The sequence below is a fragment of the Dendrobates tinctorius genome, unplaced genomic scaffold, assembly GCF_039654945.1.
Source record: "Dendrobates tinctorius isolate UK_male_01 unplaced genomic scaffold, ASM3965494v1 ptg000151l, whole genome shotgun sequence".
NCBI classification, from domain to species: domain Eukaryota; kingdom Metazoa; phylum Chordata; class Amphibia; order Anura; family Dendrobatidae; genus Dendrobates; species Dendrobates tinctorius.
In genome coordinates this window covers 12,710,624-12,854,802 of record NW_027361818.1, presented here as the reverse complement: position 1 = coordinate 12,854,802, position 144,179 = coordinate 12,710,624, and the positions used below count along the sequence as shown (strand labels likewise).

At 46.0% G+C, this 144,179-nt stretch overlaps 1 protein-coding gene and 1 long non-coding RNA gene across 2 annotated transcripts; both read left to right on the top strand.

Moving 5' to 3' along the window:
• The first annotated feature begins 30,467 nt into the window (after positions 1 to 30,467).
• LOC141050259 (uncharacterized) lies at positions 30,468 to 124,840 on the top strand. Its single transcript, XR_012220503.1, has 4 exons — positions 30,468 to 30,836; positions 44,586 to 44,660; positions 56,285 to 56,353; positions 123,668 to 124,840. It is a non-coding gene; the product is annotated as an uncharacterized lncRNA (long non-coding RNA).
• Positions 124,841 to 141,814: 16,974 nt separating this feature from the next.
• On the top strand, positions 141,815 to 142,735 carry LOC141049987 (olfactory receptor 2D2-like). The gene has a single exon (XM_073546824.1). It carries the CDS (start codon positions 141,815 to 141,817, stop codon positions 142,733 to 142,735), a length of 921 nt encoding a protein of 306 aa, XP_073402925.1.
• The last annotated feature ends 1,444 nt before the right edge of the window (positions 142,736 to 144,179 follow it).

Here is a 144,179-nt window from a genome sequence, read left to right as displayed (position 1 = left end):
GCCTTGATGACAGTCAGCCATTGTCTGGTCAGGGAACTGTCCTGGACGAGGTGGAGGAAGAAGAGGAAGGGGAGGAGGATGAGGGGGATGATTATTTTGGGCAGGAGGATGTTCCTCAGGGGGCAAGAGAAAATGTTGGCATTCCAAGGTCAGGGACAGTGCTTGTGCGTGACTGTAGGGATGTGGATTTGCCAGAAACTGCTCCTCCACCCACCATGGGCAGTGCATCATTGACACCTGGAACATTGTCCCACATGTGCGATTATGCCTTGCGGATCCTAAAAAGGGACCCCCGCATTGCCAAAATGATGAGGGATGATGACTACTTGCTGGCCAGCATCCTCGATCCACCCTACAAAGGCAAATTACACAACATCATGCCACAGGAGAACCTAGAGATAATATTGGCAAACAAACAAACAACTCTGGTAAACCGTTTGTTTGAGGCTTTCCCAGCACACAGCAACGGTGCTGGTTCTCCCACAAGCCGTAGTGGGCACAATGGAAGAGGTGTTCATGGTGTTTTTCTATATCGCGGACATGCTCTCGAGTTCTTACCTTTAATTCCCTAGTGGTCAAGCCGATGTATATTTTTCCACATGGGCATTTAGCATGGTAGATCACACCTTGGGAATTGCAGCTAAGATGTTTTCATATTTCATATTGTCGTGATCCATCAAAATTAGAAAAGGTAGCAGATTTAGTGTGATTCAGGCACCCTTTACAAAAAGCTAAAAACAATGAGGATCTTACGTCTTTAAAATCTCTACCTAGACATTTTAAAATGTTTCATGATTCTAGTGCCAGGGGCTTAGTGATCAAAGCCATTGACCAGGTCTCTCTAGGTTTTAGAGGGGGGGATCTGGGTAGAATTTTGGCCCAGGTAGAGAGTAGGTGGATATTTCGGTTGGGGACTTTAAGTCCCAATGGTTTAAATGAAACATTGGGTTTTTCTGCATTTTTGTAGGAGTGCATATCAAGAGAGGTATTTTTATGGGTTGGGTTTATATTATCAGTGATATTTATGTTTTGTTTTTGTTTTAATCATGCATATTGTTTTTTATTTAGTGTCTACCTATAGTTAGTTTTTGGGTGTTTGGTCCCTCATGTTGTCGTGTCTCGGACTCGGAGGTTGTGGAACTTTTCCATTGCCTGATGGATGTATATATCTTCAATCAAGTTGAAAGAAGTCTTGATGGAATGATATTAAGTGTACACGCTTTTTTAAGAAGGAAAAAAAAGAAAAAAAGAAAAAAAGAAGAAAATATTGTACATGGATTCTTTATCACTTTGTAGTATCGGAGTTCATCATAGTTCACTACATCTATTGTAATAATTTTGCACTAGTTGTTTATAGGTATTGTGAGAATCATGTGGGAATAGTGGATGAGGGCAGGTATATCTCACCCAGATTCCTTTCCTATGTGGCCTAGTCTGGTCAGTATCGCACCTGCTTACTAATGGATAATGGGAGGTGGATATAAAAGGATGCAAGGTGGTTGTGTGAGTGTCTCAGCCTGGGAACACAGAGAGCCTGTTTGTGTGAGAGACACACGTGAGTGGAAGCAGTGCCCACGGCAACTGTGGTTTGGCTGGACGGGAGAAGCCCGCCAGTTGGTAGTTAGGTTGTACTTTGTTTAGTTAGTGCCGGACAGGCCAGGATTTGTTTTATGTTTTATTTCTTTATGCATTGCTTTCACCATTAATAAACCTGACCCAGAGTCAGTTATACCCGAATCCCAGCTCTGCGCCAGAGTATTACGCTGAACGCACGTGACCTTTGACCCCAGCAAAGGCGATCCCGGAGTGTTTTATCACATTGTGGTGGAGAATGCGGGCAACACGTTGCAAGCATGAGTATGGAGGACATGGTGAAAGCGCTGGTACAGTCCACCGCCGTCCAGCAAGAAGCTAATCGGGTGATGATGGCCCAGCTGAAGGAGTTGGTGGACATGACAGTTACCGATCGTTCGCTTCTCCAGCAGGTGGCGCAGCGCTTGGCAAGCTTACCTGAGCTTAACCTGGAAGCCGAGTCGAGAGTGATTCACGTGAGTCGGTACTGGCAGAAAATGACGACCGAAGATGACGTCGAGGCATACCTGACCACGTTTGAACGGACGGCGGTGCGAGAAAAATGGCCGAAGGCACGATGGGCCGGCCTGATTGCCCCGTTTCTTTCCGGTGAGGCCCAAAAGGCTTATTATGACTTAGAGCCTGAAGCCGCGCAGGACTTTGACAAATTGAAAGCCGAGATCTTGGCCCGGCTGGGAGTGACGACCGCTGTCCGTGCACAGAGAGTGCATCAATGGACTTATCAGCCGGATAAACCACCGCGGTCACAGATGTTCGACCTGATCCACGTGACGAAGAAGTGGCTACAACCCGAGGTGTTGACAGCGCCAGAGATAATCCAGAGAGTCGTCATGGACAAGTACCTGAGAGCTCTACCGCCAGCCCTGAGGAAGTGGGTAAGCCATGGAAATCCTATGACGGCAGATCAACTGGTGGATCTGGTTGAACGTTACTCCGTTGCGGAAGGACTCCGAGACGACGCTACCCCACCTCATTCTTCATCATCTCCACGTGGAACCGGTAAGACTGTTCCAGGGAGTAAGGGAGATGGAAAAATCCCTAAGACAGTGGGGGAGGAAAACGGGACTGCCCGCATTGCGAGGCCGAGAGTAACGAACTATGGTCAAAGCAAGGGGCCCGTTAGGTGTTTCCGCTGCCAAGAGATGGGACATATTGCTGTGAACTGTCTGGTCACTACTGAACCCATGCAGTGCGACGTCACAGACTCTAAAAACCGCATGTCTATGGTTGCACGGGTAGTGAGTGTGAATGCCGGTCAAAAGGATGTGGAAAAACACTTGTGTGATTTAACTGTTGATGGCAAAAATGTGGTGGCATTGTTAGACTCGGGAAGTGTGGTGACTCTGGTGAAGGCCAGTCTGGTGTCAGCCCCGACTGGACCAGCAGACAAATTTTCTGTAACGTGTGTGCATGGAGACACCTGTTCGTACCTCACCACGGTCATATGCATTACAACTTCCTATGGGTCTGTGCAACATAAAGTGGGACTCGTCCCGGCGTTATTGCATGATGTTATCCTGGGCCGGGATTTTCCCCACTTCTGGCAATTGTGGGAGAATCAGTTGATACCCCAGGGTAATAGTGTACATGATTCTTCTCCCAGGGCACGTGTGGGTCCCGAACCCCTGGAAGAGGTCTCCCCGGAAGACTCTGGGGAAGAGTCTGCGGGAAATGACCTCCCGTTCCCGTTTTCAGTCATGGCGGGTGATACGGAGGAGACCGGGGAAGAGGAGGAGGCCGACAGCCGTCCACCTCCCCGTTTGCCGGATTTAGAAGTTCAGAAAGATGACTTCCAAAGCGAGCAAATAAAGGATCCTACCCTTTCTCAGGCTAGGACAAACGTAAAAGTGATAAATGGGGTACCCGTAGAACCTGGCTCTAGGCTGGCATATCCTTACATGGTTCTGGAGAATGATTTACTCTATCAGATAGAGAAAAAGGGGGAAGATACGGTGCAACTATTAGTCGTGCCAAAACCCAACCGGCGGCAGGTGCTGGACCTGGCCCACGGACATGTGATGGGAGGTCACCTGGGAGTCCAGAAAACCACCGAAAGGATATTACACTGTTTTGTTTGGCCAGGCATGCATCACGATATTCGTGTATATTGTGAGTCTTGTCCTGACTGTCAAGCCTCTGCACCTAAGCCCCGGTTCTGTAGCCCTTTGGTACCCCTACCTATTATTGAAGTCCCGTTTGAGAGGATTGGGATGGATTTAGTTGGGCCCCTTCCACGGTCTGCACGTGGACACCAACATATCCTGGTCATCTTGGATTATGCCACTCGTTACCCGGAGGTCATCTTTTTGCGTAACACGGCCACCAAGACGATTGCCAAGGAACTGGTGCATGTGTTTAGTCGGGTCGGTATACCAAAACAGATACTCACCGACCAGGGGACCCCCTTTATGTCCAGGGTAATGAAGGAGCTCTGCCGATTGTTACAAATCGAACCGTTACGCACATCCGTGTATCACCCTCAAACAGACGGGTTGGTCGAACGGTTCAATAAAACTCTGAAGCAGATGCTGAGAAAGGTGATAGACAAGGATGGGAAGAACTGGGACTATTTACTTCCGTATTTGCTTTTTGCCATCAGGGAAGTACCCCAGTCTTCCATGGGATTCTCGCCTTTCGAGTTATTGTATGCCCGACGTCCTCACGGACTGTTAGACGTTGCAAAAGAAACCTGGGAGGGTCAGGTCACTCCGTTTAAAACAGTGATAGATCACGTGACACAAATGCAGGACTGTATTGCGGCTGTTATGCCTATCGTCAAAGAACACATGATACAGGCTCAAGGAGCCCAAAAAAGAATCTATGATAGGGGCGCCAAGATCCGTACGTTTGCACCCGGAGATAGGGTGTTGATCCTGGTCCCCACAGTGGATAGTAAGTTCCTGGCAAAGTGGCAGGGCCCCTTTGAGATCAAGGAAAGAGTTGGTGAAGTAAACTACAAAGTATATCAGGCAGGTAAACGGAAACCTGAACAGATTTATCATGTAAATCTGATAAAGCCCTGGAAGGATCAGTCTGCCTTGTCAGCGGAGCTGGCCCATCCTGTCTGCTCGCATACCGTACCGGAGGTACGGGTTGCAGAGACTCTCTCGGAGCGGCAAAAGACTGAGGTCAGGCAGTTTCTACTTCACAACCAAAAGTTTTTCTCAGAAAAACCTGGGCAGACTACGCTAATAAAACATGACATCGTAACGGAACCTGGTGTCACAGTTCACGTAAAGCCCTACCGAATCCCGGAAGCGCGCCGTGAAGCCGTTTCCCGAGAATTGAAGGCAATGTTAGAGTTAGGTGTCATTGACGAATCGCATAGTGCTTGGTCCAGCCCGATTGTGCTAATTCCTAAACCGGACGGCACCATCCGGTTCTGCAATGACTTCAGGAAACTGAATGCGGTCTCAAAATTTGATGCCTACGCCATGCCCCGGGTTGACGAGTTGATAGATCGGTTAGGAAAAGCCCGGTATATTACGACCCTAGACCTAACAAAGGGGTATTGGCAGATCCCTCTGGTGGAGGCTGCCAGAGAAAAGACAGCATTTGCTACCCCAGAAGGTCTATTTCAGTATGCGTATATGCCGTTTGGTCTGCACGGAGCACCGGCGACCTTCCAGAGACTGATGGATCGAGTCCTGAGGCCACATAGGCAGTACGCTTCGGCCTATTTGGACGACATTGTCATTTACAGCTTGGACTGGGAGACTCATCTCCAGAAAGTACAAGCTGTGATTGACGACCTGTGGGAGGCAGGTCTAACCGCGAACCCCAAGAAATGTCACATCGGGCTAGAAGAAGCCCGGTATTTGGGGTATGTAATTGGGAGGGGTGTTGTTAAACCCCAGGTTGATAAGATTCAGGCAGTTCAGGACTGGCCGCAACCTGTCAACAAGAAGCAGGTACAAGCCTTCCTGGGGATCGCCGGCTATTATCGCCGGTTCATACCCAATTTTGCAGCCATCGCTACCCCCCTGACGGATCTTACAAAAGGGAAAGACTCCGTCATGATTAAATGGAGTTTCGCGGCTGAAGAAGCCTTCCATAGCCTAAAACGGGCACTTTGTTCTCAGCCCGTACTGGTGACTCCGGACTTCTGCAGCGAGTTTGTGGTACAAACAGATGCCTCTGATACCGGTATCGGGGCCGTACTCTCACAAGTGAGGGACGGAGTGGAACACCCAGTCCTCTATCTCAGCAGGAAGCTGAATAAACACGAGCAAAGGTATGCAGTCGTAGAAAAAGAGTGCCTCGCCATTAAGTGGGCTCTAGAGGCCCTCAAATATTACCTGGTGGGCCGAAAGTTCAGGCTGATCACTGACCATGCCCCTCTCAAGTGGATGCACTTGAACAAGGAACGGAATAGCCGGGTGACCCGGTGGTTCCTTGCCCTGCAGGCCTACACTTTTACGGTGGAGCACCGCCCAGGCGTACAGATGGGAAATGCAGATGCCCTGTCCCGAGTGCACTGTTTGGCGGGTGTCATTGCTCAACCGGAGTGGTCTGAGCAGAGGGGGGGGATATGTGAGAATCATGTGGGAATAGTGGATGAGGGCAGGTATATCTCACCCAGATTCCTTTCCTATGTGGCCTAGTCTGGTCAGTATCGCACCTGCTTACTAATGGATAATGGGAGGTGGATATAAAAGGATGCAAGGTGGTTGTGTGAGTGTCTCAGCCTGGGAACACAGAGAGCCTGTCTGTGTGAGAGACACACGTGAGTGGAAGCAGTGCCCACGGCAACTGTGGTTTGGCTGGACGGGAGAAGCCCGCCAGTTGGTAGTTAGGTTGTACTTTGTTTAGTTAGTGCCGGACAGGCCAGGATTTGTTTTATGTTTTATTTCTTTATGCATTGCTTTCACCATTAATAAACCTGACCCAGAGTCAGTTATACCCGAATCCCAGCTCTGCGCCAGAGTTTTATGCTGAACGCACGTGACCTTTGACCCCAGCAAAGGCGATCCCGGAGTGTTTTATCACAGTATATATTCATATATATTGTATTATATTTAATATATTTGATATAATTTTAGGTTCACTTGCAATTGATATTTTGGATGTATCATATGGTTTATTTAGTGTTTTGTAACAAGCATTGAGCACTTTATTGCACAAGTCACTTTATTGTCTATATGCGCTATACTTCACTAATATTCATGGGTAATATATTGGTATGTATTTTTATATTATTATCCCGTTTATCATTGTTCACAAGGTATATTTTAGTAGGTTTGAAATCTATAATGGTATATATATTTTCTTTTTTTCATTTTGACGGGCAGTGCACATGCGTGCTCCTATCTATGCCCCTGGTACTTCCTTCCGCGCCACAGAGGGTGATAGCGTATTTATTATGACGCTGTTTACCAAGGCGCAGGGAGGGAAGTACTTTTTCATTCAGGAGTTGTATGATGGGCGCATGCGCCGTTAATGTCCTGCCTTTAATGAAGACGCTGGATTTTCCTTTTGTGTAGCGTGTAACCATGGCAATGGTATGTTGGTAGTATGACGTGAGACACTCCCCTCCGGGTCACATGATGGGGATGAGGCTTTTTAATTGGATTTTAATACACATTTAAACCCTTCACTGATGCCCGTAAACCACGCCACCGGAAGAAGCAGTAGGGCGAAACGCGCGTCGGGGCGCAGGGGACAGCGGCTGGATTACACATAGCATATTATAAGGTATCCATATTATATCTCCACTTATTTAAAAATTCCCTATTGGTGGTTGTCAGTAATATATTGGTCGCTCCACGTGTACATTATATAGTGGAGTATGGGGGCTAATGCTGTAGATTTATCTAGCATTGATTAATTATGCCTCCTTTTTTTGCCATCATGGATTTAGTTGGATGTTATGTGAGACTATATGTGGAATTATGTATGGTGATTTTCTGAGGGTGGTCCATTGTCAAAATAAGGATAATATTAGTTATAATTAAAAGCTATTTTCAGCACTAGTAGATGTATTTACATATGGATATATGATGTTTTGCAATGGATTGATATGGGCTGTACCCTCAGAGTGCCAATACATTTTGTTACCTATGCATTATATCAGTAAAATAATGCTGTAGCCCCCTTTTTGGGTTATTTTTGCAATTATGGGTATGTGGCCCTTTTAATGTACATGATTTTGCTAATAAAAATAATTTTTATTTATAATTTTGTGGTTCGCTTCTTTGCGGTGAGCTCACTTTGTGGCCATCATAGTGTGTTATCTATTAAAAGTGACAGGAGGCAGCAGTTATCAACTGTGGTTACAAACTACTTTTCCTCCCATATCGATGTGCTCCCTCACAGGTCATTCCCCTTTGACTATTGGGCCGCTAAACTGGACACCTGGCCTGAATTGGCACAATATGCCTTACAGGAGCTCGCTTGCCCTGCTGCTAGTGTGTTATCTGAAAGAGTCTTCAGTGCTGCTGGATCAATCCTGACAGAAAAAAGGACCCGTCTGTCGACCCAAAATGTTGATGATCTAACCTTCATTAAAATGAACCATGCATGGGTTGCAAAGGATTTTATCCCACCTTCCCCTGATGACACATAGGTTACCAGAAAAGTGCCTCGGTTTTTTCCTCCTCTTCCTCGGACTTGCCCAATTACGCCCTTTGCTGCAGCTGAATGTCCAACCAACACATCTACATATGCCAATTTTTAAACCTCCCTAACTGGGCTGCCCACCCCTCCCCCAACGGCTGGGGTCAAGACCTGGTGCACCCGGGCAAGTGCCGTTGCTCTGAACAGGTGGATGGGCCCACTGATGGCCGACGGCAATGGCACAGGGCCCCTCATAGTACAATACAGTGTCTCAGATGGTGGGAGGGCCCACTCGCCGTCAGACACACCAGCGTACTATGAGGGGCCCTGTGCCAGTACCGTCGACCAAGATTGTGCCCCCCTGCTTGGTCATGGCCACAGCACTTGCAAGTTGCAATACTTACCTCTCCCTGCTCCACCGCTGTGTAGTCTGGGCAATTAAATCCTTCACAGGGATGGCCACTAGAAATTTGGTGCATTGATCGATGATGGTTAAGATGTAGCTATGGCCTGTCCTACTGGCCTCTACCTTCAGATGATCAATGGCTACCATTTGAAATGGACGTCAACTTACAAGTGGATGCAGTGGTGGTTTATGATCACCTTTCACAGTTGTGATAGTCACAGACGTGTGACATTCCTGCCACCATTTTTCAATGTCTCCTCTCATGCCAATCCAATAGAATCGCCTACGGCCTGTGGCTTCTGTCTTTTGCACTCCAAAATGACCAGACACATCATGATACGCAGTGAGGACTAGAGTTGAGCGACTTTCTGTTTTTTAGGGTCGCGTTCCGTTTCGTGAAACCCGACTTTTCCAAAAGTCGGGTCGAGCAAGATCGTCCGATTATAGGGAAAAGTCGGGGTCGTCCCAAAACACGAAACCCAATGTAAGTCAATGGGGAATAAAAGTCGGCAGTGAGAGGAGGACAGGAAACACACCTACAGTGCCCATTTGAATGCCAAAAGCATCAATTCTTCTTACTTAAGCTGGTCAACCTTAATTAACTTCATAATACAAGTTACGCACTGAAAAATGGGGGTTATTTGGCTAAAGTTGTGGGGGGGGAGGGCTGGCTGCAGGTTTTCATGTGTCCTGGGCGAAAGAGCGGCCCTTTAACACATACCACAACTCATCACGCTCCGATACGGCAGAGAAATAGCGGTATAGTACAATGAAAAATACCTCACTTTTTACATCTCATGACGAGGCCCATCTATTTCTCCATACAGAATCATTGGTCCCATATAATGTTTGAAACAGTATATGATGAGCTCCACATAATGCTACAGTATATGTTGGTCCCCATGGATGAAGCTCTACTGTCTAATGGGCCCAAATAATGCTCCAAACATAATGGGCCCCATTTCTAATGCTCTAGTGTATAATGGGCCCTGTAAATGCTGCTCCAGTGTCTGATGTCCACCTTTGGAATGTTCCAGTGTATGGTGGGCCCCATCTATCATTCTCAGACGGTGTTAGGCCCAGTATGGATTGCACGTGATTGCACAAAGGTTAGAAAGGGTACCGTATCCCTGGATAACATGTATGGATAGCGTACACATTCAAAATATATGTCTATACAGCATGAGGCAGGCTCAGACGGTGTTAGGCCCAGTATGGATTGCACGTGATTGCACAAAGGTTAGAAAGGGTACCGTATCCCTGGATAACATGTATGGATAGCGTACACATTCAAAATATATGTCTCAGGAGGCAGGCTCAGACGGTGTCAGGCACAGTATGGATTTGACGGCCCAGATTACACAGCGTAGGAGCAGGGAGAGGTAAAGATTGCAAATGCTGGGGCCCTGCCCAAGCAAGGGGGGCCCACTCGTGGGCGTCGGTACTGGCACTGGGCCCCTCATAGTACAGCGGTGTGTCTGACGGCGGGTGTGCACCACCACCGTCAGAGATACTTGATTGCACTATGAGGGACCCTGTGCCAGTGCCCGCGCCCAAGAGTCGGCCTACCCACCTGTCCAGGGCAACGGCACTCGCACGGTGTCGTGTGGTAGGTGGTGACCCCGGCCATGGGGGGGGAGGCAGCACAGTTAGGGAGTTTTAGAAAGTGGCATATGTTGATGTTGGACATTCAGCTGATGCAAAAGGCGAAATAGGTGAAGTACCAGGAAGAGGTGGACCAAAGCAAGCCATTTTTCTGTCACCCTATGTGTCATCAGGGAAAGGTGGGACAAAATCCTTGGAAACCCATGCGTGGTTCATTTTAATGAAGGTTAGGTTAGGTCATCCACATTTTGGGTTGACAGACGGGTCCTTTTTTCTGTCAGGATTGATCCAGCTGCACTGAAGACTCTTTCCGATAGCACACTTGCAGCTGGGCAAGCGAGCTCCTGTAAGGCATATTGGGCCAATTCAGGCCAGGTGTCCAGTTTAGCGGCCCAATAGTCAAAGGGGAATGACCTGTGTGGGAGAACATCGATATGGGAGAAAAAGTAGTTTGTAACCATAGTTGACAACTGCTGTCTCCTGTCACTTTCCATCGATGCAGTAATACCAGTTGTGTGAGCGGTATTTGAAAAATCAGTCCACAACATTGTCATGAAACCCCTGTCTCCAACGCCACTTCTGCTGTGTGCACCACGAACACCTCTGCCAAGCTGCCCCCGGCCCGTACGGCTCGTGTGAGAACCATCACCGCTGCTGTGTGCTGGGAATGCCTCAAGCAACCGATTTACCAGAGTTGCTTGTTTATTAGCCAATATTAGGTCAAGGTTCTCCTGTGGCATGATGTTTTGTAATTTGCCTTTATAGCGTGGATCCAGGATGCTGGCCAACCAGTAGTCGTCATCGTTCATCATTTTGGCAATGCGGGGGTCCCTTTTTAGGATCCTCAAGGCATAATCTGACATGTGGGCCAATGTTCCCGGTGTCAATGATGCACTGCGAGAGCTGGGTGGAGGAGCACTTTCTGGCAAATCCACATCCCTCCAGTCACGCACAAACCCTGTACCAGACCTTGCCACGCCAACATTTTCACTTGCCCCACGAGATGCATCCTCCTCCCCTAAGTAATCATCCCCATCATCCTCCTCCTCCTCCTCTTCTTTCTCCACCTCGTCCAGGAGAGGTCCCTGAGCAGACAATGGCTGAATGTCATCAAGGATTCCCTCCTCCTCTTCCTCCTCATCAACATTGGCTGCAGACGCCTGCTCCTTAAGGTGCGTCAAAGTTTGCATGAGCAGACGCATAAGTGGGATGCTCATGCTTAGGATGGCGTCGTCTGCGCTTACCAGCCGTGTGCATTCCTCAAAACACTGAAGGACTTTACAAAGGTCTTTCAGCTTCGACCACTGCACACCTGTCAACTCCATGTCTGCTCTCAAAGTGCCTGGCCGTGTATCCTCCCACAAATGCATTATGGCCTGCCTCTGCTCGCACAGCCGCTCCACCATGTGCAGGGTGGAGTTCCACCTTGTTGCAATGTCGATAATGAGGTGGTGGTTGGGAAGGTGGAGCAATCGCTGCAGCTTCTGCATACGAACGGAGTGTACAGGCGACCGGCGGATGTGCGCGCACAGTCTTCGCACCTTCTGGAGCAGGGCTGTTAACTCTGGATAATTTTTGAGGAAGCACTGCATCACCAGGTTCAAGGTGTGAGCCAAGCAAGGTATGTGGCTGAGTTTTGAAAGGGCTATGGCTGCCACAAAATTACGGCCGTTATCACTAACTACCTTGCCTGCCTCAAGATGTACACTGCCCAGCCATGACTCAGTTTGTCGCTTTAATTACTCGGCCAGCACCTCGGCGTTGTGTCTGTCGCCCAATCACATCATCTGCAACACAGCCTGCTGACGCTTTCCACTAGCTGCTCGATAGGGGGACACATCGTGTGCAACAGTGGCAGCTGCAGATGCAGTACTCGTACGACTGCGCTCTGTGGACGAGCTTTCGCTTCTGGAGGAGGAGGAGGAGGAGGAGGGTCGAACGCCTACAGCCAACTGTTTCCTATACCGTGGGCTAGGCAGCACTGTCCCACCACCGCTGTCCCCTGTGGACCCTGCATCCACCACATTAACCCAGTGCGCAGTGATGGACACGTAACGGCCCTGGCCATGCTGACTGGACCATGCATCAGTTGTGAGGTGCACCTTTCCGCTCACTGACTGCTTGAGTGCATGGACAATGCGGTCTTTCACATGATGGTGGAGGGCTGGGATGGCTTTGCGAGAGAAGAAGTGGCGACTGGGTAGGTCATAGCGTGGTACTGCATAGGCCATGAGTTCGCGGAAAGCTGTGCTTTCCACCAACCGAAAGGGCATCATCTCAAACGAGATTAGTTTGGCAATGTGGGCGTTCAAACCCAGTGTACGCGGATGAGAGACTGAGTACTTTCTTGACCTACTCATAGTGTCTGGGAGGGTGAGCTGGACTTGAGAGCTGCATATGGTGGAAGTAGCGGTGGACAGGGCGGACTGAGAGAGGGTTGATGATGGTGATGGAGTTGGTGTTCTTTCTGATTGCCTAGAATCAGTCTTTCGTTGATATAACAGTGGGATTCCCTGACTGCTGTGGTCTTGCAATGACACCTCAACATTTGCTGCTGTGCTAACCGGTGGGCTTACAGTGGGGGAAACAATGTAGCGTTGCTGACTACCTTCGTTGTGATCAGTTGCACATGTGGCACTTGAGGTTTGGTGTTGTGTCCACGCTTGCAAGTGCATGCTGGTTAAATGTCTAAGCATGCAACTGGTATTCAAATTTTTCAGATTTTTCCCTCGGCTAAAGGTCTTTGCGCACTTCTTACAGATAACCTTGGCCTGATCATGAGGATTTTGTTCAAAAAAGTGCCACACTGCACTCTTCCTACTTTGGCAGACATTTTGCGGCCTAACACTCTGTGATCTTTTGACCCTCTGGACAAGCTGTCCAGCAACTCTTTTGATGTTTGGAACCTGTCTTTGGAGTGCTCCAGGCCTGCCAGATTACAGCTGTTGCGATGTCGATGTCTGCTGTGGATGCTCCTCATCTGAGCTATTGGAAGCAGCACCCTCTTCCCCCAATGGATGCCAATCTGGGTCAACAACTGGGTCATCCATCACTTCCTCTTCTATGTCATGTGCACCTTCCTCTGTGTCACCGTGTATGGTGGTATAGTGTGCGGGAAGGGGCACCTGAGTCTCATCAGGGTCAGAATCTGGCTCTGTACACTGCGAGGACAATGTAGTGCTCTGAGTGAATGTACCAGCAGAATCATCCATCAGCGGCTGTGCATCAGTGCACTCCATGTCAGATTCATCTTGGCCTGGGTAATTCACCATTTCACTTGATAATCCAGGCATGGTATGTGAAAACAGCTCCATGGAGTAATCAGTAGTATGGCCTGCATCATCCTTCAATCTTGGTTGTGGTGAAGGACACAAGGAAAGGTGTGGTTCATGAACATGAGCCTCCAATGATGACTCAGTGCTTTTACTTTTTACAACTTCAGAAGAGGAGGCGATAGAGCTGGAGGCTGAGTCAGCAATGTAAGACAAAACTTTTTCCTGATGCTCTGGCTTTAAAAGCGGTTTGCCAACTCCTAGAAAACTAAGCGTTCAAGGCCTTATGTAGCCAGACGATGACGCAGGCTCAACACCTCCTGCATTCGGTCCTATTTTACTCTTGCCACTACCATCAGATCCACCACCAACACCATCATTACCAGCTGCCAACCCCCACCCAATTCCACGGCCTCTTCCACCAGCCTTCCTCATTATTGGTAGAAATGTAGACAAAATCCAACAAACTATATAGTATGTAAAACAAGGTACAAGGTGTCTATAGGACAGGGGAGATTTTGAATTTCTGCACACACTTTTGGACACTGGACACTTTTGGATTGTGTGAGGCCCACTGATATCTGAGCGCTATGTGACAGGCTTGATGGCACAGCTGTGACCTAAGTGACTAGAGGATAAGTGAGATTTTGAATCTCTGCACACACTTTTGGACACTGGACACTTTTGGATTGTGTGAGGCCCACTGATATCTGAGCGCTATGTGACAGGCTCGATGGCACAGCTGTGACAAAAGTGACTAGAGGATAAGTGAGATTTTGAATCTCTGCACACACTTTTGGACACTGGACACTTTTGGATTGTGTGAGGCCCACTGATATCTGAGCGTTATGTGACAGGCTTGATGGCACAGCTGTGACCTAAGTGACTAGAGGATAAGTGAGATTTTGAATTTCTGCACACACTTGTGGACAGTGGACACTTTTGGATTGTGTGAGGCCCACTGATATCTGAGCGCTATGTGACAGGCTCGATGGCACAGCTGTGACAAAAGTGACTAGAGGATAAGGGAGATTTTGAATTTCTGCACACACTTGTGGACAGTGGACACTTTTGGATTGTGTGAGGCCCACTGATATCTGAGCGCTATGTGACAGGCTCGATGGCACAGCTGTGACAAAAGTGACTAGAGGATAAGGGAGATTTTGAATTTCTGCACACACTTGTGGACAGTGGACACTTTTGGATTGTGTGAGGCCCACTGATATCTGAGCGCTATGTGACAGGCTCGATGGCACAGCTGTGACAAAAGTGACTAGAGGATAAGGGAGATTTTGAATTTCTGCACACACTTGTGGACAGTGGACACTTTTGGATTGTGTGAGGCCCACTGATATCTGAGCGCTATGTGACAGGCTCGATGGCACAGCTGTGACAAAAGTGACTAGAGGATAAGGGAGATTTTGAATTTCTGCACACACTTGTGGACAGTGGACACTTTTGGATTGTGTGAGGCCCACTGATATCTGAGCGCTATGTAACAGGCTCGATGGCACAGCTGTGACAAAAGTGACTAGAGGATAAGGGAGATTGGATTGCTTTTAAAAAAGCAGTTTGCGGAGCAGTGGGTAAACAGCAATGCCAGCCTGTCAGGAAGCCTTAAAAGGCAGCCCAACAACCAACACCACTGATACACCACTATATAGCCTCCCCTTGCACTGCACACACAGTGACTGGTGTGTTGTGCAGGCCAAATTGCTAGCAGCAGAAGCAGTTTTTTTTTCTTCTCAGCAGGACAAAAAAAAAAATTGGGATTGCTTTTAATAAAGCAGTTTGCAGAGCAGTGGGTAAACAGCAATGCCAGCCTGTCAGGAAGCCTTAAAAGGCAGCCCAACAACCAACACCACTGATACACCACTATATAGCCTCCCCTTGTACTGCACACACAGTGACTGGTGTGTTGTGCAGGCCAAATCGCTAGCAGCAGAAGCAGTTTTTTTGTCTTCTTCCCTGCCTAATGCTCTCCCTACAGAATCAGCAGCAACCTCTCCCTATACTAAGATCGGCAGAAGTAAGATGGCGGTCGGCGTGCACGCCCTTTTATACCCCCTGTGACACCCACCAAAGCAAGCCAATCACTTGCATGCCCTTCTGAAAGATGGTGGTGACCCGTGCCTATGTCATCACGTTGCCCACAGTGTCCGTGGATCCTGATTGGCTGAAAAAGAGCGCAAAACAAACTTTTGAAACGCGACTTTGGCGCGTAAGTCGCCGACCTCGTGGCCGACCTCATCCTAGGGTCGGGTTTCGTTTTATGAAACCCGACTTTGCAAAAGTCGGCGACTTTTGAATTTTTTCGACCCGTTTCGCTCAACTCTAGTGAGGACCATGGGTACATCTCTCCCTGTGATCACAATTTGATGGAGACGAGTAACGGTGATGTGATCCACGCTACTGCGATAAAGCAATCCTTTCTTCACAAAGAACCTTTTTCGCTTTCTCCACAGACACAGTAATTGAGGGTCTGCATCGCCTCTGCAACATCTACTGGGAGGTTTTCCTGCAGTGAGTAATTCCAAAATTTCTGCTAACACTCGACTTTGCGTCTATACTTGCATCCATGTAGTTTCCAGTAGCGGAGATTCTTGACTGGCTTACTGAGATTGAAATGTATATGAAAATTTAAAAGTGCCACAACACTGTATACTGGTGTACGCTATGAATACCTTTCCCTTTTTCTACTTTTTTTAATTCTGGTGTAATACATAGTGAGCCTGTGAGTGTCTGTGTCTGACTCCGGAAGTATAGATGGAAATTTAACCCTAGACTGGACACACCTGTTATGTGCTGATACAGTACCTTGTTTCAAAAATTTGTATTAAGGTATCATCTGTAGCATAAACAACTGTGGGGGGTCCTCTTCTTGCCGCAGACAAACACGAGACTGAGACAGAGTTTGTATTGAACAGGTCCGTTTTTAGTGCCCATCCTTCTGTCGACAACAGCAATTCACCACAGCCATTTCACATTTCTCTGTACACAGGCCCCGGTACTTTCACTTCCTTTGTAACTATAATCGTGGCGTCCTCTGTGGCTCTTCCACTGTGGCTGGCCTAGGCCCAACCACCACAGCGCTGCACCAGTCTGAGCACACCGTCCGTATGATAACCCCAGGCCATCTTCATCTGCGGCTACCGTCCTCTGGGTCACCCCCCCGTGACAACCTCAACTGTCAGTCCTCTCTGGAGCCTTTCCACTGTCTCTATTTCCTCAGCAGAACTTCCTCTTTACTGTGCTCCCTTCGCTGACTGACTGTTCCAGAACCTTCCGTCAGCCTTTTATACTTCCAGTTCTGGTAACTCTGCCCACCATCACCTTACAGTTTCTCTGACCAATGGCAGTTATTCAGTCCCACTCCTACACTCTCCACTGCCCTCCAATGGGCAAGCTAAAACACTGCACCCTTTCTTTTTATCTTAGCGGTTTCACACCTACACTGCGCTACACCTCTGCTTCTCACTACAGGCAGGTTTGTCCGTCAGTCCACCTTCCCTACATCATCCATAGTGAGTGAGCATGTGTGGGTTACGCCTTCTATATATACGGTGAATTGGAGAAACAAATTTTTACACTATACTCGATACAGCTTGTATCTTGTTATACAGTAACTTTGTTCGACATTTAGCATAACGGTCAAATCCATACTGTGTAATCGTCTGAGAGTGACTATGGGACTATTTATACAGAGATTTCAATTGTACCCTAAAAAATATATACTTGCTATTTTGTTATCCAGGAACTTTTTTACAACATTTTTTATTATGGTCAAAACCAAACTGAGTGAGCGTCTGAGGGTGACTACAGAAATATATACCGATATTTTCAATTTGGCCAACACTGTATACAGCAGAACGCTTTTGATACAGTAACCTTTTAAGCTATTTAGATTCTGGTGTAATCCATAATGAGCCTGTAAAGGTCTGTCTGTTACTCCGGCAATATATTTGGAACTTTAAGATTACCCCAACACTGTATACAGCTGTACGCTTGTGTTACATATCCCATTTACAGCTTTTCATATTCTTGTGTAATCCATACTGGGCCTGAGAGCGTTTGTGTCTGCCTCCTGAAATGTATACAGAGAATCAGAATGTTTACACTATACTATATATACCTTGTATCTGGTGATACTGTACCCTTTTCAACTTGTTATTTTATTGGGTAATCCATATTGAGCCTGTGAGCGTCTGTGTATGCCTCATGAAATATATAAGGAGATTTACTGTTATCTATAGACTGTATAGAGCTGTACGCTTCTGATACAGTACCATATATCTGCTGGTATTTTGGGTCCATTTTCAAATACATGAGGAAGTATGGTGGAAGAGGACACGGATGTGCGCGTGGAGGGCCACCTGGTACTGATGGTGGTGGTGGTGCATCTGCTGGTAGTGCCAAAAACACAATAGCAGCTAAGGCAGGAGGTGTTGAGCCAGCGTCATGGTGTAGCTCTGGAAGGCCTGTAAGGCTCCCTTTTCTGGGAGTAGGTAGACTGCTTTTAAAGCCGGAGTATCAGGAACTGTTTGTGGCTTACATTGCTGAAACAGCCTCCAGCTCTATTACCTCCTCTTCTGAAGTTGTAAAAAATGCAAGCACTGAGTCGTAACTGCAGGCTTCTGGTCAGGAGCAACCCCTTTCCTTGTGTCCTTCACCCACACCAAAAGTGAAGGATGTGGAAGCACGCACCTCAGATTACTCCATGGAGCTCTTCTCACATACCATGCCTGGGTTAATTAAAAATAGGGCCCATCATGTACTGGAGCAATGTAAATGGGGCAGATCAGACCCTGGAGCAGCATCTAAGGGGCGCATTATACACTGGAGCATTACAAATGGGGCGCAGTATATATGGAGCATTATTGGAGCCCATCGTACACTGGAGCATCATCCATGAGGCCCATTATGTACTGGAGCATTGTAATTGGGGCAGATCAGACACTGGAGCAGCATCTAAGGAGCACATTATACACTGGAGCATTACAAATGGGGCCCATTATATATGGAGCATTATTAGAGCCCTTGATACACTGGAGCATCATCCATGAGGCCCATCATGTACTGGAGCATTGTATATGGGGCAGATCAGACACTGGAGCAGCATTTAAGGGGCACATTATACACTGGAGCATTACAAATGGGGCCCTTTATATATGGAGCATTATGTGGAGCTCATCAGATACTGTATGGAACATTATATGTGATTAATTATTTGGTATGGAGAAATATATGGGTCTCATTATTCTGTATGGCGCACAATGTGGGTGGCCACAACACTGTATGGAGTAATATACTGTCCTGTTTTTGAGCTATTGTACAATTTAAAATAGATCAGTCATGTCATGTAAGCAGTGAAGTAAGTGTCAGTGTACTATACCTATATTTATGTGGCGTATCGGAGCATCATGAGTTGTGGTATGTGTTAAAGGGGCGCTCTGACACTCTTTGGCCCAGGGCACACGAAAACCTGGAGCCAGCCCAACCCCCCCACAACTTTAGCCAAATAACCCCCAGTTTTCAATGTGTAACTATTATTAGGAAGTAAATTAAGGTTGACAAGCTTCAGTTATAAGAATTGACGTTTTTGGCATTGAAATGGGAACTGTAGGTGTGTTTACTGTCTTCCACTCCCTGCCAACTTTGCTTCCCCATTGACTTGCATTGGGTTTCATGTTTCAGTCGGCCACCGACTTTTCCCTATAGTCGACCGATTTCGTTCGACCCGACTTTTGCGAAAGTCAGGTTTCATGAAACCCGACTCGACCCGGAAAAAAGGCAAAGTCGCTCATCTCTACCTGGGACATGTTGTCTCACACGAAGGTCATGAGACCACCTCTGTGATACGGCAGTGGCCCACCCTCGAGATGGTGAAGGATGTGCGGGCCTTTCTGGGGCTGGCTGGATATTACCGTCGCTTCGTGAAAAATTTTGTCCACAAAGCCTGGCCCCTGCAGGACCTGTTAAAAGGTGCCGGCCAAGGTTCCAACAGCTGGAAGATTCAATGGCAAGAATCGCAGGGAGAGGCTTTCCGAGACCTCAAAGCAGCACTCTTGGAGGCCCCAGTGTTGACTAATGCGGATTTCTCTGAACCGTTTATTCTGCACACTGACGGGAGCTGGCACGGGCTGGGGTCTGTGTTGTCCCAGATGCAGGATGGCAGGGATAAGGTGATCGCCTACGCCACTCGGTCCCTTCACGACTCCGAATGAAATCCGGACAACTACAGCTCCTTTAAGCTAGAGCTCCTAGCGTTGGTGTGTGCCATGATGGAGCGGTTTGCAGAGTACCTAGCAGGTTCCAAGGTACTGGTACAAACGGACAATAATCCGCTAGCCCACCTCGAAAATGCCAAATTGGGGGCCCTGGAATAGCGATGGGTAGTAAGAATGGCGAAGTTTAAGTATAAGATCGTTTACAAATCAGGAGCAGAGAACGTCCACACAGATTCCCTGTCCTGAGTCCGACACGTGACTCCTGGGCAGAGCCAGGACTAGGAGTTGGAAGGGGAAGAAATGCCATTTTCCTCAGTCCCTGCCGAGAAAGTGGCGGTTGCAAGAGAGAAGTCCAGTGAGGGACCAACAGGGGGCATCTTGGAGCAGTCCAGAGATGAATGAGTACGCCTGCAACAGGTAGATGGGGAAATCACCCCCTTACATCAATGGATGGCCGCGAAACAGTTACCCAATGAAACCCAAAGAAAGACACTCTCTCAGGACATGTTACTAATGCTACGCCAGTGAGAGAGATTGGCGATCACAAATGGACTGTTGTATCGAAAGGTGGAATTGTGAGCGGAACCAACAGTCACCTGGCAGGTGATAATACCGGGAGCCCAGCTGGCTGAAATTGCCCAAGAAGCCCATGAAAAAGGGGCCCACTTCAGGGCTCAAAAGACTTTCCGGTGGCTGCAGTGGATAACCTACCACCCCCGATTACAAACTGAAGTGGAAGATATCTGCAGAAAATGTCGTCAGTGCGAACTGACTAAACCACCGAAACAAAGAGCTCCTATACAGACAATAATAACAATGGCACCCCTCGAGCTGTTAATGGTAGGCTACCTGACCATTGGACCAGCCCACCAGGGATACGAGCATTGCCTGGTTATGGTAGATCATTTTACCAAGTTCGCCATGGTTATCCCCATCAGAGATAATACAGCAGAATTTGCTGCCTATGCCATTTGTAAGAACTTTACTTAAGTCTATGGCTGCCCCTGACGAATCCACTCTGCTCAGGGTGCTTGCTTTCTGGGAAAAGTAATGGAGGAGTTACATAGTCTGTATGGCATTGACAAATCTCGGACCACACCATACCACCCACAAGGAAACGGAGCCTGGGACCGGTTCAATCGTACCCTAATCCAAATGCTGCGCACCTTGGAAGACTACCAAAAGACCCGTTGGCCCAAGTACATCCCTGAACTGGACTGGGTATACAATAACCGGGTTCATCGGGTCACCAGCTACACCCCATACTCGTTGCTCTTTGGCTGAGAAGGCAAAGGGATCACCAAGGTGGAGTTGGACCCAGAGGAAGAACGACCGTGGTCAGGGGTCACCTCAAGGTCCGGGATCACCGGTATCGTCTACAGACTCTACATAGGCTGGTACAAACAAGGCTCCGAGAACTGGAGCACCCAGGAAAAGCCCCATCACGGCCAACAGAATTCCAAAAGGGGGATCGCATCCTCGTACGGGAGAGACACCCCCAGAACAAGCTGTAGCACTGGTGGGAGGGGGACCCTTACTGCATACAACATCGAGTAAGCCCAGATGGACCTGTGTACGAAATACAGTCTAAAAATGAAGGAAACCGACTTATCTGAACAGTCCATCGCAACATGCTGTGGCCCTGTATATTTCCCGGACCCTGAGCGATCCGAGGGCCCCCTTGAGGCCCCTGGACCCAGCACCAGCAGTCTGGGATGATGAAGACTTTCCAACAGCAAAATGCCAAATCCCCATGGGCCAATATCCCCGTGACCCCAGCTATCCAGACGCCTTCCACCACCCCGGATGACCGCACTGCACCACCTGAACTGCGACGCTCCAAGCGGTCTACAGCTGGTAAACCCCCCGAACGTTACGAACAAGACCAGTTTGTATGGCAAAAACGACTCCAACGCCAGGATATGAACACAGATCCACCTGTTAGGAGACAGATTTCTGCCCTGACTATGCAGAGATCTAGACCCTTACATCCTGCAGTCTCCTTCTCTCCGTCCATTGCAGGAGAGATTGCAGAGGAGATTGCTTTTCAGCAACTCTCTCCGGAGGCTATGTACTTCATCCCATCCTCTGAGCGTGCTCGTGGGACAATCTCCCATTGGAGCTCAGGAGTCAGGTGCTCAGGTCCTGCTCCTGATTCCATTGGTCCAGCTCAGGGTTCTGGAGACCTCCGGAAGGTCCCGTTCACTATAAAAAGTGTGCATGGCTGTTCCGCCATGTGCTAGTATTTTCATACTTGCTGCTGTGTGTATGGTGATGGATGCTTGGACTGGTGACTGACTTATTAAGAAACCCCTTCCCTCTGATAATACATCTGTGTGAGTGTTTGGGTATCAGCCAGTAGCAGCGCTAGCGCCAGCACGCTTATGCTCCATCTACTTCAGCAGCTGGCGTCCTGCATCGTGCTTGCGATATAGCAGTGCCATCTCTGCGGCACAAGTTTACGCCGCGCTGCGGTTGCAGTCCTGCCGGGCGTTCGCGGTTGCGATGCCACACACGTTCTTTTATGGTAGGTCCTTTCGGATGTAGTGACTAGTGTTGAGCATTCCGATACCGCAAGTATCGGGTATCGGCCGATATTAACTGTATCGGAATTCCGATACTGACTTCCGATCCTTTTTTCCTATCGGATACCGGAATCGGAAGTTCACATTATGCTATGAGCCCGCTCGCTTTGATTCAGCCAATGGGAATCCTCAGAAGTGGTGGGCACATCCTGTTAGGCATGTAGGCATGTTATCTAATGGCATGGCTGTGATTGGCTGCTGAAATTATGTCATGATGCACTATAAAAGCCACCGCAGTCACCATTTCTGGTTCACTCTGCTGTGAATTCAGTTAGGGACAGGCTGCTGTTGAAGACTGTGAGGGACAGTTAGAAATAGTGATTCTACCAAACATATTGTGCTTTACCCAGGCTACATAAACCACCACTGTAGATTTCTTTGCCCTAGCAGCAGTGTTCACAGCTGTCTGCAAGGGCTGTGTGAGTGCAGCTCACGCTGTGGAGTGGGTCCTGCAGCTACGTCAGGTTGTAGGCCGCCCAGCGTGCATCACTGCTGCCTCATACATATTTTTATTTTTGAGCTGCTTATTTTCCATCAATTCTATCTAGTGTGCTTCCATCCGTATTCATATACGTTGGTTGCAAACACTAGTAGTAGACAGCGGAGCCTTTCTGCAGCCTTTCAGTGCTAGTGCCCACTTTGCTGCACTGTTCACGGCTGTCTGAGAGGTCTCTGACTGTGTGTGAGTGCAGCTCATGCTGAGTAGTGTGTCCTGCAGCTACGTCTGGTTGTAGGCCGCTCAGCGTGCGTCACTGCCTCACACATACGGTATTTTTCTTTGAGTGCAGCTCATTTTTTCTTCTATTAGTGTGCATCCATCCGTATCCATCTGCGGTGGTTGCAAACACTATATAGGAGTAGATAGAGGAGCCTTTTTCTGGCTTGTGCCCTTCAGCTGCAGCCAGATTAGTATTACCCAATTTTTTTGGAGCCTCATCTTTTGCATTGTAGGATACCTGCCTGCATTGTAATAGCTCCAAAAAGTTGGTGATACTATCACTTTCAAATCTTTGTTCACATCCTTTTAGTTTTTTTCACAAAAAAAAAGTTCACCAAACACTACATTTGAAAGTTGTGTAGGCCACAATAGCTCCTATTAAAGTGTAGTCCACACACACACTTCATAACATTAGTGTTTCTTATACCTGTAACCAGCTGTTCAGGAATAAGCACACTAAGGCCCCCTTTGTACTTTTCTGCCTATCTTTATCAGTCTACCAAGATGAAGAAGGCAGGGAGTAAGGCACGTGGGCGTGGAGTTTCAGCAGAGAGAGGACGTGGGGATTCTGCAGGGAGAGGATGTGGGGATTCTGCAAGGAGAGGACGTGTGGATTCTGTGCCTGCTGCAGGCACCAGTGAGTCAGCATCCCCCAGTTTTAGCAGGCAACAGTCCTTTATGTGCAGCTTTGTAGGACCTCGCCGTACCCCACTGCTGCAGGAGGAACAAATTGAAGCCGTTGTCGGATGGACGGCAGCTAACACATCGACTTCAATTACTTCCACAGCCTCTCAGGGCCAGAGCACCGAAGAGCAACCATCTGTCTCTTCACCACCTGCCAAAGTGCCCAGGCAGTCAGAGAGCCCTGGACAGGAGCCATCACAGTCTCTACTTCTGTTCTCTGAATCTGTTGGCTTGGAAAGAGGGGGCCAGCCAAGCAGCATTCCAAAATGTGAAGAAGTGGGAGTATGCAGTGATGCGCAACTTCTTTGTCCCTCTGAATCTGAAGAGGCGAGTGGGCCAGTGCCTATGGTCAGCACACCTCAGTACGCATCAGATGATGACGAGACTCAGGTGCCACTTTCTGGTGCGTACGATGCTGGCGAGACAACCCAGGAGAAGCAGGTGTTTGAAGAGGGGAGTGTAGATGAGGTCCTTGACTCATCATGGTGTGAGGAACAGGAAGGTGGTGGTAGCAGCTCTGAGGAAGAGATTCCCCGAACGGTCAAAACAGGAGGGAGAGGGAGGGGGCAGACTTGGTTGCCCGTAGCCTCCACTTCGGCACCCGTTAGGAGCATTCCTCTTTGAAAAGGCAAAACGGGCGCTACCAAGATTTGCAGTGCGTGGTCCTTTTTTGACACAGTTGCAGATGACATTTGCTTTGTCAAATGCAAGTTGTGTCATCAGAAAGTCAAAAGAGGGAAAAATGTCAGCAACCTCAATACCACAAATATGTGGAAACATGTGCGGACCAAGCACGAGGTGGAGTTACACAGACACACTGAAGACGTAGGCCAACGTACAGCACCACCTACCACCTCTTCAGCTCGTGTTGGGGCCTCTTCCTCCAGCTCACACACAGCTGGTTCGGCTTCCTCACAGGATCGCCAAGGAAGAACCTCTGGCACTGTTGTCCAGAGACCATGTCACATTCCACCCACAGCACCACGTTCCCATCCATCACAGCCATCACAGCCATCGGTAGCACAGGCATGGGATAAAAGGCGGCCATACTCGGCAAACCATCCCCGAGCACAGGCTCTGAATGCTGGCATTGCCAAACTACTGGCACTTGAAATGCTCTCATTCAGGATGGTGGAGACGGACACCTTCCGGGACTTCATGGCATTGGCAGTCCCACAATTCACTGTGCCCAGCCACTTTTATTTCAGCAGGCGAGCCGTCCCTGCCCTGCAGAAACATGTGGAGGGCAAAATAAAACATGCGCTACTAAACGCCATCAGTAGCAAGGTCCACCTGACCACCGATGCGTGGACCAGTAACCATGGACAGGGACGATACCTTTCCCTCACTGCCCATTGGGTCAATGTTGTGGAGCCGGGTAAAGATCTGGAGAGTGGCGCTGTACATGTTCTGCCAACTCCACGGATTGCAGGACTCCAATCTGAACACATAGATTCCTCCTCCTACTCAAGTTTCTCAGAAACAGCAGAGCAGGAGCCTGTTACGACCGATATGAGCACAGCTGTGGCCAAACGTCAACAGGCTGTACTCAAATTAATTTATTTGGGGAATGGAAGCCACACAGCGCAGGAGCTCTGGAATGCCATCAAGCAGGAGAGCAACGTGTGGTTTGTGCCAGCGAATCTCCAGCCGGGCTTGGTAGTGTGTGACAATGGCCGAAATCTGGTGGTAGCTCTTGGCCTAGGCAACCTCACTCACATCCTATGTCTGGCACATGTGCTGAACTTGGTCATGCAGAGCTTTCTGAGGGACTATCCGGATCTTGATGCACTGCTGCACAAGGTCCGCATAGTGTGCGCTCATTTGCGGCATTCCAGCACGGCAAGATCGCGCCTTGCTGCTCTGCAGCGCCGATTACACCTTCCGGAACATCGCATCATATGTGACCTACCCACTAGGTGGAATTCAACGTTACATATGTTGGAGCGGTTGTATGAGCAGCAGGCAGCAGTCATGGAGTACCAGCTGCATCAGGCGCAAACAAGTCGCACTGTGCGCCGGTCACACTTCAGCACCATTGAGTGGGCCTCTATGAAGGACATCTGCCTCTTTTTGCGTGCCTTCGATGATTCCACATGGATGGCGAGTGCAGATGATGCACTAGTCAGCATGACTGTCCCCCTTATCTGCCTGCTTCAAAAAACACTGCAAGCACTAAGGGATGAGGTTTTGGAAGAGGTGGAGGATGAGGAGTCCCAAATGCAATCTGTTTCTTGACAGTCTGCGCTACTGTGGTTCCTCACAAAGGCCTAGGCAGGGGACACTTTGTGAGAAGGATGAGGAGGAGTTGATGGAGGAGGAAGACATCTCTCCAGAGGAGGGAGGTACACAAAGCTCTAGTCAGTATGTACAGCGAGGGTGGGGTGATGCAGAGATCACGCCTCAAGCAGGGGACAGCGGTTCTTTGGCAGTTGGGAGTCTGCAGCACATGGTTGATTTCATGCTGCAGTGCCTGAGAAACGACCGCCGCATCGCCCACATTCTCTACACGGCTGATTATTGGGTGTACACCCTCCTAGATCCTCGCTACCGGGACAACTTACAAAGCCTCATACCAACGTTGAACCGGGAGCGTAAACTGCGGGAGTACCAATACACACTGGTGCAGTCCATCATGTTTTCCATTCCACCCGACAGCAGTGGTGCTAGTGCTTTACAAAGCAGCTCTGTGCGTCGAGGCAGTGGAGGAAACCCGGCACAAAGAGGGAGCAGAGGCAGCGCCTCGGCACAAGGCAAGACCACTATGGCCCAAATGTGGCAAAGTTTTGTGTGTCCGCCACAATTGTCTACACCATCACAGACGGCTCCAGTCAGCAGGAGGCAACTTTTCCGTCAGATGGTGACAGACTACATGTCTTGCCCTGTCACTGTACTCCCAGATGGCTCTTCAACCTTCAAGTTTTGGGTCTCTAAGCTGGATACATGGCCAGAGCTTAGCAAGTATGCATTGAAGGTGCTGGCTTGCCCTGCTGCTAGTGTATTATCGGATCGCGTCTTTAGTGCCGCAGGTGTTGTACTAACTGACCGTCGCACGCGACTATCTTCCGATAATGTCGACCGGCTTACTTTTCTGAAAATGAACAAGGCCTGGATCTCACCAGAATTTGCCAGTCCTCTTCCCGGCTAAATAGTTGGTTGGCAACTGTATCCAGGTCTGCTGTTGTGTTCATGTTTCTACCACCTGAACTATAATCCCTGTGCTTCAACACAGCCAGTTGTCGCTCAGATGTGTCGTCTGCACAGAGAAAAACACTAGCTCCTGTGTTAGTGGGGTTCAGTAACGCCAGCTGCTCCCCTGCTGTGTGGACGGCAAAGTCTCCTGCTCCATTCACATTCAAACCTCTACTGATTTTTAACCGTGCTCCACTTAGGCCTCTGGCTCCACTGTCTCTAGTATTTCCCCTGGCCTCCAACCCCGCCAGCTACATCTCTGAAGTGGCGTCAGCACAATCTACACTTGTTCCTGTGTTACTGGGGCTCAGTCCCATCAGTTGATCCCCTGATGTGTGTCCGGCAAGGTCTTCTGCTCTGTCCACATTCCCATTACTAGTATGGCATTAATGTCTCCTACACCTCCCACAATACATTCTACATTATTCTTAGTTGTTTTTCTTCATGTAGAATTAACCGACAGGGAAAGAAAGGGTTTTTTTTAATTCCGATATTTCTGTTCCATTGACTTGAATGGGACTTCCGGAATCGGAATCGGCGATACCCGATACTTTTTTTAGATCGGCCGATCCATTCCGATCTGATATTTTTTAGTATCGGGTGGTATCGCTCAACACTAGTAGTGACGTGATTTATTTAACTACTCCGGTGACCAGTTACCGCATGAGTGCCGCTGAGTCCCTGTGCTGCCAACAGGCTCAGCGTTATTTCTCTGTTATTAAACACACCTGTGTGATATTGAACCCCGTGCACATTACCGCCACAGAGCTCTGCATCTTCTAGCTGTGGTTTTTCCATTTACAGCACAGTGGACCCCGAGTGGCGAAGGCACTTTATTTATAATTTTTATTTAGTGCCTTCCGCCACTCCTAACACCACCAAAGCCCGTGGACTGGCGAGCATAAATGGTGCGGGAATGTAGGGGAGAGGGCCCCGGAGAAAGGGACCGCCGTGTGTCCGGGACGGAACTAAGAGGGCTGTTACTCGAGTTCCCGAGGGGTACATTCCCGTGGGGTACAATTACAGGCCAGGACCGACCTTTGACCAGGAAGTGAGGGGGCAGGTCAAGGGGAGGGGGCCGAGCGGCTATAAAACGAGGGGGGTAAACCAACGAGGGACACTCGGCGGGGAGAGAGACGAGAGACAGGAGGGAGGAGTCTAAAAGGTGTCCAGGAGCGAGAGTGAGTCAGCACTTTCGGGACAGCGGTGACAGGGGCCTACCCGACAAGGGGAAATGATGGTACAGAGCAGCGCGAGGAAGAAACACAATGAGACCCGCGGCCGCCTCTGCTCCATACTGCGGCTGCGGCCTGTACAAGACCCGCGTCTGCTTCTGCCCCATTCCATACCACGGCTGCAGCCTGTACACCAAGACCCACGGCCGCCTGCAGCCTGTCAGCTGCATGCTGGTGCCAGCTGATATCTGTGCATGCTCAAACTATAGCCAGTTTACGGCTGTTTCATTTTTTGGGCTATCTGTACCTTTTTTAAATACAGCATCATTTAGCCCCCAAAAAATAAAAAAAAAAAGCACATTCATTGTAGAGTTATATTGGTGCCAGCTCATATCTGTGTGTGCTCAAACTTTGGCCAGTTTACGGCTGTTTGATTTTTCACCTGCAGTCTTTTGTATCGAAAAAAATAAAAATTAATAATGAATAGTCTGTTATCTCAGGCAGAGGCCTGGTGTATCTGTGGTGGAAAAGTCTTCGCTTTGCAGGCCTACAGTAATTAACACATCCAATTGTTCTCCAAAGACATCCATTTGTAGGCAGCTTTTTACCTCTTTTATTACTCCATTTAAAATGGGCAAGGCAAGGGGCAAGGAACAGGGAAGTGGACATGATGCTAATGGTGCAGAGGACGAGGCCGTGGTAAAACTTACATTGGGTCACAGCAAAGACCCACATCTTCGCGATCGAAATTCCTGTCCCAGTTTTTAGAGGACCGCACCACAACACTAAAGTATTGAAGCCAGAGCACTGTGAATCAGTTTTTGGTTGAATAACAGATAATGCTTCAAGTCACTTAGCCACCAACACCACCATGTCTTCCACACGGTCAAGTCTGAGTAGCCGTGAGTGTGGACCGGATATTACTCACACTGCTCCTCCTTCCTCCCACCATGCCAATTGCCCTGAGACAACTGATGCCACACTGGGACACTCAGAAGAGCTGTTCAATCATCCATTTGTAGATTATTGCCATGTCCATTCCAGTTGAAGCAGGGAAAGATGATATTCCATGTAGCGATTCATAAATCTTTGAGCAGCCACCGTCACCTGAGATGGATGATGATGAGACACAATTGCAGGAAAGTCAGGAGGAGGAGCAGGTTGCGGATGTGGAAGATGATGTGGTGGATGACATAGTGACTGACCCAACCTGGCAGGAGGACAGGCAGAGTGAGCAAAGCAGCACACATGGGAAAGGAGGCATATCACCCCAACAGGCAGGAAGAAGCAGTGTGGTGGCCGCAGACAGAAGGCGTGTATCCGTTCCCCGTAACACCAACAGGACGGAAGTTGCCATTCCATATTTTTAAGGGGGCCAACACTATCATTTTTAGTTTATAGGCCTAGGCCAATTTATACCCCGGGGTATGGTTTGGCCTAGGCCAGAATATACCCCAGGTATATTCTGGGTGGGGGGTTATTCTGGAATGTTTCACCGGCATTACACCAGCACGTATCCCAGAATATTACCCATGTCCTCAGCAATGCTGTTACTGGTAAAGTCCACCTAACCACAGACACGTGGACAAGTGCTAGTGGGCAGGGACGGTACTTCTCACTGACAGCACACTGGGTAAATATAGTGGAAGCTGGCACCCTTGGGATGGAACACATCCTCCCCACGCCGAGGATTGCGGGCCCTACGTCAGTCAGGGTGGCCGCCACAGTCTACAGCCTCCATGTCTGAAATGAATGAACATATCAGTCAGAAGCTGGAAGCACTGCAGCACTGCCTCAGCCAAGCGGCAACAGGCTGTGCTGAAGCTAATCTGCAAAGGTGACAAACCGCACAATGCAGAAGAGTTATGGACAGCACTGAAGGAGCAGTCACATATTTGGCTGACACCACTGAACCTACAGCCAGGCATGGTCATACACCGATCCCTCACCCACTTCGTATTACTGTGACATTCTTTGGAAAGCTGTCAAAGCTTTCCCAGACCCCGATACCTCATGCCTGGCTGATTGCTGCAGTTTCATTCTGCAATTGGCACTGTTTGTGAATTGAGGCCACTTTCCTGGTGTCTGTCCCTCATTTTATGTGTTTTGGCAGCATTTGGGGCCGTTATAAGGAGTTGTGCATGCATTTGTTTTTGCCTCCCATTGACGTGAATGGTGTTCAGATATGTTCGGTAAATATTCAACGAACTAATCGGCGAATTTTGAAAATTCGGCAAACATAACCTGAACCGAACATTGAAATATTCGCTCAGCTCTAGTGAGCAGCCTCTTCTTCCCTTGCCAACTTTGGTATCTTTATTCTAGTGCCGAGAGGGCACAGGGGTAACATAATTCCCGATCTAAAGTTGGTGGCACTGCTAAGTTTTGGGCATTCCCAGAAAGTTCTTTGAAAGCTGAGACTTAATTGTTTATATTTTAGTCATTGAATTTTTGATAGGTAAGAATAAGGTACAATATAATTGAAATATATCTTTGGGTTATTTATTTGATTTCTCTGCAAATATAATGAGATGATAATTTCATCTGTAGTTATCAATGTCCCATGACTGTGATATTTTAGTCTCCAGAGATAATTACAAGAACACAATGTTTTGTTTGTCGATTGCTTATTTAAATCCCTTCTCATCCTTCTTATTCCCCCTGGTGTCATCCTGGGGATATTATTGACATGAAAAATAAAGCATAAAAAGAGAAGAAAATATCACTGGTGGCCTCATATGTGCCGGATCTGTGCTGAGAAGAGATCACTGAGATGAATACGTTGCTGTTGTATCCTCAACTCTGCTCCAGTCCGGAACTCATTGTGAGTATACTACCGGAGATTTGTCTACTATTCCTGGCAGAAGAATTGTAGAATCCGTCATGAATTAGAGCCACAAAATGATGACAAGCTGCCCTCATACATCCATATTATCCAGCTCTTCTGCGGCATTATTGTGGGTCTTCTGGGTAAGAAAAACATGATTTGACAGGGTCATTAAAATTATACTTATCATTAAGGGAGTTTTCCATCTAAGGAACAGATGACGCCCATTACTTCTTGTAATTGCTGCTGCCTCCTGGTCCAATTCATCATTTGCTTTTTTAATTTCATTGTTCTGTTTTTTCCTTGAGATTTTTGCTACAGTTATTTGTGAGAAATTCTTCAAAATGGAGTATGCAGTTTATGAATTTCGTCAAAAATGGTCTTTATGTTTTTTCTTTCACATTTCATGCAACTTTTAAACTCAAACACTGGTAGGTTTCAAGAAATGTAGCAAACATTTTGCAAAATATCTGGTGCATATAAAACCACTTCAAGAAGGGACTAGATTAAATTTGTGCAAAAATGTAATGATGTTTTAAAAGTCGTAAATTCTGAATCAGGTGAAAACATTTCTATAACTTAGAACAGTGTTCCTCAACTCCGGCCCTCAAGAGCCACCGATAGGTCGTGTTTTCCGGATTTCCTTTGCATTGCCCAGAAAAACTTCTCTGTAAATCCAACTCACCTGGAAAATTTGCATAGGTAGGTGAATTTGAATTTTGCCTAATCCACTCATGCCTAGTCATCAATCTTTAAGTTTCCAAGTACACATGTTATAAAGTATGAAATTATAATATTAGTATGCAGCCATTTTTTGGAAATTTAAGGGCCTTTAAAAGGTAAAAAAAAAAAGATATTCTTGTACTTTCCTTACTGCTCATGTCTCTGACCTCTTTGCTCCTCATTGTATCCTGTCTGGTCCCTGTCGCATCATCTTCATATTTCGGCTGCTTGTATTAATACCCGTGGACCTTTCACACTGAGCTGGAACGTCCGGCTCTGATGAGGCCTGGTATGGTTCTGGGAATGTACGTGCAAAGTCAGGGCGAACGTCGAGATTTTATTCCCTTTTTGTTCTTTGTGTGGAATCCTCCCAGGCTTCATCAGAGCTGGAATTCCCCGCTCATGTGTTAGAGCCCTGAGGATTGTAGCTCTCTCTACAGGAGCAGAAAATGCGACAAGGACTGGATGGGTGACAGTGAGGAAAGAAGGGACTGTAGAGGTGAGGATAAGAATTCATTTTTTATTTTTTACATATTACATCTATTATGTTCTGCGGTCTAGAGACTGTAAGGTAGCGCTTGTTACTCAGGTTGGGGATACTCGCTGGGCTGCAGAAAAACCAGGTCTGGCACAGGCTTTTTCTACATAAACATAGTCCATATGGTTTATTGTACAGCATAAACTATAGCAGCATGCAACAGTCTTACAGCAAACAACAAGGAATCTTCATAGTGCAGCTCTGCTCCCCTTAGCCCTGTGGTCACACAGGCTGTGCTTTATCCAGCCATCAGGCTATATAGTCTCTCAGTTAGCTCACCCCGTCCAGGTTACCTTTTAGCTGCTTCAGCCTTCAGACATTCATTCCCTCTCCTTGGAACTGTCAGACACATGCAGCCATTATACACAGCCTCCACATGTGCTCTCTAGGAAGGCAGCCACATCTTCCAGCAGTCGGCCTGCCGAGACCTTCCATACGGATCATTCAGGTCCAGGCATTCCCTCTCATGTGACCTACCCTAGTCACCTTATATGGTCCGTAGCCATGCCCACCGTATCACATGGTTATGACCTCATCGCAGGTTCTAACCCAGCCATACACATACATGCTTAGTATGGGTGTTTAGCCACACGCCCCTGGGTTGGTTTGTAGATGACTGGTCCCACCCGTCTCACCAGCCACCTGGAGGCTCTCCCTGACACTGTAACAAAACCTCAGCAGTATGTCTGCTGATTAGCACATGATCAAGCCTCCATCCCAGGGCCACCCCCTCTGGGATACATAATGGTCATTTACCATCCTGGCATTCATCCTATATCCATTACCACAATGGATATGTGTTGTGAGTTCATTCTCTGGTCCACCAGTGGTGAGTTCGCCTTCCAGACTCCCTCTGGTGATGACAGGAGGTGGTGAGGCTGATTTGGCCAGTGGAGATCTACCACCTGATGGTGATGATGACGATTGGACCTCTGGAATCTTAGATTGGATTTAAGACTGCCGATGCCCTATGTCAGTGCTGGTGATTGCTTCAGGCTGCTCAGGTCTTGGTTTTCAGCTCTGTTCCAGCCTTCTCAAAGCTAAGTGCTTTTGCTAATGTTCACACTTGATTTTGTTGGTCTATTCAGTTTTTTGTGTATTCAGCCAGCCACTCTTATTTATCTGTATTTGCCAATTTGCTTTTTAGTCGCATATTAGATTGGCCTCTTTTTGCTCTGTCTCAGAATATTTCAGAGTGCTGATATAGTGGGAGAAGTCTAGTGACTTCAGAGTTAATTTTGTTATCAGAAGTGTTGGACATTATTTTTGTAGGGTTTTTTGGCACATTGCAGACAGTGTCTTTCCTTTCCTGTTCTTTATAGTTAGTTGGGCCCCATCATTTGCTCAGCCTATTTTCCTGCCTGTGTTTGTGTTTTCATCTTGCTTCACCGTCAATACATGTGTGGGGGCTGTCTATTCCTTTGGGGTCTGCTCTGGGGCAGTTAATTTTCCCTTTTCTTGCTTTAGGTTTATATAGTCCTCTGGCAGTGACGAGGAGTCTAGGAACATCGTAGGAACGCTCCACTGCTACTGTTAGTTGTGTGGTTAAGATCAGGGATCTGCAATCTGCATAGTTACCAACTTCTCTGGTTTTCTGGGACACAGCTTTTGTTGTTCCTCCTCGGTGACCCATTCATAACAGAATCACCAGCCATACCGCAGATTCTAGGGTACTCAAAAGCAGGGAAAAATTGTTTAAAAGAAAAAGAAAAAAAAGTGTCAGAATTTTTTTTTTTATATATATATATTTTTTCCTCTTTTTTTTTTCTGGGGCCGTAGGAGTTTATTTATTTTTTTTCCCCAATGGAGATTAAGCAATTGTCTTATCTTGTGGAGCAACTTGCTGCTGAAGTGCAGGGAATTTCCACCTACCTCATTCAGTCACATGCTGCTGAACCTAAGATTCCAACTCCTGATGTGTTTTCTGGGGATCGGTCTAAATTTCTGACTTTTAAGAATAATTGTAAATTATTTCTTGCCTTGAAGCCTAATTCATCGGGGAGCTCTGTGCAGCAGGTTAAAATTGTCATCTCTTTGCTGAGTGGCGATCCCCAGGATTGGGCTTTTTCTCTGACACCTGAAAATCCTATTTTGACTAATGTGGATGCATTTTTTTAAGCCTTGGGGTTGTTGTATGATGAACCTAATGCTGTTGATCAAGCTGAAAGAACCCTGTTGGCATTAAGTCAGGGTCAGGATTCTGCAGAGTTATACTGTCAAAAATTCCAAAAGTGGGTGGTCCTTACTACATGGAAAGATGCATTGGCAGCTCTCTTTCGAAAGGGTTTGTCAGAGAAAGTAAAAGATGTTATGGTGGGATTTCCTGTTCCCTCTGGTCTGGATAATTCTATGTCATTAGTCATTCAAGTTGATTGGCGTTTACGTGAACGTAAAACTACACGGGAGGCGCAGCCACCTTTTGAACAAATGTCTGAACCTATGCAATGTGATGGGGTTTTGTCTAGGGCGCAATGTCAGGAGTTTAGATGGCATAATAAGCTGTGTTTTTTCTGTGGAGACGCCTCTCATACTATTTCTGTCCGCCCTAAACGAGAGAAACGTTTTGCACACACATTTGCTGTAGGTGGTGTACAATCTAAGTTTCTTTAGGCATTTACTCTGATCTGCTCCTTATCCACGCTTTCCACTAAATCTTTTGTGGATTCTGGTGCAGCGTTGAATCTGATGGATTTGGACTTTGAAAACGTTGTGGTTTGTCCATGACGCCTCTGCGGACGCCTCTTCCTTTGAGGGGTATTGATGCTAGTCCTTTAGCGGAGAATAAACCTCAGTTTTGGACCCAGGTGATAATGCGAGTTGCCCCAGACCACCAAGAAAATTGTAAATTTCTGGTGCTGCATAATTTTCATGATACAATTGTTCTGGGTTTTCCGTTGTTTCAGGCTCATAATCCAGTTTTTGATTGGAAATCTGGGTCTGTGGTGAGTTGGGGCTGTCAGTGTGTTCTTAGAGAGGCTCCTGTTTTCTCCACCTCTCCTCAGTCTCATGATATTCCTGATTATCTGGCTCATTTTTCTGATGTATTTAGTGAGTGTAAGTCTGCGTCTTTGCCCCCTCATAGGAGTTATGACTGTGCAATTGAGTTGAGGCCTGGGTGTAAATTTCCCAAGGGTCGGCTTTTCAACTTATCAGTACCCGAACATGATACTATGCGATCCTATATTAAGGAGTCATTGGAGAAGGGTCATATTAGACCATCCTCGTCACCTTTAGGTGCTGGGTTTTTTTTGTGGCCAAGAAAGATGGTTCATTAAGACCGTGTATTGATTATCGTTCCCTTAACAAGGTGATGGTTAAATATCAGTACCCTTTACCTCTGATGTCTGGTTTATTTTCCAGAGTTAAGAGTGCCTGCTGGTTTACTAAGCTTGACCTCAGGGGGGCGTATAATCTTATTCACGTCAAGCACGGGGATGAATGGAAGACAGTGTTTAATACTCCGGAGGGACATTTTGAGTACCTGGTGATGCCTTTTGGGCTCACTAATGCCCCTTCTGTCTTCCAATCCTTCATGAATGATATTTTCCGGGACTTTGTGGATAAGATTTGATCATCTATTTGGATGATTTTCTGATCTTTTCCAGTGATTCGGATTCTCATGGGGAACATGTTCAGACTGTGTTCCGGATTTTGAGGGAGAATTCCGTTTGTTAAGGAATCGAAATGCCTCTTTGGTGTACAGAGGATTTCATTTTTGGGATTTATCTTGTCTCCGTCGACTATTGAAATGGACCCGGCCAAGGTACAGGCCATTTATGATTGGGTTCAGCCTACTTCTTTGAAGGCTCTCCAGAAGTTTTTAGGCTTTGCTAATTTCTATTGTAAATTTATAGGTAATTTTTCTGGTATTGTCAAACCACTGACTGTTCGACCAAGAAGGGCGTCGATGTGCTGAATTGGTCTCCTGAGGCTGTCTCAGCATTTCAGGAGCTTAAGCGGAGATTTTCTTCAGCTCCAGTTTTACGGCAACCTGATGTCTCACTTCCATTTCAGGTGGAGGTAGATGCTTCTGAGATTGGTGCAGGAGCTGTTTTGTCCCAAAAAGACCCTGTGACTTCTAAGATGAATCCTTGTGCCTTCTTTTCTCGTATGTTCTCCCTATCTGAACGCAATTATGACGTGGGGAATCGGGAATTGTTGGCCATGAAATGGGCATTTGAGGAGTGGAGACATTGGTTGGAGGGAGCTAGACATCAAGTTGTGGTCCTCACCGATCACAAGAATTTGATTTATCTGGAGTCAGCCAAACGCTTGAATCCTAGACAGGCTAGATGGGCCTTGTTTTTCACGCGGTTTAATTTTGCGGTCTCTTTTCTTCCGGGCACTAAGAATGTTAAGGTAGACGCTCTTTCTAGGAGTTTCTTTGCTGATTCTCTTAATGTGACCAAGCCTACTACTATCCTAGGTGAGGGGGTAGTTCTTTCTGCCATTTCGCCCGATTTGAGACACACCCTGGAGGAATTTCAGAAGGATAAACCTGAGCGTTGTCCTATGGGAAAATTGTATGTTTGTATGTTTCTGACCAGTGGAGGAAGAGAGTGATGTCGGAAGTTCATTGCTCCGTATTGGCTGGTCATCCAGGTATTTTTGGTACCAGAGATTTGGTGAGTTGGTCTTTTTGGTGGCCCGCCTTATCATGTGATGTCAGGAATTTTGTGCAGTCCTGTGGGACTTGTTCTCGGTCTAAATCCTGTTCTCTTTCTAGTGGGTTGCTGATGCCTCTGCCGTTGCCCAAGAGACCATGGACCCATATCTCAATGGATTTTATTTCTGATCTTCCTGTCTCTCAGAGAATGACTGTGATCTGGGTGATTTGTGATAGATTTTCGAAGATGGTCCATCTTGTACCAATCCCAAAGTTGCCTTCTTCTGTTGAGTTGGTGCCTTTGTTTTTACAACAAGTGGTTCGGTTGCATGGGATTCCTGAGAACATTGTGTCGGATAGAGGAGTCCAGTTTGTTTCCAGATTTTGGAAAGCCTTTTGTTCCAATCTGGGAATTCAGTTATCCTTCTCCTTCGCATTTCATCCCCAGACTAATGGGCAGACTGAGAGAACAAACCAGACCTTGGAGTCTTATTTAAGATGTTTTATATCTGCTGATCAGGATGATTGGGTTTCATTTTTGCCCTTGGCCGAATTCGCGCTGAACAATAGAGCTAGTTCTGCGACTTTGATGTCACCCTTTTTCTGTAACTTTGGGTTTCATCCTCGATTCTCTTCAGGGCAAGTGGAATCTTCGTCCTGCCCAGGTGTGGATACTGTGGTTGAGAGAATGCAGCAGATATGGGACCAAGGAGTGCATAAGTTGTCACTCTCTCAGGAAAAGGCCCAGCGATTTTCCAACCGACGTAGGACCATTGGTCCCTGGTTTAAAGTGGGTGATATGGTCTGGTTGTCGTCTAACAATATTCCTATGAAGGTTGCATCTCCAAACTTTAAGCCAAGATTTATTGGACCTTATAAAATTTTGGAGATTCTTAATCCTGTTTCTTTTCGATTGGCTCTTCCAGTTACGTTCAAGATTCATAACGTATTTCATAAATCACTGTTGAAGAGGTTTGTTGAGCCAGTGGTTCCTATGGCAGCACCTCCTGACCCTGTATTGGTTAAAGGCAATATGGAATATGAGGTAGAGAAAATATTGGATTCTCGTTTGGTTAGACGGAGACTCCAGTATTTGGTCAAATGGAAGGGTTATGGCCAGGAGGATAATTCTTGGGTCTCTGCATCTGATATTCATGCCAATAGATTGGTTCATGCTTTTCACCGGGCCCATCCTGATCGGCCTGGTGGCGTGGATGAGGGTTCGGTGACCCCTCCTCAAGGGGGGTACTGTTGTGAGTTCATTCTCTGGTCCACCAGTTATGAGTTCGCCTTCCAGACTCCCTCTGGTGATGACAGGAGGTGGTGAGGCTGATTTGGTCAGTGGAGATCTACCACCTGATGGTGAGGATGACGATTGGACCTCAGGAATCTTAGATTGGATTTAAGACTGCCGACGCCCTAAGTCAGTGCTGGTGATTGTTTCAGGCTGCTCAGGTCTTGGTTTTCAGCTCTGTTCCAGCCTTCTCAAAGCTAAGTGTTTTTGCTAATGTTCACACTTGATTTTGTTGGTCTATTCAGTTTTTTGTGTGTTCAGCCAGCCCCGGCTGGGCTGTGCTGAATTTCCTCTCTTATTTATCTGTATTTGCCAATTTAATTTTTAGTCCCTTATTAGATTGGCCTCTTTTTGCTATGTCTCAGAATATTTCAGAGTGCTGATATAGTGGGAGAAGTCTAGTGACTTCAGGGTTAATTTTGTTATCAGAAGTGTTGGACATTATTTTGTAGGGTTTTTTGGCAGATTGCAGACAGTGTCTTTCCTTTCCTGTTCTTTATAGTTAGTTGGGCCCCATCATTTGCTCAGCCTATTTTCCTGCCTGTGTTTGTGTTTTCATCTTGCTTCACCATCAATACATGTGTGGGGTGTTATGAATGAGTCACGGAGGAGGAAAAAACAAAAAGCAAGCTAAGCCCAGGAAACCAGAGAGGTTGGTAACTAGCGGACTGCGGACCCCTGATCCTATCCACAACAACTAGCAGTAGCCGTGGAGCGTGCCTACGGTGGTCCTAGACGCCTCATCACGGCCGGAGAACTAAATAAGCCTAAAGAAGGAAAGAGAAAATCTAAACTGCCCCAGAGCAGACCCCAAAGCAATAGACAGCCCCCAACATGTATTGTCGGTGAAACAAATGAAAACACAGACACAGGTAGAAAGATAGGCTGAGCAAACGATGGGGCCCTCACTAACTAGAAAAGACAGGAAAGAAAAACTGCTGTCTGCAATCACGCAAAAAACCCTGCCAAAAAAAAGTCCAACACATCTGATAGAAAAAGGCCCTGAAGTTGCTAGACTTCAAATCACTATTTCAGCACTCAGGTATATTCTGAAGACAGAGCAAAAGAGATCAACTGATCAGAGACAAAATGGGGATTCAACCAAGTCCCAGCCAGGGCTGGCTGAACACAAAAACTAAGTAAACCAGACAAAACTCATATGAACAATAGCAGAGAAAACTTAGCTTTAGGTAGGCAGGAACCAAACTGGAAACCAGGAGCCACAGTCAGGAAAAATCACCAGCAAGAAACTAGGGAGTCAGCTGCCTTAAATCCAATCAGAAACTCCTGATGTCCAATCGCAGTCCTCTTCCTCAGGTGGACGGTCTCTGCCATTTAGATCAGCTTCATTACCTCCCTTCACCAACAGAGGGAGTCCAGATAGAGAACTCACTACTCCTCTGTCAGCACAGCCAGCTCCATAACCCTCACCAGAAGGCAGAGGCAAACCCGAAAATGAGCTCACAACAGTACCCCCCCTTGATGAGGGGTCACCGAACCCTCATCCACGCCACCGGGCCGATCAGGATGGGCCCGATGAAAGGCACGAACCAATCTATTGGCATGAATATCAGAGGCAGAGACCCAAGAATTGTCCTCCTGGCCATAACCCTTCCACTTGACCAAATACTGGAGTCTCCGTCTAGCCAGACGAGAATCCAGTATTTTCTCTACCTCATATTCCACATTACCTTCAACCAATACAGGGTCAGGAGGTGCAGCCATAGGAACTACTGGCTCAACATATCTCTTCAACAGCGACTTATGAAACACGTTATGGATCTTAAAACATAACAGGAAGAGTCAATCGAAAAGAAACCGGATTAAGAATCTCCAAAATCTTGTAAGGTCCAATAAATCTTGGCTTGAACTTTGGAGAAGTCACCTTCATAGAGATATTCTTTGATGACAACCAAACCATATCACCCACTTTAAACCGGGGACCAATGGTCCTGTGCCAGTTAGAAAACCGCTGGGCCTTTTCCTGGGAGAGAGACAACTTATCCACTACTTGGTCCCAAATCTGCTGCATTTTCTTTACCACAGTGTCAGCACCTGGGCAGGCTGAAGATTCCACTTGCCCTGAAGAAAATCGAGGATGAAACCCAAAGTTACAGAAAAAGGGCGACATCAAGGTGGCAGAATTAGATCTATTATTTAAAGCGAATTCGGCCAAGGGCAAAAATGAAACCCAACCATCCTGATCAGCAGATATAAAACATCTCAAATAGGACTCCAAAGTCTGGTTTGTTCTCTCCGTCTGCCCATTGGTCTGAGGGTGAAACGCAGAGGAGAAGGACAACTGAATTCCCAGCTTGGAACAAAAGGCTTTCCAGAATCTGGAAGCAAACTGAACTCTTCTGTCCGATACAATGTTCTCAGGAATCCCATGCAACCGAACCACCTGTTTTAGAAACAAGGGTACCAACTCTGAGGAAGATGGCAACTTTGGGAGTGGTACAAGATGGACCATCTTAGAGAATCTATCACAAATCACCCAGATAACAGTCTTTCTCTGAGAGACAGGAAGATCAGAAATAAAATCCATTGAAATATGGGTCTATGGCTTCTTAGGCACCGGCAAGGGCATCAACAACCCACTAGAGCGAGAACAGGGTTTAGACCGGGAACAAGTCCCACAGGACTGCACAAAATTCCTGACATCACGAGATAAGGCGGGCCACCAAAAAGACCGACTCACCAAATCTCTGGTACCAAAAATACCTGGATGACCAGCCAATGCGGAGCAATGAATTGCAGACATCACTCTCTTCCTCCACTGGTCAGGAACATACAATTTTCCCATAGGACAACGCTCAGGCCTGTCCTCCTGGAATTCTTCCAGAACACATCTCAAATCGGGCGAGATGGCAGAAAGAACTACCCCCTCACCTAGGATGGTAGTAGGCTTGGTCACAATAGGAGATTCAGCAAAGGAACTCCTAGAAAGGGCGTCTACCTTAACATTCTTAGTGCCTGGAAGAAAGGAGACCACAAAATCAAAATGCGTAAAAAGCAAGGCCCACCTAGCCTGTCTAGGATTCAAGTGTTTGGCCGACTCAAGGTAAATCAAATTCTTGTGTCAGTGAGGACCACAACTTGATGTCCAGCTCCCTCCAACCAATGTTTCCACTCCTCAAATGCCCATTTCATGGCTAACAATTCCCGATTCCCCACATCACAGTTGCGTTCAGATGGGGAGAACTTTCGGGAAAAGAAGGCACAGGGATTCATTTTAGATGTCACCAGATCTTTTTGGGACAAAACAGCTCCTGCACCAATCTCTGAAGCGTCTACCTCCACCTGAAAAGGAAGTGAGACATCAGGTTGCCGCAAAACCAGAGCAGAAGTGAACCTCCACTTCAGCTCCTGAAAGGCCGAAACAGCCTCTGAAGACCAATTCAGCACCCTTCTTAGTTTTCAAATAATTTTATTGTTTTTTTTTTAAATAAACAGGGTAGGGAAAGGAAGGTAGGAAGGGAGGGAAGGGAGTGGGGAATAAACAACCTTGTACAGGTACGGAAAAAATTTAAAAACTAGAGAACCCACAAACAGGCATAGAATAACATATATCGAATAACAACATAAAAGAAAAAAAAAATCGACAATCCTTTTATGGGGTAACATTCTTGGAAGGAGATACAGCATCCCAGTACTAAAGTGCCCAGGTTTAAACTTCAAAATATAGTGCCTCTTGTTAAGTCTATTTGATATGAAATTTGTTGTTCCAGGTCTTCCATTTTTTTGAGTATTTGTGAATGTGATTGTTGTTAATCGCAAATCTGCGTTCTAAATCGCTGTGTTGGCCTATCTTGTCAAGTATGTCTGAAAACTTGGGAACCTCTGCTTTCTTCCACCATTGTGCTAACATGGTCTTGGTCACCAAGAGGATGTGTATGATAATGTGTCTTACCGAATCATCAAATTGTTCCATGTCTAAAGAAAGAAGTGCTCTTTCGGGTGTAATTATGAAGTCCTTAGCAATGAGGTTAATGTGCTGTGTGACTTGAAGCCAGAGGTTTTTGATTTTTGAACAACCCCAGACAATATGGTAGAGGTTCCCTTGGTGTCCACAATCTCTCCAGCACAAGGAAGATAGCTCTGTGTTAAAATGCGATAACCTCGTCGGGGTATAGTACCATCTATTTAACAATTTGAAATAACTCTCATGAAGACCCATTGATATGTTGGAATTGTAAGTGTTTTTGATGGCATCGTTCCAGTTCTCGAGACGGATATCAGCACCAAAATCGGACTCCCATCTCTTCATGTATATGTTTTTTTGGCTCGTTAGGTCTTTGACAACAGATCTATACAAATTACGCAGACTCCAGAGGTTTTTATTTTTAAGGTTGCACAGTAGTGAAGATAGCATTTCATAATTCAAAGTCTTCCCTTTTATGAATTTCCAAATTCTGTCTTTCAACATGGTGTAAAAGACTAGCTCAGATGACGGTAAATTATATTTAACCCTGATCTCACCGAATTTCAGGAACTCCAATCCACTAAAAACATCCCCCACCCTTTTAATTCCAGATTTCCCCCAAACCTCCGGTATCGGGAGATCATCCATCAGTGCCAATGAAGAAAGAGGCAACTTTAAGATTTGCTCTGCTTTTTTGATATTTTTAGTCGGCTTAATGAGATCCCTCCAGGCTGAGATTATCGGCCGGAATATAGGATGAGATGAGTTCGCACTGGGCTTTTGCAGAAGGAAGTTAAAGAAAAGCTTTTGCAATGAGCCTCTATCACTAGCATCTCTCTCCAAGCCATACCAAGCTGGATGCATCATGTTTTCAGTAAACCAGTGCCAGCTCTGTTTGATGAGCGAGGCCTGATAATAAGCGTATATGTTGGGCAGTCCTGCGCCCCCATGTTTTTTATTTTTGTACATCAAGTCTGCAGATATTCTTGCTTTTTTACCTTTCCAAATAAATAGTCGGATGAGCTCTTGAGCTTTATCAATGGTTTGGTGCGGAAAGCTAACTGGTAAAGTCCTAAATATGTATAAAATTTTGGGAAGGATAAAAGTTTTGACTGCCAGAATCTTCCCAAAGATGGAAGTCTCTAGCTGAGCCAAAAAGGATAGATTGCCTGTAATAGTCTTTATAATGCTGTCTAAATTGGCCCTAACTGTGGCTTGGATTGATCCTGCTATTCTAATCCCTAGATAGACAATCTCTTTCTCCTCCCAAATGAACTGGGTTTGGGCCTTTATTTTGTTAATTTCAGATTGTTTCATGTTTAGAGTTATAAATTTTGATTTGTTTGGGTTTATCTTAAAATAAGATGCTCTAGAGAATTTTTCTAGTTCAACTGAAAGGGCTTTAATGGAGTTTGCAGGATCCAGTAGCGTGAGGAATAGATCATCTGCGAATAATCCAATTTTAAAATTTCATGATGGCAGTTCAAAGCCTTTAATATCATTGTTTATTCTTATTTTTTCGGCTAGGGGCTCTATGGCAAGCACAAATAGAAGGGGGGACAGGGGACACCCCTGTCTCGTGCCATTGGTAATGTCGAACGGGTCGGAGAGGAAATTGTTTGCATAAATCCTGGCACTCGGACCCAAGTACAAGGCGAAGACTGTTGATACAAACTTCTCGTCAAAGCCAAATCTAGCGAGAGTTGCTTTTAAGTAAAGCCAGTTTAGCCTATCAAATGCCTTCTCGGCGTCCAGTGCCAGAAAAGCAGTTTGGGTTCTCAGGTTGTTCGCTAAATTTATTAGATTCAACACCCTTCTAGTTCCGTCTGAGGCCTGGCGGCCCTCTGTAAAGCCTATTTGATCATCCACCAACAGACGTGGAAGGATGTTTTTTAATCGGTTTGCAATGATCTTTGAGTAGATTTTAATATCGCTATTTATGAGCGAGATTGGCCTATAGCTCTGTATCCTCTCGGGGTCCCCCCCCTCCTTTGGAATCATGATAATTGTTGCCTCTAACATCTCCTTTGGGAAGGAACCCCGAGAGGACGCCAGATCAAAGATGGAAGCCAGCTGTGGAGCCAGAATTTTTTAAAAGGATTTATAGTAGTCTCCAGAGAAGCCATCCGGCCCTGGTGATTTTTGGGACTGCAATTTCTTGATAACGTCAACAATTTCTCTCTCTGTAAATGGGCTATTGACATAAATCAAGTCCAGCTCATCGACTCTTGGTAGATCAATACTCTGTAGAAAAGAATCTACAAAATTCGAGTTAACCACCGGTGTTTGGGGGTCATCTTTCAGGTTATAGAGATTTTTAATGAATTCTGCAAACGAGTTGACAATGTCCCTAGGGTGGGTTTTGGGGTCACCTGAGGGACATACTATCTTATTTATTCTCCTTTTAATTCTTTCTCTTTTTAATTTCCTCATCATAAACCTGGTAGGCTTGTTAAGAGACGCATATGATTTGTACCTAGATGCTTTGATGACTGCATCATATTCCTGGTAGATTTCAGATCTCAAACTCTGTCTAAGTCTCAAAATCTCAGCCTGGATGGTCTAGGAAGGAACTTTTAAGTTTGTTTGTTTTTTCTCTAGATCATTAATTTGGGCCTGTAGGGTTGTAATATTTTCCCTATTTCTCTTCTTATGTTTAGAAAGAATTTGCATAAGACACCCCCTCAGGACCGCTTTATGGGCGTTCCAGACCGTGAACTGATCTACTTCACCAGGTACGTTTTCCTTGAAGTAGTTTAAGAGAACGTTTTCTATCTCTTGTTTGTACTCTGGTATATATAGCAAAGCTGAGTTAAGCTTCCAGCGGAATGGTTTGTCAGGGGGAGGACCCAGAAGGAAGTCAATGAGAACCGGGGTATGATCCGAGATGGACTTCTGCATGAAGCGAATGTCCTTAATTTTGGACAGAGTGAATATGTTAGTAAGTAGAAGATCTATCCTGGATGCTGTCTTATGTACATCTGAAAAGTGGGAATACTCACGTGATGATGTATTCAAGCAGCGGAAAGCATCATAAAGCTCAATTTGAATTAACCAGTCTTTTAAAGCTGGGACCTTGTGGCGAACTAAAGAGGATGAATCAATGCTGCTATCTGGGACAATATTAAAGTCGCCCAATAAGATGAGTTCGCCTGTTTTAACTTTGTCAATTTTTTTGATAAGCTTGTTCAAGAAACGAATGTGTCCCTTGTTGGGTGCGTATACATTCACTATTGTGAATGGCCTTTCATGGAGTAAACATATGAGTATATGGAACCTGCCAAGGAGTCTGGAATCTCTTTGATGAGCTGAAAAGGAATGGTGCCACCTACCAATGTGATGACCCCAGCCTTTTTCTTTGTGGAAAGTGACTTGTACATGTGTGGGAAGTTCTTGTGCTGGAAGACCGGGTGTCGATTGGAAGCCAGTTTAACCTCCTGAAGGCATACCAATTCTGCCCGGGTTTGGTTGATCTCCTTCCATACCGCATACCTCTTATTCGGACTGTTGAGCCCCCTACCATTGTACGATAACATTTTCATCGTTAGAATGCAATATCAAAACAGGAAAGGGAAACTAATAGAACAATGAAATACAGAGAAAAAAAAAAATTAAGAACTTGAGAGTTCTCCTGGAGGACTCCAAACTGGTTGGTGTCTCACCTTAGATTGGGGGAAAAACGAGAAAAAAATTAAGTGGCAAGTTCCCACAGTGACAACGATAAACTGTAATTACGAGTACAAATATTCATGTTCAGGAAAAGGAAATAATAGTGACCCCCTAATAAATTCAAACATAAGACAAAGGTCAATCCTAATCCCTATCCCTAAAGGATGGCTCATCCATCAGGAATTTAAGAAACCTCTGACCCTCGTGAGGAGTATAGATGGGGTAGTGTTTATCTTTATACCAGACTAAAAGCTTGGTAGGGAAACCCCATCTATATGACACTCTAAGTTCCCTAAGTTTAGAGGTCAGATCTCTGAAGGAGCTTCTTGCGTCCATAGTCTCTTTGGAAAAGTCTTGGAAAATCTTAAGATCCTTATAAGGCTCGGGGTGAACCTCTCTCTCGCAAAGATTTTAAAACCTTCTCCTTGGTTTCAAAGAAATGGACCCTGAGGATAGTGTCCCTGGGCTTTTCCTGTGGGACCCCTTTGGGACGTGGGAGGCGGTGTATACGATCGATATTGACTTCTAATTCTGTCAATTTTGGCGATAATTTTTTAAACAAATTTTTGGTGTAATCAGAGAGATCTGCCTGGGAGACCGACTCAGGGATACCTCGTATCTTTAAGTTATTTCTCCTGCTTCGGTCTTCCAGATCCGTCAATTTGTTTTTAATGGAAATAACCTCCTTTTTGAGGACTGAATTCTCCTTTGAGAGGTAGACTATATCCCTCTCCGCCTGTACCATCTTTACCTCATATTTCTCAACCTTTTGGCTAAGATTTCTGCAAGTTTCCTGTAGGGCCTTGGCCTGAGTCTCAAACCCTATTTTTAGGGCATCACTGAAGGACTGGAAGAGATCCGCCATGAATCCTTCAGTGGCTTGTTTGTTGGACCCCTTGTATTCCCCCAGGTTAATGGATGGAGGAGGAACCTCAAACGAAGGGAATGGACCTCCATTATCCCTCCTAGGCTTCTGCCTTTCAGGGCTTGTGTTTGGAGTATAGTCAGCTGAGACACTGTCGGAGTCCTCAGATGAGAGACTCCCAGTCTTTCCCTGATCGCCTGGTCCCTTCTTTTTGTTTGATTAGGAAGTGTCCATTTCCTCCGTAAGAGTCTCAATTGGAGGGGGGGTTTAATGTTGCCCCCTAAATTTTTATTTTTTTGAGGCGTTTCAGGTTGTGTTTTAGATAGGGTTTTGGTCAATGAACTATTAGTACCTGATCCCCCTTTTGCAACTTTGACAGATGCAGGGTTCTGAGATTTTTTTAGATAAGGCATTTTTGGCTCGTCTCCATTCAGGGGTGTCCTAGATTTTATTGGGCTTAACAAATTAGAGATATCGTTGTATGATTTAGAGTGTGCCCCAAAATTGTGCCTCGTGATCCTGTGTGGGCTATTGGAAGCTCTGCCCCTACCTGACTGCATCTTGGTTTGCCACAAACCCTTCCCAGACATCAGATCTATGACCCCTTTAAATTATTCAATCAAGCAAGTTAAGAAAAATGGTCAAAAAGCAAGTTTCCCAAAGGAGTTAACTGAGAGACCCTCAGTGAGAGCGAGTAAAGTCACAATTCTGCAGTATCAATATCAGCAGCCCACTGTATCTCTGATCCTCCGTTGAAATAAAGGTAATCTTCTGTTATAATTCAATGGTCAGATGGATACCAGGCACCGGGACCACCAGCCATGAACTGCAGACTCTGTTATATTGTATGCCTGCGTCGCTCATATGCTGAAAGCAGCCAGTGAACAATCCCTAGGGACGCTGTATGGGGATAAAGAGTGCCTCCCAGATGCCTGTGTCCTTTCCCCAGTACCCCTGTGGTGAAGTCTCTGCTGTGCTGTACAGTTTGTGGGAGTATCTGTGCCTGTCACAGGGGAGACCGCTGACTGAATGCTGCAGGGCCTGTGACGTCAGGTCTGCTCAGTGCTGACAGGCTGGAAGCTGGGAGCGGTCGGATCTACTTCCCATTGAAGTCTATTGTGGCTGTGAGCACTAATCAGCAGCTGGATCTAGTGGCCCAAACTCGGATGTGCCTCACCTCTGCTGTCTTCAGAGGCTCCCCCTGTGCTTGTCGCCCCCTGTCCGGTCCTCAATGTGGCTGTGGACCGCTGTTCTTAGCCGTTCTGATGTCTGTTCAATGGGTCCAGTGGTATCCCTCTGCCTCTCTGCTCTGTGACAAGAAAGTAATCCCCGCTGGAGTCCTCTGCTTATATCCTCGGCGTGTCAGTCCAGAAAGGGTCCAGATCAGCTCCTCTGCCCCCACTCTCCTCACCCTGGCCGTGAAACTTCCTGATTTCGGCGGCACTCAGTCAGAAATCCAGAGGGGAGATTGTGCATAGTTCCGTATCCCTCCGCCGCAGCAGTGCCATTATCCTCTACACCCCACAGGCAAAAAACATTGCAGTCAGTTAGAATCAAGTTGTGCCTTACCGGGAGGATTCCAAATAAAGTCCTTATTGTCCTTATTACTGGCGATGAGCCTCCAGATCAGTCCTGGCTTATAGCCCACAGTAGCACTCCAGTCACTTCCAGGAAGGCAGATGGTGGGAGGGTGATGTCCCTCTGTTTCTCCTACACCACTACTGTCCCAAGCTTTTAAAAGTTCATATCTTCGGTCTCCTTTGGACCAGGGTCCTAGTTTTAGGCTCAGAATGTGCACCAGAGTTTCAGGAATAGAATAGGGTCCAGTATGGGTTGTTTTTGTTAACCCTTTGCATTCTTTTTTGTTGCTTTAGTGTGTGACTGTGGGAGCTTAGAGCTCTTGCCTCCTACATGCTCAGAGTCCAGGCCACGCCCCCAGCACCCTTCTTAGTTAAATCAGTCAGTGGTTTAGCAATACCAGAAAAATTAGCTATAAATTTACGATAAAAATTGGCAAAACGAAAAAAAAACTTCTGGAGAGCCTTCAAAGAAGTGGGTTGAACTCAATCATAAATGGCCTCTACCTTGGCCGGGTCCATTTCAATAGTTGATGGAGACAAAATAAATCCCAAAAATGAAATCCTCTGTACACCAAAAAGTCACTTTGATCCCTGAACATACAAGGAATTCTCCCTCAAAATCCGGAACACAGTCTGAACATGTTCCACATGAGAATCCCAATCCCTGGAAAAGATCAAAATATCATCCAGATAGATAATCAAAAATTTATCCCGGAAAATATCATTCATGAAGGATTGGAAGACAGAAGGGGCATTAGTGAGCCCAAAAGGCATCACCAGGTACTCAAAATGTCCCTCCAGGGTATTAAATGCCATCTTCCATTCATCCCCGTGCTTAATGCGGATAAGATTATACGCCCCCCTGAGGTCAAGCTTGGTAAACCAGCAAGCACCTTTAACTCTGGAGAATAGATCAGAAATCAGGGGTAACGGATACTGATATTTAATAGTAATTTTGTTGAGGGAGCGATAGTCAATACAAGGCCTTAATGAACCATCCTTCTTGGCCACGAAAAAAAACCCAGCACCTAAGGGTGAAGAGGATGGTCTAATATGACCCTTCTCCAACGACTCCTTAATATAGGATCGCATAGCCTCGTGCTCGGGTACAGATAAATTGAAAAGTCGACCCTTGGGAAATTTACACCCAGGTCTCAACTCAATTGCACTGTCATAACTCCTATGAGGAGGCAAAGACGCTGACTCATTCTCACTAAATACATCATAAAAATCAGCCAAATAGTCAGGAACATCATGCGACTGGGGAGAGGTGGAGAAAACAGGAGCATCACTAAGGGCACACCGACAACCCCAACTCACCGCAGACACAGACTTCCAATCCAAAACTGGATTATGGATTTGCAACCAGGGAAAACCCAGAACAATGGTATCATGTAAATTATGCAACACCAAAAATCTGCAATTTTCTTGGTGGTCTGGGGTGACCCGCATTATCACCTGGGTCCAAAACTGAGGTTTATTCTTCGCCAAAGGAGTAACATCAATACCACTCAAAGGAATAGGCGTCCACAGAGATGTCATAGGAAAACCACAACGTTTAGCGAAATCCAAGTCCACTAGATTCAGGGCCGCTCCTGAATCCACAAAAGCCTTCGCAGAAAATGTGGATAAGGAGCAGATCAGAGTAATTGCCAAAAGAAACTTAGGTTGTACACCACCCACAGCAAATGTGTTTGCAAAACGTTTCTCTCGTTTAGGGCAGACAGAAATAACATGAGATGCATCTACACACAAAAAACACAGCTTACTACGCCTTCTAAACTCCTGACGTTGCGCCCTAGACAAAACTCCATCACGTTGCATAGGTTCAGACATTTGTTCAAAATGTGGCAGCGCCTCCCATGTAGTCTTGCGTTCACGTAAACGCCGATCAACTTGAATGGCTAATGACATAGAATAGTCAAGACCAGAGGGAACAGGAAATCCCACCATAGTATATTTTAAAGTCTCAGACAAACCCTTCCGAAAGAGAGCAGCCAAGGCACTATCATTCCAGGTAGTAAGGACCGCCCACTTTCGGAATTTCTGACAGTATAACTCTGCAGGATCCTGACCCTGGTTCAATCCAATAGGGCTCTCTCAGCTTGATCAATAGCATTAGGTTCATCATATAACAACCCCAAGGCTTGAAAAAATGCATCCACATTAGTCAAAACAGGATCTTCAGGTGTCAAAGAAAACGCCCAATTCTGGGGATCGCCGCGCAGCAAGGAGATGACAATTTTAACCTGCTGCGCAGAGCTCCCCAATGAGTTAGGCTTCAAGGCACGAAATAATTTACAATTATTCTTAAAATTCAAAAATTTAGACTGATCCCCAGAAAACACATCAGGAGCAGGGATCCTTGGTTCAACAGCATGTGAATGAGTGAGATAGGCGGAAATTCCCCGCACTTCAGCAGCGATCTGCTCCACACGATCAGACAATTGCTTAATCTCCATCAAGGAGAAAAAGAAAAAAAAAAAAAAAGAATCCTCCTACGGCCCCAGAGAAAAAGAGGATAAAATATACATATAAAAAAAAAAATTCTGACACTTTTTTTTTTTTCTACAATTCTCTCCTGCTTTTGAGTACCCTAGAATCTGCGGCATGGCTGGTGATTCTGTTATGAATGAGTCACCGAGGAGGAAAAAACAAAAAGCAAGCTAAGCCCAGAAAACCGGAGAGGTTGGTAACCAGCGGATTGCAGACCCCTGATCCTATCCACAACAGCTAGCAGTAGCCGTGGAGCGTGCCTACGGTGGTGCTAGGTGCCTCATCATGGCCGGAGAACTAAATAAGCCTAAAGAAAGAAAGGGAAAATCTAAACTGCCCCAGAGCAGACCCCAAAGCAATAGACAGCCCCCAACATGTATTGTCGGTGAAACAAGATGAAAATACAGACACAGGTAGAAAGATAGGCTGAGCAAACGATGGGCCCTCGCTAACTAGAAAGGACAGGAAAGAAAAGCTGCTGTCTGCAATCACGCAAAAAACCTGCCAAAAAAAAGTCCAACACGTCTGATAGAAAAAGGCGCTGAAGTCGCTAGACTTCAAATCACTATATCAGCACTCAGGTATATTCTGAAGACAGAGCAAAAGAGATCAAAAGAGATCAACTGATCAGAGACAAAATGGGGATTCAGCCCAGTCCCGGCCAGGGAAGGCTGAACACAAAAACTAAGTAAACCAGACAAAAACAATAGCAGAGAAAACTTAGCTTTAGGAAGGCAGGAACCAAACTGGAAACCAGGAGCCACAGTCAGGAAAAATCACCAGCAAGAAACTAGGGAGTCGGATGCCTTAAATCCAATCAGAAACTCCTGATGTCCAGTCGCAGTCCTCTTTCTCAGGTGGCCGGTCTCTGCCATTTAGATCAGCTTCATTACCTCCCTTCACCAACAGAGGGAGTCCAGATAGAGAACTCAGTACTCCTCTGTCAGCACAGCCAGCTCCATAACCCTCACCAGAAGCCAGAGGCAAACCCGAAAATGAGCTCACAACAGTGGGGGCTGTCTATTCCTTTGGGGTCTGCTCTGGGGCAGTTAGTTTTCCCTTTTCTTGCTTTAGGTTTATGTAGTCCTCCGGTGGTGACGAGGCGTCTAGGAACATCGTAGGAATGCTCCACTGCCACTGTTAGTTGTGTGGTTAAGATCAGGGATCTGCAATCTGCATAGTTACCAACCTCTCTGGTTTTCTGGGACTTAGCTTTTGTTATTCCTCCTCGGTGACCCATTCATAACAGATATGCCTGTGTGCATGACCCCTAGCTGACACAGCGGTCACTGTATCATATACCTCCCCACTCTGTTCAAACCTGTTGGTTGAATACTTGATCTCACCCAGAGGTCTTGAGACCGGGCACCCCTGTCACCTTGCCCTACCAGTCGTCTGTGAGCGTCAGCACCCGAGACGTAGTTCCTCTCTGTGAACAATGCATTATTGGACTTGGTCCTTTCCTGTTTCAAGGTTAAACTAGTAGGCCTCCCCCGCCCCCAGCATTTCTTATGTCGGTGTTGAGCTTTGGGCTCTAAGTCAGCGTCCATCTGTGTCACTAGACCCTGCTTTGTCTCCATATTTCTGCAGTGTGGTCTGACCCCCGACCTTTCTCTCACTGGCCCGTTTTCCGGTGGGTACAGTCAGAAGTATCATTTCCAGTCACGTCAATTGTCTGGCCTGAGTCTGACCCATGTAGTATGTCACAGGAGCTAAGGTCTCTCAGTTTCATACTGCCAGTAGAACTGCCCCTTGCAGATTTTTGATGTCCTTGCCCTGCTGACAGTCTTCGGCCCCCTGCCATGTCACTACTTGAAGGGACCCTTTGGGTCCTTACATCTTGGGTTGAAGGCGGCCGCCACCTGATGTTTCCCACCTCTTTATCAATCTGCAGTCGGTCAAGTCTCAACTGCTCCATCTCCTGCAGGTATGTCACACGATACTCCAGGAGCATCCAGAAGTTCCTCAGGCTTTCCATGGAGCCAACCACAATGATGGGAATCATGCCCTCTTCACCGGATTCCTGGACTTCACCATCAGGAGGGATCCTCACCCTTGGCACACCAGAGATATTTACAAGGTTTTGCATCACCTTCCCGAGTCTTCCAACGACTCTCCAGATCAGATATTTGGGTATCGGAATTACGTCTTCCCCCAAACCCAGCCGATCCTTAGCTTCCCTTGCCAGCTCTAGGCGTCGAGCAGCTTTCCGATTACTCCACCTGAACATCTGTTTAGCCTGGAGACATTGCAAATGCATGTCTGTCAGGACAGCTACGTGCTTTGCTGTGTCTTCCCTGGTTGATAGTACCACCAGCTGTTTTGTCTCTGGTGCCCAGTTCACACTACATGCTTGAACCACCTTTTTAAAAGCCTCATGCACACCTTCACCAGTACAGGCTTCTTGCACGTCTTCGGGTACCTCGATTACGCACTTGAAGATCTTGGGCTCACTCTCTTCCTTGGCAGATGGCTCCGGGTTTACCGTTGTCCCGACCGAGAAACTTTCTTGTTCAGCTTTTAGCTCCAAATCTTCATGAGATTTCACCTTTTCGACACCCCTTGCCAAGATGGGCACTGGCAGTTCCGTTTTGTTATCGCTTGGGCTCGGCTGCTGTAGTCTTTGTCCGCCACCTTTTTCTCCCACAGAAGACCTCGTACTGTTTCTTTGAGCATTTCTACCTCTTCTCTGAGGGTTTTATTCAGAATTTGCCACATTAACAGGTGACCTGTGAGCTCAGAGACTTCTTTCTCCAGCTCATCTACTCTGTGCTCCCTTTCTCTCTCAGAGCCACAGTCACCCCCAGAGTCTGTCACCCCGATCAGCCGAGTGCACCCTCCAGTTACCCTTTAACCATGTGTCCGCTCCAGTCATCTTATCTACCAGCTCATCATCAGTCATGTCACGAGACATCAGGTGCGTAAGTTGGGCAGATGCACCCCTTCCAGTCACTTCTACATCTGACCTGTCCACTTTAGGAGGTGTCACCCTGTCAATGTCCGCTGGCCCAACAGTAGAAAGGTCTCCATCCCCCTGCTGTAGAGGAACTCCCCTCTCCCACAAGCCAGAGGACAGTCTAGAGTCCCGGCCTATAACCACTGGACAGGACAGATTCGTGACTATTGCGACATCCTGTCCTGCAATGTCCCAGCCTGTCTCAGACTACGCTGGCGACTGGACAATTCTTAGTGCCCCTGTGGTTGCAAGTGACCCCCACCTTTCTGCCGGGTATCTCAGGAGCAACCCTCACTAGAGTCACCGGGCTCCCAGGGTCGACCAGACCAACTATATCTTCATTATTTATCTGGAGGCCACACCTCCATAGCATTGTGCCGGCTGGGTAGTTCATCAGGCAGATTGGACAGACATAGGACATTTGCTCCTGGCAACAGTTCATCTGTCTCACCCCCTTCACGTTGGGATTCTCCTCCCCTTTTGGGCCACTATCCCCTTTTTGGACTCCGCCTCCTCCAGGGACTCCACCCCTTTTTAGGTTGCAGCCCCCTTTCGGGATCTTCCTATGTCCCCTCTACAGGCCTTCTTAGGCCCGATTTTACACAATAGAGTTTATGTCTTTTCGGGCTTGTACTGGCCCTTTAAGCACGACACCATACCAGCTCCTGCTGGCACTGCCACAGCTCCTGCTGTCACCAATCACCGGCACCTCCAGCTGCCGCTCACAAGCAGCTGCTGGAGTCACTGCAGCTCCTGCTGCGCTGTCTTCGTGGACCCGCCGATCCACAGCAATCTTCATAACCCTGCCGAGTTACCGCTAGACGCTTGTCACCTTCGTGACCCCACTGAGCCACCGCAAGCTGCCTTGAAGAAAAACTTTGTGACCCCCCCACCGAGTCACAGCAACACCTTCAGCTTTTTAGGACAGAGAGAAAAAAAAAAGAAGAGAAAAAAAAACACATGCACAGTCTCTCACTGACCCCGGTAAGTACAACACGGACTCCTGTCCATTACCTGCTGGTGTCAGCCACACAGGTTCTCGGGTACCTCTTATCCACAGAGGCACCCTATAGCGACTTCTGAAACAGTCTTTCCCTGACCCCGGTCAGCATACCACAGACTCCTGTCTGTTACCTGTTGGCCACACAGGTTCCCGGATGCCTCTTCTCTTCAGAAGTATCCCACAATTTCTCATCAGTCTCTTTCTCTGACCCCAATCAGCAACACACAGTTTTCATGACCGTTAGCTGACGGCCACGCAGGTTCTCAGATCCCTCTACCGCAGAGGTATCCTGTACACATTTCTCTCACTGACCCCGGTCAGCATACCACACGGTTTTTCAGACCATCTGCTCTCCTGGCTCAGAGTCGCCAGCACTGCAACATGTGCTTCTTGGAACCGTTGCCCTTAGCAACCGAGTTTTCCAGACCTCGTCAGTTGCCCCTAGCAACAAGGCTACAACAGTGCCCTTCGCATTCTCCACCAATTGTTAGGTAGCGCTTGTTACTCAGGTTGGGGATACTCACTTGGTTGCAGAAAAACCAGGTCTGGCACAGGCTTTTTCTACATAAACATAGTCCATACGGTTTATTGTACAGCATAAACCATTGCAGCATGCAACAGTCTTACAGCAGACAACAAGGAATCTTCATAGTGGAGCTCTGCTCCCCTTAGCCCTGTGGTCACACACTCAGTTAGCTCACCCTGTCCGGGTTGCCTTTTAGCTGCTTCAGCCTTCAGATGTTCATTCCCTCTCCTGGGAACTGTCAGACACATGCAGCCATTATACACAGCCTCCACACTTGCTCTCTAGGAAGTCAGCCACATCTTCCAGCAGTCGGCCTGCCGAGACCTTCCATACGGACCAATCAGCTCCAGGCATTCTCTCTCATGTGACCTACTCTGGTCACCTTATATGGTCCGTAGCCATGCCCATCAGATCACATGATTATGACCTCATTGCAGGTCCTAACCCAGCCATACACATGCATGCTTAGTATGGGCGTTTAGTCACATGCCCCTGGGTGGGTTTGTAGGTGACTGGTCCCACCCGTCTCACCAGCCACCTGGAGGCTCTCCCTGACACTGTAACAAAACCTCAGTAGTACGTCTGCTGATTAGCACATGATCAAGCCTCCATCCCAGGGCCACCCCCTGTGGGATACATAACGGTCATTTACCATCCAGGCATTCATCCTATATCCATTACCACCATGGATATGCCTGTGTGCATGACCCATACAGCGCCCCCTAGCTGTCACAGCGGTCACTGCACCACAAGACCCTAGAAATAAATACAAATAACATCTCAAATAATGAAAATTCCTTGGAAAATTCTTGCAAAAAGGTGAAATCACATTTTTATTGATTTAATCATCTTTAGCCATTAATGTTTAAGTGTCCGATAACCTAATTTATTATATAAGAATTATAAAATTAGATGATTTAAGTTCTCTTACTTTATATGAAATGGGAGGAATATTTCATGATGCCTAAATTACTGTATATGTGGCAACAATTCACTCATGTGATTAGTCACAGAATCACCCAAGTGTCACACGGTCACACAGCCACTTGGTAACTGACTTTAAAAAATACGAGTTGCGGACTGCCGTAGTCTTATGGCCCAATACTCCGAGGGTCATCTCCACGTGGGGCTTCTCAGCATCGATAATCTGTGTATGAGGCATTTTTTCTACATATAGATTATTGTGATCCTTCAATGCTTTTATCATTTACACAATTCACTTTCTTACAAGAAGGAGACTTCAATCAGTTTCTCTTGTTTCCAGTGTATTCACTGAAAATGTGCGACATCAACCAGACTGAAGTCACAGAGTTCCTGATCCTTGGATTTAAAGGTCTATATAAATACAAATTTCTGCTCTTCATCCTTTTCCTCTTCTGTTACCTGATGATACTGGCTGGAAACCTCCTTATTATAGTGTTGGTGTCCACCAATCACAACCTCAATACCCCAATGTTCTACTTTCTCAAGCATCTAGCTGTAGCCGACATCATTTCCACTATGACCATTGTGCCCATGATGCTAAATGTAATTCTATATGACATGAAGGAGGTGCCAGTGAGGAGCTGCATCTTCCAGCTCCATATGGTATTCATGTTTGGTTTTAGCACGATGATTCTGATCACTGTAATGTCTTATGATCGGTACTTGGCCATTTGCCGTCCGATGCACTACTATTCTATAATGCAACCTCATGTTTGCTTCAAGATGGTTCTTGGCTCCTGGTTTTTTAATTTTTTCCTTTCCTTTGACATGATTTTGGTTTGGCAGTTGGAGTTTTGTGGTAACAACATAATAGACCACTTCTTCTGTGAATTTGAGTTACTTCTTGAATTGGCTACTTCCGACACTTACCTCGTGACTTTGGTTGACTTTGGATTATCCATCATTAGCGCTGTCATCCCTTTTGCTTTAACTCTTATCAGCTATTTGAGTATTTTCTTCGTCATAATGATCCTTTCATCCACCAGTGGCTTGTCAAAAGCCTTCTCCACATGTGGCTCCCATCTCACCACTGTATGCATCTACTATGGAACGCTCTTCATGATTTACTTGCCAGCATCCAATGACAGATCATCGAGCACAAACAAGTTCTTATCTCTGCTGTACATTGTGGTGTCTCCAATGATGAATCCCATCATTTACAGTCTGAGGAATCAGGAGATCAGGAGAACTCTTCAACAAATGTTTAGACAATGTTAAGGATATACTTAAATGCAGCACACATATTTATGAGACTATCTTAGCTGATTACTGTATTTCCAGATGGGGAAAGGAAGGAACGGAAGATTTGTCATCTGGATTTTCTTGACAGAATATTCACAATAAATCATGGATGTGATGATTCAATGACAACATTTTTTTCAATACATGTCATATTTTCTTTTTTTTTTTTTACACAATCCCTCTATATATCTTTTTTTAACCCCTTTCTGACATTAGACGTACTATCCCATCCACGGCACCTATGACCGAGGACGGTGTATTACATCTAAGCAATCAGCGGCACTCCCGGGGGGGGCGCTACTGATCACGGCCGGGTGTCAGCTGATTATCACAGCTGACACCCGGCACTATGTGTCAAGGGCAGTCACGGACCGCCCCCAGAACATTAACCCCTGGAACACTGCGATCAAACATGATCACAGTGTACCAGAGGTTTAGGGAAGCATCGGCAGGGAGGGGGCTCCCTCCGTGCTTCCCTGAGACCCCCACAGCAGCGGGATATGCTGCGCTGCTGTGGGGGCCTCCTTCCTTGCAGGTCCCCAGATCCAATATGGCCGCGGGGTCCTGCGGGGAGGCGGCTTTCTCAGTGCCTGCAGAGAGCAGGTCTTAAGAAAGCCTCCAGCAGTGCCTGTAGATCACCGATCTGACACACTGCTGTGCAAGGTGTCAGATCAGTGATCTGACACATGACAGTGATGTCCCCCCCCCAGACAATGTAATAAAGTAAAAAAAAAAAAAAGTGTAAAAATAAATTATAAAAAAGCTAAATTAAAAAAATTTTCCCTAAAAATTCATTTTTTGTAAATAAAAAACAATAAAAGTGCAAATATTTGGTATCGCCGCATCCGTAACGACCCACCCTATAAAACTGTCCCACTAGTTAACCCCTTTAGTGAATCCCTTAAAAAATAAAAAACGAAGCAAAAAACAATGCTTTATTATCATACCGCCGAACAAAAACTGCAATAACGCGTGATCAAAAAGATGCATATAGATAACCATGGTGAAAACGTCACCTTGTCCTGCAAAAAACGAGCCGCCATACAGCGTCATCAGCAAAAAAATTAAAAAAAGTTATAGCTCGCAGAATAAAGCGATGCAAAAATAATTATTTTTTATATAAAATTGTTTTCATTGCATAAAAGCGCAAAACATAAAAAATGGCATAAATGAGGTATCGCTGTAACCATACTGACCCGAAGAATAAAACCGCTTTATCAATTTAACAACATGCGGAACGGTGTAAACGCACCCCCCAAAAGAAATTCATGAAACGCTGGTTTTTGTTCATTCTGCGTCTCAAAAATCAGATTAAAAAGCGATCAAAAAAGTCACGCGCCCGAAAATGGCACCAATAAAAATGTCAACTCGTCCTGCAAAAAATAAGACTGCACATAAATCGGTGGGTCACAATATGGAAAAATTATAGCTCTCAAAATGTGGTGATGAAAAATTATTTTTACAATAAAAAGCATCTTTTAGCGTATGACAGCTGCCAAACATAAAACCCCGCAATAAATAGTAAATCAAACCCCCGTTATCACCCCCTTAGTTAGGAAAAATAATAAAATAAAAAATAATGTATTTATTTCCATTTTCTTACAGGGTTAGGGCTAGGGTTAGGGTTAGGGTTAGAGCTAGGGTTAGGGCTAGGGCTAGGGTTAGGGCTGGGGCTGAGATTAGGGTTAGGGGTGTGTTGGGGTTAGGGTTGGAGTTAGAATTGGGGGGTTTCCACTGTTTAGGCACATCAGGTGCTCTCCAAACGCAACATGGCGTCTGATCTCAATTCCAGCCAATTCTGCGTTGAAAAAGTCAAATGGTGCTCCTTCTCTTCCAAGCTCTGCCATGCACCCAAACAGTGGTTTACCCCCAAAATATTGGGTATCAGCCTACTCAGGACAAATTGCAAAACAACTTTTGGGGTCCAATTTCTCCTGTTACCCTTAGGAAAATAAAAAATTGGGGGTGAAAATATCATTTTTGTGGAAAAAAATATGATTTTTTTATTTTCACGCCCGGGCGTTATAAACTTCTGTGAAGCACTTGGGAGTTAAAAGTGCTCACCATACATCTAGATAAGTTCTGTGGGGGGGTCTAGTTTCCAAAATGGGGTCACTTATTGGGGGTTTCAACAGTTTAGGCACATCAGAGGCTCTCCAAATGTGACATGACACCCGCAGACCATTCCATGAAAGTCTGCATTCCAAAACGTCACTACTTCCCTTCCAAGCCCTGACATGTATCCATACAGTAGTTTTCTCCCACATATGGGGTATCAGCATATTCAAGACAAATTGGACAACAACTTTTGGGGTACAATTTCTCCTCTTACGCTTGGGAAAATAAAAAAATTGAGGACTAAAAGATAATGTTTGTGAAAAAATATGATTTTTTTTATTTTCACGCCCGGGCGTTATACACTTCTGTGAAGCACTTGGGGGGTCTAGTTTCCAAAATGGGCTCACTTGTGGGGGGTTTCCACTGTTAAGGCACATCAGGGGCTTTCCAAAGGCGGCATGGTGTCCGATCTGAATTCCAGCCAAAAAAGTCAAATGGCGCTGCTTCCCTTCCGAGCTCTGCCATACACCCAAATAGTGGTTTACCCCCACATCTGGGGTATCAGCGTACTCAGGACAAATTGCACAATAACTTTTGTGGTTCTGTTACCCTTGGGAAAATAAAAATTGGGGGTGAAAAGATCATTTTTGTGGAAGAAATATGTTTTTTAATTGTACAGCTGTACGTTATAAACTTCTGTGAAGCCCTTGGGGGTTTAAAGTTCTCACCACATATCTAGATAAGTTCCGTGGGAGGTCTAGTTTCCAAAATGGGTTCACTTATGGGGGGTTTCTATTGCTTAGGCACGTCAGGGGCTCTCCAAATGTGACATTGTGTCCGATCGGAATTCCAGCCAATGTTGCACTGAAAAAGTCAAACGGCACTCCTTCCCTTCTGAGCTATGCCATGTGCCGATATCAGGCATCAGCGTACTCAGGACAAATTGCACAATAACTTTTGCAGTCCAATTTCTCCTGTTACCCTTGGTAAAATAAAACAAATTTGACCTGAATTATTTTTTTGTGAAAAAAAGTTAAATGTTCATTTTTTTTAAGCATTCAAAAAATTCCTGTGAAGCACCTGAAGGGTTAATAAACTTCTTGAATGAGCTTTTGAACAACTTGAGGGGTGCAGTTTTTAGAATGGTGTCACTTTGGGTATTTTCTATCATATAGACCCCTCAAAGTGACTTCAAATGCGACGTGGTCCCTAAAAATAAAATGGTGTTGCAAAAATGAGAAATCGCTGGGCAACTTTTAACCCTTATAACTTCCTAAGAAAAAAAAATTTGGGCTCCAAAATTTGCTGATGTAAAGTAAACATGTGGAAATGTTATTTTTTAAGTTTTTTTGTGCCATATCTCTGTGATTTAAGGGCATTAAAATTCAAATTGCGAAATTTTTAAAATTTTCGCCAAATTTCTATTTTTTTCCACAAATAATCGCAAGTTATATCAATAAAATTTTACCACTAACATGAAGTACAATATGTCACGAGAAAACAGTGTCAGAATCACCAGGATCCATGGAAGTGTTTCAGAGTTATTACCTCATAAAGGGACAGTGGTCAGAATTGTAAAAATTGGCCCGGTCATGAATGTGCAAACCACCCTTGGGGGTAAAGGGGTTAAAAGAGGCATAGATGCTCATGAGGAGAACATAACTTTACCTCTATACAAGTCACTAGTGTGACCACACTTAGAATACTGTGTACAGTTCTGGTCTCCGGTGTATAAGAAAGACATACCTGAACTGGACAGGGGTGAACCTAGCCTCTCTGCTGCCTGAAGTGAACACCAAAATGACGCCCCGCCCCCCCCGCACATAAAGTAAATTTTTATATCTATATTGTAAAACTGAGTACAATAGTGGACATTTTGATTTAGAAAAATAGAAAAAAAGGTGTCCAAACACAAGGATGTCAGCGGCATCACACGCACATACAAGAACAACACAGAAGTATCCAGAACAAGGATCATTAATGGCAATAGTAGGCCTGGCACAGGGCCGGACTGGGACAAAAATGCAGCCCTGCCACACAAATCCCACCAGCCCACAAACTATAACCCTCATCAGCCCCGATCAGTGAATTTTTGCTATACTTTGTCGTCCCCTCATCACTCTCTTAAAGGAGATATTTGAAGAGCCACATGTGAATGGCGCCACAATGCGTATGATTGACCACAGCTCCATTTACATGGTGCCCTTCAAAGCTACATTTCCCAGGTTCATGGGGGTCCCAGCGGTCAGATCCACAACAAACAGAAAGTCATCCCCTATCCCCACATAATGCTCCATACAGTATTTTGGGCCCCATATATTACTGCATACAGCATTATTGCCCCATGTAATGTTTCATACAGTATGTTGGGCCCCATATATTACTTCATACAGCATAATGGGCCTCATATAATACTTCATATAGTATAATGGGCACCATATCATTCTTCTCACCATACCCCGCTGCTCTGTTCTCAGTGTAATCTGATCCTCTGCACTACTTGGCACAGGGACATCATTAACTTTACATATATAATTGGACTGATAGTAATAGTGATTTGTTTGTACCCTGTTGTCTGGAGCTGGCCCACTTTATGGGGGTGCTCAGGGCATATGATTATACACCAGTAAAAAGTATGAAAGGCTCAATGTGACCAGTGCCACCAAATTTCCTACTTCTCTTATTCTACCGATACTATGGGCACACTGCCTGGTACTGAGGAAAATAAAGAAAGAACAGAGAGAGAGAAAAAAGAAAACAGAGAGAGAAAGAAAGAAAGAAAGAAAGAGAGAGAAAGAAAGAGGGGAAAGAAAGAAAGAACAGAGAGAGAAAGAAGAAAGAAAAAAGAAACAGAGAGAAAGAAAGATCAGAGAGAGAACGAAAGAGGGGACAGAAAAAAAGAACAGTGAGAGAGAGAAAAAAAGAAAGAGGGGAAGGAAAAAAAGAACAGAGAGGGAGCGAGAAAGAAAGAGGGGAAAGAAAGAAAGAACAGAGAGAGAAAGAAACAGAAAGAGGGGAAAGAAAGAACAGAGAGACAAAAAAAGAAAGAGGGGAAAGAAAGAAACAACAGAGAGAGAAAGAAAGAAAGAAAGAAAGAAAGAAAGAACAGAGAGAAAGAAAGAGGGGACAGAAAAAGAACAGAGACAGAAAAAAAGAAAGAGGGGAAAGAAAGAACAGAGAGAGAAAGAAAGAGAAATAAAGAAAGAACACAGAGAGAGAAAGAACAGAGAGCGAGAAAGAAAGAATAGAAAGAAAGAGGGGAAAGAAAGAGAACAGAGAAAGAAAGAACAGAGATAGAAAGGAAGAACAGAGAGAGAACGAACATAGAGAGAAAGAAAGATTAGAGAGAGAAAAAAAAGATTACAGAGAGAAAGAAAGAGGGGAAAGAGTGAAAGAAAGAACAGAGAAAGAGGGGAAAGAAAGAACAGAGAAAGAAAGAAAGAAAGAAGGGAAAGAAAGAACAGAGAGCAGGAAAAAAGAAAGAAAAAGAACAGAGAGAAAGAAAGAGTGGACAGAAAAAAAGAACAGAGAGAGAAAAAAGAAAGAGGAGAAAGAAAGAGGAGAGAGAAAGAGAGGGGAAATAAATAAAAACAGAGAGAAAGAAAGAGGGGAAAGAAAGAACGGAGAGAGAGAAAGAAATAGGGGAAAGAAAGAACAAAGAAAGAGAAAGAAATATGGGAAAGAAAAATGGGAAAGAAAGAGAACAGAGAGGGAGAAAGAACAGAGAGAAAAAGAACAGAGAGAGAGAAAGAGAGGAAAGAACGAGAGATAGCGAAAGAAAAAATGTGGGGAAAGAAAGAGAACAGAGAGAGAAAGGAAGAACAGAGGGAGAGAAAGGAAGGAGAGAGAGAAAGAAAGAAAAAAAGAAAGAAAGAACAGAGAGAGAGAAAAGGAAGAGGGGAAAGAAAGAACAGGGAGAAAGAAAGGAGAGAGAAAGAGAGGAAAGAAAGAACAGAGAGAGAAAGAAAGATTCTATAAAGATACTATAGCAGCCCGGCTCCCATTGCAGTGCCCACCTGAGCCTCCCGATGTAGGACATATTATGATCCGTTCACATGGCTGGCATCCCTGAGTCCATGCTGTCGGAGGGCACGGTGATGGAAGCATTCCCTGAAGTGCCTCCATGGTTCTGTCACAATCTCCTTCCGAAATTAACTCATTTCCGATCAGCTTCTAGCACGTCACTTCCTGTGGAACGTCATGTGTGAATTTTAAAGTGCTCCTCGGGGCTCCGCCGTGTACTCCTGTGTCTGCGGGAAAAGTAAGCTCCTGGCCAGGGCAGAGGGGCAGACTCTCTCTCAAAATCGGGACTGTCCCGCACACCTCATTCACACATGGATCCGCTTTTTATGCCTTGCACACACACGGCTCCAGTCAGTACACACATGGCTCCACTCCGTAAACCTCGCACACATGCGGATCTGCTCCATACACCATTTACACACGTGGCTACACTCTGTACACCTTGTACACACATGGATCCACTCCGTAAAACTTGTACACATGCTGCTTTGCTCCATACATCTCGTACACACGCGATTCCACTCCATACACACGTGGCTCCTCTTCGTACACACATGGCTCTGCTCCACTCCATACACACACTGCTCTGCTCCGCACACACATGGCTCAGCTCCGTACACTTCGTACACACAGGGCTCCGTTTTGTACGCCCATACACACACAGCTCCACTCCGTACACCCCGTACACATGCGGCTCCGCTCCGTACACCCCGTACACACGCAGCTCCGCTCCGTACACCCCGTACACACGCAGCTCCGCTCCGTACACCCCATACACATGCTGCTCCGCTCCGTACACCTCGTACACATGCGGCTCCACTCTGTACACCTCGCACACACACGGCTTCACTCAGTACACACATGGCTCCATTCCGTAAACCTCGTACACATGTGGCTCTGCTCTGCACACCTTTTACACACGTGGCCACGCTCTGTACTTCTTGTACACACATGACTCCACTCCATAAACCTTGTACACATGTGGCTTTGCTCCATACACCTCGCCCACACGCGGCTCCACTCCATACACCCCGCACACACGCTGCTCCATACACATGCAGCTCCGCTTTGTACACCTCGCACACACATGGCTCCACTCTGTACACACATGGCTCCACTCCGTAAGCCTCGTACACATGTAGCTCTACTCCGTACACCTTTTACACACGTGGCCACGCTCTGTGCACCTTGTACACACATGGCTCCACTCAGTAAACCTTGTACACATGCGGCTTTGCTCCTTACACCTCGCACACATGCGGCTACACTGCATACACATGTGACTCCACTCCTTACACACACGCCTCTGCTCTGCTCCATACACACACGGCTCAACTCCATACACTTCGTACACACAGGGCTCCGTTTTGTATGCCCCATACACACACAGCTTCACTCCGTACAACCCTACATGGGCGGCACCACTCCGTACACCTCGCACATGCGCGGCTCCACTCCGAACAACTTGTACACATGCGTCTGCTCCGTACACCTCGCACACATGCGGCTCCTCTCCGTACACCTCGTACACACACAGCTTCACTCCGTACAACCCATACATGGGCGGCTCTGCTCCGTACACCTCGCACACACACGGCTCCACTCCATACACCTCGCACACACACGGCTCAGCTCTGTACACCTCGCACACATGCGGCTCCGCTCTGTACACCTCGCACACACATGCGGCTCCGCTCCGTACACCTCGTACACACACGGCTCTGCTCTGCACACCTCGTACACACGCGGCTCTGCTCCATTCACCTCGTACACACACGGCTCTGCTCCGTACACCTCGCACACACATGGCTCAGCTCTGTACACCTCGTACACCTCGTACACATGCGGCTCTGCTCTGTACACCTCGCACACACATGGCTCTGCTCCATTCACCTCGTACACACACGGCTCCACTCCATACACCTCGCACACACATGGCTCAGCTCTGTACACCTCGCACACATGCGGCTCCGCTCTGTACACCTCGCACACACACGGCTCTGCTCTGTACACCTCGTACACACGCGGCTCTGCTCCATTCACCTCGTACACACACGGCTCTGCTCCATACACCTCGAACACACGTGGCTCTGCTACATCCACCCTGCCCCTCCTGACCACACACAGAAACTTCCCCTCATCCAGCACCATGACAACCAGCACAGCAGAGTCTTGCTTACACTGAGGCCCCTGATCATGTGACCTCGACTCCTCCCCTCCTGTGACCTCATCACAGGTCCTGTCACTGTGGCAGAGAATAGAACATAGCGGCAGAGCAGGGACGGAGATGATCGATAGACGGAGAGCTGATGCGCACAGGACCTGTGATGAGGTCACAGGTGGGGGAAGATTCAGGGGAGGTTACAAGCCTTTGCACGCTACCAGCAGCACCAGCGTGCAGGCTAAATTGTAGGTGCTGCTGGTAGCAGAGCGCATAATGCCTCCCCCTGTACACAGCTGCTGCCTGCCTCCTGAGCCACAGGTTCAAACGACCTCATTATAGGTGCGGCCCTGGAACTAGAGCAGGTGCAGAGAAGAACGACCAAGGTTATTAGAGCTCTCTGGGGTCTGCAATACCAAGACAGGTTATTACACTTGGGGTTATTTAGTTTGGAAAAATGAAGGCTTAGGCTACTTTCACACATCAGGTTTTCGGCGTCAGGCGCGATCCGGCAAATGTTTTGTAAAACCTGATGTGCCGGATCCGGTTTTCTGCCGGATCCGTCTTGTTCTTGACAGACAAAACCGGATCCGTCTCATCCGGTTCATCCGTTTTTCTATCCGTTTTTCGACGGATTACGCCGGATCCGGTTTTTAAAATTGACCCTCAAGGCAGAGTACACTGGCAGGATGACAGAGTGTGAAAGATTTGTGCCCTAAACTTGTGTACCTTCTGGACCAACAGTATATACCTTTGCCAACCAAAGTTGGCTATCTTGTCATGGTCTTACTATTTTTAGCTTTAGGCCACAGGTGTGTACCTGGTTGTGTTTTATGCAAAGTATTTCACCTTTTAACAAAAGTTGTGTACATTGGTAGGAAATCACCAACAATAAACACAACTTTTTAGGTGAAATACTTTGCTTCAAACACAACCAGGAACACAACTGTGGCAAAAAGCTAAAATTTACCCACAGTTATATACCTGGTTTTGAATACCTTTTTACCTTTGAAATACCCTGTATTTAACCTTTTTTTTAAACCTAGTTCGCCGCAGAAAGAAATGACAGACAACCATTGTGAAACGATAATTTAACTTTTATTTAAAATTTTTTTTTTTTTGTAAAATGTTTTTAAAGTGTAAAAAACTTTTTTAATAAAGGTTTTAAACCCAATGGGCATTTTTATTAAAAAAAAAAAATTACAAATCTGTGTAGTGTGGGGTGGAAATACTGCTGGAGGGGCTGCGGGACACTTCGACACTGGGTGTGTGGAGAGAGGACTGGGATCGTGGTGGGGAAGGAACAGTTAGAGGTGAAGGTGTGGAAAAAGCTACAGAATGGGTGGACATGTGGGAGGCAGAAGAGGTGGTGGGCAGTGGAGTGGAGGGTTGGGCAGGGACTGTAGGAGCAGATGATGTTAAGTTGTATGGGGAAGGAGTTTGGTACGGGGAAGGAGTTTGGTACGGGGAAGGAGTTTGGTACGGGGCAGGTTGCTGGAAGTGGGGAGATGTCTGGTACTGGGGAGGTTGCTGGTACTGGTGAGGTTGCTGGTATGTAATAGGAGGGGGAGGATGGAAAGTGGCTGGAGGGGGTGCAGATGTAATAGGAGGGGGAGGATGGAAAGTGGCTGGAGGGGGTGCAGGTGGAGGAACTACAGTGGTGGGAGGTGGAGGTTGGGAGGTAACCTGCTGTAGAGCACCGTGGCACGAATGCATTACATGCATCTGCTGGGTAGGAGATAGCGTTTCCATGCGCTCCACAACAGACCTGAAAAAGGTGTGGTTTGGCGAAGATCTTGCTTCTGAATGCATGGTTTGCAGAAGTGTCTTCACCTCCAGAATGCTGGAGTTGATCTGCTGAAAGCCTGCGGAGATTTGCTCTGACAAGACTTTTAGACAGTTCTGGAAAGATGCATTCAGATGCAATAACTCTTGCGCATAACTCTTTTCCTGACCCCTCTGCCGCTGCCGCCCAGTACCCGCAGGTGTACTAGAGGTGGCAGGGGCAGAAGGGTGGGTTAAAGGGAAAGCGATCTCCTCACCAGCAGCTTCATGTAATGTAGGCGGCCACGATGCTCCTGTGCTGGTGGATGGGACAGATGGGTCGAATGTGTGGGAAGGCTGGGAAGGTGCAGATGTACCGGGGCGGTCGAAGTGTCCCTCGGTGCCGGTCTCCTCAGGGATCGCCTCAGAAGGGTCCAATCGTGCAGGCTCCCGAGTGCTGCTCACCGTGCTGTGGAATAAAGAGAAAAAAAAACAATTAAAATACTGACATGGTATGGCCCTGGCTGAAAAAAAAAAGTTACATCTAACATTTTTTTTCACATGTGGTGTGTAATATTTACCTTCTGGTGAGCATTGTTTCCCGGAGGAACGACAGGGCTTGTGCGTACTTGTACTTGCTCCTGCGTCCTCCAGATCCACTCGGGGCCCGCATCTCTTTATTGAACTCCTTCTTGAAACGATCCCTCACAGACCGCCACCGATTCACAATTCTGTTCCCTGAAATGAGAAAGGAGTGGTTAGTATACAACATCAGTGTTTCACAAACTCCAGTCCTCATGGTCCCCAGGGGTCATGTTTTCAGGATTTCCATAGTAAATAGACATCCTGAACACATGATCCGTGGGGACCACGAGGACTGGAGTTCGGGAAACACTGGTTTACATCAAGCAACCGGTACTGTATATACTTACGCTCTTTAATCTGGGCCCGAACATCGAGGTCCTCCCAGCGGCCCACAAGGAGCGAACAGATTTCCTCCCAGAGTCGTCGGGTAACGATCAGGTCAGCGTGGCGGCGGTCAGCCATATTCCAGAGCGGCTCCCTTTCTCTGACGAGATCGATGAGGCGGTCCACATCAATCCCTCCATCCTCACCGTCAGAGTCGGGAGCACGCTGTGAAGGCTGTTAAAGAAAAAGACAAAAATAACATAATTAGCCTCCACAAAAGAAATGAAATAAAAAGTGCAAAAAAAACAAAGCAAAAATATTTATACTTACACGCTGGTGACCGCTGCGTTGCTGTCGCCGACGACCCTGGGAGGCACTGCGAGGACCTCTTGGCCGAGCACCAGATTGGGAAGACTAGAGAAAAAAACAAAAAATGTTATGTCTTTGGATGTAGGCATTTGTTTGCTGTGCGTGGTCTGCAGAACATTGTTTTCTATGTGTTGTGTGTAGTGTGATGTTGTGTTTCTGCGTTTGATGCAAAAAACTTACCAATTGTGAGCCCACTCCAGGTGTTTGTCCACCCCTTCCTTCTTCTTCTGGGAGCTCCTCTTCATCTTGTGATTCCTGTTTTGAAATAAAAGGCAATGAATAGACATATATTACAGAGATGATGGATTTTGGAAATAAAAACTTACCGTCAAACGCTGACGATGCGAGGGAGGGCTCCCAGAAGAAGATGTGCTGTCCTGTTGATGGCCAGACTCCATGGCTGTGGGTATTGCTGCTGCTGTTGCTGCTGCCAGTGATGCCATTTCTGCTGCTGCTGCTGCTGCTGCTGCTGCATCTCTTTGGCAGCTGTTGAATAAAGAGAAACAAAGGGCCAATGAATATCTTGATATTCCATGGCCCTAGTTTGGAGGAATGGGGGATTTGATAATTACCGTCTCTCATCTGCTGCTGGACTCCCCTCCTCAGCATGTTCCATTTGCTGCTCCATTTGTGGTGGTGCTGATGGTGCTGCTGCTGCAGATGTCTGCTGCCTTCTCCTGCTCTTGGTTCTTGGCTTGGGTGGCATGTTGGGTGTGGCTGAGGGTCCCATTGTCTTGCTTTTATATATCTCCTGTGGGCAGAGCTACTGAGCATGCTCAGACCAAAAAACCGGATCCGGCCGCCGGATCCGGCTTTCGCCGGATCCGGCGCATTGCGGCGCTCATAGGCTTTCATTGTGTGAAAAAGCCGGACGCGCCGGATCCGGCGTGTCCGGCTTTTTCGCCGGAGACAAAAAACGTTACAGTAGCCGTTTTTTCCAGACGCCGGATCGCGACACATTGCCGGATCCGGCGAAAACCGGATGAAACGCATGGCCATCCGGCGCGATCCAGCGCAAATGCAAGTCAATTGGGGGGAAACCGGATCCGGCATTGCATTTCGCCGGATCCGGTTTCTGTCAAAAGCGCCGGATCGCGCCTGACGGCGAAAACCTGATGTGTGAAAGAGGCCTTAGTGGTGATCTTATTACAATCTATAAATATATGAGGAGACAGTACAAAGATCTTTCTAATGATCCTTTTACTCATAGACCTGAGACAGGGACAAGGCGGCATCCTCTACGTCTGGTGGAAAGAAGGTTTAACCCCTTCCCGACATCCGACGGTATATCCCGTCCATGGGCCTGGGCCCCTATGCCCATGGACGGGATAGTACGTCGGGCGCGATCAGCGGCGCCCACGTGGTGAGCGCCGCTGATCGCGGCCGGGTGTCAGCTGATTATCACAGCTGACACCCGGCACTATGTGTCAGGGGCGGTCACGGACCGCCCCCGACACGTTAACCTCTTATACACCGCGATCAAACATGATCGCGGTGTACCGGGAGTTAAAGGGAAGCATCGGCAGGGAGGGGGCTCCCTCCGTGCTTCCCTGAGCCCCCCACGGCAGCACAATGTGCAGCACTGCTGCGGGGGGCTCCTATCCTCCAGGCCCCCGAATCCAAGATGGCGACGGGGGCCTGAGGAAGCTGGCTTCCTCAGTGCCTGCAAAGCGCAGGCATGAGGAAGCCTGCAGTGCCTGTGTCAGATCGCTGATCTGTCACAGTGATCTGTGATGTGACAGATCAGCGATCTGTCACAGGACAGTGATGTCCCACCTTGGACTATTTAATAAAGTAAAAAAAAAAATAAAAAAAAGTGTAAAAATAATTTTAAAAAAATCGCCAAATAAATTAGAAAAAAAAAAAAAAATATTCCCCCAATAAATCCATTTTTTGGAAATAATAATAATAAAAAAAAAAAGTAAAAGTACACATATTAGGTATCGCCACGTCCGTAACGACCCGCCCTATAAAACTGTCCCATTAGTTAACCCTTTTAGCAAACCCCTTAAAAAATACAAATAAAAAACGAAGCAAAAAATAATGATTTATTATCATACCGCCAAACAAAAAGTGTAATAACACACGATCAAAAAGACGCATATAAATATCCATGGTACCGCTGAAAACGTCATCTTGTCCCGCAAAAAACGAGCCACAACACAGCATCATCAGCGAAAAAATAAAAAAGTTATAGCTCGCAGAATAAAGCGATGCAAAAATAATTATTTTTTATATAAAATAGTTTTCATTGCATAAAACCGACAAAAACATAAAAAAACGACCTAAATGAGGTATCGCTGTAACCGTACTGACCCGAAGAATAAAACCGCTTTATCAATTTTACCGCACGCGGAACGGTGTAAACGCACCCCCCCAAAAGAAATTCATGAAACGCTGGTTTTTGTTCATTCTGCGTCCCAAAAATAGGAATAAAAAGCGATCAAAAAATGTCATGTGCCCGAAAATGGTACCAATAAAAACGTCAACTCGTCCCGCAAAAAATAAGACCTCACATGACTCGGTGGGTCAAAATACGGAAAAATTATAGCTCTCAAAATGTGGTGATGCAAAAACTATTTTACAATAAAAAGCGTCTTTTAGCGTGCGACAGCCGCCAAACATAAAAACCGCCATAAATAGTAAGTCAAACCCCCCGTTATCACCCCCATAGGTAGGGAAAAATAATAAAATTTAAAAAAAAGTATTTCTCTCCATTTTCCCGTTAGGGTAAGGCTGTGTGCACACGCTGCGGATTAGGTGCGGATTCATCCGCGCGGATTTTGTAAAATCCGCAGGTGAAACCGCAGGTCAAAAGACCTGCGGTTTTACCTGTGGATTGCTCTGCGGTTTTGTCCTGCGGTTTTTCATCTCCTCAATAGAGGAGATGGCAAACCGCAGGAGAATCCGCAGAAAGAATTGACATGTCAATTCTTTCTGCGGATTGAAAACCGCAGATAATCCGCGCGGAAAATTCCGCACCGTCTGCACTGCGGTTTTTGATTCCCATAGGGAATCATGGTACTGTACACCGCAGCAGAAACTGCTGCGGGTCCGCAGCAGCCAAAACCGCTGCGGAACCGCAGCAAAATCCGCAGCGTGTGCACACAGCCTTAGGGTTAGGGCTAGGGTTAGGGCTAGGGTTAGGGCTAGGGTTAGGGTTAGGGCTAGGGTTAGGGCTAGGGTTAGGGTTAGGGTTAGGGTAGGGTTAGGGTTAGGGTTAGGGGTGTGTTGGGGTTAGGGTTGGAGTTATAATTGGGGTTTTCCACTGTTTGGGCACATCAGGGGCTCTCCAAATGCAACATGGCGTCTGATCTCAATTCCAGCCAATTCTGAGTTGAAAAAGTCAAATGTGCTCGTTCCCTTCCAAGCTCTGCCATGCGCCCAAACAGTGTTTTACCCCCACATGTAGGGTATCAGCCTACTCAGGACAAATTGCAAAACAATTTTTGGGGTCCAATTTCTCCTGTTACCCTTAGGAAAATAAAAAATTGGGGGCAAAAATATCATTTTTGTGGAAAAAAATGATTTTTTTATTTTCACGTCCGAGTGTTATAAACTTCTGTGAAGCACTTGGGGGTTCAAAGTGCTCACCACACATCTAGATAAGTTCCGTGGGGGGTCTAGTGTCCAAAATGGGGTCACTTGTGGGGAGTTTCAATAGTTTAGGTACATCAGGGGCTCTCCAAACACACATGACACCCGCAGACCATTCCATCAAAGTCTGCATTCCAAAACGTCACTGCTTCCCTTCCGAGCCCCGACGTGTGTCCATACAGTAGTTTTCTCCCACATATGGGGTGTCAGCGTACTCAGGCCAAATTGGACAACAACTTTTGGGGGTCCAATTTCTCCTGTTACCCTTGGGAAAATGAAAAAATTGGGGACTAATTGATCATGTTTCTGGAAAAAATACGATTTTTTTATTTTCATGCCCTGGCATTATAAACTTCAGTGAAGCCCTTGGGGGTTCAAAGTGCTCACCTCACATCTAGATAAGTTCCTTAGTGGGTCTAGTTTTCAAAATGGGGTCATTTGTGGGGGGTTTCCACTGTTTAGGTACATTAGGGGCTCTCCAAAGGCAACATGACACCCGCAGACCATTCCATCAAAGTCTGCATTCCAAAACGTCACTACTTCCCTTCCGAGCCCCGACGTGTGCCCATACAGTAGTTTTCTCCCACATATGGGGTATCAGCATACTCAGGACAAATTGGACAACAACTTTTGGGGTCCAATTTCTCCTGGTACCCTTGGGAAAATAAAAAAATGGTGACTAAAAGATCATGTTTGTGGAAAAAATACGAATTATTTATTTTCACGCCCGGGCATTATAAACTTCTGTGAAGCACTGGGGGGGTCAAAGTGCTCACCTCACATCTAGATAAGTTCCTTGGGGGGTCTAGTTTCCAAAATGGTGTCATTTGTGGGGGTTTCCACTGTTTTGGTACATCAGGAGTTTTCCAAACGCGACATGGTGTCCGATCTCAATTCCAGCCAAAAACGTCAAATGGCGCTGCTTTCCTTCCGAGCTCTGCCATGCGCCCAAATAGTGGTTTACCCCCACATGTGGGGTATCAGCGTACTCAGGACAAATTGCACAATAACTTTTAGGGTCCTGTTACCCTTGGAAAAATAAGAATTGAGGGTGAAAAGATCATTTTTGTGGAAAAAATATGATTTTTTAATTGTATGGCTTTATGTTATAAACTTCTGTGAAGCCCATGGGGGTTCAAAGTTCTCACCACACATCTAGATAAGTTCCTTAGGGGGTCTAGTTTCCAAAATGGTGTCATTTGTGGGGGATTTCCACTGTTTTGGTACATCAGGGGTTTTCCAAACGCGACATGGTGTCCGATCTCAATTCCAGCCAAAAACGTCAAATGGCGCTGCTTCCCTTCCGAGCTCTGCCATGCGCCCAAATAGTGGTTTACCCCCACATGTGGGGTATCAGCGTACTCAGGACAAATTGCACAATAACTTTTAGGGTCCTGTTACCCTTGGAAAAATAAGAATTGAGGGTGAAAAGATCATTTTTGTGGAAAAAATATGATTTTTTAATTGTATGGCTTTATGTTATAAACTTCTGTGAAGCCCATGGGGGTTCAAAGTTCTCACCACACATCTAGATAAGTTCCTTAGGGGGTCTAGTTTCCAAAATGGTGTCATTTGTGGGGGGTTTCCATTGTTTTGGTACATCAGGGGTTTTCCAAACGCCACATGGTGTCCGATCTCAATTCCAGCCAAAAACGTCAAATGGCACTGCTTCCCTTCCGAGCTCTGCCATGCGCCCAAATAGTGGTTTACCCCCACATGTGGGGTATCAGCGTACTCAGGACAAATTGTACAATAACTTTTAGGGTCCTGTTACCCTTGGGAAAATAAAAATTGGGGTGAAAAGATCATTTTTGTGGAAAAAATATGATTTTTTAATTGTACCGCTGTACGTTATAAACTTCTGTAAAGCCCTTGTGGGTTCAAAGTTCTCACCACATATCTAGATAAGTTCCTTGGGGGGTCTAGTTTCCAAAATGGGGTCACTTGTAGGGGGTTTCCACTGTTTAGGTACATCAGGGACTCTCCAAACGTGACATGGCGTCCAATCTGAATTCCAGCCAATTTTGCATTGAAAAAGTCAAACGGTGCTCCTTCCATTCTGAGCTCTGCCATGCACCGAAACAGTGGTTCTCCCCCACATATCAGGTATCTGCGTACTCAGGACAAATTGCACAATAACTTTTGCAGTCCAATTTCTCCTGTTACCCTTGGTAAAATAAAAAAAATTGAACCTGAAGTATTTTTTTTATGAAAAAAAGTTAGATGTTCATTTTTTTTTAAATATTCAAAAAAATTCCTGTGACGCACCTAAAGGGTTAATATACTTCTTGAATGTGGTTTTGAGCACTTTAAGGGGTGCAGTTTTTAGAATGGTGTCACTTTTGGGTATTTTCTATCATCTAGACCCCTCAAAGTGGCTTCAAATGTGATGTGGTCCTAAAAATAAAATGGTGTTGTAAAAATGAGAAATCGCTGGTCAACTTTTAACCCTTATAACTTCCTAACAAAAAAAAATGTTGGTTCCAAAATTGTGCTGATGTAAAGTAAACATGTGGGAAATGTTAGATATCAAGTTTTTTGTGTGCCGTATCTCTGTGATTTAAGGGCATAAAAATTCAAAGTTGGAAAATTGCGAAATTTTCAAAATTTTCGCCAAATTTCTGTTTTTCTCACAAATAAACGCAAGTTATTTGAATGAAATTTTACCACTAACATGAAGTACAATATGTCACGAGAAAACAACGTCAGAATCACCGGGATCCATGGAAGCGTTCCAGAGTTATGACCTCATAAAGGTACAGTGGTCAGAATTGTAAAAATTGGCCCGGTCATGAACGTGCAAACCACCCTTGGGGGTGAAGGGGTTAAGCATACTCACAGACACGGATTCTTTACTGTAAGAGCAGTGAGACTATGGAACTCTCTGCCGTATGATGTTGTAATGAGTGATTCCCTACTAAAATTTAAGAAGGAAGTGGATGTCTTTCTTGAAAAGTATCATGTTTCAGGGTATTCCCCAATGTGGAGCTTAGTGTTTGCCGCATGGTTTTTTTGCCCTCCTCTGGATCAACATATTAGGATATGGGTTGAACTAGACAAACTTAAAGTCTCCCGTCAACCTTAAATATTATGTAACTATGTAACTATGATCTCAGGTTTGAAATGAAAGCTAGTTTCCGATTGGAAGAAGCTTTGACACCAGCATCAGCCACTCCTAGGACCACCACAACCGAGGTCCAGACCATAGTAGGATATTGGCATACTTAGTACGTAAACAAAGGAAGTACGTATATTTTTACAGTCCACAAAAACAGCCAAGGACCAACACCTACCATCCAGATAGAGGTTGATGGTGAACCCCTCAATTTCCTGAGAAAACCATAGCCAGAAGTGTCTATTAGTCTCATCAGTCCTACTGTCAAAACTCCAAGCCAGCACAGCTACAGTTCTTTCTTGAACTTGTATCTTACTGCTGTCCCTGAATCCTGGATGCCTCTCTATACATGTAACCACTGTATGACTGCCTCAAGGACAATCCCTTCAGTCTAGCCAGGGAAGCCATGGATGGATTCTACATACTAAAGGCTGCAATCACATTCTCTCCCGCTCTAGGACTACCAGACTACAACAAACTGTTCTGCCTGTTTGTTATGGAAAAGCAAGGCAGTGCAACTGAAGTTTTAACAGCGCCTCTCCGCCAGACTTGATCCAGTTACCCGTGAAGCACCAACTTGCACAAGAGCCGTGTGTGCAACCCACCTGTTGCTGGATGAGACCTCTGACATCATTCTGGGTCATCAGCCGAAGATTATGACAGTATCGCCATTCTGGCCCAGACACAGCCAAAGCATCTGTCTGCCACTTACATCTACAATGCCCTATTCTACTCCCACACAACGTCACCATCTCCAGATGTGCTGTCCTTAACTCAGCTACTCTCCTACCTCTGCCAAGGGGTGGGAGAGGATGAAGATCACATCTCTAACACACTAGTGGAAGAGGTAGTTGACTCTGAAATGGCTCAAACATTGTCTCGCTCTCATGATACAAGAAACCTCTGGATTTGACTCAGTCACTGATGTACCTTTGGAAGATCCTGACCTGATGCTCTTTGTGGATGGATCAAGGTATGCAGACCAGAAGGCCGTTAGCACACTGGTATAGCAGTAGTCACAGAAGATACCGTGCTGCTAGCAAAACCACTGCCTCCATCCGTCTCTGTACAGGAGGCAGAACTGTGGGCCTTGACAGAAGCATGCAAAATGTCTACTCAACACAAAGCTATAATATACTCTGACTCACAATATGCTAATGGTGTGTGTTACCACTATGGAAGAATCTGGAGAGCCAGTGACTTCATCATGGCTAATGGAACGCCTGCCAGTCACAATTAAGCCAAACAAGAACTGATGGCGTCCTTACTGATGTCAGAAAGAGTTGTGGTGGTAAAGGTGAAGGCGCACACTGGAGAAGCCTCAAGGAAAGCAGTGGGCAGATGACCGGTGAAGCAACGGCAAAGAAGCAGCAGTGATACCACTTGAAACAGAAACATCTCATTTGTACTCTCTAATGGATCCAAAATAGAGGTAAAGGGACAACCCTGGAAAAAGATGTTCTGACACTCCAGAACCAAGCATCCAAAGAAAAAAAGAGGAAATGGACCCAAGATTGAGTCACACAGGATGAAAGATGCCTAAGGATGAACAAAAGAATAGTTTAAGGCCCCAGAACAAAAATGCTGGACAGAAACAGGGGAGCCATAGCAAGAATTTTAGTCTTCCACGTGGGTATCACATACACTAGAAGGTCCAACAAAAATTAGCCCCTATAATATCCTAATTGTAAATACTCACAGTTTAGGATTATACTCTCCCACTATAGTTGTCCACATGTCGACTAAGTGTCAGGAACACTGCACTGCAATTGCTCACTGAGCCAGTAAGCGTTTTCTTAGTACAAAAGATACCTGTGGAGCGGGGCAGCAGCGGTGAATAAGCGTGCTTCAGACTAACAGGACCTGAAGCACGTGACTGCTGGGGGCGTGGCCTAAGCTCCACAGAGCTGGGCGCTGAAGGAAAACTCCTAGAAAGGTAACTACGGGACAAGTTACCAAGGGGCATAGGCAGAGACGTAAACCAGATCAAGCCAGGGTCAAAGCACGAGATAGCACGACAGTACCAAAGGGTTAGGCAGAGCGAATAGTCAGGACGTAGCAATAGATCAGAAAACCAGAATGGGCAATAGACGGTACAATAGGGACAAACTGTAACAGAGTAATGATAGCCAAGCCAGGGGGTCAGAACCGGAGAAGACAATAGTACCAAAATGTGAGACAGAGAACAGACTGAGGGGACAGACCAGGTCATACATGGGAAGCAAACAAGCAATGCAGTATACACGCACATAAGGGGTCAGACACACAGCCAGAATAACAGTATAGCTGACAGGGAATCCTAGTCTGGAGTGAGTATAAATACCCCTCCCAGATCCAAAGGGAGGCCAGGAAAATTAACCCTGAGAAAGCAGGACATTAACCATGTCCTAACCATGACAGTACCCCTCACTTAATGGGGGGCCACTGGACCCCCAGGTTTCTCAGGGTATCTGGCATGACAAGCCCGCACCAGTCGATCAACGTGCACCGAACTGGCCGGAACCCATGACCGATCATCAACGGAATATCCCTTCCAATGATTAAGGTACTGAAGTCTCCGGTGCACCCACCGTGAATCAATGAGGCGCACCCACCGTGAATCAATGATGCACCCTACCTCGTACTCCAGTTGACCCTCTACCAACACTGGTGGAGCCACGGATGAGGGATCTTCTCTAACTGTCCCCACCGGTTTTAATAGGGACCTGTGGAAGACGTTAGATATTTTGAAGGAGGTGGACAATTGTAATCTGTATGCCACCGGGTTCATCACCTCTACAATCTTGTATGGGCCAATAAATTTGGGGCCCAACTTCATAGAGGGTATTTTAAGTTTGATATTACGGGTGGACAACCAGACTTTTTCCCCACTGTTAACGCAGGACACAACCCCCTCCTCCTGTCCGCAAAATGTTTGTACTTCTTCTGGGCTATGGAGATGTTTTCCTGCTCCTCCCTCCAGAGGGTTTTTAACTGTTGTACCATCTCCTCGGCACCAGGGCAAACCGAATTCATGCGGGAAAATTCCCCAAACTGGAACAAACCCATAATTGACCTGAAAGGGAGACTTTCCGGTAGACTGATTAATACGACAGTTGAATGCAAATTCTGCCATGGGTAATACCTCACACCAGTCTTCCTGTCTGGAGGAGGCCAGGCATCTCAGAATCTGCTCCAACGACTGGTTGGTGCGTTCAGTCTGTCCGTTGGATTCCGGGTGATAGGCAGAGGAGAATGACAACGTGACCCCCAACTTCATTCAAAACGCTCTCCAAAACCTGGCCACATATTGCACACCCCTGTCCAACACCAAGTTCACAGGCACTCCATGCAACCAAACAATGTGCTGTATAAACAAGCGGGCAAAGGTTTCAGCGGATGGTAACGCAGGTAGTGGCACAAAGTGGGCTTGCTTAGAAAATCTATCAACCACTACCCATACCACTGAGTTTCCCTTGGAAGATGGAAGATTAGTGATAAGTCCATGAACAGGTATGTCCATGGTTTATCCAGGATTGGCAAAGGCATCAATTCCCCAGCCGGCCAGACCTGAGAGCTTTTAGAGCAAGCACACACCCCACAAGTATTTACAAACCTTTTGATATCACTACACATAGAGGGCCACCAAAAACTGCTGGCTACTGCCCCCCAGGTAGATGCAATACCAGGGTGAGCACTTAACAAAGAATAATGAAATTCTTGAATGAGTGTGAGACGGAATTGCTCGGGTACAAACAATTTACCTGGGGGTTTATTCCTGGGAGCTTGTGCTTCCAGAATCTCTCTCTGTAGCTCAGAAGAGATTTCGGCTACAACCACTCCCGGTTAAAGAATGGAGGAAGGAGGTTCTGGAGGGGACACAGAATCAAAACTTCGGGATAAGGCATCCGCCTTTACATGTTTAGACCCTGGTCGGAACGTGATGGTAAAATGAAAATGAGGAAAAAAAGTGCCCACCGAGCCAGTCTAGAGGTCAACCTCTTAGCAGACTCGATATAGGCCAGGTTTTTATAATCAGTGATGACCGTAATGGGATGAGCGGCCCCCTCCAAAAAATGCTTCCATTCTTCGAAGGCCAATTTAACCGCTAACAATTCCCTGTTACCGACTTCATAGTTTCTCTCGGCCAAAGAGAACTTCTTAGAGAAAAAGGCAAAGGGTTTGAGGTTAGTCAGGGTAGAGGGACCCTGTGACAATACTGCCCCCACCTCCGAAGCGTCGACCTCGATGATAAAAGGTCTTGACGAATCGGGTTATACCAACACAGGGGCTGTAGTAAAACACTTCTTTAATGTAAGGAAGGAATTTTTTGCTGCCACGGACCAATTTTTTACATCTGCCTCTTTAAGAGTGAGGTCCGTCAAGGGTTTCACCACCTGTGAGAACCCTTTAATGAACTTCCTATAATAATTAGCGAAGCCCAGAAATCGCGGCAACCCCTTCAGGTCATGAGGCTGTAATCTGTAATGGCCTGAACCTTCCCTGGATCCATGCGGAACCCCTCCCTGGATACAATTACACCCAGAAAAGATAGTTCTTGCATAAAAAATGAACACTTCTCCAGCTTAGCGTACAAATGGTTCTCCTGGAGTCTCATAAGAACCATACGTAGATGGTGTAAGTGTGACTGACTGTCCTCAGAGTAAATCAAGATGTCATCCAGGTAAATGACTACATAATGTCCAATCAAGTCAGAAAAAACAACATTAATGAAGTTCTGTAAAACAGCAGGAGCGTTAGTGAGGCCGAAGAGCACAACCAGGTTTTCAAACACCCCCTCAGTTGTCAGGAATGCTGTTTTCCATTCGTCCCCCTCCCGGATCCTTATAAAGTTATAAGCCACTCGAAGATCGAGCTTTGAAAACCATTTGGCCCCTGTGAGTTGATTGCATAGATCAGGAATCAACGGGAGAGGGTACGTGTTCTTAACAGTAATTTTGTTCAGTTCCCGAAAGTCAAGGCATGTTCGCAACCCACCATCTTTTTTCTTTACAAAGAAAAACCCAGCTGCCACGGTGAGACCGAGGGCCGAATATGCCCCTTGCGAAGGCTCTCTTTGATGTACTCTTTCATAGCTTGGCACTCAGGCCCGCACAAATTAAACAAACGAGCCTTGGGTAATTTGGCTCCAGGTACTAAATCGATAGAACAATCATATGGTCTATGTGGTGGGAGCGCCTCAGCCTCGCTTTCGGAAAACAAAGTCTCTCAGGTACTCCGGAATACCCTCCAGACCGACAGACGACACAGATACAGATTTTATCGGATTGACAAAAGGACCCGGGTTACAACACAGACCATTATCATTACATCCCCATCGGGTGATCTCCCCCTTCACCCAATCAATGAGAGGATTGTGGCGTTGCAACCAGGGCATCCCCAATACCAGTCCTGCAGGCAGATTATTCATAATGAAACAACTTAACTTTTCCACATGAGTGGAACCCACTTTCATAGAAAAAACTTCAGACATAAAGCAAATTCTATCCCGGGTAAGACGGGATGAATCCACAGCCATAATTTTAACAGGGTCTTTTAACCTGACTGTCCCTATCTTATTAAGAGTCACAACTTGGGCAGCAATCAGATTAATAGAGGAACTACAGTCAACAAAGGCGGTGGTCATAACAGGACCACCAGCAAGTTCCAATTCAACATGGAGCACCATTTCTGTACGTGAGAAAAAATGTACCTGGGAGTCTGGACAACCTCCTCGATTGTTGCCCAGACTCAGTCATTTCTCTGATGGTTTCTCTGAAGAAGTAGTGCAGGAGGGGCAATTCCTTTTCCAATGTCCAGAGGCTCCACAGTAAAAGCATAGTAGATTGTCTCTACGGTGCCTTCTCTCTTTCTCCTTAACCGAGACTGACCCAACCTCCATGGGTTCAGATACAGGTGCAGTGTCACACAATTTGGGATACAAGGGAGACTCTTGTTGCATCATTTCTCTAACATGGAGTCTCCGATCCATACGGACCGCCTGCATCATGGCATCCTCCAGGGTATCAGGAGGAGGATGTAATGCCAGCGCATCCTGCAGACAGTCAGACAGGCCCCTGCGGAACAACCCCCTCAGGGCGGCGTCGTTCCAGGATACTTTGGCGGTCCAACGTCTAAACTCTGAGCAGAACCATTCAGTAGAGTGCCTCCCCTGTGTCACACTCATCACCATATCCTCTGCCATACGCACTCTATCAGGCTCATCATAGATGTGCCCCAGAGCCTCAAAGAACAAATTCACAGACATACGTTCAGGAACAGAGGAAGAGAGAGAGAAAGCCTATGCCTGTGGAGCCCCCCGAAGTAGGGAAATGACAACCCCCACCCTCTTGAACTCGTCCCCGGAGGAGCGGGGCCTCAGAGAAAAAAAAAGCTTGCATCCTTCTCTGAACGACCTGAACTCCCTTTTATCCCCTGAGAAAGGGTCTGGCAATTTGACTGGAGATTCGGGGGATGCTAATGACACATCTCTATCCCCAGAACTAGGAGCCCCTGCATCGACAACCCCCTGCACAGTAACTACCAACTGTGGGGTATGGGCCATGGTGCGCTGTTCCACATTGAGCTTATGTAACATTTGGGTCAGGTGCTAAACCTTATCAGCCAAAGCTTGTATGGAATCCATGAAGATAACTTTTTTTTTTTTCAGAGAGGAAAAAAAAACCTGTAACGGTCAGCTATAATATCAGGAACACCGCACTGCACTGCTCACTGAGCCAGTGCGCGTGTCCTGAGTACAAAAGATACCTGTGTGGAGCGGGGCAGCAGCGGTGAAGATGCATGCTTCAGACAAACAGGACCTAGAGCATGTGAGTGCTGGGGGCGTGGCCTAAGCTCCATAGAGCTAGGAGCTGAAGGAAAACTCCTAGAAAGGTAACTACGGGACAAGTCACCAAGTGGCATAGTCAGAGACGTAAACCAGATCAAGCTGGGGTCAAAGCACGAGATAGCACGACAGTACCAAAGGGTTAGGCAGAGTGAATAGTCAGGATGTAGCAATAGATCAGAAAACCAGAATGGGCAATAGACGGTACAATAGTGATAAACTGTAACGGAGTAACGATAGCCAAGCCAGGAAGTCAGAACCAGAGAAGACAATAATACCAAAATGTGAGACAGAGAACAGAGTGAGGGGACAGACCGGGTCATACACAGGAAGCAAACAAGCAATGCAGTATACACGCACACCAGGGGTCAGACACACAGCCAGAATAACAGTATAGCTGACAGGGAATCCTAGTCTGGAGTGAGTATAAATACCTCTCCCAGATCCAAAGGGAGGCCAGCAAAATTAACCCTGAGAAAGAAGGACATTAACCATGTCCTAACCATGACACTAAGTTTGTTAAGTTAACTAAAACATGTGACTAAAATATGTTCTCAAGTTTCATCCATCCCACATCCTGAGGACCTAGAAGGAGCCCGCCAGATCCTGTCCGGTGACTTGGTCGTCACCAAGAGGGTGAACAGATATACCCTCCAGCCTATAGATGACAGCCCGTTCCAAGTCCTGTCCACTACCACAGCGGTCAATGGATCCATGCTTCACACTGCACGGAGATGCCAGATCAAGAGGCCAGTGGCAGCTGCCAATCTTCATCCATCTAACACTTATTCTTTATCTAAACCAAGGTGTAGCCAGTCATTAGGGGGCAGTCACTCATGAGGGTATAGTGACTTTCTCGTAAAATGTCTCCACCCTAATAGTAACATATCAATTTGAATATTAGGCACACAATTCGTCTGTCACCACTGCTGAAACAGGAAAAGGTTCAAACTGTGAGGATTGGTCACTTGTTGGGTGGCACACTGGTGAAAGTGAATGGGGATATCAACCAGTCCAGGCCCTGCAACCCAGAAAAAAATGGGGAACCATCCTATTAACCCCAATGACCCTGTCCAAAGCCCCTTTAAGGGCCAAAGGGGCCTTCTGGGGGCAATACTCCCCATCCTTTCCAGTCATTGCCCCAAGGAGGGATGCATAGCTCTGTACCTCACCATTGACAACCCATCAGAGGATGACCAAGGGCTATATGTACTAGGCTCAAGTACTGAACTTGGGAGGGAAATGGTGACAAAATGGCTAAATTGTGGTTAAGAAACATACATGCCATTGGGGTCCCACAGGGAGTGTGTGATGACTTCAAAGCAAGAAATGAGGAAGTAGCTGGATTTGAATCAAACATTCCCCTGACTGAAGTAAATACAAATGTAAAATCCCTTGAAGATTGTGAGCCCTCACGGGCAGGGTCCTCTCTCCTCCTGTACCAGTTATGACTTGTATTGTTTAAGATTATTGTACTTGTTTTTATGTATACCCCTCCTCACATGTAAAGCGCCATGGAATAAATGGCGCTATAACAATAAATAATAATAATAATAATAAAATGGATAAACTACCTATACTATAATTAAGAAAGGTTCACTAATTTCAATAGAGATGCTATAAGGGGACATACTGAGCAACTAGGCCCCACATCCATCGTGACTTTCCAAAGCAAGATGGCCCTAGACATGATCCTGTCAGAGAAAGGTGGAGTCTGCAAAATGATAGGTACTAGCTGCTGCACTTACACACCCAACAACACAGCTCCAGATGGAAGCATATCCAGAGCACTCAAAGGCCTTACCGACCTATCAGAAGAATTAACCCGAAACTCAGGGGTAAAGGATCAATGAGACACCTGGTTTGGGTGGTGGGATGGGTGGCAATGAGCATTCACAAAATTTGGAAAAGCTATCCTATGTGTTTTAATTGTATTAGCCTTAATTCTGTGCTGCATAGCGCCATACCTTAAGAAGATGATGATGAAAACCATGGAAACCACGGCAATGACCATGCATGCAAACTTTGATGATCTACTGGATGATATATGCTGCTGTGAAACCATGAGAGGAATGACATATCCACCTCCTCCAGAATATGCCTGCCTGAAACACACCAATGAGGGAGAGAGTAGGATCTAACTTCCTTCTGTCATGATCCCAGTGTAGGTTTTGACCTGCACATCAGGGGTTAATGTCTGGAGCCCAGTGCAGGCTTTGACCTGCACGCCTGGGGTTAATTATTGTGGCCTCTCTTTGGTTCAGGGAGAGCTTCTTATACCCCTGAGAAACTCCAATCCCCGTCAGCTATACTTTTGCCTTTGGCCGAGTGTGTTGACCCCTGTGTGCCTGTTTGTTGTCTTATAGCTTGCTTATATGGTTCTCACCCGGTTCTGTTCCCCATTGTGAGTTTGCTTGTTGAGTCTGTACTGCGCTACCCTCTCTGTGTATGATTCATTGCCTGTGACCTGACTATTCTCTGCTCGCCCCTCTTGTACTTTGCAGCTATCTGCATGTATTACTCATTAGCTACGTCCTGACTATCCTTCCTGTCTAATCCTCTGGTTTGGTCGTGCTATCACGTGCTTTGACCCTGGCCTGATCTGTTTTCGTCCCTGTCTATGCCCCTTGGTAACTTTGTCCCGTAGCTACCCTGCTAGGAGTTTTCCTGCAGCTCCTAGCTCTCTGAGGTTTAGGCCACGCCCCCAGCAGTCACGTGCTTCAGGTCCTGCTCTTCTGAATTACCCACCTTCTCTGCTGCTGCCAGCTCCACAGGTATCTCTGAGCACAGTTTGTTTTACTCAGGACACGCGCACTGGCTCAGTGAGAAAGTTCAGTGCGTTGTTCCTGACATTTTAACTGACTGTGAACTTTTTTTTTCTCTCTTCACTTCTGCAGTATGGACCCAATGTGTGCTTTATCTGAGCAGGTGAAATGCTTGACTCAGTCGCTGCAGAAGCTAAGTTTGGAACACCAAACTCTGGCCCAGTCCCAATGGCAGGTTGCAGACTCGGTTCAGGGGGTGCTTTCTGCAGGCTTTCAGCAGGTGGGGAATAGAGATGTCATTTTAGTACCACCCGAATCACCGGTTAAATTGCCAGATAAGTTTGCTGGTAACAAAAATTAATTTAGAGCATTTAAGGAGGGCTGTAAGCTCTTCTTCTCCTTGAGACCCCGCTCCTCTGGGGATGAGAAACAGAGGGTGGGGGTGGTTATGTCCCTGCTTAGGGGGTCCCCACAAGCCTGGGCATTTTCGCTTTCCTCTTCTGCCCCTGAGAGAATGACTGTGGATGCGTTTTTTGAGGCCTTAGGGCCTATTTACGATGAGCCTGATAGAGTGCGTTTGGCTGAGGACAAGGTGATGAGTGTCTGTCAGGGGAAGCACTCGGCCGAGTGGTTCTGTTCTGAATTCAGACGTTGGGCAGGCGAGATCTCTTGGAGTGATGCCGCCCTTTGGGGGCTGTTTTGTAGAGGCCTGTCTGAACGTCTGAAGGATGTCCTGGCACTTCATCCTCCACCTGACTCCCTGGAGGATGCCATGACCCAAGCGGTTCGCATGGATCGCAGACTGCGGGCAAGAGTTGTTATCAAATTGAAACACCATTATTCTCCAGTGGAGGTGAGACCCTGACACTTCCTGTGGCTATGGAGGTGAGTGCTGTCACCTGTGAGGAGAAGGAAAGAAGACGATGCCAGGAGAAGCAGTTGTGCTTCTATTGTGGGGAATCTGGACATTGGAAGACGGACTGCCTCTCCTGTCCGTCATCCTCCAAGATGGCGGGAAGCGACTAGGTCTGGGTAATAGTCGAGGAGGCTACCCAGACCTTCAGGTACAATTTTCCTCATGTGCAAAAATTGTGCTGCAGGTGGAACTGGAACTTGGTAATGGTCCGGTGCAGACTACTGCTTTTGTTGACTGTGGTTCTGCTGTGAACCTGATTGATACCCGAATTATGACTCTTATTGAGATAGGGACAGTCAGGCTTCAGGATCCTGTTAAACTTGTGGCAATTGACTCATCCCCTCTTACCCAGGACGGTATCTGTTTCAGGTCTGAACTTTTTCTCTAAAAGTGGGTCCCACTCATGTTGGAAAAATTAAGCTGTCTTGTGTTAGATAACTTGCCTGCAGGACTGGTACTGGGGATGCCTTGGCTTCAAAGCCATAATCCTACCATTGATTGGGTAACAGGGGTGATCACTCAATGGGGATGCAAGGATAAATGTTGTAACCAAGGACATCTTGTTAACTCTGTTAAATCCTTTTCTGTGTCGTCTGTCGGTCTGGAAGGTATTCCGGAGTACCTGAAGGATTTAGAAGACGTTTTTTCCGAAAGTGAGGCTGAGGCGCTGCCACCACATAGACCCTACGACTGTGCCATTGAGTTAGTACCCGGAGCCAAGTTACCTAAGGCTCGATTGTTCAATTTGTCTGGGCCTGAGCGCCAAGCCATGAAGGATCACCCTATCACTGTTATCACGGATCACAAAAATTTGGCATACCTTAAATCTGCTAAGAGGCTTACTCCTAGACAAGCCCGTTGGTCACTTTTTTTCACAATTTCAATTCTCCATTACTTTTTGACCGGGGTCCAAAAATGTTAAAGTGGATGCCCTGTCCAGAAGTTTTGACCCGGTGTCTCCCCAAGACCCACCATCCTCCATTCTTCCCCCAAGGGGTGGTAGTGGAGGGGTCTCATCAGAGTTGGAACAAGAAATTTTAAGGGTACAGGCCCTAGCTCCAGCAACCAGGCCAGGGGATAAATTGTTTGTTCCAGATTTATTGCGGCCTAGACTTCTGCAGGAGTTTCATGAGTCTAGGCTGAGTGCTCATCCTGGTATCACGGCCACTAGAGAGGCAGTAGCCAGGGGTTTTTGGTGGCCTTCACTGAGGTCCAATGTCAAGAAATTTATTTCTGCTTCTGGTGTGTGTGCCCATTCCAAAAGCTCACATAACCGGCCGGCTGGGGAACTCATACCTTTACCGGTTCCTGATAGGCGATGGACTCATCTCTCCATGGACTTTATTACCGCCTTCCACCTTCCAGGGGCAATACCATGCTCAAGTGTCTTATGGGCCAAAATAATGCTCCATATATGATGGGCACCATTTCTAATGCTTCAGTGTATAATGTACCACCATAGATGCTGCTCCAGTGTCTGATCTGGCCCATTTAGAATGCTCCAGTATATAATGGGCCCCATGGATGATGCTCCAGTGTCTTATGGGCAAAAATAATGCTCCATATATGATGGGCCCCATTTCTAATGCTCCATTGTATAATGTGCCCCATCGATGCTGCTCGAGTGTCTGATCTGGCCCATTTAGAATGCTCCAGTATATGATGGGCCCCATGGATGATGCTCCAGTGTCTTATGAGCCAAAATAATGTTCCATATATGATGGGCCCCATTTCTAATGCTCCAGTGTATAATGTTCCCCATAGATGCTGCTTCAGTGTGTGATCTGGCCCATTGAGAATGCTCCAGTATATGATGGGCCCCATGGATGCTGATCCAGGGTCTTATGGGCCAAAATAATGCTCCATATATGATGGGCCCCCTTTCTAATGCTCCAGTGTATAATGTGCCCCATAGATGTAAGCCAAAAACAGTTCCTGATGCTCCGGCTTTAAAAGCTGTCTACCTACTCCCAGAAAAGGGAGCCTTACAGGCCTTCCGGAGCTAGACCATGATGCAGGCTCAATACCTCCTGCCTTAGCTGCTATTGTACTTTTGCCAGAACCAGCCGATGCACCACCACCATCAGTACCAGCTGCGCCCCCCTGCCCACATCCGCGGCCTCTTCCACCATACTTCCTCATGTTTGGGAAAATGTACTAAAAATACCAGCAGAGAGATGGTACTGTATAAGGAGCGTACAGCTGTGTAAGGTGTATTAAAAAAATTAAATCTCTGTATATATTATGTTAATCACAAACGCTCACCCAGTATGTATTTGACTGTAATCCAACAAGCAGATATACGGTACTGTGTCAGAAGTATACAGCTGTATATGTTTTTAGTGAAAACTAACAATCTCCGTATATGTATTTATGGAGTGTCACACACACACGCTTACTCTGTATAGATGTGACTGCAATGCGAGCAGCAGATATACAATACTGGTTGAGAATCGGACAGCTCAATACGGTGTATGGAGAAATGGAAATGTCTGTATATGTTTTTACGGAGTGTTACACACACACACTGACTCTGTATAGATGTGACCGTCATGCGAACGGCAGATATACAATGCTGTTTGAGAATCGGACAGCTCTATACGGTGTCTGTATGGAAAATTGTAAATCTCCTTCTATTTTTATACGGAGTGACACACGCTCTCTCAGTATAGATTTGACCGTGATCAAACAGCAGATATACGATACTGTTTGAAAAGTGGACAGCTCTATATGGTGTAGGTCTGGAAAAATGGAAAATCTCCTCTTTTTTTCCAGAGTCACACACACTGTTTCTGTATAGATTTGACCATAATCAAGCATCAGATATACAATACTTTTTGAAATGCAGACAGCTCTATACGGTGTAGGTCTGGAAAAATGGAAAATCTCCTCTTTTTCTATTTTCCAGAGTCACACACACGCTGTCTCTGTTTAGATTTGACCGTGTTTCAAACAGCATATATACGATACTGTTTGAAAAGTGGCCAGCGCTATACGGTGTAGGTCTGGAAGAAATGGAAAATCTCCTTTTTTTTATTTTCCGGAGTCACAAACATGCTGTTTCTGTATAGATTTGACTGTAATCAAACAGCAGATATACGATACTGTTTGAAAAGCGGACAGCTCTATACGGTGTAGGTCTGGAAAAATGGAAAATCTCTTTTTTTTCCAGAGTCACACACGCTGTCTCTGTATAGATTTGACCGTAATTAGAGTTGAGCGACTTTTGGTTTTTTAGGGTCGCGTTTCGTTTCGTGAAACCCGACTTTTCCAAAAGTCGGGTCGAGCAAGATCGTCCGATTATAGGGAAAAGTCGGGGTCGTCCCGAAACACGAAACCCAATGTAAGTCAATGGGGAATAAAATTCGGCAGTGAGAGGAGGACAGGAAACACACCTACAGTGCCCATTTGAATGCCAAAAGCATCAATTCTTCTTACTTAAGCTTGTCAACCTTAATTAACTTCATAATACAAGTTACGCACTGAAAAATGGGGGATATTTGGCTAAAGTTGTGGGGGGGGGGTTGGCTCCAGGTTTTCATGTGCCCTGGGCGAAAGAGCGCCCCTTTAACACATACCAAAACTCATCATGCTCCGATACGGCAGAGAAATAGCGGTATAGTACAATGAAAAATACTTCACTTTTTACATCTCATGACGAGGCCCATCTATTTCTCCATACAGAATCATTGGTCCCATATAATGTTTGAAACAGTATATGATGAGCTCCACATAATGCTACAGTATATGTTGGTCCCCATGGATGAAGCTCCACTGTCTTATGGGCCCAAATAATGCTCCAAACATAATGGGCCCCATTTCTAATGCTCTAGTGTATAATGGGCCCTGTAAATGCTGCTCCAGTGTCTGATGTCCACCTTTGGAATGTTCCAGTGTATGGTGGGCCCCATCTATCATTCTCCAGAGTAACGTGTTCCCCAAAAATTGCTGTCCCAACATTGAAAACAATCAAATAAGTCTCCTCGCTAGGGAATCCCTGTACTAGTCTGGACTCCTCGTCGTCCCCATCTTCCATCTCACTGCACAGTATTTCAACCTTGCAAGTGCTGTGATTATGAGCAAGCAGGGGGGGCCCACTCGGCGACGGCACTGGCACAGGGCCCCTGATAGTATGGTGGTGTGTCTGATGGCGGGTGGGCCGAACCTGCACTTTCATCTGCAGCTTCCTCTTTGTCACCGTGTAAGATGGAACTGTATATGGGAAGGGTAACCTGAGTTTCATCAGGGTCAGATTCAGGCCATGTAGCGTGCAAGGGGAATGTAGTGGTCTGGGTCAATGTACCAGCAGATTCATCGAGCAGTGGCTGGGCATCAGTGCACTTGTGTCGCCCCCAGGAGTACGGTCGCCACAGTGGCATTACCTTCCTCCTAGGGAGTGTAATGTCATACTTGGGAGCAACGAAGGATCTCTCTAGCAGGTTAACTGATTGGGCGGCGTTATTCCCACGAGTCATGACCCTCCAAACAGCGTTCATGAAGGCAAATTGTTTGTTTTACGTGGGCAGTATGGTTGCAAAGTTGAACCTTAAAGGAATGTCCAGAAGGGCACCACCAGCAGTGGAGCCTACGGCTAAATTCGACTCCACCTGGGAAACCTCAACCATGCCAGCTACAGAACAGATGCACACATTGCAAGCTTAATTCCGTTAACGAACGAGACTCCATCATGCCCCGCGGTCCGAGTCCGGCTTACTAGAGGGACAAGTGAGGCTCTGGAACATGAGATTGGCCAATAACTGGTGTGTCATGCCCTTACATGTCCGTGGCTGCATGTGCGCTACACTGAAAAGGCCAGCGTTTGTCGCTTACAGGTGCAGATAACCCGCTGAACAACGTTAGTGATGGGGATCACTGATTACAATTATTACCCGCGAACAATGATTTCCCAGTAAGTGCAGGTCAACTGCAGTTCCGGAATTAGGCCTAACCGTCATTCCTGAAAAAATGAAAAACTTACGTGTGCAAACCACAGGTGCTGTAGCTTGCTTAACAGCTCGCCAGCCGTTCTCACGCCCAGTATGGATTACACGTGATTGCACAAAGGTTAGAAAGGGTACCGTATCCCCAGATAACATGTATGGATAGCGTACACATTCAAAATATATGTCTCAAGAGGCAGGCTCAGACGGTGTTAGGCCCAGTATGGATTGCACGTGATTGCACAAAGGTTAGAAAGGGTACCGTATCCCCGGATAACATGTATGGATAGCGTACACATTCAAAATATATGTCTCAGGAGGCAGGCTCAGACGGTGTTAGGCCCAGTATGGATTGCACGTGATTGCACAAAGGTTAGAAAGGGTACCGTATCCCCGGATAACATGTATGGATAGCGTACACATTCAAAATATATGTCTCAGGAGGCAGGCTCAGACGGTGTTAGGCCCAGTATGGATTGCACGTGATTGCACAAAGGTTAGAAAGGGTACCGTATCACCGGATAACATGTATGGATAGCGTACACATTCAAAATATATGTCTCAGGAGGCAGGCTCAGACGGTGTTAGGCCCAGTATTGATTGCACGTGATTGCACAAAGGTTAGAAAGGGTACCGTATCCCCGGATAACATGTATGGATAGCGTACACATTCAAAATATATGTCTCAGGAGGCAGGCTCAGACGGTGTTAGGCCCAGTATGGATTGCACGTGATTGCACAAAGGTTAGAAAGGGTACCGTATCACTGGATAACATGTATGGATAGCGTACACATTCAAAATATATGTCTCAGGAGGCAGGCTCAGACGGTGTTAGGCCCAGTATGGATTGCACGTGATTGCACAAAGGTTAGAAAGGGTACCGTATCACCGGATAACATGTATGGATAGCGTACACATTCAAAATATATGTCTCAGGAGGCAGGCTCAGACGGTGTTAGGCCCAGTATGGATTGCACGTGATTGCACAAAGGTTAGAAAGGGTACCGTATCCCCGGATAACATGTATGGATAGCGTACACATTCAAAATATATCTCAGGAGGCAGGCTCAGACGGTGTTAGGCCCAGTATTGATTGCACGTGATTGCACAAAGGTTAGAAAGGGTACCGTATCCCCGGATAACATGTATGGATAGCGTACACATTCAAAATATATGTCTCAGGAGGCAGGCTCAGACGGTGTTAGGCCCAGTATGGATTGCACGTGATTGCACAAAGGTTAGAAAGGGTACCGTATCCCCGGATAACATGTATGGATAGAGTACACATTCAAAATATATGTCTCAGGAGGAAGGCTCAGACGGTGTTAGGCCCAGTATGGATTGCACGTGATTGCACAAAGGTTAGAAAGGGTACCGTATCCCCGGATAACATGTATGGATAGCGTAAACATTCAAAATATATGTCTCAGGAGGCAGGCTCAGACGGTGTTAGGCCCAGTATGGATTGCACGTGATTGCACAAAGGTTAGAAAGGGTACCGTATCACTGGATAACATGTATGGATAGCGTACACATTCAAAATATATGTCTCAGGAGGCAGGCTCAGACGGTGTTAGGCCCAGTATGGATTGCACGTGATTGCACAAAGGTTAGAAAGGGTACCGTATCACCGGATAACATGTATGGATAGCGTACACATTCAAAATATATGTCTCAGGAGGCAGGCTCAGACGGTGTTAGGCCCAGTATGGATTGCACGTGATTGCACAAAGGTTAGAAAGGGTACCGTATCCCCGGATAACATGTATGGATAGCGTGCACATTCAAAATATATCTCAGGAGGCAGGCTCAGACGGTGTTAGGCCCAGTATTGATTGCACGTGATTGCACAAAGGTTAGAAAGGGTACCGTATCCCCGGATAACATGTATGGATAGCGTACACATTCAAAATATATGTCTCAGGAGGCAGGCTCAGACGGTGTTAGGCCCAGTATGGATTGCACGTGATTGCACAAAGGTTAGAAAGGGTACCGTATCCCCGGATAACATGTATGGATAGAGTACACATTCAAAATATATGTCTCAGGAGGAAGGCTCAGACGGTGTTAGGCCCAGTATGGATTGCACGTGATTGCACAAAGGTTAGAAAGGGTACCGTATCCCCGGATAACATGTATGGATAGCGTACACATTCAAAATATATGTCTCAGGAGGCAGGCTCAGACGGTGTTAGGCCCAGTATGGATTGCACGTGATTGCACAAAGGTTAGAAAGGGTACCGTATCCCCGGATAACATGTATGGATAGCGTACACATTCAAAATATATCTCAGGAGGCAGGCTCAGACGGTGTTAGGCCCAGTATGGATTGCACGTGATTGCACAAAGGTTAGAAAGGGTACCGTATCCCCGGATAACATGTATGGATAGCGTACACATTCAAAATATGTGTCTCAGGAGGCAGGCTCAGACGGTGTTAGGCCCAGTATGGATTGCACGTGATTGCACAAAGGTTAGAAAGGGTACCGTATCCCCGGATAACATGTATGGATAGCGTACACATTCAAAATATATGTCTCAGGAGGCAGGCTCAGACGGTGTTAGGCCCAGTATGGATTGCACGTGATTGCACAAAGGTTAGAAAGGGTACCGTATCCCCGGATAACATGTATGGATAGCGTACACATTCAAAATATATGTCTCAGGAGGCAGGCTCAGACGGTGTTAGGCCCAGTATGGATTGCACGTGATTGCACAAAGGTTAGAAAGGGTACCGTATCCCCGGATAACATGTATGGATAGCGTACACATTCAAAATATATGTCTCAGGAAGCAGGCTCAGACGGTGTTAGGCCAAGTATGGATTGCACGTGATTGCACAAAGGTTAGAAAGGGTACCGTATCACTGGATAACATGTATGGATAGCGTACACATTCAAAATATATGTCTCAGGAGGCAGGCTCAGACGGTGTTAGGCCCAGTATGGATTGCACGTGATTGCACAAAGGTTAGAAAGGGTACCGTATCCCCGGATAACATGTATGGATAGCGTACACATTCAAAATATATGTCTCAGGAGGCAGGCTCAGACGGTGTTAGGCCCAGTATGGATTGCACGTGATTGCACAAAGGTTAGAAAGGGTACCGTATCCCCGGATAACATGTATGGATAGCGTACACATTCAAAATATATGTCTCAGGAGGCAGGCTCAGACGGTATTAGGCCCAGTATGGATTGCACCTGATTGCACAAAGGTTAGAAAGGGTACCGTATCCCCGGATAACATGTATGGATAGCGTACACATTCAAAATATATGTCTCAGGAGGCAGGCTCAGACGGTGTTAGGCCCAGTATGGATTGCATGTGATTGCACAAAGGTTAGAAAGGGTACCGTATCCCCGGATAACATGTATGGATAGCGTACACATTCAAAATATATGTCTCAGGAGGCAGGCTCAGACGGTGTTAGGCCCAGTATGGATTGCACGTGATTGCACAAAGGTTAGAAAGGGTACCGTATCCCCGGATAACATGTATGGATAGCGTACACATTCAAAATATATGTCTCAGGAGGCAGGCTCAGACGGTGTTAGGCCCAGTATGGATTGCACGTGATTGCACAAAGGTTAGAAAGGGTACCGTATCCCAGGATAACATGTATGGATAGCGTACACATTCAAAATATATCTCAGGAGGCAGGCTCAGACGGTGTTAGGCCCAGTATGGATTGCACGTGATTGCACAAAGGTTAGAAAGGGTACCGTATCCCCGGATAACATGTATGGATAGCGTACACATTCAAAATATATGTCTCAGGAGGCAGGCTCAGACGGTGTTAGGCCCAGTATGGATTGCACGTGATTGCACAAAGGTTAGAAAGGGTACCGTATCCCCGGATAACATGTATGGATAGCGTACACATTCAAAATATATGTCTCAGGAGGCAGGCTCAGACGGTGTTAGGCCCAGTATGGATTGCACGTGATTGCACAAAGGTTAGAAAGGGTACCGTATCCCCGGATAACATGTATGGATAGCGTACACATTCAAAATATATGTCTCAGGAGGCAGGCTCAGACGGTGTTAGGCCCAGTATGGATTGCACGTGATTGCACAAAGGTTAGAAAGGGTACCGTATCCCCGGATAACATGTATGGATAGCGTACACATTCAAAATATATGTCTCAGGAAGCAGGCTCAGACGGTGTTAGGCCAAGTATGGATTGCACGTGATTGCACAAAGGTTAGAAAGGGTACCGTATCACTGGATAACATGTATGGATAGCGTACACATTCAAAATATATGTCTCAGGAGGCAGGCTCAGACGGTGTTAGGCCCAGTATGGATTGCACGTGATTGCACAAAGGTTAGAAAGGGTACCGTATCCCCGGATAACATGTATGGATAGCGTACACATTCAAAATATATGTCTCAGGAGGCAGGCTCAGACGGTGTTAGGCCCAGTATGGATTGCACGTGATTGCACAAAGGTTAGAAAGGGTACCGTATCCCCGGATAACATGTATGGATAGCGTACACATTCAAAATATATGTCTCAGGAGGCAGGCTCAGACGGTATTAGGCCCAGTATGGATTGCACCTGATTGCACAAAGGTTAGAAAGGGTACCGTATCCCCGGATAACATGTATGGATAGCGTACACATTCAAAATATATGTCTCAGGAGGCAGGCTCAGACGGTGTTAGGCCCAGTATGGATTGCATGTGATTGCACAAAGGTTAGAAAGGGTACCGTATCCCCGGATAACATGTATGGATAGCGTACACATTCAAAATATATGTCTCAGGAGGCAGGCTCAGACGGTGTTAGGCCCAGTATGGATTGCACGTGATTGCACAAAGGTTAGAAAGGGTACCGTATCCCCGGATAACATGTATGGATAGCGTACACATTCAAAATATATGTCTCAGGAGGCAGGCTCAGACTGTGTCAGGCACAGTATGGATTTGACGGCCCAGATTACACAGCGGAGGACCAGGGAGAGGTAAAGATTGCAAATGCTGGGGCCCTGCCCAAGCAAGGGGGGCCCACTCGTGGGCGTCGGTACTGGCACTGGGCCCCTCATAGTACAGCGGTGTGTCTGACGGCGGGTGTGCACCACCACCGTCAGAGACACTTCACTTGATTGCACTATGAGGGACCCTGTGCCAGTGCCCGCGCCCAAGAGTTGGCCTACCCACCTGTCCAGGGCAACGGCACTCGCACGGTGTCGTGCGCTAGGTGGTGACCCCGGCCATGGGAGGGGGAGGCAGCACAGTTAGGGAGTTTTAGAAAGTGGCATATGTTGATGTTGGACATTCAGCCTATGCAAAAGGCGAAATAGGTCAAGTCCCAGGAAGAGGTGGACCAAAGCAAGCCATTTTTCTGTCACCCTATGTGTCATCAGGGGAATGTGGGACAAAATCCTTGGAAACCCATGCATGGTTCATTTTAATGAAGGTCAGATCATCCACATTTTGGGTTGACAGACGGGTCCTTTTTTCTGTCAGGATTGATCCAGCTGCACTGAAGACTCTTTCCGATAGCACACTTGCAGCTGGGCAAGCGAGCTCCAGTTTAGCGGCCCAATAGTCAAGGGGAATGACCTGTGTGGGAGAACATCGATATGGGAGGAAAAGTAGTTTGTAACCATAGTTGACAACTGCTGTCTCCTGTCATTTTCCATCGATGCAGTATTACCAGTTGTGTGAGCGGTACTTGAAAAATCAGTCCACAACATTGTCATGAAACCCCTGTCTCCAACGCCACTTCTGCTGTGTGCACCACGAACACCTCTGCCAAGCTGCCCCCGGCCCGTACGGCTCGTGTGAGAACCATCACCGCTGCTGTGTGCTGGGAATGCCTCAAGCAACCGATTTACCAGAGTTGCTTGTTTATTAGCCAATATTAGGTCAAGGTTCTCCTGTGGCATGATGTTTTGTAATTTGCCTTTATAGCGTGGATCCAGGATGCTGGCCAACCAGTAGTCGTCATCGTTCATCATTTTGGCAATGCGGGGGTCCCTTTTTAGGATCCGCAAGGCATAATCTGACATGTGGGCCAATGTTCCCGGTGTCAATGATGCACTGCGAGTGCTGGTTGGAGGAGCACTTTCTGGCAAATCCACATCCCTCCAGTCACGCACAAACCCTGTACCAGACCTTGCCACGCCAACTTTTTCACTTGCCCCACGAGATGCATCCTCCTCCCCTAAGTAATCATCCCCATCATCATCCTCCTCCTCCTCTTCTTCCTCCACCTCGTCCAGGAGAGGTCCCTGAGCAGACAATGGCTGAATGTCATCAAGGATTCCCTCCTCCTCTTCCTCCTCATCAACATTGGCTGAAGACGCCTGCTCCTTAAGGTGCGTCAAAGTTTGCATGAGCAGACGCATAAGTGGGATGCTCATGCTTAGGATGGCGTCGTCTGCGCTTACCAGCCGTGTGCATTCCTCAAAACACTGAAGGACTTTACAGAGGTCTTTCAGCTTCGACCACTGCACACCTGTCAACTCCATGTCTGCTCTCAAAGTGCCTGGCCGTGTATCCTCCCACAAATGCATTATGGCCTGCCTCTGCTCTCACAGCCACTCCACCATGTGCAGGGTGGAGTTCCACCTTGTTGCAATGTCGATAATGAGGCGGTGGTTGGGAAGGTGGAGCAATCGCTGCAGCTTCTGCATACGAACGGAGTGTACAGGCGACCGGCGGATGTGCGCGCACAGTCTTCGCACCTTATGGAGCAGGGCTGTTAACTCCGGATAATTTTTGAGGAAGCACTGCACCACCAGGTTCAAGGTGTGAGCCAAGCAAGGTATGTGGCTGAGTTTTGAAAGGGCTATGGCTGCCACAAAATTACGGCCGTTATCACTAACTACCTTGCCTGCCTCAAGATGTACACTGCCCAGCCATGACTCAGTTTGTCGCTTCAAGTACTCGGCCAGCACCTCGGCGGTATGTCTGTCGCCCAAACACATCATCTGCAACACAGCCTGCTGATGCTTTCCACTAGCTGCTCGTTAGGGGGACACATCGTGTGCAACAGTGGCAGCTGCAGATGGAGTGCTCGTACGACTGCGCTCTGTGGACGAGCTTTCGCTTCTGGAGGAGGAGGAGGAGGAGGAGGAGGAGGGTGGAACGCCTACAGCCAACTGTTTCCTATACCGTGGGCTAGGCAGCACTGTCCCACCACCACTGTCCCCGTGGACCCTGCATCCACCACATTAACCCAGTGCGCAGTGATGGACACGTAACGGCCCTGGCCATGCCGACTGGACCATGCATCAGTAGTGAGGTGCACCTTTCCGCTCACTGACTGCTTGAGTGCATGGACAATGTGGTCTTTCACATGATGGTGGAGGGCTGGGATGGCTTTGCGAGAGAAGAAATGGTGACTGGGTAGGTCATAGCGTGGTACTGCATAGGCCATGAGTTCGCGGAAAGCTGTGCTTTCCACCAACCGAAAGGGCATCATCTCAAACGAGATTAGTTTGGCAATGTGGGCGTTCAAACCCAGTGTACGCGGATGAGAGACTGAGTACTTTCTTGACCTACTCATAGTGTCTGGGAGGGTGAGCTGGACTTGAGAGCTGCATATGGTGGAAGTAGTGGTGGACAGGGCGGACTGAGAGAGGGTTGATGATGGTGATGGAGTTGGTGTTCTTTCTGATGGCCTAGAATCAGTCTTTCGTTGATATAACAGTGGGATTCCCTGAATGCTGTGGCCTTGCAACGACACCTCAACATTTGCTGCTGTGCTAACCGGTGGGCTTACAGTGGGGGAAACAATGTAGCGTTGCTGACTACCTTCGTTGTGATCAGTTGCACATGTGGCACTTGAGGTTTGGTGTTGTGTCCACGCTTGCAAGTGCATGCTGGTTAAATGTTTAAGCATGCAACTGGTATTCAAATTTTTCAGATTTTTCCCTCGGCTAAAGGTCTTTGCGCACTTCTTACAGATAACCTTGGCCTGATCATGAGGATTTTGTTCAAAAAAGTGCCACACTGCACTCTTCCTACTTTGGCAGACATTTTGCGGCCTAGCACGCTGTGATCTTTTGACCCTCTGGACAAGCTGTCCAGCAACTCTTTTGATGTTTGGAACCTGTCTTTGGAGTGCTCCGGGCCTGCCAGATAACAGCTGTTGCGATGTCGATGTCTGCTGTGGATGCTCCTCATCTGAGCTATTGGAAGCAGCACCCTCTTCCCCCAATGGATGCCAATCTGGGTCAACAACTGGGTCATCCATCACCTCCTCTTCTATGTCATGTGCACCTTCCTCTGTGTCACCGTGTATGGTGGTATAGTGTGCGGGAAGGGGCACCTGAGTCTCATCAGGGTCAGAATCTGGCTCTGTACACTGCGAGGACAATGTAGTGCTCTGAGTGAATGTACCAGCAGAATCATCCATCAGCGGCTGTGCATCAGTGCACTCCATGTCAGATTCATCTTGGCCTGGGTAATTCACCATTTCACTTGATAATCCAGGCATGGTATGTGAGAACAGCTCCATGGAGTAATCAGTAGTATGGCCTGCGTCATCCTTCAATCTTGGTTGGGGTGAAGGACACAAGGAAAGGTGTGGTTCATGAACATGAGCCTCCAATGACGACTCAGTGCTTTTACTTTTTACAACTGAAGAAGAGGAGGCGATAGAGCTGGAGGCTGAGTCAGCGATGTAAGCCAAAACTTTTTCCTGCAGCTCTGGCTTTAAAAGCGGTTTGCCAACTCCTAGAAAACTAAGCGTTCGAGGCCTTATGTAGCCAGACGATGACGCAGGCTCAACACCTCCTGCATTCGGTCCTATTTTGCTCTTGCCACTACCATCAGATCCACCACCAACACCATCATTACCAGCTGCCAACCCCCGCCCAATTCCACGGCCTCTTCCACCAGCCTTCCTCATTTTTGGTAGAAATGTAGACAAAATCCAACAAACTATATAGTATGTAAAACAAGGTACAAGGTGTCTATAGGACAGGGGAGATTTTGAATTTCTGCACACACTTTTGGACACTGGACACTTTTGGATTGTGTGAGGCCCACTGATATCTGAGCGCTATGTGACAGGCTCGATGGCACAGCTGTGACCTAAGTGACTAGAGGATAAGTGAGATTTTGAATCTCTGCACACACTTTTGGAAACTGGACACTTTTGGATTGTGTGAGGCCCAATGAATATCTGAGCACTATGAGACAGGCTCGATGGCACAGCTGTGACCTAAGTGACTAGAGGATAAGTGAGATTTTGAATCTCTGCACACACTTTTGGACACTGGACACTTTTGGATTGTGTGAGGCCCACTGATATCTGAGTGCTATGTGACAGGCTCGATGGCACAGCTGTGACCTAAGTGACTAGAGGATAAGTGAGATTTTGAATCTCTGCACACACTTTTGGACACTGGACACTTTTGGATTGTGTGAGGCCCAATGAATATCTGAGCGCTATGTGACAGGCTCGATGGCACAGCTGTGACCTAAGTGACTAGAGGATAAGGGAGATTTTGAATCTCTGCACACACTTTTGGACACTGGACACTTTTGGATTGTGTGAGGCCCAATGATTATCTGAGCACTATGAGACAGGCTCGATGGCACAGCTGTGACCTAAGTGACTAGAGGATAAGTGAGATTTTGAATCTCTGCACACACTTTTGGACACTGGACACTTTTGGATTGTGTGAGGCCCAATGAATATCTGAGCACTATGAGACAGGTTCGATGGCACAGCTGTGACCTAAGTGACTAGAGGATAAGTGAGATTTTGAATCTCTGCACACACTTTTGGACACTGGACACTTTTGGATTGTGTGAGGCCCAAAGAATATCTGAGCACTATGAGACAGGCTCGATGGCACAGCTGAGACCTAAGTGACTAGAGGATAAGTGAGATTTTGAATCTCTGCACACACTTTTGGACACTGGACACTTTTGGATTGTGTGAGGCCCACTGATATCTGAGCGCTATGTGACAGGCTCGATGGCACAGCTGTGACCTAAGTGACTAGAGGATAAGTGAGATTTTGAATCTCTGCACACACTTTTGGACACTGGACACTTTTGGATTGTGTGAGGCCCACTGATATCTGAGCGCTATGTGACAGGCTCGATGGCACAGCTGTGACCTAAGTGACTAGAGGATAAGTGAGATTTTGAATCTCTGCACACACTTTTGGACACTGGACACTTTTGGATTGTGTGAGGCCCAATGAATATCTGAGCACTATGAGACAGGCTCGATGGCACAGCTGTGACCTAAGTGACTAGAGGATAAGTGAGATTTTGAATCTCTGCACACACTTTTGGACACTGGACACTTTTGGATTGTGTGAGGCCCAATGAATATCTGAGCGCTATGTGACAGGCTCGATGGCACAGCTGTGACCTAAGTGACTAGAGGATAAGGGAGATTTTGAATCTCTGCACACACTTTTGGACACTGGACACTTTTGGATTGTGTGAGGCCCAATGATTATCTGAGCACTATGAGACAGGCTCGATGGCACAGCTGTGACCTAAGTGACTAGAGGATAAGTGAGATTTTGAATCTCTGCACACACTTTTGGACACTGGACACTTTTGGATTGTGTGAGGCCCAATGAATATCTGAGCACTATGAGACAGGCTCGATGGCACAGCTGTGACCTAAGTGACTAGAGGATAAGTGAGATTTTGAATCTCTGCACACACTTTTGGACACTGGACACTTTTGGATTGTGTGAGGCCCAATGAATATCTGAGCGCTATGTGACAGGCTCGATGGCACAGCTGTGACCTAAGTGACTAGAGGATAAGTGAGATTTTGAATCTCTGCACACACTTTTGGACACTGGACACTTTTGGATTGTGTGAGGCCCACTGATATCTGAGCGCTATGTGACAGGCTCGGTGGCACAGCTGTGACCTAAGTGACTAGAGGATAAGTGAGATTTTGAATCTCTGCACACACTTTTGGACACTGGACACTTTTGGATTGTGTGAGGCCCAATGAATATCTGAGCGCTATGTGACAGGCTCGATGGCACAGCTGTGACCAAAGTGACTAGAGGATAAGGGAGATTGGATTGCTTTTAAAAAAGCAGTTTGCGGAGCAGTGGGTAAACAGCAATGCCAGCTTGTCAGGAAGCCTTAAAAGGCAGCCCAACAACCAACACTACTGATACACCACAATATAGCCTCCCCTTGCACTGCACACACAGTGACTGGTGTGTTGTGCAGGCCAAATTGCTATCAGCAGCAGAAGCAGTTTTTTTTTCTTCTCAGCAGGACAAAAAAAAAAATTGGGATTGCTTTTAAAAAAGCAGTTTGAGGCCCAATGAATATCTGAGTGCTATGTGACAGGCTCGATGGCACAGCTGTGACCAAAGTGACTAGAGGATAAGGGAGATTGGATTGCTTTTAAAAAAGCAGTTTGCGGAGCAGTGGGTAAACAGCAATGCCAGCCTGTCAGGAAGCCTTAAAAGGCAGCCCAACAACCAACACTACTGATACACCACTATATAGCCTCCCCTTGCACTGCACACACAGTGACTGGTGTGTTGTGCAGGCCAAATCGCTAGCAGCAGAAGCAGTTTTTTTGTCTTCCCTGCCTAACGCTCTCCCTACAGAATCAGCAGCAACCTCTCCCTATGCTAAGATCGGCAGAAGTAAGATGGCGGTCGGCGTGCACGCCCTTTTATACCCCCTGTGACGCCCACCAAAGCAAGCCAATCACTTGCATGCCCTTCTGAAAGATGGTGGTGACCCGTGCCTATGTCATCACGTTGCCCACAGTGTCCGTGGATCCTGATTGGCTGAAAAAGAGCGCAAAACAAACTTTTGAAACGCGACTTTGGCGCGTAAGTCGCCGACCTCGTGGCCGACCTCATCCTAGGGTCGGGTTTCGTTTCATGAAACCCGACTTTGCCAAAAGTCGGCGACTTTTGAATTTTTTCGACCCGTTTCGCTCAACTCTAACTGTAATCAAACAGCAAATATACAATGCTGTTTGAAAAGCGGACAGCTCTATACGGTGTAGGTTTGGAAAAATGGAAAATCTCCTCTTTTTTTATTTTCCAGAGTCACATACACGCTGTCTCTGTTTAGATTTGACGGTGTTTCAAACAGTATATATACGATACTGTTTGAAAAGTGGCCAGCGCTATATGGTGTAGGTCTGGAAAAAATGGAAAATCTCTTTTTTTTATTTTCCGGAGTCACAAACACGCTGTCTCTGTATAGATTTGACTGTAATCAAACAGCAGATATACGATACTGTTTGAAAAGCGGACAGCTCTATACGGTGTAGGTCTGGAAAAATGGAAAATATCCTCTCTTTTTTTCCAGAGTCACACATGCTGTCTCTGTATAGATTTTACCGTAATCAAACAGCAAATATACAATACTGTTTGAAAAGCGGACAGCTCTATACGGTGTAGGTTTGGAAAAATGGAAAATCTCCTCTTTTTTTATTTTCCAGAGTCACACACACGCTGTCTCTGTTTAGATTTGACGGTGTTTCAAACAGCATATATACGATACTGTTTGAAAAGTGGCCAGCGCTATACGGTGTAGGACTGGAAAAAATGGAAAATCTCCTTTTTTTTTATTTTCCGGAGTCACAAATATGCTGTCTCTGTATAGATTTGACTGTAATCAAACAGCAGATATACGATACTGTTTGAAAAGCGGACAGCTCTATACGGTGTAGGTCTGGAAAAATGGAAAATCTCTTTTTTTTTTCCAGAGTCACACACAGATAGCTTGTATTTGTCCATGATACCAGCCGGTACACGGTAGTGTGTGAGGAGCGTACACCGCTATACGGTGTGTGAAAAAATTAATGCTCGGTAACTGAGCAGAAAAAAATAATAAAAGTTGGAGTGCTTCGAAAAAAGCAGTTTGAACAGCAGCGTGCACACAGCAATGCAGCTATCAGGTAGCCTTAAAAGGCAGCCTAATCACCACCAGCGCTGCTGCACACAACACAAATCCTCTCCTTTCACTGCACACTAACTGTAAAGTGAAAAGCGCTATCAGCAGAAGTAATTTTTTTCTTCTTCCCTGCCTAACGCTCTCCCTATTCACAATCAGCAGCAGCACCTCTCCCTATTCTAAGATCGGCAGAAGTTAGGTGGCGGTCGGCGGTCAGGGCTTTTATAGCCACTGTGATGCCTCACAAAGCCAGCCAATCACTTCAATGCCCTTCTCTAAGATGGTAGTGGCCGCTGCCGACGTAATCGCGTTTCCCACAGTGTGCGTCCTTCATCATTGGCTGAGAAAAGGCGCTGGAAGCATTATTTGAAACGCGACTTTGGTGCTCGGGTCGGCCAACTCATGGCCGACCTCACGCTATGGTCGGGTTTCGATCAGCGAAACCCGACTTTAGCTAAAGTCGGCGACTTTTGAATTTGACTGACCCGTTTCGCTCAACTCTAATCAGCACCATTAGCAATAAGCTTTAGATAAGGTAATGAGGTAATATGTGGGCAAACACCTTGTTTTCGCTATAAATTCTCTGCATTTCATCCAATAAAACCATAATTCATTTGAGACTTGACTCATTGTGCCCTGTGATTTCTCTGGCCGTAAACCTCTCATATACAATTTGGCAGCAGACAATTAAGATGAGAACACATTAGTGATGAGTGAGTATAGTTGTTGCTCAGGTTTTCCCGAGCATGCTCAGGTGTCCAAGTATTTTGGCATGCTCGGAGATTTAGTCTGTGTCAACGCAGCTGCATGATTTACGGCTGCTGGGCAGGCTGAATACATGTGAGGAATGCCTGTTTGTTAGGGAATCTCCAAATGTTTTCAGGCTGTCTAGGAACAGTAAATCATGCAGCTGCATCGAAACAAACTAAATCTCCGAGCATGCCAAAATACTTGCAGGACACCTGAGCATGCTCGGGAAAACCTGAGCAACGAGTATACTCGCTCATCACTAGAATCCACGCATCTCATGTGCCCTAACAGATCAGATGAGTATACTGACAGCAACTCCGAGATCACCATAAAGAAAATACACCTGGGTGACAAGTGACAGCCATCTATGGTTATGGTTTTTTTTTTTATTTGGGAACAGCAAACCTGATATTAGCACATAGAATGACATTACAATAAAAATATATTTTACGTCCCATCTATTTACCAAGGACTGAGCCAGTATTCTGCTGCTATGCATCAAACAAGTCAAAGATATAAATTATAAGCTGTGTTCCTAGTAAACCTTTCCCTGAGATATTGTCATGTAATAGAAGGTGATCTACAGAAGCAGCCATTATCAACCAACATACAAAATAAATATCAAAATGCAGAAATGTAACTCTTAACAGTTATCACATAAAAAGCATTGAAATGTAATTGTCAGATATTGCACTTGTCTAAGTTCAGATAAGTTTTCTGTATCGTGATTTCTTTGTCATTTTAAGAAATGTTACACCTTTATGTGTGATAAGTCTCTAAATTATATTGTTAATCCCTAAAAGAGCATAAGTCCCACTAGAGAAAAGCAATAACACTTCCATAAAAGACTAATACAACTTAACTTTAATGTATACAGTATTAACCCCTTAGTGATTGAGCCAATTTTGTTCTTAATGACCAAGCCAGTTTTTACAATTCTGACCACCGTCACTTCATGAGGTTACAGCTCTGGAAAACATTAACATATCCCACTGATTCTGAAATTATTTTTTTTGGTGACATATTGTACTTCATGATAGTGGTAACATTTATTTGATATGACTTGCGTTTATTTATGAAAATACAGAAATTTGGCAAAAATTTAGAAAATGTTACCATTTTCAAAATTTATTTTTTGTGCTCTTAGATCAGAGAGGTATCTCACACCAAATAGTTAATAAAAAACATTTTACAAATGTCTATTTTAAATTAGCACAATTTTGGAAACGTAATTTTTTTTGTTAGGAAGTCTGAAGGGTTGAAGTTGACCAGTGATTTCTTATTTTTTAATAATTGACAATCACTGAAGATTAGTTCTACAAGAAGGGCTCATCAAAAAAAATAATACCATAAAAAAATTAATCCCTTTATCGGGCGCAGGGATTAATCTGTAAAAAAGAGAAGTAAAATAAAAAAAGGTTATTGTCACCTTCCGACGGCCTCCGATCTCCTTTCCACACGCCCGGCCTCGTAGTCCCAATAATGCTTTGCGCCTTAGACCGGAGATGATGTCACGCGAGAGCGCGACGTCATCAGCGGCCTAAGCCGCAAAGCATTACTGGGACCGCGAGGCCGGGCGCGTGGAAAGGAGATCGGAGGCCGTCGGAAGGTGACAATAACCTTTTTTTAATTTTTTTATATTTTTTACATGCTATGTTGGTCGCGGCCTACCAATCAGCGATGTGGGCGGCTGCACTGCGCCTGTCCATGATTGGTCGCGGCCTACCAGCTGCAAACAACATAGCATATTAAAAATAATTAAAAATAGATGGCCATGGGTACTATAAAAAAAAAAAGATACTCACCTTCCAGCGGCCCCCGGACTATTTCCCTTCTCTCACCACGCGCCCGGCATCATGGTCCCAGTAATATTTTGCGACAAACACCGCTGATGACGTTGCGCTCCTGCGAGAGTGCCTTAGTGCTAAACATCACTGGCACCACGATGCTGGCTGCTTGAAGAGGAGATTGGGGGACGCACCCGCGTTGTTGATTGATCGCAGACAGAGGGCCACGGCAGTGATTGGTCGCAGCTACAGAGCCGCGGCACTGATTGGTTACGACGCTGAGGGCCATTACTGCTGCATCAGGGGGCCGAGACGCTCATTGGTGGTAGCTACACGGCTGCGGCACTGATTGGTCAGACGCTGAGTGCCATTAATGCTGCCTCACTCATTAAACTGGCGCCGGCTGTGGCGCTGATTGGTCACGACGCTGAGTGCCATTACTGCTGCGTCACTCATTAACTGCCACACATGGCTGCATGCACTGATTAGTCACGATGCTGAGTGCCATTACTGCTGCGTCAGAGGGCCGCGACGCTCATTGGTGGCGGCTACAGAGCCACGGCGCTGATTGGTCATGACGCTGAGTGCCATTACTGCTGCGTCACTCATTAAACTGGTGCAAGCCACGGCGCTGATTGGTCACGACGCTGAGTGCCATTACTGCTGCGTCACTCATTAAACTGCCGCACACGGCCATATCGCTGAGTACCAAGGCAAAGTCCAGCCTACAGCCGCTCAAGCCATCACTGCTGGGGCACTCATTAAACAGGCGCACATGGCCGCATCGCTTACTGCCCAGGCACAGACCAGCCGACAGCTGCTAAAACCATCACTGCTTCGTCACTCAAGTTATCACTGTTGCATCACTCATTAAACAGGCGCACACGGCCGCATCGTTTAGTGCCCAGGCACAGCCGCTAAAGGCATCACTGCTGCAGCACTCATTAAACAGGCGCACATGGCCGCATCGCTTAGTGCCCTGGCACAGTCCAGCCGACATCTGCTCATGGCATCACGGTTGCGTCACTCACTAAACAGGCGCACACGGTCGCATTGCTTACCGCCCAGGCACAGACCAGCCGCTCAAGGCATCACTGCTGCATCACTCATTAAACAGGCACACACGGCCACATCGCTTAGTGCCCAGGAACAGTCCAGCTGCCAGCCGCTAAAGACATCACTGCTGTCTAACTCATTAAAAAGGCGCACACGGCCGCATCGCTTACTGCCCAGGCACAGACCAGCCGCCAGCTGCTCAAGGCATCACTGCTGCGTCACTCATTAAACAGGTGCACTCGGCTGCATCACTTAGTATCCAGGCACAGTCCAGCCAAAATCCACTCAAGCCATCACTGCTACGTCACTCAAGGCATCACTGCTGCGTCAATCATTAAACAGGTGCACACGGCTGCATCGCTTAGTGCCCAGGCACAGCCGCTCAAGGCATCACTGCTGCAGCACTCATTAAACAGGCACACATGGCCGCATCATTTATTGCCCAGGCACAGACCAGCCGACAGCTGCTCAAGGCATCACTGCTGCGGCACTCATTAAACAGGCACACATGGCCGCATTGCTTAGTACCCTGGCACAGTCCAACTGACAGCCGCTCAAGGCATCACTGCTGCAGCACTCATTAAACAGGCGCATACGGCCACATCACTTAGTGCCCAGGCACAGTCCAGCCGACATCTGCTCAAGGCATCACTGCTGCGTTACTGATTAAACAGGCGCACACAGCCGCATCGCTTACTGCCCAGGCACAGACCAGCCGATAACCAGCTCAAGCCATCACTGCTGCGGCACTCATTAGACAGGCACACACGGCCACATCACTTAGTACCCAGGCACAGTCCAACCGACAGCCACTCAAGGCATCACTGCTGCGGCACTCATTAAACAGGCGCATACGGCCGCATCACTTAGTACCGAGGCACAGTCCAGCCAACATCTGCTCAAGGCATCACTGCTGCGTCACTCATTAAACAGGCGCACACAGCCGCATTCCTTACTGCCCAGGCACAGACCAGCCACCAGCCGCTCAAGGCATCACTGCTGCATCACACATTAAACAGGCGCACACGTCCGCATGACTGAGTACCAAGGCACAGTCCAGCTGACAGCCGCTCAAGCGATCACTGCTGCGGCACTCATTAAACAGGCGCACACAGCCGCATCCCTTACTGCCCAGGCACAGACCAGCCACCAGCCGCTCAAGGCATCACTGCTGCATCACACATTAAACAGGCGCACACGGCCGCATCACTGAGTACCAAGGCACAGTCCAGCCGACAGCCGCTCAAGCAATCACTGCTGCGGCACTCATTAAACAGGCACACACTGCTGCAGCGCTTATTACCCAGACACAGTCCAGCCGACAGCCACTCAAGCCATCACTGCTGCATCACTCATTAAACAGGCGCACACAGCTGCATTGCTTACTGCCCAGGCACAGTCCAGCTGCTAAAGGCATCACTGCTGCGTCAATCATTAAACACAGACCAGCCGCCAGCCGCTCAAGGCATCACTGCTGCGTCACTCATTAAACAGCCGCACATGGCCACATAGCTGAGTACCAAGGCACAGTCCAGCCGACAGCCACTCAAGCCATCACTGCTGCATCACTCATTAAACAGGCGCACACGGCCACATCGCTTACTGCCCAGGGACAGTCCAGCCACCAGCCGCCCAACACATCACTTCTGCAATGATCATTACACATGCACAATCCAGCAAACAAAAGAAAACTGTAGTACTGCAGTTGTGTAATTCTTCTTGAAGTTCCTTGCTGGTATAGGTCGCACAGCTGATTGTTCACTTATTTGTCGCCTCAACACGGCTACATCGTTCATTTCACAGTGAACATTCTGTCAGTCACAGTGCGCTGAAGAAATACTTCTTTACTAAACACTATCATGATTTACGCTTACTGTCTTCCAATGGGTCGTAAGTGAAAATACGCCAATGACGATGACAAAAAAGCAGCAGCAGCAAGGCAACGACAACGTCAGCACCAAGCGACACTTCAACAAACTGTCGCTAGACAAAATCAAGATGCCGAATATCACAGACAACGTCGTGAACAGGAGACAACACAACAAACTGCTGCCAGACAAAACCAGGATGCGGAATCTCACGGACTACGTCGGGAACAGGAGACACTACAACAAACTGCTGCTAGACAAGCCCAGGATGCACAATCTCACACGCAACATCGAAAACAAGAGACACTACAGCAAACTGCCGCCAGACAAGCCCAGGATGCACAATCTCACACACAAAGTCGAGTTAATGAATCTTCACAATCCAAAGCAAACAGACAACAATACAGTAGACAAATTCATAAAAAAAAGAATACTCTACCAACTAAGGCAAGCTCAGTAAAATATTCAACAACTTGCACGTTACATAACAGACAACGAAACTACAATTATTCAACAGCACTGTGGGAATATGAATGCTGTTTGCTCTAAATGCAACTCTGAATTTCATTAATGAAAAAACCATCTGACAATCAGTTTACTCAATGCTGCCAAAAAGGAAAGGTTATGCTACCGAGACCTCAGTACTCAGATCTCTTTGAGCAATTGATCAAAGGAACGCATCAACACAGTACAAATTTTATGAAAATATCAGAAGCATCAACAGTTCTCATGCTTTTGCTTCTTTTGGTGCTAACATTGCTCCGCCCCCTGGATTTGGACCATATTGTTTTAAAATTCACGGCCAGATCTACCACCGCACTGGAATACTTCACGCAGAAATAGGACAACCACCAAAATTTGCACAATTATACATCCTTAATACAAATGACGCTACAGAACAAAGGCTAAAGGTGAAAGAAAATGAAAAGTGTAATGCTGAACTAATGAACCAAATTGCCGCACATTTACAAAAAATAAACCCATTTGCTGCCGCATATCGCACGCTAAAAGACGTCGTAGCTGAGGAGGAACAGAGGGCTATACAAAATGGAACTAAAATGCCTTCTATTGTCATGGCCATTAAACAAGAACGTAAACAGGATCCCCGACTTTACAACAAACCACGTGTAAGTGAGGTCGCAGTTGTTTTTCAAAACGATGACGGAGATCCTCCTTTTCAAAGAGATATATTAGTCCATCTTAAGCCACAACAAAACAATCCTTTGGTTCCTACAACACAACGAATTAGCATTTTGCACAGCAGCCTTGATGCTCTTCTGTATCCGCTAATTTTTCCAAGAGTTGATGAAGGGTGGCATGAAAACCTATACCAGCAAGGAACTTCAAGAAGAATTACACAACTGCAGTACTACAGTTTTCTTTTGTCTGTCCGAAATTACTTCAATCCTATTTTAAATGGTGGGAAACTAACACAACAGTACTTAGTCGACGCATACGTTAAAATTGAAGCAAATCGTCTAAATTACATACGAAGAAACCAAAAACAACTTAAAGTTGAAGACTACTGCGTTGTTCAAGAACATTTGCATAAACAATCCATTCAAAAGGGTATTCCAATTGGAAAAATAGTAATTCTAACATCATCATTTGAAGGTAGCTCCAGCAACATGCAACAGCGATATCAAGATGCAATGGCAATAGTAACAAAGTATGGAAGACCTGACATTTTTGTGACAATGACCTGTAATCGTAAATGGCCGGAAATTACCGAAAATCTAGAACCCTGGCAACAAGTTCAACACAGGCCAGACTTAGTCTCACGTGTATTTCAACTAAAACTCAGCAGCCTTTTCAAAGACATAAAAAATGGCCTTTTTGGAAATGTCGTAGCAATGGTACATGTAATAGAGTTTCAGAAAAGAGGTCTCCCACATGCGCATATACTAATTATTTTAGATGCTCTTTCCAAGTTTTGCACGGAAGAAGAAATAGACAACATAGTGTGGGCTGAAATTCCTAACCAACAACAGTATCCAGAACTGTATAATATTGTAGTCTCTCATATGGTTCATGGCCCGTGTGGTGTATCAAATCCTAAAAGTCCATGCATGGAAAACGGAAAGTGTACAAAAGGGTTTCCAAAGGAGTTGAAACAGCACACTGTTAAAGACTTAGATGGCTACCCATCCTACCGTCGACAACACATTGAGATCATTGTTCACAACAAAAAACTTATAAATAACTCAGGGATAGTCCCATACAACCCGTACTTGTTAAACCGCTACAGCTTTCAAATCAATGTAGAAATATGTGCTTCAATAAAAAACGTAAAATATCTTTTTAAGTACATTTACAAGAGACATGACAAAGCTAACGTTGAAATACAAAAGACAACAGTCAATCACGATGAATCATCAACTTTTGTGGACTCAAGATATGTGAGAGCTCCAGAAGCTGCTTGGAGGATATTTGCGTTTCCAATGCATTCACAGTCCCATGCCATTATACGTTTAGCTATTCATTTACCAAATCAGCAGCAGCTTTATTTCTTTGAAGATGCTCAAGTTGAAGATATCTCCAAAACTTTAAGCACGACATCAACATTAATAGAATAGTTTTTCCTAAACCAACATCATGAAAATGCAAGGCAGTATTTTTATCGAGAGATTCCAGAGCATTACGTTTGGAATAAAACTTGGACTCCAAGACAACGAGGACTTAGCAGAATAATTGGACGCATGTATACTAGAGTCAAAGATCAAGAAAGATATTGCCTTCGGCTGTTATTACTGCATGTCAAAGGAGCGACAAGGAGCGATGATTTAAAAACAGTTACCGGAGTGTTGCATGATACATTTAAACTGCAGCTTTGGCTTTAGGACTTCTATTGGATGATACTGTGTGGACACTTACTTTAGAAGACGCAGTTACCCTACATAAACAACTTCGCGAATTGTTTGCCTACATCTGTGTATTTGGCCTGCCTACAAATCCGGATCAACTTTGGACAAATTTCAAAGAACATGTAATCCAAGATTACTGCTTACTCATAACAAAAGTGGAAATTGTCAAAATTGTGAATTTCATGCCATGCAAGATGTCCAAAATGTCTTACTACTGCATGGTAAAATGTTTTCAGAATTTAATTTGCCCCAGCCTGCAATTCAAGTTACACAAGTTCCAGAGTATGACGAAGCTTCAGAATTATTGTTGGCAACAGAGAAAAGAAACTCACAACATATGACATATGACACCATTGTGAGCTCTATAGAAACCAAAGCAGATCCAAGGCCAAAATGTTTCTTTATTGATCGTCCAGGAGGAAGCGGTAAAACATACCTCTATGAAGTTTTAATACATCACGATAGAGGGTAAGGAAAAGTGGTATTGCCATCGGCTATAACAGGTATTGCAGCAAACCTTTTATGAGGAGTTCGCACTATGCATTCACTCTTTGGGATACCAGTTCCAGTCAATTAAATCTGTGTTTCCCGAATAAAACAAGACTAGAGTTGAGCGATACCGTCCGATACTTCAAAGTATCGTATCGGATGGTATCGGCCGATCTTTAAAAAAAGTATCGGTATCGCCGATTCCGATACCGGAAGTCCCATTCAAGTCTATGGGACTTCCGGTATCGGAATAAGAAAAACCCTTTCCTGCCCTTGTACAGCCTCTCTGGGGTCTGTACGGGCCTTTCGGGGGGCTGTGCCGGCCTGCCAGGGGGTCTGTGCAGGCTCCGGTGGTCTGTGCTGGCCTGCCGGGGGGCTGTGCCGGCCTGCCGGTGGTCTGTGCAGGCTCCGGTGGGCTGTGCCGGCCTGCCGGGGGGCTGTGCAGGCTCCGGGGGGCTGTGCCGGCCTGCCGGGGGGCTGTGCCGGCCTGCCGGTGGTCTGTGCAGGCTTCGGGGGTCTGTGCAGGCATCGTCCGATGGGACTACAAGTCCCAACGGGCGATGCCTGCTACCATGACAGTGATTGACACATTAGCCAATGATGGGACAGTAGTAGTCCCATCATCCGGCTAATGTGTTAAATGTAAAAAAAAAAAAAAAAAAAAAAAAAAAAAATTACATGCTACATACATGCTACATACATACTACATACTACATACATGCTACATTCATACTACATAAATACTACATGCAACATACATACTACATATATACTACATACATACTACATATATACTACATGCATGCTACATACATACTGCATGCTACATACATACTACATGCTACATACATACCACATATATACTACATACATACTACATACATACTACATGCATGCTACATGCTACATACATAACACATATATACTACATGCATGCTACATACATACTACATGCTACATACATACCACATACATACTACATGCATGCTACATACATACTACATGCATGCTACATACATACTACATGCTACATACTACATATATACTACATGCATGATACATACATACTACATGATACATACTACATATATACTACATGCATGCTACATACATACTACATGCTACATACATACCACATATATACTACATACATACTACATACATACTACATGCATGCTACATGCTACATACATAACACATATATACTACATGCATGCTACATACATACTACATGCTACATACATACCACATACATACTACATGCATGCTACATACATACTACATGCATGCTACATACATACTACATGCTACATACTACATATATACTACATGCATGCTACATACATACTACATGATACATACTACATATATACTACATGCATGCTACATACATACTACATGCTACATACATACCACATATATACTACATACATACTACATGCATGCTACATACATAACACATATATACTACATGCATGCTACATACATACTACATGCTACATACATACTACATACATACTACATGCATGCTACATACATACTGCATGCTACATACATACTACATACATACTACATGCTACATACATACCACATATATACTACATACATACTACATACAATACATTCATACAATACATACATAGACATACAGTACATATAACATAGAGTAACATACTTACCAATACTTGTCACATTGTTCCCCGAAGCCATTGTCTTTTCCGGAATAAATATTAACATAACAAACCACAAAAATACTCACCCACGATCCGAAGCAGTCCACGAGTGTGTCCCACGACGATCTTGGGTAGAGAACGGCAGCATCAGCTGATGCTGCCGTTCTCTACGGGCTGCAGGAATCCAATGACGGAAGGTAAGTATCCTTCCGCACTGTATTCCTCCGCCACTTAAAAAAAAAAAAAGTCCCTAGTCTCACTTTATGCCATTGCTGTGTGGGAATTTCCCACGCAGCAATGGCATAAAGTGAGACTAGGGACTTTTTTTTTTTTAAGTGGCGGAGGAATACAGTGCGGAAGGATACCTACCTTCCGTCATTGGATTCCTGCAGCCCGTAGAGAACGGCAGCATCATCTGATGCTGCCGTTCTCTACCCAAGATCGTCGTGGGACACACTCGTGGACTGCTTCGGATCGTGGGTGAGTATTTTTGTGGTTTGTTATGTTAATATTTATTCCGGAAAAGACAATGGCTTCGGGGAACAATGTGACAAGTATTGGTAAGTATGTTACTCTATGTTATATGTACTGTATGTCTATGTATGTGTTGTATGAATGTATTGTATGTATGTAGTATATATGTGGTATGTATGTAGCATGTAGTATGTATGTAGTATGTATGTAGCATGCATGTAGCATGCAGTATGTATGTAGCATGCATGTAGTATATATGTAGTATGTATGTAGCATGCATGTAGTATATATGTAGTATGTATGTAGCATGCATGTAGTATATATGTAGTATGTATGTAGCATGCATGTAGTATATATGTAGTATGTATGTAGCATGTAGTATGTATGTAGTATGCATGTAGTATATATGTAGTATGTATGTAGTATATATGTAGCATGTAGTATGTATGTAGTATGTATGTAGTATGTATGTGGTATGTATGTAGCATGTAGTATGTATGTAGCATGCATGTAGTATGTATGTAGCATGCATGTAGTATGTATGTAGTATGTATGTAGCATGCATGTAGTATGTATGTAGTATGTATGTAGTATGTAGCATGTATGTAGTATGTATGTGGTATGTATGTAGCATGTAGTATGTATGTAGCATGCATGTAGTATATATGTAGTATGTATGTAGTATGTATGTGGTATGTATGTAGCATGTAGTATGTATGTAGCATGTATGTAGCATGCATGTAGTATGTATGTAGCATGCATGTAGTATGTATGTAGCATGTATGTAGTATGTATGTAGTATATATGTAGTATGTATGTAGCATGTAGTATGTATGTAGCATGCATGTAGTATGTATGTAGTATTTTTTTTTTTTTTTTAACATTTAACACATTAGCCGGATGATGGGACTACTACTGTCCCATCATTGGCTAATGTGTCAATCACTGTCATGGTAGCAGGCATCGCCCGATGGGACTTGTAGTCCCATCGGACGATGCTTGCACAGACCCCCGGACATCAGCACAGCCCCCCGGCAGGCCTGCACAGCCCCCCGGCAGGCCGGTTCAGACCCCCACAGGGTGCACAGCCCCCCGGCAGGCCGGCACAGCCCCCCGGCAGGCCGGTACAGACCCCCACAGGGTGCACAGACCACCGGCAGGCCGGCACAGCCCCCCGGCAGGCCGGTACAGACCCCCACAGGGTGCACAGACCACCGGCAGGCCGGCACAGCCCCCCGGCAGGCCGGTACAGACCCCGGGCAGTCCAAACAGCCCCCCGGCAGGCCGGCACAGCCCCCCGGCAGGCCGGCAGAGACCCCCGGAAGGCCCGAAATGACGGCGCATCATGATGCGCACACACCGCGCATCATGATGACGTCAGTCTGTCAATCAACTTTGAACTTCCGATTCCGATGCCGAATTCCGATATTGAAAAAATATCGGAAGTCGGTATCGGAATTCCGATACAGCAAGTATCGGCCGATACCCGATACTTGCGGTATCGGAATGCTCAACACTAAACAAGACACATTTACAGGAAAACTGTTAAACAATGCAAATCTATTGATGCTTGACTAGAGATGAGCGACGTTGCCTTTTTTAGGGTCGAGTCGGATTTCATGAAACCCGACTTTCTCAAAAGTCGGGTCGAACGAAATCGTCTGACTATAGGGAAAAGTCATAGGCCGACTAAAACACGAAACCCAATGCAAGTCAATGGGGAAGCAAAGTCGGCAGGGAGTGGAGGACAGTAAGCACACCTACATTGCCCATTTCAATGCCAAAAACATCAATTCTTATTCCTGAAGCTTGTCAACCTTAATTTACTTTATAAAAACAGTTACGCACTGAAAACTGGGGGTTATTTGGATTAAGTTGTGGGTGGGGTAGGGCTGGCTCCAGGTTTTCATGTGCCCTGGGCCAAAGAGCACCCCTTTAACACATACCACAACTCATGATGCTCCGATATGGCACAGAAATATAGGTATAGTACAATGACAAATACTTCACTGTTTACATGACATGACTGATCTATTTTAAATTGTGCAATAGCTCAAAAAAAGGACAGTATATTACTCCATACAGTATTATGGCCACCACATTGTGCGCCATACAGAATAATGAGCCCCATATATTTCTCCATACAGAATAATTGGTCACATATAATGTTCCATACAGTATATGAAGAGCTCCACATAATGCTACAGTATATGATGGTCCCCATGGACGATGCTCCAGTGTGTTATAGGCCCAAATAATGCTCCATATGTAATGGGCCCCATTTCTAATGCTCCAGTGTATAATGTTCCCCATAGATGCTGCTCCAGTGTCTGATCTGCCCCATTTAGAATGCCCCAGTATATGATGGGCCTCATAGATGATGCTCCAGTGTCAGATGTTCCCCATTTTGCATGCTCCAGTATATGATGGGCCCCATAGATGCTGCTCTAGTGTCTGATCTGCCCCATTTAGAATGCTCCAGTATATGATGGGCCTCATGGATGATGCTCCAGTGTCTTATGGGCCCTAATAATGCTCCATATATAATGGGCCCCATTTCTAATGCTCCAGTGTATCATGTGCCCCATAGATGCTGCTCCAGTGTCTGATCTTCCCCATTTAAAATGCTCTATTATATAACTGAAGGATTCATCACGAGTTCCACGTAGGCCTAATGAGTTCATACTCTTAGAAATAGATAAATCACTATAGATAAAGGGGCTATGAATACTTAGTAAGCCAGGTTAATGAGGCTAATAGAGCTTTAACTGTCATGAGGATAGATTAATGAGAATAATATTGGGGTCTTGTGTAATTTACCCAAGACCTATTAAAGCTCTCAGCACGTCTACACAAATACTAATAATTAACAGCCGAGTACAATCTGATTGGTTAACGAATATGAATATGATTGGTTGGAACCATTTATGCTTACTGTTGAATGATCAATTGTCCAATGAAATATGATTATGTAATGTAACCGCCTACTCAAATGAGCATATAAGCTTGACCTGATTAAAATTAGCCAGGCGTAGCGTGGCATCTTACAGATACATACCCTGTCTCTGTGTCGGTTTGTCACCTTGCCCGGGCAACACGCTATCAATCTGGCTACCATCCGGCATACCTAAAGATCTCCCGTTGAGAGATAAACCCATCAGTTGGCGTCCCTGGGTGGGCTGGTCTCAACCAGAAGACATCCAGTATCCGAGATCCGGCACCACCCGCAGACTGAGGCTTACAGAGGACTCACAGACCAAAATCACCGGTGAAGGTAAGAGCCATTGATTCTTACATCCCTCTGTGCCTCCTCTTGCCGCATCTGCAGCCGGGTCCCGGGTATAAGTATAGCCGTCTTCTTAAATGACCAGTTGTTTTGTTAAAGAACCGTAGAATATCCTTGTGATATATTAATGGTATACCGGATTGGAGGTGTGTATGTGTATGCATCTGATGCACATGTGGACAATGAGACTCCCTGAATGAATTGAATGACTGTATGCATGACAAACGGATTGTCACATACAATCCTGAATGTATAAGGGAGTCCGTTAGGTATGCTAATTGGTTACTTGGTACCTTGGTACCAGAAATAGAGTGGAGGAACACTAGGAAGTTAAACACATAGTCACACCTGAGTGAATGAGATAAGCTGAAACCAATATATTTTGCTATTGTTGCGGAGCTACGCAGAAAGACTGGGTTACACGTAGTCGGGCTTGTCCTGTCCGTGCTTTCCTGGTGGCCTATGGTTTTGCAACAACTTAGCTAATATCTTGGGGAAGTTGCAACTGTGTGGGCTATGTATGAGTGCACCCTCCATGTTCCATTTCTGCCTTGCTTCATATGGGATTAGAAGATTATGAGAGGATCTGGGTTATATTAGCCTGCCTATGGTTACTTGGATTTGCTCTCTGGTTGATATATAGAATTGCTGAATACGCTAGGACTAATTATAGAGAAGTGCCATCTCATACTGAGTACGTAGAGATTTAGTGTTAGATGACCAGGAGGGTCATGGCCAGACCACTAAATAGTTAACCTTCTTATCAAGGTTCCCATGGGTTTGATACCTATCAACTGATCAGTTTCAGTTTAGGACACGCAAGTTCAAACATTGAGCGGGAACCTCATATAACAACGGTACGCAGTCTATGTATACAGTCGGCATAGATATTGCTAAGCACAGTGATAAAGAAGAAGAAGAGTAGTTGAGAGGTGGGCACACAGTAACAGCGTATATCAAGAAAATAGTGAGTAACAACCAGAGAAAGAGGCAGGCAGAGAGACTAGGCAAAATGGGAAATGCAGAAAGTTCAGAGCATCAGGAGGGTTGCAAGGCGTGTGAGATAGTTGAGAAAAGAGAAGGAAAGTTTGCTGTAAAAGACGCAAGGAAGTTGTTAAAAGGATTAGGAATGGAGAACGATCCACTGGATTGCTCTCTCTGGGAGTCTGCTTTAGCAGGAAGCAGGGGATGGATTGCTGACAATAAGCTAACAAAACAAGCAGAGGCTTGGGCAGACGCAGCAAAGGAAATGAAGAAAGAAGGTTGTTGGGTTAAGGTAGAAACCCGGAAAGGAGTGAGGTATGCAAGGAAAACAAAGACGCCCCCACCTTATCAGGCCCATCCTATGACAGGACCAGAAGGATGGACTTGCGTGTGTGGACAACAGAACCCCGACTGGCGTGAACAATGTTCTGCCTGCGGGAGGCCAAAACCTCATAAGAGCACAGGGATATACCCAGTCCTACAGGGTCAGACTCAGTATCAGGTCCCTGGGTATAATAATAATAATACGGTAATAAAACCGGAGGACAGTATGTTAATTACAATGGAAGACGGAGACTATCAAACTATGGACACGACTGGTATCGCAGCAGCTGCAACATCTACCCCCGCACGACCGACTATACAGACAACTACCGTGTCTCATTACAGACCATGGAGTCCAAAGGACCAAATTACATTGGTCAAAGACGCCCCAGACCCTTTTGACTTACCAATGGCTTTTTATAGATGGATGGTAGGATTAAATAACACCTACACCTGCACATGGATGGACTTAGAGTCCCTCCTGAGGGGGAAAATTGGGGATGCACGAATGGACACAGTACTGGGGGAGATAAATAGAGCTGGAAGATCATATGGTGCAGAACACAGACTGGTGACACAGTACGTAAGGACTATAGAGTCAGGGATGCATTTCCTGAAAGGACTGCATGCATGGTGTCAAGGGAAGGTGGGGGAATCCACTATTTCCCTTTTGGATGTGGTACAGGGTCCTAAGGAGACAGTAGACCAGTTCTGGGGGAACTTGAAGCTGAGATATGCAGATCTAGGCTATGACGGCATGGGAGAAGCAGGAAGAAAACTTTTCCATGGAGCTTTTATGGCAGGGCTTAGGTTACAGCTTAGACAGAAAGTACAAGCAGCTAAGCCCGACTGGAGGACATGTCTTATAGAAGACTTAGTGCGTGTGGCAAAAGGTGTTGAGTTAGACCAGAAGATAAAGCCAGTACAGATACAGTATGTATCCAATGACACCCGGACGGGTCAGAAACCTACCACAGACAGAAATCACCGCAGGCAGACTGAATGTTATAATTGCGGTAGGATGGGCCACATTAGCCGGCAGTGTAGAACGGCCAGGAAACAGACTCAGGCCAGGACGGACGTCCCGACCCAAGACCCACAATAGGAAACAGGCAACCCCGTAGACATCTATCCCCTTAGGACATCATCATGTTCAAAAACGGGTCCACAAGGGGTAATCTCAGTATCTCTCCCAGATGGTAAGAAAATCCCATTCCTGGTGGATACGGGGGCAGCCAAAACTGTTATTCGCCAGGAACACGTTAAACCATCTGACATATCCAATGAAACTATTTACACTCAAGGGTTTGAGGGACTGATACAGGAATGTAAAATGACGAAACCATTGCCCCTCCGACTTGCTGACCACACATGCCTGACTAAGTTGCTAGTTAGTGACAAAACACCTGTAAACTTACTTGGTTCTGATGTACTGCAAGCGATTCAGGCCCACATTCTGTATGGATCTGACGGAACTGTGAAGTTAACTGCAGGCGTTTCCGAAAGTGCTTTGTGCAAAGTCCTAGCCTGCATGTATTTCTCTGACTCCCCCGCCCTTCCAGAAGAGAATAAGGAACTAGCACAGATCCCAGACTCGCTGTGGTCAAAGGCTAAAACTGACATCGGGCACATGCCAGTCTCTCCTGTAATGATTAACCTGAAATCAGGAGAGAAACCACCGCAATTAAAGCAGTATCCACTAAGTGTCGCTCAAGAAGAAGCAATAAGTAAAAATATTGCGGATCTAATTGCTTCTGGGGCTCTAAAGCCAACGAAATCTATAGCCAACACACCCTTGTTTCCAGTGAAAAAGAAAGGAAAAAAAGGGGAGCAAGTTACTTACAGGATGGTTCATGATCTCAGAGCAATAAATGCTGTCACAGAATTACTAACACCAGTGGTCCCAAATCTGCACACGATCTTGGCGCAGATCCCTTTTACAGCTGCTTACTTCAGTTGCATTGACTTAGCAAATGCCTTCTTTTCGGTCCCTCTGCATCCGAAATGTCAGTACTTGTTCGCATTTACGTTCAGAGGTCGACAGTATACCTGGTTGGTTTTACCGCAGGGAGCCCAAAACTCTCCAACCTTGTATACTGCTGCTTTGCAATTCATTTTGCAGGATTGGGACAACAAACATGCGGAGGTTGTTCTACTTCAGTATGTTGATGACCTACTCCTTTGTGCCCCAAACAGAGATGTATGCTGCGAAGCTACAATCTCATTGCTTCTGCATCTTGTTGCCAAAGGGTGTAAAGCATCCAGAGAAAAGCTACAGTTCTGTCAGCCAAACGTTGTGTTTCTCGGACATTGCATATCACAGGGTGCACGCCATCTGACAGAGGACAGGAAAAAGGCGATTGAGGTGTTAAAACCACCTACAGGGGTTCAACATCTACGTACCTTCCTGGGGCTGGCATCATATTGTAGGCCTTGGATTCGCTCTGCATCCATTCTCATGCAACCACTCTATGATTGTCTGCCCTCTCAACCTTTCAAGCTTGACCAGGAAGCACTAGACAGTTTCTACTCACTCAAACTAGCAATCGTCTCTGCTCCAGCTCTAGGCACCCCAGACTATGCTAAACTTTTCCTCCTGTACTGCACAGAAATGCAAGGACATGCTACAGGGGTCCTAGCCCAAAAACATGGTCAGCAAAACAGACCTGTTGCATACTACTCTGCTCGCCTGGACCCTGTAGCGAGAGGAGCACCATCTTGTGTCCGAGCAGTAACAGCTGTCACACTCCTTCTTGACAAGGCATCAGAGATCATACTGGACTACGCTGTCACCATCTACACTCCACATGACTTACACAGCATTCTTAACCAAGTTCAACCCAAGCACTTTTCTGTAGCCAGACATCTGAGACTGCAGTGTGCACTTCTCATGCCTCCCAATGTCACTCTGAAACGATGTACAACTTTGAATCCAGCCACTCTTATTCCCATAGTGGAGGATTCAAAAGGGGGGGGAGAAGGACAGGGTAAACCACTATTTTTGCAGAATTTGACTGAAGAAGAACTCTTTGATGTATATCATGAGCATGATTGTATGGCCCTTATGGCCCAAGAGACAGCAGGTTTTTCACATGTTTCTGATGTACCCCTTGCTAATCCAGATGTTGAGCTTTTCATAGATGGATCTCGAAGCATCGGTGAAGACGGACGGTTCTACACTGGATATGCAGTGGTAACACAGTATGAGGTAGTAAAAGCAGAACCACTCGCTCCTCACATGTCCGCACAAGAGGCGGAGTTGACGGCACTCATTGAAGCGCTTAAAGGGGCTGACGGTAGACGCTACAACATTTACACAGACTCAAGGTATGCTTTCGGGGTGGCCCATGACTACGGTCCTATATGGAGGGCAAGAGACTTTCTTACATCTACAGGCACTCCTGTTAAACATGGGCACCTCATCAAACAACTGATGGAAGCGTTGTTGCTGCCCAAAGAGGTTGCCATAATTAAGGTAAAGGCACACACAAAGCTTAATACCACCGAAGCAAGAGGAAACGACAAAGCGGATCGAGCTGCCAAGGAAGCAGCCAGAAGACCCAGACACAATGAGACCCCTGAGGCACCTCCACTGTTATGGTAAGCACTGAGTGTAACCACTTCGACTTGAGTATCTTGCAGGCTCTTACTCGGCAGACAACCGGGGAAGAGAGAAAGGCTTGGTCGAAAGCTGGAGCACGTGACCATGAAGGTTTGTGGATGGTGGGACAGCGGGTGTGTCTGCCAAGATCCTTGTATCCCGTCATGGCTCAAGCAGCCCATGGACCGACGCACCTTTCTAAAAATGCTATGTGTTCTTTGGTGGATAAGCAATGGGTCGCTCCAGGTTTTACAACAGTAGCTACCAGGTTCACACAGGCATGCCTGACATGCGCACAACACAACCCAGGAGGTGTAGTGAAAGTACCACAGAAACACATACCTAAGCCCCTCTACCCGTTTCAACGACTGCAGATCGATTTCATACAGTTACCCCCAGTAGCAACGTATGAATATGTACTCGTGTGTGTTGACCTCTTCTCAGGGTGGCCAGAAGCATTCCCGATGCCGAAAGCCACTGCAAGGGCTACTGCAAAGAAGCTGATGTCAGAAGTTTTCTGTAGGTTCGGACTACCTGAAACCATAGAGTCCGATAGAGGTACCCACTTCACTGGAGAGGTAATGCAGCATGTTATGCAAATGTTGGGGGTTACACAAGCATTCCACACACCCTACAGACCTCAAGCAAGTGGTAAGGTTGAGCGGTTAAATGGGACACTTAAGTTAAAGATTCAAAAAGCAAGTGAGGAATTGGGGAAACCTTGGACAGAATGTTTACCCCTAGCTTTGTTCTCCATTAGGTACACACCTAATAGAAAGACAAAACTATCTCCTTTTGAAGTTTTGTTTGGGTCAGCACCAAGGTTAGGCCTATACTTCCCACAGACACTGCAGCTACAGTGTGACAATCTCACTAGCTATGTCCAGAGCCTTCAGAAGAGGCTCTCGCTTGTGCATAAACAAGTCTTTGATTCTATTCCAGACTCAGAGAATCAAGAAGGAACCCATTCCCTCCAACCAGGAGACTGGGTGGTGGTCAAGAGACATACACGGAAACCATTGGAGCCAAGGTTCGACGGCCCGTTCCAAGTTCTCCTCACTACCTCTACATCAGTAAAGCTTGAAGGAAAACCCACTTGGATTCATGCCAGCCACTGCAAGGCCCTGGAACGGAAGAATGATGATCCTGTTCCTGTTGCTGATAACAGCCTTGCTCCAAGAGGCACAGATGCGGAAAAATCAAAATGACATTTTAGAGACTGAAGTTCCTTTCGTAACTAATTCTAAGAAAGATGTGCTTTGGATAATTTACCTTCGCTATAATCAACAGAGGTTTATAAATGCTACTAGAGATGCACTAAGGCAAATACTAGATCTAGGTAGCCCTGACGATTTTTGCTAACACAATAAAATATGTGAATATTCCCCCAAAGAATTAACAAGGTTGAGAATGAGATATGATCTCTCAACCCACTCCAGGGAATTTGGTGAAGAAAATAATGACAAGCCCAACACTGGCGCTTAGGCCTTTGAAGTACCTGGAGGAAGGAGGGTAAGAGAATCATATCTGTTCTCAAAAGGGGGGACTGATAGGGGAACCATGATTCTGTGGGGTCCTTTCATACACTCTTAGGGTCTCACACTCCATACCTCTATGATATTAGCTGACAGAAGAAATCACTTCTCACCTAATCCTGTTATTCTCTCCTCTTACCTCTGTAATACTTATGATTCATGTAACTGAAGGATACATCACGAGTTCCACGTAGGCCTAATGAGTTCATACTCTTAGAAATAGATAAATCACTATAGATAAAGGGGCTATGAATACTTAGTAAGCCAGGTTAATGAGGCTAATAGAGCTTTAACTGTCATGAGGATAGATTAATGAGAATAATATTGGGGTCTTGTGTAATTTACCCAAGACCTATTAAAGCTCTCAGCACGTCTACACAAATACTAATAATTAACAGCCGAGTACAATCTGATTGGTTAACGAATATGAATATGATTGGTTGGAACCATTTATGCTTACTGTTGAATGATCAATTGTCCAATGAAATATGATTATGTAATGTAACCGCCTACTCAAATGAGCATATAAGCTTGACCTGATTAAAATTAGCCAGGCGTAGCGTGGCATCTTACAGATACATACCCTGTCTCTGTGTCGGTTTGTCACCTTGCCCGGGCAACACGCTATCAATCTGGCTACCATCCGGCATACCTAAAGATCTCCCGTTGAGAGATAAACCCATCAGCCTCATGGATGATGCTCCAGTGTCAGATGTCCCCCATTTGGAATGCTCCAGTATGTGATTGGCCCCATTTTTAATTAACCCAGGCATGGTACGTGAAAAGAGCTCCAAGGAGTATCTGAAGTGTGTGCTGCCGCATCCTTCACTTTTGGTGTGGGTGAAGGACACAAGGAAAGTGGTTGCTCCTGACCAGAAGCCTGCACTTACGTCTCAGTGCTTGCATTTTTTTAAACTTAAGAAGAGGAGGCGATAGAGCTGGAGGCTTTTTCTGCAATGTAAGCCAAAAACAGTTCCTCATGCTCCGGCTTTAAAAGCAGTCTACCTAATCCCATAAAACAGAGCCTTACAGGCCTTCCAGAGCTACACCATGACACTGGCTCAACACCTCCTGCCTTAGCTGCTCTTGTGTTTTTGACACTACCAGCTGATGGACCACCACCACCATCAGTACCAGGTGGCCCCCCACACCCACGTCCATGTCCTCTTGCACCACACTTCCTAATGTTTTAGAAAATTGACCCAAAATACCAGCAGATATATGGTACTGTATCAGAAGCGTACAGCTCTATACAGTCTAGGGATAACAGTAAATCTCCGTATATATTTCATGAGTCATACTCAGATGCTCCCAACCTCAGTATGGATTACCCAATAAAATAAAAAGGTGAAAAAGGTACAGTATCACCAGATACAAGGGATATATAGTATAGTGTAAACATTCTGAATCTCCGTATGCATTTCAAGAGGCAGACACAAACGCTCTCAGGCCCAGTATGGAGTACACAAGAATATGAAAAGTTGTAAATGGGTAATGTAATACAAGTGTACACCTGTTTACAGTGTTGGGCAAATTTGAAATCTGTGTATATATCTCCGGAGTCACCCTCAGACGCTCACTCAGTCTGGGTTTGTCCATAATAAAAAATGTTGTAAAAAAGGTACTGGATAACAAGATAGCAAGTATATATATTATAGGGTACAATTGAAATCTCCGTAAACATAGTCCCGTAGTCAGTCTCAGACACTTACCCAGTATGGATTTGACCGTAATACTAAATGTCGAACAAAGGTACTGTATAACAAGATACAAGCTGTATCGAGTTTAGGGTAAAAATTGGTATCTCTGATTCACCGTGTATATAGAAGGCGTAAATCACACACGCTCACACACGCTCAGTCACTAGGGATGATACCGTAATTCAAAATTTGGAACAAAGGTACTGTATCAGCACATACCAGGTGTATCCAGTCTAGGGGTAATTGTAAATTTTCGTCTATACTTCTGGAGTCAGACACAGACACTCACAGGCTCAGTATGTCTTACACCAGAATTTAACAAGTAGAAAAAGGGAAAGGTAGTCAAAGCGTACAACAGTATACAGTGTTGTGGTACTTTTAAATCTTCGTATATATTTCAATCTCAGTAAGCCAGTCCAGACTCACCGCTACTGGAAACTACATGGATACAAGTACAGACGGAGATTCGAGTGTTATCAGAAATTTGGGAATTACTCATTGCGGGAAAACCTCCCGGTAGATGTTGCAGAGGCATATTGTGCCAATTCAGGCCAGGCGTCCATTTTAGAGGCCCAATAGTCAAAGGGGAATGTCTTTTGAGGGAGAACATCAATATGGGAGGAGAAGTAGTTTGTAACCATATTTGACAACTGCTGTCTCCTGTCACTTTTAATCGATGCAGTATTAGCAGTCATGTGAGCGGTACTTGAGAAATCATTCCTCAACATGGTCATTAAACCCCTGTCTCCAATGCCACTTCGGCTGTGTGCACCACAAACACCTCTTCCATTGTGCCCACTACTGCTCGTGGGAGAAACATCACCGCTGCTGTGTGCTGGTAAAGCCTCAAACAACCTGTTTACCAGAGTTGCTTGTTTGTTAGCCAATATTATCTCTAGGTTCTCCTGTGGCATGATGTTGTGAAATTTGCCTTTGTAGCGTGGATCGAGGATGCCGGCCAGCCAGTAGTCGTCATCTCTCATCATTTTGGATATGCGGGGGTCCCTTTTTAGGATCCGCAAGGCATAATCGCACATGTGGGCCAATGTTCCAGGTGTCAATGATGCACTGCCAGTGGTGGGTGGAGGAGCACTTTCTGGAAAATCAACATCCCTACAGTCACGCACAAGCACTGTACATGACGTTGGAAGGCCAACATTTTCTCTTGCCACCTGAGAATCATCCTCCTGCCCAAAATAATCATCCCCCTCATCCTCCTCCTCTTCCTCTTCTTCCTCCACCTCGTCCAGGACAGTTCCCTGACCAGACAATGGCTCACTGTCATCAAGGCTTCCCTGCTCCTCCTCTGCAGATGCCTGATCCTTAATGTGTGTCAAACTTTGCATGAGCAGACGCATAAGTGGGATGCTCATGCTTATGATGGTGTCGTCTGCGCTTACCAGCCATGTGCTTTCCTCAAAACACTGAAGGACTTTACAGAGGTCTTTCAGCTTCGACCACTGCACACCCTACAATTCCATGTCTTCCCTCAAACTGCCTGCCCGTGTAGTCTCCCACAAATGCATTACAGGCTTCCTCTGTTCGCACAGCCTCTCAACCATGTGCAGGGTGGAGTTCCACCTTGTTGCAATGTGTATGATTAGGCGGTGCTTGGGTAGGTGGAGCAATTGCTGCAGCTTCTGCATACTACTGGAGTGTACGGCCGAGCAACAGATGTGCGAGCACAGTCTTTGCATCTTATGGAGCAGGAATGTTAACTCCAGATAATTATTAAGGAAGCACTGCACCACCAGGTTCAAAGTGTGAGCCAGGCAAGGTATGTGTGTGTGAGTTTTGCATGGGCTATGGCTGCCACAAAATTACAGCCGTTATCACTGACTACCTTGCCTGCCTCAAGATGTAGACTGCCCAGCCATGACTCTGTTTGTCGCTGCAAGTAGTCAGCCAGTACCTCTTTAACACAGCCTGCTGACGCTTACCACTAGCTGTTCGGTAGTGGGACACCTCGTGTGCAACACTGCCAGCTGCGGATGGAGTGCTTGTGCGACTGCACTCTGTGGACGAGCTTTCGCTGATGGAGGAGGAGGAGCGAAAGCCTACGGCCAACTGTTTCCTATACCGTGGGCTAGGCAGCACTGTTCCACTGCCGCTGTCCCCAGTGGAGCCTGCATCCACCACATTAACCCAGTGCACAGTGAAGGACACGTAACGGCCCTGGCCATGTCTAATGGTCCATGCATCTGTTGTGAGGTGCACCTTTCCACTCACTGACTGATTTAGTGCATGGACAATGTGGTCTTTCACATGCCGGTGGAGGGCAGGGATGGCTTTGCAAGAAGTGCCGACTGGGTAGGTCATAGCGTGGGACAGCGTAGGCCATGAGGTCATGGAAAGCTTGGCTTTCAACCAAACGGTAGGGCTTCATCTCTAATGAGATTAGTTTGGCAATGTAGGCGTTCAAACAAAGTGTACGCGGATGAGACGATGAGTACTTTCTTGTCCTGCTCACAGTGTCTGGTAGTGTGAGCTGGACTGGAGAGCTGCATAAGGGGGAACTAACGGTGGACAGGACAGAGTGAGAGGGGGTTGGTGATGGTATTGGTGGTGATGGCCTAGATTCAGTGTTGTGTTGCAAAATCATTCTGATTCCCTGAGTGCTTTGGCCTTGCGATGACACCTCCACATTTAGTGCTGGTGGTGTGCTGAACTGTGGCAGTGGTCTTACTGTGGGGGAAGCGATGGAGTGTGGCTGGCTACCTATAGTCAGAGCAGGTGCACACGTGCTACTTGAGGTTTTGTAGTCTGTCCATGCTTGCAAGTGCATGTTGATTACATGTCTAAGCATGCAACTGGTATTCAAATTTCTGAGTTGTTTACCTCGACTGAAGGTCCTTCCACACTTCTTACAGGTAACCTTTGCCTCATCAGTAGGATTTTGGACAAAGAAGTGCCACACTGCACTTTTCCTACTATGATATACATTTTCTGGCCTTGCACACTGTGCCAAGTTGACCGTCTGGCCAAGCTGTCCTGCAACTCTTTTAGTTTTTTGTCCACGTTTTTGGACAGCTACGGGCCTGCCAGATAACCGCTGCTGCGATGTCAATGCCTGCTGCGGATCCTTCTCCTTATCTGAACTATTGCCAGTGCCACCCTCCTCCCCCAATGGATGCAAATCCCGGTCAAGAACTGGGTCATCCATCACCTCCTCTTCAAAGTCATCTGCATCTTCCTCTTTACCTTCCTCTGTGTCACCGTGTAAGGTGGTATAGTATGCAGGAAGGGGCACCTGAGTTTCATCAGGGTCAGATTCTGGCTCAATAGACTGCGAGGGCAATGTAGTGCTCTGGGTCAATGTACCAGCAGAATCATCTAGCAGTGGCTGTGAATCAGTGCACTCCATGTCAGATTCATGTTGGACTGGGGAATTCTGGATTTGACTGGATAACCCAGGCATGGTATGTGAAAAGAGCTCCATGGAGTAATCTGAAGTGTGGTCTGTTGCATCCTTAACTTTTGGTGGGGGTGAAGGACACAAGGAAAGGTGTTTTTCCTGACCAGAAACCTGCACTGACGACTCCGTGCTTGCAGGTTTTGAATGTTCAGAAGAGGAGGCAATAGAACTGGTGGCTGTTTCGGCACTGTACGCCAAAACCTGTTCCTGATGCTCTGGCTTCAAAAGCGGTTTTCCTACTCCAAGAAAATGCAACCTTACAGGCCTTCTTGGGCCAGATGATGACGCAGGCTCAACACCTCCTGCCTTAGCTGCTATTGTGCTTTTGCCAGAACCAGCCGATGCACCACCACCATCAGCACCAGCTGCGCCCCCCTGCCCACGTCCGCGGATTCTTCCACCATACTTCCTCATGTTTGGGAAAATGTACCAAAAATACCAGCAGAGATATGGTACTGTTTGAGCAGCGTCCAGCTGTGTAAGGTGTATGAAAAAAATTAAATCTACGAATATATTTTGTTAGTCACAGACGCTATCACAGTATGTATTGGACCGTAATCCAACAAGCAGATATACGGAACTGTATCAGAAGTGTACAGCTGTATACGTTTTTTGTGCAACTAACAATCTTTGTATATGTATTTACAGAGTGTCACACACACACGCTGACTCTGTATAGATGTGAATGTAATGCGAACGGCAGATATACCATACTGTTTGAGAATCAGACAGCTCTATACGGTGTCTGTATGGAAATTTGTCAATCTCCATCTATTTCTATAGGGACTGACACACGCTGTCTCTGTCTAGTTTTGACCTTTATCAAACAGCAGATATATACGAAACTGTTTGAAAAGCGGACAGCCCTCTAACGTGTAGGTCTGGAAAAACTAAAAAACTCGGCTTTTTTTTCCAGAGTAACACACAGATAGCTTCTCTTTGTCAGTGATACCAGCCGGTACACGGTAGTGTCTGAGGAGCGTACACCGCTAGACGGTGTGTGAAAAAATGAACGCTCAGTAACTCACCAGAACAAAATAATAAAATTTGGAGTGCTTTGAAAAAAGCAGTTTGAACAGCAATGTGCACACAGCAATGCAGCTATCAGGTAGCCTTACAATGCAGCCTAATCACCACCAGCGCTGCTTCACTAAAGCAAAAATCCTCCCCTTTCACTGCACACTAACTGTACAGTGAAAAGCGCTATCAGCAGAAGCAGTTTATTTATTCTTCTTCCCTGTCTAACGCTCTCCCTATTCTGAATCAGCAGCAGCACCTCTCCCTATGCTAAGATCGGCAGAAGTAAGATGGTGGTCGGCGGTCACAGCCTTTTATACCCACTGTGATGCCACACAAAGCCAGCCAATCACTTCATTGCACTTCTCTAAGATGGTGGTGGCCGCTGCCTAAGTCATTGCGTTGCCCACAATGTGCGTTGTTATGAGCTCATTTTCTGCTCCACCAGTTGGGAGTTCCCCTTCCGTTCTCCCTCTGTTAGTGACAGGAGGGGGAGAGGTTGGCTTAAGTGGTAGTGATCTGCCACCTGGTGAGGAAGCTAACGATTAGGTCTCTGAGGATCTGAGTGGATATAAGACAGCCGACGCCCTATCCTTGTGCTGGTGATTTAGTCTGCATCTCAGGTCTAGGACTCAGCTCTGTTCCAGTCTTCTCAAGATAAGTTTGTTTTTTGCTAATGTTCTCACTTGCTCTTGTTGGTCATTTCAGTTTTTGTGTGGTCAGCCAGTCCGGCTGGGCTGGTCTGGATTTCCACACTTATTTGCCAAATTGTCTTTTTTTTGTCCCTTATTAGATTGGCCTCTTTTTGCTCTGTCTCAGAATATTTCAGAGTGCTGATATAGTGGGAGAAATCTAGTGACTTCAGGGTTAATTTTGTTATCAGAAGTGTTGGACATTATTTTTGTAGGGTTTTTGGCAGATTGCAGACAGAATCTTTCCTTTCCTATCCTTTCTAGTTAGTTTGGGCCCCATCATTTGCTCAGCCTATTTTCCTGCCTGTGTTTGTGCTTTCATCTTCCTTCACCGTCAATACATGTGGGGGGCTGTCTTTCCTTTGGGGTCTGCTCTGGGGCAGTTAGTTTTTCTCTGTTCCAGCTTTAGGCTTATGTAGTTCTCCGGTTGTGACGAAGCGTCTAGGAACAACGTAGGAACACTCCACGACTGCTTCTAGTTGTGCTGTTAAGATTAGGGATCTGCAATCTGCATAGCTACCAACTTCTCTGGTTTTCTGAGACTTAGCTTGTTGCCTTGTTTTTCCTCCTCGGTTACTCAATCATAACATGCGTCCTCCATCATTGGCTGAAGAAAGGCGCTGGAAGCATCATTTGAAACGTGACTTTGGCGCTCTGGTCGCCGACATCATGGCCGACCTCACGCTATGGTCGGGTTTCGTTTCATGAAACCGGACTTTAGCGAAAGTCGGCGATTTTTTAAATTGACCAACCCGTTTCGCTCAACTCTATACTTGATGAGTAGAGTTGAGCGACTGTAGTCGGATCGGGTTTTATGAAACAAAATTTGTTTCAGATGAAACTGGTCCGACTAGGGCAAAAAAAGTCGGAGTTTCATCCGAAACCCGACCCCAATGCAAGTCAATGGGGAATAAAAGTCGGCATTGAGTGGATGAATAGACCTCTCAGACAGCTGTGAACAGTGCAGATAAGTGGGCACTAGCCCTGAAAGGCTGCAGAGAGGCTCCGCTGTCTACTCCTATAGTGTTTTGTTATGATGAGTCACCGAAGGAGGAAAAAACAAAATACCAGCTAAGTCCAGAAAAACCAGAGAGTTTGGCAGCTATTGGATTGCAGACCCCTGAACCTATCCACAACAACTAGCTGTAGCCGTGGGGGGTTCCTACAGTGCCATAGACCCCTCGATCACAGCTGGAGAACTATATAGCCTAAAGACAGAAAGGGGAAAAACTAAACTTCCCCAGAGCAGACCCCAAAGCAATAGGCAGCCCCCAACATATAATGACGGTGAAGCAAGATGAAAACACTAACACAGATAGAAAGATAGGTTGAGCAAATGATGGGGCCCAAGCTAACTACATAGGACAGGATAGGAAAGCTGCTGTCTGCCATCCGCAAAAACCCTATCAAAATGAGCCAACCGACTGATAGGAAAAACAGGCCCTGAAGTCGCTAGGCTTCAAAAGACTACATCAGCACTCAGGTACATTCTGAAGACAGAGCAAAATATCAACAGATCAGAGACAAAAATGGAGTTCAGCTCACCCCCGGCCGGGGATGGCAGAACTCCCAAAAAACAAGGCAAAACAAAAACAAAACTGAAGAGTACAAAGAAGAGCAGAAAAACTTAGCTTTGAGATGCAGGAATCAGACTGGTCTCCAAGAATCCAGCAGGAAAATCACCAGCCAGGAAGAAGGGCGTCGGCAGCCTTATATCCAGTCCTCAATTCCAGCCACCCAGTCATCATCTAGCTGCCCAGGTGTTTGATAATCAGCCTCACTACCTTCCTTCACCAGAGGAGGGAGTTCATCAGACCTCAATGGTGAAGGGAAAAATGAACTCACAACAGTACCTCCCCCTTGAGGAGGGGTCACCGAACCCTCATCCATGCCACCAGGGCGATCCAGGTGAGCCCGATGAAAGGCACGCACCAATCTTTCGGCATGAATATCAGAGGCAGAGACCCAGGAATTATCCTTCTGACCATATCCCTTCCACTTAACCAAATACTGGAGTCTCCGTCTAGCCAGACGGGAATCCAGTCTCTTCTCTACCTCATATTCCATGTTACCTTCAACCAATATAGGGTCAGGAGGTGCCACCACAGGAACTACTGGTTCAACAAACCTCTTCAACAAGGACTTATGAAACACATTATGAATTTTAAATGTGACAGGAAGAGCCAACCGAAAAGAGACCGGATTAATAATCTCCAAAATCTTGTAAGGTCCAATAAAATCTAGGCTTAAACTTAGGAGAAGCCACCTCCATAGCGATATTTTTTGATGACAACCAAACCATATCACCCACCTTAAACTGGGGACCAATGGTCCTACGCCGGTTGGAAAACCGCTGGGCCTTTTCCTGGGAGAGAGACAACTTATCCACTACTTGGTCCCAGATCTGGTGCATTCTCTCCACCACAGTGTCAACACCTGGGCAGGCAGAAGGCTCCACCTGCCCTGAAGAAAATCGAGGGTGAAAACCAAAGTTACAAAAAAAAGGTGACATCAAAGTGGCAGAACTAGCTCTATTATTTAAAGCAAATTCGGCCAAGGGCAAAAATGAAACCCAATCATCCTGATCGTCAGAAATAAAACATCTCAAATACGACTCCAAAGTCTGGTTTGTTCTCTCCGTCTGCCCATTGGTCTGAGGGTGAAACGCAGAGGAGAAGGACAACTGAATTCCCAGCTTGGAACAGAAAGTCCTCCAAAATCTAGACACAAACTGAACTCCTCTGTCAGATACAATGTTCTCAGGAATCCCATGCAAGCGAACCACCTGTTGCAAAAACAAGGGCACCAACTCAGAGGAAGATGGCAACTTAGGGAGTGGTACAAGATGGACCATCTTAGAGAATCTATCACAAATCACCCAAATAACAGTCATTCTCTGAGAGACAGGCATATCAGAGATAAAATCCATTGAAATATGGGTCCATGGCCTCCTGGGCACCGGCAAAGGCATCAACAAGCCAGTAGAGCGAGAACAAGGCTTAGACCGGGAGCAAGTCCCACAGGACTGCACAAAATTCCTGACATCATGAGACAAGGCGGGCCACCAAAAAGACTGACTCACCAGATCTCTAGTACCAAAAATACCTGGATGACCAGCCAATGCAGAGCAATGAACTTCAGACATCACTCTCTTCCCCCACTGGTCAGGAACATACAACTTTCCACTGGGACAACGCTCAGGTTTGTCCTCCTGAAACTCTTCCAGAGCACGTCTCAAATCGGGCGAGATGGCAGAAAGACTACCCCCTCGCCTAAGATGGTAGCAGGCTTAGTCACAACAGGAGAATCAGCAAGGAAACTCCTAGAGAGGGCGTCTGCCTTGACATTCTTAGTGCCCGGAAGAAAAGAGACCAAAAAATCAAAACGTGTGAAAAACAAGGCCCACCTAGCCTGTCTAGGATTCAAGCGCTTGGCCGACTCCAGGTAAATCAAATTCTTGTGGTCAGTAAGGACCACGACTTGGTGTTTGGCTCCCTCCAACCAATGTCTCCAATCCTCAAATGCCCATTTCATGGCTAACAGTTCCCGATACCCCACATCATAGTTACGTTCGGATGGGGAGAACTTTCGGGAAAAGAAAGCACAAGGATTCATTTTAGATGTCACAGGATCTTTTTGGGACAACACCGCTCCTGCAACAATCTCAGAAGCGTCCACCTCCACCTGAAACGGGAGTGAGACATCAGGTTGCCGCAAAACCGGAGCAGAAGTGAATCTTCGCTTCAGCTCCTGAAAGGAAGAAACAGCCTCCGGAGACCAATTCAGCACATCAGCACCCTTCCTAGTCAAATCAGTCAATGGCTTGGCAATACCAGAAAAATTAGCTATAAATTTCCGATAAAAATTAGCAAAACCCAAAAACTTCTGGAGGGCCTTCAAAGAAGTGGGCTGAACCCAATCATAAATGGCCTGTACCTTGGCCGGGTCCATTTCAATAGTTGACGGAGACAAAATAAATCCCAAAAATGAAATCCTCTGTACCCCAAAAAGGCATTTCGATCCCTTGACATACAGGGAATTCTCCCTCAAAATCCGGAACACAGTCCGAACATGTTCCACATGAGAGTCCCAATTCTTGGAGAAGATCAAAATATCATCCAGATAGATAATCAAAAATTTATCCACAAAGTCTCGGAATATATCGTTCATGAAGCACTGGAAGACAGAAGGGGCATTAGTGAGCCCAAAAGGCATGACCAGGTACTCAAAATGTCCCTCCGGAGTATTAAACGCCGTCTTCCATTCATCCCCATGCTTAATGCGAATAAGATTATACGCCCCCCTGAGGTCAAGCTTGGTAAACCAGCAAGCACCTTTAACTCTGGAGGATAGATCAGAAATCAGGGGTAACGGATACTGATATTTAACAGTAATTTTGTTGAGGGCACGATAATCAATACAAGGCCTTAATGAACCATCCTTTTTAGCCACGAAAAAAAAACCCAGCACCTAAGGGTGAAGAGCATGGTCTAATATGACCCTTCTCCAATGCCTCCTTAATATAGGATCGCATAGCCTCGCGCTCGGGTACAGATAAATTGAAAAGCCGACCCTTGGGGAATTTACATCCCGGGTTCAGCTCAATTGCACAGTCATAACTCCTATGAGGAGGCAAAGACGCAGACTCATTCTCACTAAATACATCATAAAAGTCAGCCAAATAGTCAGGAACATCATGCGACTGGGGAGAGGTGGAGAAAACAGGAGCATCACTAAGGGCACACCGACAACCCCAACTCACCACAGACAAAGATTTCCAATCCAGAACTGGATTATGGATTTGCAACCAGGGAAACCCCAGAACAATGGTATCATGCAAATTATGCAACACCAAAAATCTGCAATTTTCTTGATGGTCTGGGGCGACCCGCATTACCACCTGGGTCCAAAACTGAGGTTTATTCTTCGCCAAAGGAGTAGCATCAATACCCCTCAAAGGGATAGGCGTCCGCAGAGGTGTCATCGGAAATCCACAACGTTTAGCAAAATCCAAGTCCATCAGGTTCAGAGCTGCTCCTGATTCCACAAAAGCCTTGGCGGAAAATGTGGACAGGGAGCAGATCAGAGTAATTGCCAGAAGAAACTTAGGTTGAACACCACCCACAGAAAACGTGTGTGCACAACGTTTCTCTCGTTTAGGGCAGACAGAAATAATATGCGAGGCATCTCCACAAAAAAAACACAGCTTATTACGCCTTCTGAACTCCTGACGTTGCGCCCTGGACAAAACTCTATCACACTGCATAGGTTCAGACATTTGTTCAACAGGTGGCAACATCTCTCGTGTAGTTTTGCGTTCACGTAAACGCCGATCCACCTGAATGGCTAATGACATAGAATCGTCAAGACCAGAGGGAACAGGAAATCCCACCATAGTATCTTTTACAGTTTCTGACAAACCCTTCCGAAAGAGGGCTGCCAAGGCACCATCATTCCAGGTAGTAAGGACCGCCCACTTTCGGAATTTTTGACAGTACAACTCTGCCGAATCCCGACCCTGGCTTAATGCCAACAGGGTCTTTTCAGCCTGATCAATAGCATTAGGTTCATCATACAACAACCCCAAGGCTTGAAAAAATGCGTTCACATTATTCAGAATAGGATCATCAGGTTTCAAAGAAAACGCCCAATCCTGGGGATCGCCGCGCAGCAAAGAGATGACAATTTTAACCTGCTGCGCGGAGTTGCCCGACGAGTTAGGCTTCAAGGCAAAAAATAATTTACAATTATTCTTGAAATTCAAGAATTTAGACCGATCCCCCAAAAATACATCAGGAGTAGGAATCTTTGGTTCAGCAGCATGTGAATGAGCAAGATAGGCGGAAATTCCCCGCACTTCAGCAGCGAGCTGCTCCACATGATCAGATAATTGCTTCATCTCCATTGAGAGAAAAATTCACCCTATGGCCTCAGAGATATAGAGGAAAAAATATGCACAAAAAAAAAAAATTCTGACACTTTTTTTTTTTTTTTTTAACAATTCTCTCCTGCTATTGAGTACCCTAGGATCTGCGGTATGGCTGGTGATTCTGTTATGATGAGTCACCGAAGGAGGAAAAAACAAAATACCAGCTAAGTCCAGAAAAACCAGAGAGGTTGGCAGCTATCGGATTGCAGACCCCTGAACCTATCCACAACAACTAGCAGTAGCCGTGGGGGGTTCCTACGGTGCCCTAGACCCCGCGATCACAGCCGGAGAACTATATAGCCTAAAGACAGAAAGGTGAAAAACTAAACTGCCCCAGAGCAGACCCCAAAGCAATAGGCAGCCCCCAACATATAATGACAGTGAAGCAAGATGAAAACACTAACACAGATAGAAAGATAGGTTGAGCAAATGATGGGGCCCAAGCTAACTACTTAGGACAGGATATGAAAGCTGCTATCTGCCATCCGCAAAAACCCTATCAAAATGAGCCAACCGACTGATAGGAAAAACAGGCCCTGAAGTCGCTAGGCTTCAAAAGACTATATAAGCACTCAGGTATATTCTGAAGACAGAGCAAAATATCAACAGATCAGAGACAAAAATGGAGTTCAGCTCACCCCCGGCCGGGGATGGCAGAACTCCCAAAAAACAAGGCAAAACAAAAACAAAACTGAAGAGTACAAAGAAGAGCAGAAAAACTTAGCTTTGAGATGCAGGAATCAGACTGGTCTCCAAGAATCCAGCAGGAAAATCACCAGGCAGGAAGAAGGGCGTTGGCAGCCTTATATCCAGTCCTCAATTCCAGCCACCCAGTCATCATCTAGCTGCCCAGGTGTTTGATAATCAGCCTCACTACCTTCCTTCACCAGAGGAGGGAGTTCATCAGACCTCAATGGTGAAGGGAAAAATGAACTCACAACAGTGTTTGCAACCAACGTATATGGATACGGATGGATGCACACTAATAGAATGAAAAATGAGCAGCAAAAAAGAAAAATATGTATGAGGCAGTGACACGCTGAGCGGCCTACAACCAGACGTAGCTGCAGGACACACTACTCAGCGTGAGCTGCACTCACACAGACCTTGCAGACAGCTGTGAACACTGCTGCAAGGCAAAAGAAAGCTACAGTGGTGTATTATGTAGCCTGTGTAAAGCACACTATGATTGTGAAAATCGCTATCTCTAACTGTCCCTCACAGTCTTGAACAGCAGCCTGTCCCTAACTGAATTCATAGCAGAGTGAACCCGAAATGGCGGTGGCGGTGGCTTTTATAGTGCATCATGACATCATTTCATTTCATTAGTTAACATGCCTACATGCCTAACAGGATGTGCCCACACTTCTGAGGATTGTCATTGGCTGAATCAAATCAAACTGGCTCATAGCATTATGGGAACTTCCGATTCCGGTATTCGGTAAGCTAAAAGAACTCCGATACAGTGAATATCGGCCGATACCCGATACTTGCGGTATCGGAATGCTCAACACTAGTGTTCAGATATGTTCGGTAAATATTCAACGAACTAATCGGCGAATTTTGAAAATTCGGCAATCATAACCCGAACCAAACATTGAAATATTCGCTCAGCTCTAGTGAGCAGCCTCTTCTTCCCTTGCCAACTTTGGTATTTATATTCTAGTGCCGAGAAGGTACAGGGGTAACATAATTCCTGATCTAAAGTTGGTGGCACTGCTAAGTTTTGGGCATTCCTTGAAAGTTCTTTGAAAGCTGAGACTTAAATGTTTATATTTTAGTCATTGAATTTTTGATAGGTAAGAATAAGGTACAATATAATTGAAATATATCTTTGGGTTATTTATTTGCTTTCTCTGCAAATATAATGAGATGACAATTTCATCTGTAGTTATCAATGTCCCATGACTGTGATATTTTAGTCTCCGTAGATAATTACAATAACACAATGTTTTGTCTTTCGATTGCTTATTTAAGAAATCCCTTCCCATCCTTCTTATTCCCCCTGGTGTCATCCTGGGGATATTATTGATGTAAAAAATAAAGCATAAAAGGTGAAGAAAATATCACTGGTGGCCTTATATGTGCCAGATCTGTGCTGAGAAGAGATCACTGAGATGAATACGTTGCTCTTGTTGTATCTGCCTTGTACTACCTGAGATTTGTCTACTGTTCCTGGCAGAAGATTTGTAGAATCCTTCATGAATTAGAGCCACAAAATGATGACTTAAGCTGCACTCATACATCCATATTATCCAGCTCTTGTACTGCATTATTGTGGGTCTTCTGGGTAAGAAAAACATGGATTGACAGGGTCATTAAAATTATCCTTGTCATTAAAGGAGTTTTCCATCTAAGGAACAGATGACGCCCATTACTTCTTGTAATTGCTGCTGCCTCATGGTCCAATTCATCATTTGCTTTTTTAATTTCACTGTTCTGTTTTTTCCTGAGGTTTTTGTTACAGTTTTTTGTGAGAAATTCTTCAAAATGGAGTATGCAGTTTATGAATTTCATCAAAAATGGTCTTTATGTTTTTTCTTTCACCTTTCATGCAACTTTTAAACTCAAACACTGGTAGGTTTCAAAAAATGTAGCAAACATTTTGCAAAATATCTGGCACATATAAAACCACTTCAAGAAGGGACTAGATTAAATTTGTGCAAAAATGTAATGAAGTTTTAAAAGTTGTAAATTCTGAATCAGGCAAAACATTTCTATAACTTAGAACAGTGTTCCTCAACTCCGGCCCTCAAGAGCCACCAATAGGTCGTGTCTTCAGGATTTCCTTTGCATTGCCCAGAAAAACTTCTCTGCAGATCCAATATAAAGCTGGAAAATTTGCATAGGTAGGTGAATTTGAATCTTGCCTAATCCACTCATGCCTAGTCATCAATCTTTAAGTTTCCAAGAACACATGTTATAAAGTATGAAATTATAATATTAGGATGCAGCCATTTTTTGGAAATTTAAGGGCCTTCAAAAGGTAAAAAAAGTTGATGTTCTTGTACTCTCCTTACGGCTCATGTCTCTGACCTCTTTGCTCCTCATTGTATCCTGTCTGGTCCCTGTCGTATCATCTTCTTATTTTGGCTGCTTGTACTAATATCCTTGGACCTTTCACACTGAGCTGGAACGTCCGGCTCTGATGAGGCCTGGTATGGGTCTGGGAATGTATGCGCAAAGTCAGGGAGTATGTCGAGATTTTATTACCTTTTTTATTTTGTGCAGAATCTTCCCAGGCTTCATCAGAGCTGGAATTCCCCGCTCATGTGTTAGAGCCCTGAGGATCGTAGCGCTCTCTACAAGAGCAGAAAATGCGACAAGGACTGGACGGGTGACAGTGAGGAAAGAAGGGACTGTAGAGGTGAGGATAAGAATTCATTTTTTATTTTTTACATATTACTTCTATTATGTTCTGCGGTCTAGAGACTGTAAGGTAGCGCTTGTTACTCAGGTTGGGGATACTCGCTTGGCTGCAGAAAAACCAGGTCTGGCACAGGCTTTTTCTACATAAACATAGTCCATATGGTTTATTGTACAGCATAAACCATAGCAGCATGCAACAGTCTTACAGCAAACAACAAGGAATCTTCATAGTGCAGCTCTGCTCCCCTTAGCCCTGTGGTCACACAGGCTGTGCTTTATCCAGCCATCAGGCTATACAGTCTCTCAGTTAGCTCACCCCGTCTGGGTTACCTTTTAGCTGCTTCAGCCTTCAGACGTTCATTCCCTCTCCTGGGAACTGTCAGACACATGCAGCCATTATACACAGCCTCCACACGTGCTCTCTAGGAAGGCAGCCACATCTTCCAGCAGTCAGCCTGCCGAGACCTTCCATACGGACCAATCAGGTCCAGGCATTCTCTCTCATGTGACCTACTCTGGTCACCTTATATGGTCTGTAGCCATGCCCATCGGATCACATGTCTATGACCTCATCGCAGGTCCTAACCCAGCCATACACATACATGCTTAGTATGGGCATTTAGCCACATGCCCCTGGAAAGGTTTGTAGGTGACTGGTTCCACCCGTCTCACCAGCCACCTGGAGGTTCTCCCTGACACTGTAACAAAGCCTCAGCAGTATGTCTGCTGATTAGCAGATGATCAAGCCTCCATCCCAGGGCCACCCCTTCTGGGATACATAATGGTCATTTACCATCCAGGCATTCATCCTATATCCATTACCACAATGGATATGCCTGTGTGCATGACCCATACAGCGCCCCCTAGCTGTCACAGCAGTCACTGCACCACTAGACCCTAGAGAATTAAAAGGGATATTAAATACAAATAACATCTCAAATAATGGAAATTCCTTGGAAAATCCTTGCAAAAAGGTGAAATCACATTTTTATTGAATTAATCATCTTTAGTCATCAGTGTTTAAGTGTTCGATAACCTAATTTATTATTTATGAAATATAACATTAGATGATTTATTAAGTTCTCTTACTTTATATGAAATGGGAAGAATATTTCATGATACCTAAATTACTGCATACGTGACAACAATTCACTCATGAGATTAGTCACAGAATCACCCAAGTGTCACACGGTCACACAGCCACTTGGTTACCGACTTTCAAAAATACGAGTTGCGGACTGCCGTAGTCTTATGTCCCAATACTCCGAGGGTCATCTCCACGTGGGGCTTATCAGCATCGATAATCTGTGTATGAGGCATTTTTTCTACATATAGATTATTGTGATCTTTTAATGTTTTCATTATTTACATAATTCACTTTCTTACAAGAAAGAGACTTCAGTTCCTTTTGCTTTCAGTGTATTCAATGAAAATGTGCAACGTCAACCAGACTGAAGTCACAGAGTTCCTGCTCCTTGGATTTCATGGTCTATATAAATACAGATTTCTGCTCTTCATCCTATTCCTCTTCTGTTACCTGATAATTCTGGCTGGAAACCTCCTTATTATAGTGTTGGTGTCCACCAATCACAACCTCAATACCCCAATGTTCTACTTTCTCAAGCATCTAGCTATAGCCGATATCCTTTCCACTACGACCATTGTGCCCATGATGTTAAATGTAATTCTATATGATATGAAGGAGGTGCCAGTGAGGAGCTGCATCTTCCATCTCCATATGGTGCTCATATTTGGGTATAACCCGATTATTCTGCTCACTATAATGTCTTATGATCGGTACTTGGCCATTTGCCGCCCGATGCGCTACAATTCTATAATGCAACCTCATGTTTGCTTCAAGATGGTTCTTGGCTCCTGGTTTTTTATCTTTTTCCTTTCCTTTGAGATGATTTTTTTTTGGGAGCTGGAGTTTTGTGGTAGCAACACAATAGACCACTTCTACTGTGACTTAGGCTTTCTTCTTGAATTGGCTACCTCCGATACTCACTTCTTGACTTTGGTTGACTTTGTAATATCCATGATTGCCAGTGGAATCCCTTTTGCTTTAATTCTTATCAGCTATTTGAGTATTTTCATCATCATAATGACCCTTTCTTCCACCAGTGGCTTGTCAAAAGCCTTCTCCACATGTGGCTCCCATCTCACCACTGTATGCATCTACTATGGAACACTCTTCATGATTTACATGTCACCATCCAATGACAGATCATCGAGCACGAACAAGTTCTTATCTCTGCTGTACATTTTTGTGTCTCCAATGATGAATCCCATCATTTACAGTCTGAGGAATCAGGAGATCAGGAGAACTCTTCAACAAATGTTTAGAAAATGATAAGAATATACTTAAATGCAGCACACATATTTAGGAGGCTATCTCAGCTGATTACTGTATTTCCAGATGGGTAAAAGGAGGAACTATGGATTTGTCTTCTGGATTTTCTTGACAGAATATTCACAATAAATCATGGATGAGATGATTCAATGACAACATTTTGTTCAATACGTGTCTTATTTTCTTTTTTTACACAATTCCTCTTTATATTTTTTTTAACCCCTATCTGACATTAGACGTACTATCCTGTCCATGGCCCCTATGACCGGGGACGGTGTAGTACGTCAAAGCGATCAGCGGCACTCCCGGGGGGGGCGCTACTGATCATGGCCGGGTGTCAGCTGATTATCACAGCTGACACCCGGCACTTTGTGTCAGGGGCAGTCACGGACCGCCCCCGGAACATTAACCCCTGGAAAACTGCGATCAAACATGATCACAGTGTACCAGAGGTTTAGGGAAGCATCGGCAGGGAGGGGGCTCCCTCAGTGCTTCCCTGAGACCCCCACAGCAGCGGGATATGCAGCGCGGCAGCGGGGGCCTCCTGTTATGAAAGAGTCACCGTAGGAGGCAGACACAAAAATAGAAGCTGCGTCCAGAAAACCAGAGAAGTTGGCAACTATCAGATTGCAGACCCCTGAACCTATCAACACAACTAGCAGTAGCCGTGGGGGGTTCCTACGGTGCCCTAGACCCCTCGATCACAGCCGGAGAGCTAAATAGCCTAAAGACAGAAAAGGAAATCTTAACTGCCCAGAGCAGACCCCAAAGAAAAGGCAGCCCCCAACATATAATGACGGTGAAGCAAGATGAAAAAACACTCACACAGATAGAAAGATAGGCTGAGCAAACGATGGGGCCCAAGCTAACTAAACAGGACAGGAAAGGAAGGTTGCTGTCTGCAATCTGCCAAAACCCTATCAAAGACATAAGTCAACAACAAGCTGATATGGAAAAAGACCCTGAAGCAGCTAGGCTTCAAAAACTATATCAGCACTCAGGTATTTTCAGAAGACAGAGCTAAAGGAATTCAGTTCACCCCAGCAGGGAATGGCAGTAATCCAGAAAAACAAAGCAAAACAAAGTCAAAGCACAAATGCAAAAGGCCTAGCAGAAAACTTAGCTTTAGAAGAGCAGGAATTCAGACTGGTCTCCAAGGATCCCACAGAGAAATCACCCGCAGGGCAGAAGGGCATTGGTAGCCTTATATCCAGTCAGTAACTCCACTCAGCCAGTCATCCTCATTAGGCTCAGGTGTTTGATAATCAGGCTCACTACCTTTCTTTACCAGAAGAGGGAGTTCATCGGGCCTCAGTAGTGAAGGGGAAAATGATCTCACAACAGTACCTCCCCCTTGAGGAGGGGTCACCGAACCCTCAACCACGCCACCAGGGTGATCAGGGTGAGCCCGATGAAAGGCACGCACCAATCTTTTGGCATGAAT

Bases quoted from the DNA above. Each gene is read 5' to 3' on its own strand.
- LOC141049987 (XM_073546824.1), top strand. From the start codon at position 141,815: ATGTGCAACGTCAACCAGACTGAAGTCACAGAGTTCCTGCTCCTTGGA.